Genomic DNA, 144,179 nt, shown 5'->3' on the forward strand with positions numbered 1-144,179 from the left:
TTTATTTAGAATGAATGCACGTATCAAGATGCCTGTCCAAGACCCGAGCAGCCCTAACAGCATTGATAATGCAGTGAACTCCCACAAGCAGTAAAGTGATCATTTTGACATGAACCCAACCCGCAAGAACCCACCAGAGCCTCATTTTCACCTCTGCATCACGCAGGAACCATTCCCTCAGCCCTTTCCCAGAGTTCAGTCAAACAAACACACGTTTGCAGCACACCTGGAAGGTTGCCAAATTCAGGCTATCTCGAACCCAGGGGAGAAGCAAGCTCCAGACTCCTGGAGGCTGCACAGGGAACACCCTGCCAGCTGCCCTCTCTTTTCTAATGAGGGGGATCCAGCTCTCATGCCCCTGCTGCACACAGCTGTGGCAGTGTGGCACAGGGAGAGAGGCGATCCCGCAGGTAGGCTGGTCCCAGGCCAGTTAGGGCTTTATAGACCATTGGGCAGACAGTGCAGATTGCGGAGCACTTAGGCTATGTGCTCCCAGCGAGAGGCTCCATTCAGTACGTGAGCTGCCATGTTCTATCATAGATCATTAGGGTTGGAAGGGACCTCAAAAGATCATCTAGCCCAACCCCTTGCTCAAAGCAGGGCCAATCCCCAAATGGCACCCTCAAGGATTGAACTCACAACTCTGGGTTTAGTAAGCCAATGCTCAAACCACTGAGCTATCTGTTCCCCCTGTGCACCAGCTTTGTCTCTGAATGGTCATAATAATAATCAATCATAATAATGTCTGATGATGGTGTTATGAATTATTTCTATGTATATGCTGTCATTGGAATCCCCGCCTCTACTGCTTTTTCCGTGGCCTCTCTGTTTTTGTGTAACTGTTTGCCTGTTCTCTGCTGCATTTTTTCACTGTATTTTAACAAATTTATTTCAGTCTCTGCCCTCCCCCCTTGCACTCTCTTTATCATTTCTGTGGAACACAGATGCAATAACAGCTGCGTTTCAGGCGAACTTTCAAATCCTTGGCTGGAGGAAACCCGCACTGTTCATCTGGAATCAACAGAGGCGCGCCACCTCACCCCTGCTGAGGATCCGGCCCCTAGTGCCCCAGAAAGGTTGAAATGAGGTAAAATAGCTGTGCCCTGTCCCTGTACGACATCGAGCAGTCTGGCACAATTCAGTACTAGTGACCGATTCCAGGCAGGAAAAGCCTGGGATGGAAGGGTTGCAGGTTAGGCTAAAGCTCTATTGGCAGTGCTTTGTGGGAAAGTATGCACTAACCTTGTCCATGCTGTGCTTGGCTCTAATCAACACAATTATTTGCTCATTCCTTGAGCACTGCAAATCATTGCAACTGTTTTTTAAACTGTGCCAGGAGTCAGAGTACTGGTTGCTAACTGCGTTGCTGAAGTGTCATTGATTGTTACCCAGGGGACACTCTGTATGGACACAGATGAGTCTCTCTCTTTTTATTGCACACTATTCAAATTCAAGGCTTGTTTAATCAGGACTTATTAGTAACTTGACAGGAATCTGGCTAGAAGGAAGAGAAGGGGGTGGATAGAGAAAAGGGCTTGGGGAATGTATCTCTATTGACAGAACAAGGGTGTCACTCCTCTGTTAGCATTGCAGACCAGATGTGCAATGAAGAGGAGCCGGGATTTGCTGGGTGACAACATGAGAGGACTTCCTGTTTCTAAAACTAAACTGGATTTTTATTAAGAGAACTATCTACAGATGTGCTGCAACTGCTGCTGGCATTCTAGCCATGTGCACACAGACTGGGTTTCTAGCGCCCTCTGCAAACTCTTCTCTCCTTCAGCCTGTGCTCCTCGCACCAAGTTCCACACAGGTTACTACAGCAGTGGCATCTTTATGAGAGGTCTTCTGAAAGGCTTTAGTGAAATGGTACCTATTTTTACTGAAGGCAGCCTGTAACTTCAGTCCCACTGGAAACAATGAAAAAGACTGAAAAAAAAATCATATATACTAGAGGCAGCCTCACTAATAAATGGAAAGGCTACAGTGAAGTGGTGGCCATCTTTACTGAAGGAATTATAATTTTAATTCTATTGGTTAGCTTCAGTCCCATTGTAAATTGTGGGAAATGGTGGACATTATAAGTTAGGACAAATAATCGCAAATTGTGACTATAAAGGGAAAGATAGACAATAACAGTCATTAATAACTCACAAGTTAATTTTGTCACAAGTATATCCTGCACTAGTTTTCTATGAGTTTTAACTCTTTAGAAAGTATGAATCATAATAAACCAGCCATTTGCTAGCAAAAGGGATCCAAAAAAAGTATAAGACACAGATGGAAAGAAATTCTTCTTAAAAGGTTCCATTTTAAATTAATGTTATCCCATAAACAAAGTAACAGATTAATTTAAAACTCCTCAGAAAATGCAGTCTTTCTCCACAGATCATGTCCTGTACTTTTGGGAAAGTAAAAAAAATCAGAACTCAGCCTTAATGAGTTCACCTCCGCAACCCTGGAAAAGGGCATATTGCCCTGAAGACACTGACCTGTGTTGAGGTTGCTGCAGAGAGGAACCACCTCAATAAAAGCTCCAAGGTGACTGCATGTCAGGAGATGCTGTGCTTGCCAGAGCTCCCTGGTAGGCAGTGTGGTGGGTATGCTCAACCAGGCTATTACTTGGGCTTCTCCTGCAGCAGGTGTCCATCTCGCCACCAGGTAGGGGTACCAGATAGAGCAGACACTGCATTCCCTTAAATGCAGCAACTGTGGTTGTGCATGGCTCTTGCATGGGGCCACAAGTTTGGGGGAAACTTCCAGGTACCCTCTTGCTGCTATGCATGGCCGAGGCGCAAGCTGGTCTTTTATATATGGCTATTCCTAGCTAATATTCCATGCAACATCATCTTTTCAGACCATCCTAAAACCCGATGCCAGCTTTTCTTCACAAACCAAATGTCCTTAGTTCTTTCACGCACACTCTCTCTTTCTTTCTCTCTCAGCCAAACTTTTTCCAACAACATTTTCTCATTCTCTGTCTCATATAATTATGGCAGCCCTAAAATGGAGATATTTTCATGGCCTTTTAATACAGCATTTGTAGATAGGCCATATTCTTATTTATTTAACTACAAAAGTGGATGAAAGCCCTAAAGTACTAAAGGTAATTGCCAAATATTGATACTGGTAGAAAACTGATAATACTTTACTGAATTATGGCCCTAATGACACACGCCCTGATTTCCTACTCATATGGATGATTAAGTTCCACACTATGGGTTAGATCCTCAGCTGCTGTAAACAGGCATAGTGTCACTGAAGTCAAAAGAGCTATGCTGATCTACACCAGCTGAGGAGCTAGCCAAACTACTTTTTAAATGGGAATTCCTCACAGTCTTAGCTACCAAGCATAAAGCTGCAGTCTTGTCTTGCTTTCCCTTGTCAGTACTAATTACTTTGCACTCTCATTACTTAACATAACACATCAAATATTACTCTTTAAAAATTCTCTCCTTCATCTTGTTTTTTATACCTATCTAAACAGCGACGCACACTGCAAGGGTAATGTTCACCTTCCCCCTCCCCTGCCAGGAGAGTGCACAGGGGCTTTCCTGAACGCTTCAGGCCATGACTATCCTGCCACTGATATCTTCATAAGGAACAGGCTTCTCTTGGGATTTCCCGGAATGAAACTACTGGCAATGACACTCTTTTCCTTTGTGATGTTTTAATGAGTTGGAAAATGTCTCTGCAGATTTGCCAGGAAAGAAAAAGATGTTTATTTTGCCTTAGTTGGGATCCTGCCCTCTAGATGTGATGAAAGACCTTCAGGAACGGCCCGGCACACCCCTACCTCACTTACTATCCCCGGCACACACAGAAATGGGTTTTAGGGTGCTTGAATGATTTTTACTTACTTCTTTTTCTTGAATAACAAACACTGGTCCTTCCCTTTTCACTTGCACACAAACAAGCTAGCTCTTTGAAATAGCTCCATTCCTTCACCTTCAGTGTCACACACACATCAAACAACATCTGTACCAAGGTTTTGTCATTGGACTTCCTTTAGCTCTTGGATCTTCTACCTTTTCCCATGTACATTTTTCTTACTAATGCTACATCATCTATTTTTCATCCTCTTCCTTGCCTGATGTTTCTCTCTGTATCTTCTCCAGCTACTTAGGCTATTTCTTCTCACTCTGTTTCATCCACTGTGGACATTCTCATGTTCCTTGGGTAGAACCAAGTAAACCTAGACCATCCCTGACAGGTTTTTCACCAACCTTTTTTAAAAAACCTCTCTTGGAAGCCTGTTCCAGGACCTGATTGGCCTTATAGTTAGAACATTTTTCCTAATATCTAACCTAAATCTCCCTTGCTGCAGATTAATCACATTACTTCCTGTCCTACCTTGAGTAGAGGGAGAACATTCAATCACTGCCCTCTTTATAGAGGCCCTGAACATATTTGAAGACTGTTATCAAATGCCCCCTCAGACTTCTTATTTCAAGACTAAACATGCCCAGTTTTTTTAACCATTCTTCATAGATCAGGTTTTCTAAACCTTTTATAATTTGTGTTGCTCTTCGCAGGACTCTCTCCAATTTGTTCACATCTTTCTTAAAGGGTGGCCCTCAAAACTGGGCACAACACTCTAGCCGAGGCCTCCCCAGGACTGAGTAGAGCCAAGCAATTACCTCCCACATGTTACATACACCCTAGAATGATATTAGTCTTTTTTGCAACTGCTTCACATTGTTGGCTCACATTCAATTTATTGTCCACTAAAACGCCCAGATCCTTTTCAGCAGTATTACTGCCTAGCCACTTATACCCCATTTTGTAGTTGTGCATTTGATTTTTCCTTCCTAAGTGTAGAACTTTGCACTTGTCTTTATCTACTTTAATTTTGTTCATTTCAGATCAATTCCCCAATTTGTCAAGATTGTTTTGAATTCTAATCCTGTCCTCCAAAGTGCTTGCAATCCCTTCCAACTTGATGTCATCTGGAAATTTTATAAGCATACTCTTCACTCCTGTATCCAAGACATTAATGAAGCTACTGAATACTTGAGTCAGGACTAACCCCTGCAGAACCCCACTAGATACACCCTCTAAGTTGACAGTGAACCATTGATAACTACTCTTTGAGTGTGGTCTTTCAAACTGTTGTGCACCCACTTTTTAGTAATTTAGTAATTTAATCTAGACCACATTTCTCTCATAGTTTGCCTATGCATATTTCATGTTGTTAAGTGTCAAAAGCCTTACTAAAATTAATATATATCATGTCTACAACTTCCCCCCATCCATTAAGCCAGTATTTCTGTCAAATAAAGAAAGTAGGTTGGTTTAGTATGTTCTTGACAAATCCATATTGGCTATTCCTTATAACCCTATTATCCTCTAGGTGCTTACAAACTGATTGTTTAATAATTTGTTCCATTATCTTTCCAGGTATTGAAATTAAGCTGACTGGTCCATAATTCCCAGCACCTGTTTGTTTCCTTTTAAAAGACAGATTCTATGTTTGCCCTTCTTGAGTTGTCTGGGTCCTCATGCGTCCTCCATGAGTTCTCAAAGATAATGGCTAATAGTTCCAAGATTGCTTTAGCTTGGTCCCTAAGTATCCTAGTAAGAATTTCATCAGGATCTACTGATTTGAATAAAGCTAACTTATCTAAACATTCTTTAACCTATTCTTTCTCTATTTTGGCTTGTGTTGTCTCTTCCTTCTTCTTAATATTAATTGTGTTGAGTGAAGCAAAGTATGAATTAAACAGCCCAGCTGTTTGATGTCATCCATTCTTAATTCTCTTTCCCTGATTAGTAGTGGACCTACATTTTCCCTTCATCTTTCTCTTGTTCCTACTGTATTTATAGAACCTCTTCTTACTGCCTTTTATGTCCCTTCCTAGGTGTAACTCATTTTGTACTGTAGCCTTTCTGATTTTGTCCCTACATCCTCGTGTTATTCTTTTATATTCATCCTTAGAAAATGGTTCATGGATTCCTTTTTGTAGGATTCCATTTTAATTTTCTGGTCATTTAAACGCTCCTAATAGAGCCATATTGGCCACTTACTATTCTTCCTGTCTTTCCTTTGCATCGGGATAGTTTGCACTTGTGCCTGTAATATTGTCTCCTTGAGAAACTGCCAGCTCTCCTGAACTACTTTATCACTTAGAGTTTCATTCTATGGTATCTTATTTACCAGTTCTCTGAATGGTGGAGATGTATGGTGGAGATAGTGCAGCCCTCAGTCGTGAAAGAACAGGTTAAGGACTATTTAGAAAAGCTGGACATGCACGAGTCCATGGGTCCAGATCTAATGCATCCAAAGGTGCTGAGGGAGTTGGCTGATGTGATTGCAGAGCCACTGGCCATTGACCGCTGGAAAGAGTGGTTGTGCGAGACTGAAACAAGGCAAATAAAGGCCCATGATTTAAAAAAGGGAAGGAAAGAGAGACCCTGGCAACACCGTTGATGGTGGTCGGTCCCCGGCTCAGCCCCAGCAAACTCATGGGAGAAGGGCCCAAGAAATCCATTTTGAAGCACTTGAGGAGAGGAACGTTATCAGGAAAACAATCAACATGGATTCACCAAGGGCAGTTATGGCCTGATCCAACCTGAATGCCTTCTATTGAAAATAAGTGGCTCTGTGGATACGGGGAAGGGCGGATGTGATGATAATCTGCACTTTAGCAGAAGCCTTTTGAGTAGGTCTTCCACAGGTATCTTGCCAACAAGCTACAAGAATATGATCGTATGAATGGAGCCATAAAAGGTGATAGAAAGCTGGCTAGATGTGTCCGGGCTCAATGGGTAGTGATCATATCAGCTGAATGTCTAGTTAGCAGCTGTATCGAACAGAGTAACTCCAGGGTCGGCCTGGGGCCATTTTAGTGCAACACTGTATAATGATTCTTGGATGAATTGGCATCTTCAGCATAGTTCGCAAGATGAGACTAATCGGGGGAGAGTAGGTATGCTGAGCGTAAGAGATATGGCCAGAGTGATCTAGAACAAAGTGAAGATTGGCCAAAAGAAATCTGATGAGGTTCAACAAGACAAGTGCAGAGTCCTGCACTAGGAAGGAAGAAGCGCGATGCAGCTGACTACATGGCGGGGAAGCGACTGGGCGAAGCAGGGCCAAGTTCTTGCCAAAAGGACCTGGGGTTAGGGACGAAAACAACTGATATGATCAAGCAGGTCCCTTTGTGCCAGAAGGCCAACGACATATGGACTGTATTAGTAGGACATTGCAACATATCAAGGAAAGTGATTTATTTCCTCTGATTTTGCACTGTGAGTCACAACCTGGATATTGCGTCCAAGTTTTGGTCCCCCCACTACAGGAAGGATGGTGACATAATTTGTTAGAGAGCCAAGGATTGGGCAACGAACAATGATAGTGTGTGGCGCACAATGAACTTATGAGGAGAAGTGCTGGAGAAATTTGGGTTTATTTAGTCTGCAGAAGAGAAGAGTGAGGGGGGATTTGATAGCAGCCTTCAACTATCTGAAGGGGGATTCCAAAGAGGATGGAGATAGGCTCAGTGGTGGCAGATGACAGAACAAGGAGCAATGATCTCAAGTTGCAGTGGGGGAGGTTTAGGTTGGATATTAGGAAACACTATTTCACTAGGAGAGTGGTGAAGTACTGGAATGGGTTACCTCAGGAGGTGGTGGAATCTCCATTCTTAGAGGTTTTTAAGGCCCAGCTTTACAAAGCTCTGGCTGGGATGATTTGGTGTTGGTCCTGCTTTGAGCAGGAGGTTGGACTAGATGACCTCCTGAGGTCTCTTCCAACCTTAATTTTCTATGATTCTATCATTCTATGTAGTCCTAGATCCCAACTTTTGGCTAAGCTGTGTTGAGTGCAGGACCCATACTGTGTGTAGGGAAAGGTCACTCTATTACTCCATTGCACTCTGCTGTTCCTGTGTCTGACTGGGGACCAAACTGGCCTCTGGCTTAACACAGAGCAGCCTAAGGGCTGTTTTAAATTACAGTGACTAAAACAGTCTCCTGCGGCTTACTCCTCTGTCCAGGCATTGTGGGTTACAGTACATTCGGGCCACTCCTGCTCCCCCACCCTTCCACCACAGCTCATCCAGGAATGCATCTTATACTTGAGGCACAGAACTAGCTATAGCAGCTTTACCTAGCCTGGAAACCACTTGAGCATGGGCCCCAGTTACTCTGGTGGAGGAGCTCTCTGTCCCCTCTGTGCCTCTGGAGCAGTGCTCAAGGTACAGTGCTGTGGGCAAGAGTCTGGCTCTTAAAGTGATGTTCTGACCTAAAAATGCCTGTGATGGGGTTCCTTGGCCTTCGTTGCTCCCCGCAGCCCTACTGCATGGTGTCCCAAGAAGCAGCCAGCTGAGAGGAAAAGAGCTGCAAAGCTGAATCCTCCAAGCTTGTCTAGAGAGGACATTCTGGAATGGCCATTTTGGAAACCGCAGACTCTTAGTCCTCCAATGGCTAGAGGGTATAGCAAGAGCCAATCAGGGCCCTGCTGGCCTGGATAAAAGGAATTGTCTGGCCTTATCAGGTCAATCTGTGGCTGACCCCAGAGGAGAGAAGAATGGGGCTTTGCCCTGGCCAAAGGAGCCCAACCGTTAGAGAGAGCTCATGGCTGACTGAACTTACACAGCTGGGGTTACAGAGACAAGGGCCTAAAGATGCTGGCCCTGAGATAAGACTGAAGATAAAGGGCCTAGTAGGAAGAGGTCCAGGGAAGAAGCTGCATCGAATTCAACAAAGCAGTACCTGGCTGCTGTGAATAGGGTCTCTGGACTGGAAACTAGAGTAATAGGTGGGTCCTGGTTCTTCTACTGGCCACAGTGGCATAAACCCCAAGAAGGGGACAGGTCTTATTTGGGAGCCCAAACAAAGGGCTGAATTTAAAGGGTCCTAAGCTAGGGCTGAAGACACCAACAAGGGCAAATAGACTTTGTTTATTGGGCCCTGTAATACACCAGAAGAAGTTCATTTGGTCTTTGTGAATTGGCTAGAGAGCCAAGCTACAGAAGAGCCATCAAGGTCATCCTGCAGAGGCGAGAAGAGGACTGTGGTACGAAGACCCAGCTACTTGGAGGTGCTCAAGAGATAAGTGCCTCTTTACAGTGGCTCTGTAAAAATAGCACTGCTATACCTAGGTCTGAAAACAGATTTCCCAGGAAGAACCATAGAATCATAGGGCTGGAAGGGACCTCAAGAGGTCATCTAGTCCAGTCCCCTGCAATCATGACAGGATTAAGTATGATCTAGATCATCTCTGACAGGTGTTTGTCTAACCTGCTCGTAAAAATCTCAAATGATGGAGATTCCACAACCTCCCTAGGCAATTTATTCAGTGCTTAACAACCCTGACAGTTAGGAAGTTTTTCCTAATGTCCAACCCAAATCCTCCCTTGCTGCAATTTAATCCCATTGCTTCTTGTCCTATCCTCAGAGGTTCAGAAGAACAATTTTTCTCCCTCCTCCTTGTAACAACCTTTTATGTATTTGAAAACTGTTATCATGTCCCCTTTCAGTCATCTCTTTTCCAGATTAAATAAACTCAATTTTTTCAATCTTCCCTCATAGGTCATGTTTTCTACACCTTTAATCATTTTTGTTGCCCTTGCTTCTCGGACTTTTTCTCCAATTTGTCCACATCTTTCCTGAAATGTGGCACCCAGAACTGGACACAATACTTCAGTTGAGGCCTAATCAGCGTGGAGTAGAGTGGAAGAAATTACTTCTCGTGTCTTGCTTACAACACTCCTGCTAATACATCCCAGAATGATGTTCACTTTTTTTGCAACAGCATTACACTGTTGACTCATATTTAGCTTGTGGATCACTATGACCCCAGATCCCTTTCGCAGTACTCCTTCCTAGGCAGTCATTTCCCATTTGTATAATGTGCAACTGATTGTTCCTTCCTAAATGGAGTACTTTGCATTTGTCCTTATTGAATTTCATCCTATTTACTTCAGACCATTTCTCCCCAGTTTGTCCAGATCATTCTGAATTATAATCCTATCCTCCAAAGCACTTGCAACCTCTCCCAGCTTGGTATCATCCACAAACTTTATAAGTGTATTCTCTATGCTATTATCTAAGTCATTGATGAAGATATTGAACAGAACCGGACCCAGAACTGATCCCTGCGGGACCCCACTTGTTTTGCCCTTCCAGTATGACTGTGAACCACTGATAACTACTCTCTGGAAATGGTTTTCTAACCAGTTTTGCACTCACCTTATAGTAGCTATATCTAGGTTGCATTTCCCTAGTTTGTGGATAAGAAATTCATGTGAGACAGTATCAAAAGCTTTACTAAAGTCTACCGCTTCCCCCCATCCATAAGGTTTGTTACCCTGTCAAAGAAAGCTATCAGGTTGGTTTGACATGATTTATTCTTGACAAATCCGTGGTTACTTACTTATCACCTTATTATCTTCTAGATGTTTGCAAATTGATTGCTTAATTATTTGTTCCATTACCTTTCTGGGTACAGAAGTTAAGCTGACTGGGCTGTAATTCCCCAGGTTGTCCTTATATCCCCTTTTATAGGTTGACACACACTGTATTTATCCTTTTCCAGTCTTCTGGAATCTCTCCCATCTTCCATGACTTTTCAAAGATAATCGCTAATGGCTCAGATATCTCCTCAGTCAGCTCCTTGAGTATTCTAGCATGCATTTTATCAGGCCCTGGTGACTTGAAGACATCTAACTTGTCCAAGTAATTTTTAACTTGTTCTTTCCCCAGCCCATTTTAGCCTCTGATCCTACCTCATTTTCACTGGTATTCACTATGTTAGATGTCCAATCACCACCAACCTTCTTAGTGAAAACCGAAACAAAGAAATCATTAAGCACCTCTGCCATTTCCACATTTTCTGTTATTGTCTTTCCCCCCTCATTGAGTAACAGGCCTACTCTGTCCTTGGTCATCCTCTTGCTTCTAATGTATTTGTAGAATGTTTTCTTGTTACTCTTTATGTTTCTAGCTAGTTTGATCTCATTTTGTGCCTTGGCCTCTCTAATTTTGTCCCTAGATACTTGTATTATTTGTTTATATTCATCCTTTGTAATTTGACCTAGTTTCCACTTTTTGTAGGACTCTTTTTTGAGTTTTAGATCATTGAAGATCTCCTGGTTAAGCCAGGCTGGTCGCTTGCCATATTTCCTATCTTTCCTACGCAGTGGGATAGTTTGCTCTTGTCTCCTTGATAATGTCTCTTTGAAAAACTGCCAACTGTCTTCAATTGTTTTCCCCCTTAAACTTGCTTTCCATGGGTTCTTACCTACCAGCTCCCTGAGTTTGCTAAAGTCTGCCTTCTTGAAATCCATTGTCTTTATTGTGCTGTTCTTCCTCCTACCATTCCTTAGAATCATGAACTCTACCATTTCACAATCAGTTTCACCCAAGCTGCCTTCCACTTTCAAATTCTCAACCAGCTCCTCCCTATTTGTCAAAATCAAATCTAGAACAGTCTCTCCCCTAGTAGCTTTCTCACCTTCTGAAATAAAAAATTGTCTCCAATGCATTCCAAGAATTTGTTGGATAATCTGTGCCATGCTGTGTTATTTTCCCAACAGATGTCTGAGTAGCTGAAGTCCCCCATCACCACCAAGTCCTGTTGTTTGGATGATTTTGTTAGTCGTTTTAAAAAAAACTAATCCACCTTTTCTTCCTGGTTATGTGGTCTGTAGTAGACCCCTACCATGACATCACCCTTGTTTTTTACTCATTTGATCCTTACCCAGAGACTTTCAACAAGTCTGTCTCCTATTTTTCTCTCCACGTCAATCCAAGTGTATACATTTTTAATATATAAGGCAACATCTCCTCCCTTTTTTCTCTCCCTGTCCTTCCTGAGCAAGCTGTACCCTTCTATACCAATATTCCAATCCCACCAAATCCCACCAAATCTGTGATGCCAACTATGTCATAGTTGTGTTTATTTACTAGCATTTTGAGTTCTTCCTGCTTATTCCCCATAATTCTCACATTGCTATACAGCCATCTAAGATACTGATTTGATTCCCCCCCCACATTTCTGTCTTGTCTCTCCTTTATCTCTGCTATAACAGCCCATGCTCTCCACAAATTCTGACCCTTCTCCCAGATCTCCATGTTTTTTACTTACCTGTGGGCTTTGGTCACCTGCCCACTTTGAACCTAGTTTAAATCTCTCCTCACTAGATTAGCCAGTCTGTAGCCAAATATGCTCTTCCCCTTCCTCATTAGGTGGACCCCATCTCTGTTTAGCAGACCTTCTACCTGGAACAGCATCCTGTGGTCAAGGAAGCCAAAGCCCTCCTTGCGACACCATCCTCGCAGCCAGGCATTCACCTCCAGGATGCATCTGTCTCTGCCGAGGCCCCTACCCTTGATGGGAAGGATTGAAGAGAATGCCACCTGCACTCCCAAGTCCCTCACCTTTACTTCCAAAGCCCTGTAGTCACTTCTGATCTGCCGAGGGTTATACCTTACCGTATCATTAGCGCCCACATGGATGAGTAGCATGGGGTAGTAGTCAGAGGGCGGATGATCCTTGACAATCTATCTGTAATGTCTCAGAAACAGGCCCCTGGCTGGCAGCATACGTTCCAGGATGCCATGTCAGGGTGACAGATGGGTGCCTCTGTCCCCCTCAGAAGAGCATTACCAACCACCAGTACTGTACGTTTCCTGCTGGGAGGGGTTGGTGTGATCCTCCCAGGCTTGGAGGTAAGTGGCTTCTTCTCCTCTGCCTTTTGGAGATGATTCCTCATCGCTCGTAGCCAGGACAGCATATCGGGTGGGTGGGTTGGGAGTAGGGGTGGAACACTGCCTGCTGCCAGAAGTAACCAACAACCAGTGTCCTTCCTCTGACAGAGCCATATTCTCCTTCCCTGATGGTGTGACAGCAGTCGGCTGTAGCTGGATAGCTTCCTCAACCATGGATGTCTCCATATGAATACTCTCAAGGATTTCCTCATGGGCACGGATGCTCCACAGTCTTGGCACCTCCTCTCAGGAAGCAGGTGAGAGAACTACAGGAGATTCCACCAGCAGGCACCTTTCATACTGGACGGTCCCCCCAGCCTGGCTTTCTGTGAGTGGGAAATACAGGCCACAGTCTCTGCAAATCCACACTAGGATCTGGGTAGAGGCATCCACGGTTAGCTTGTCTGTCTAGATACAGGCGCAGGTGGAGGAGACAGGAGCAGCACTGGCACTAGTGATGCGGCCCTTCCTAACCATAGCGATTATATTACATCTCCCTCTCAAACTCCCCTGTTTGTGGTCCCCTGTTCACTAGTTCTTCTTGGTCACTTATCCTCTGGCTTTTAAGGCCTTCTCTCCTAGGTCAGCCCTATCCCTGCGTTAATCATGGGGGAAGGTGATTGCAAGATTGATTGAGGCTGATCAAAGATGATCCAAGAAACAAAGGGCTCAAACAATCCTCTGACACAAACTCCCAATTGATCCTGTAACTCAAATAACCTGAAAGAGAAAGGAAAAACACAAACAGGCAAACAAACTCATTCACCCCAAGATTAGTATCCACACCTTGTTCGTTCCGCAGGGGGATTTTCTTCTCTCCCTCTCAAACGCCCCTATTTGTGGTCCCCGGTTCACTAGCTAGCTATGAATAGCTAGAGACTGCAAATATAGCCATAGGTATACGGCTGCTACCTCCTGAATTGAGCTGTTTGAATATTCAGTAAAAAATTCACAGGAATTTTCTGGATTTTTTTAAATAACTTTTTTTTCAATTATTGAAGGTTTCCCCCACTTTTATGTCTGGTCAAAACCCCTCAAAAATTCTACAAAAATATATCCCAGAAGAATCTGGAGTTTTCTTTTAATTAAAAATAAAAAATTTAACCAATATTCAAATTTTCTAGCAGCTCTGCTGCTGGGTAATCCCTGAAGACCATGTTCTTAGTTCTGCCCTATGAAACAATGACCTAGTTCTTTGAAACAGATGAGTGAGATTTCCAATGGACATTTTCAGAAGAACCAGGAATAGAAAAGGTTAAAGAGAGTTGCAGATGCTATTGGGCATCCACCATTAAAGACGTTGCCAGCTTTCCCTGGGCTTTACAGACATACAGTCCTACTTGAATGGTCTAGTATTTACACTTGATCTTACAAGAGCATCTAGTCCAGGCACCCTTCCAAGTGCAACATAGTGTCAGAAAGCCTCCAGTCCTCCAGGGCTGTGAGCAGGGGCAGTTGTGCCTCTCTTAAATGGCTCCAAAAAGAAATGGTGTCCCTAGACTCTGTTTGACAGAGGGTGGAGATGGATGGCAGGAGAGAGATCACTTGAGCAGTACCTGTTAGGTTCACTCCCTCTGGGGCACCTGGCATTGGCCACTGTCGGTAGACAGGACACTTGGCTAGATGGACCTTTGGTCTGACCCAGTACAGACGTTCTCATGTTCTTATGTTAAGATAAAGGTTTTGTTTTCTATTTCTTTTAGGTCACTTGCTTCTTCAACAGTGGGCAATCTTCCACTGTCTGTGTGTTTGGGATTCTGTCCAGCTGCCTTCAACTCAGGATCAGCATGGGGACCTATCCCACAGGAGCAGAAATTTTTGCACAGAGGAGATATGGTTTTCTCCACATGCTGCCTGCCTAACTTCAGTCCACGTGAGGCTTAAAGCTCTATTATAAAAAAGCACAGCTCTGTTCGTGCAGCATGAATTGTTGAATCTCCACGAGACTGGAAAGACTCGGAATCTATGGGATTAGAGGCTGTTGAAGCCCAATATGGTGGTGGGGAGCTAAGAGCTATGGGGAATCTGATAGACCTGGTCCAGCTTCTTTGCCACTAATGGGACAGACACTAAAATTAGCCCAAGCTCTTCTGCTGGCTACAAATATCCCCTGAAACAAAAAGCAACGTGTCTCTTCCAAGATAGAAGGCTCCTTGCTTAAGTTTACCTGTGGGATGAAGTTTCTATGTCTGAGGGAGAAAAAGACAAAGAAAAGCAGGGTTCAGGAATGTCCCTTCATGCCTGACATGGGCAATGTCTCCTCCTTCCTCTGCTGATGACCCCAGGGCATTCTAGGGGTTGCTGGCTGATGTCGCACAGATCATAAATCATCTAGGGAGGAAGGATGGCTAGTGATTGGGGCACTGATGTGGGATATAGGAGGCCCAGGTTCAATTCTGTGCTTTGCCATGGACATCCTGTGTGACCATGAACAAGTTTATAGCCCTCTCTGTGCCTCAATTCCCCCTCTGTACAATGGTGGTCTCAGAGAAGAGATGGACACTGCTGGGATTGGAATGACACCCCTGTGACTGGACTGGTCATGTTAGTTAAGAGACTAGAGCACGGTATGAATCCCAGGAGCACTGAGAAGGAGCAGTCTAAGAGATGCAGGAAGGTCTTTGCTCCAATGGGAAAGGACTGGTATTGAAAGAAGGTGGCTTGTCCCAACCGAAAAATGAAGAGAACATTAATGCACCATTTCCAGGAAAGCAATGGTGTCCTGCTGGACTGACTAAATTAAAACATACATAACACAGAATTCTTCCCTGTGCACTTTGGTTGCCAGGTAGACTAAACCATCTGGACTATAAAGTGGTGACAGTTGCTGAAAATAAATTAAATGTGATTGTGACAGCCTGAGGGCACCCCATCTAGTGTGGAGTGGGTGCACCCCATCCTCCTTGCGTGCAAGGGGGTATTTCCAGTCCACAAATAGGTTCACCATACTGTTCTAGGTCCCAGACTTATAAGACCTAGTGGCCAGAGTCAAGGACAACAGGGCACCATCTAGGGATGGGTGGCAGCTGGGGTAGGCAGACCCAGATCCTCCCTGCTCCACCAGGTCCCAGCACAGGGCCCTGTCAGTGGTGAGGGTCTCCGCCACTTACTCAGCAGGGATCCGACTGCAACATGCTGACTGTTCTCAGCCCTAAGGCTGGTGTCCCCCTGGGCTACTTCCTACCGTGTTCTTTGTAGTCATGGTCTAGACACCTCCAGGGTCTCCAGACTCATAGGCATTGCTGGCTCCCAGAGATCCTGGGTTCTCTGGAACGTCCAGTGGTTTCTGAGTCTCCGCCTGGGTCTCAGTATTCCTGGATCCTGCTGTTGGAGCCTCTGGTGCTTTCTGGGCTGGAACCTGCAGTGAGCATCTTTCATCTTCGACAGTCAGCCCAGACTGAGCTGAGGTGCTCCCTGTTATATCACTACTACATTTGGAGCATGTCCAGTTGGGTTTGGTGGGCATGGCTTCCTCAGCCCACAGTGCAGAGTTAACCGTTTCCAGTCTAATGTGAGGTGGGTGCACCCTATCACAGTAATATTGTGTGTGATTTTTGTCTTGTCCACATATGGAGACATTCTGGAATAATGTCATTCAGATAACAATAAAAACAGGTCAGGTGCAGTAATAATGTCATCCAAACTTTATTCTGCTGCATGATTTCAGTGCTATCTAATGTGAGAACCCCTCAGAAAAAATGGATAGCAGCATCAATACTCTGCGCCTCATCAATGGAAAAATCCCGGGTCACCAATAACGAAAGATTGTTTCTTGTATATAGGGGACCATGCCTTTTTTGAAGAGATGATGCATAAAACAAATGACATACTTTTTAAGTGAAGAGAAATTTGGAGTGATTTCAATGCCATATTAGACAGTAAAGACAATTAATATTGATTGTTTAGTGGAAACAGCTCACATACACAGTTGGTGTTGGAGGATTAAAGATATCAAATTGTTGCTTGCTTCATCAGGAGTTCAGTGGAGGACTGCAGTTCTACTTATTTATTCTGGTAGTCAGGACTTCTGGTCTGTCTTCACTTTTACTTCTTTGATGTATGTGTATTTGGCATGTATGCTTCTTGTGTAGAACCATACGGTTAGAAGTGACTGCAAAGGTCATCTAGTCTACCCCCTGCCAAGGTGCAGGATTTGTTGTGGCTAAACCATCAATGACAGATGGCTCCAGCCTCCTTTTGAAAACCTCCGGGGAAGGAGCTGCCACGACTTCCCTAAGCAGTTTGTTCCATTGTCCTACTGTTCTTATAGCTAGGAAATCTTTCCTGAGATTTAATCTAAAGTTGCTGAGCTGTAGTTTGACCCCATTGCCCATTGCCTCTTGTCCTGCCCTCTGTGGCAAGAGAGAACAACATTTCTCCATCTTTCTTACGGCAGCCTTTCAAGTATTTGAAGACTGTTCTCATGCCCCGCCCCCCCATCTCCTCTTTTCCAAACTAAACATACCCAGTTCCTTCAGCCTTTGCTCCTATGGCTTGCTTTCCATCCTTTTTATTATCTTTGTTGCTCAAACTCTGGATGCTTTCCAATTTCTTTAAATCCCTTCTATATATTGGTGACCAAAATTGGACACAGTACTCCAGCTGAGGCCTAACCAGTGCTGAGTAGAGCGGTAATATCTGTTCCCATGACTTGCATGCTTTGCCTCTGTTAATGCAACCTACCCCCCCACCCCCACAATTCTGTATTTGTTCATTTGTTTTTTCTCCCCTAAATATAGCACCTTTGTTGAATTTCATTTTGTCCTCTATAGTCCAGTTCTCCAATTTGTTAAGATCCCTCTAAATTTTAGCTCTATCCTCCAAAGTATTGGCAATCCCCCCTGGCTTTGTATCATCTGCAAATTTGATCAGTGTGCTTTGTATAGCTACATCCAGGTCATTAATAAAGACGTTAAACAACACTGGACCCAAAACAGATCCCTGTGGAACCTCACTTTCATTTTCTTTATCTGTAAAGGTAACAACTCAGCACAACTGAGAAAGCTAAGTCCACGTGACGAACCTACTCAGATTTGTTTGGTACATTCCACATCTCTTAGCATTTATATTTCACATACAGTTCTTGTGGAAGCAGGGGAATAGGCTCACTATTGTGGCGAACTTTTCTGGCTTATACACTAACCCGATGAAATGGGCTAATGAAAGGATCTGAGTCCTCGCTCCCACTTCCTTTATCCTGAGGTCTGTCTGACCTCAAGTGCTCTCCTTCCACTCTCTTGTGTGGCAGAGTCCTCATAACCCCAACAAGGCTGAGCCTAGGATTCTTGGGGGGCTCAACCCCCAACTTTGTCGTGGTCACTTAGGGCAGATGCTAGGGTGTCCCCACTCCGGGGTGCTCTCTCTGCACTGGACACTTCCCTGACCCACTGATCATTACATACAGTTCAAAGAAAATACAATTTATTAAGCAGAAATCAATTAATAAAATAGGGATAAAACAGGAAAAGTTAAAGGAAAACACATCACGCTGCTCTGTGGCATGGGGACATCACAACAAGCTTCTCTGGAATGTAAGGGAAGTTCAGTCTGTTCCTCACATGTCCCAGGCCTCCTTCTCAGGCCCTGGCTGTGCTGCAGGGATGCTGCGGGTTGGACACTTGCTCTGGCAGTGACCACATGCTCTCAGGCTCTAGGTGGCAGGACCCTTCTTCCCAGCGTCGCCCCAGCCCCATCAGGGTTACGATCCCCTTCCAAGTGTGGCCTGCCAGGTCTCTTGGCTGGGGGCATCTCCCTGCACTGGGCCCTCTGCCCAGGGTCCCCCCTTTCATTCCCCAGCTGTTCACCACAACCAGCTCTGGACTGCTCCAGCCCCAGCTCCAGCTCTGCCTTAGCACTGCTGCTGCTGCTCTGACTTCAGCCCCCTGGGCTGCTTTTTCTGGCCCCTCTGGAACTGGTTGCTGCAGCCCTGCTCCCAACACAGCTCTGTTCTCTGGGCTGTTTCTGTGGCTCTGCTTCCAGCACTGACCTGCTTCCTGGGCTGCTTCTCTGGTTCTCTCTGGCTGGCACAGCTCTGCTCCCCAGCTCAGCTTGGGCCCCTGCTCTCTCCTTAGCTCGGCCCCACGCTGTCTGACCCAGGCAATTCCAGCTTCCACAGAGGACGGGACCCCCCTGACCTCCTGACTCCCTAATTAGCCTACCTGCCCTGTCAATCAGGCTGACCTGGAGCATTGGCCTCTCGCCATTGTTCCTGGGCACTGTCAGTCTCGGTCCTGATTTCCCATCGACCCTTCCCCTTACTTTTGGTACTGGGAGATGGCCGGCCAACCACCACCACCCCCCATTGATTTTTAGTAAGGGGACAACAGTCCCCTTATATTGGCTTGTTTGTCTGGTAGATCATTAGGATGTCTTCTGAAAAGTCCTGAATTGTTTATTGATTTCAGAATGATCTTGTGTTTGTGGTTCATTCTGATGTCTGACTCTGTGTTATTTTCTAATGCAATTTATTTATTTTGGCACCCTGCCTTGCTTGGCGCAGCACCTATGTGGCTGATGTAACATAGCAGAAAGAGTGTCAGACTGAAGATCTAAAATTCCCTCCTTCAGTAGGGTAGCAAGAATGCTCCAGTGGATTGTTCACGGCCTGAAACTCAGGTGACCTGGGTTTAAATCCCCACTGCATCTGCAGACTCCCCGTGTAATACTTAAATCTACCCTCTCCCTCAATGTGGATTGGGATAATATTGTACTAACTTGCTGGAGTGTTATAAGGGCAAAATCTATTTAGGAGTGTAAATTGCTAATATTATAGTGATTAAGGCCTTAGAATTAACTACGTGGATAGATAGTTTCTCATAACTTTCCACAGGTAGTTCCACTGATTTCACCAGGCCTGTTGGAGGAATAAGGTACTACTCCATATAAGCATCATAAAGGTGGTAGAGTCAGGGCCTTAATAAACAAGATGAGCTCAGAGACTGTCTCTCTTCATGAATCTGATATTTTGGAGAAATAACAGGGAGGAATAGATGATGGGTAGCTAGAGTATATAAAATACTGGATTGGTAGCTCAGATATAGCTAGACAGATGGCTGAGATCTAGCTAGATTCTGTGAAGATCTAAAACATCCTATGGAGACTCTCAGATTCCTGAAACTGAGAACAGAACCTGAGGCAGGAGCCCAGGTTGGTTCTGGTGAATCACTCAGTGCTGGGAAATAAAGGATCTGAGGACTGCTCAGAACCAGAGGAGTGAAGAAACGCCCACTGCCAGCATAACTGCTGAGCCAGATTCTTGGTCTGAACCAAAGAAGAGCTCTCTGGATCAAACACTTGGCAGGATCACTTCGGCAGGATCTGTGATGTCAAGGACCTCAGGAAGGCAGAGGTGAAGGAGTTCAGGGAGCATTTCAGAGATAAAGAGGGGCTGTGTGCAGACAGTGGATTTGGGGAGCCGTAGTTTTAGGGCACTGGTCCTCCATCCTTCTCCATGGGAAGACAATCCCCACCAGGCACCCTGATGGAAGAACGAAGGGGGAACAGATGGAAAATACCCCATGTGGGGACCATGAGGCTCTGAAATACTTTAAAGCTCCTCTAGTTTTTCTGATGGGAATGCATGATGGAAGGTGTCAAGGAGACCAGGCTTGGTGAGGCCCTGCTGCCAGCAGACTCAGGGTATGCCTACAAAGCCCGTGGCAGCGAGTCTCAGAGCCGGGGTTGAGAGCCTCAGGCTGGCAGAGTTTGTGCTACGGTGCTGAAAAGGGTTGTCTAGTCACTGCGGCCTGGGTGTGGGCTTGGGCTCTGAAGCCCACCCCTCTCCCTAAGCTTCAGTGCCTGAGTTCCAGCCTGAGCCCGAACATCTATGCAGCTCTTTTTGTGCCAAAGTGTGCACCCTGCAAACCCAAGTCTGTCACCTTGGGCTCTGAGGAACCCTGTCTCCCCTCCCTGTTGAATCTGTGTCCAGTGCCCATGGGCAGCCTTGGCCATTCACTGCTTCAGTGTGGCCCTAGCATGCTCAAGACACAAAGAGGCTGATCCTCCTCTCGCCTATGCAGATGGAGTTATTCCTGATTTACACCTCCATAAGTGAGAAGAGGGTCAGGCCCAGAGCTGACAGAGGGGGTGCTGCACAGGCCTGAGCCATGCTGGCTGTGCTCTCCATGGGTAATACAGATACCACACCAGCTGCAATACCTAGACACAATGGAGTAAGTTAAGTACCCAATTGCAGCCTCAGCTCTGAATTGCATTTTTTGTGTGTGGGTTTAAATCAGACCCTTAATATTATGTGAGCATAGATTTTTTTTTTTTTGGGTGGTTTAGTTTCTCTCTTAACAGGAAAAAATGATCAAAAATAAGAAAACAATCACTGTTTGAAAGTGAATGAAGGGCGCCTCCCCCCTCCCCCACCCCTTTTTCCTACTTTGACATCTCAGTGGTTTTTTTTCTTTTTTAGCCCTGGTTTCTGGGATAGGTGATAACTGCCAGTAATAGGATTAGCATTGATTTCTTTAGCAAGAACAGAGATGTGGCAGTTCCAGCCATTTACTGAACTGCCAGCTTTGAAATATCAAAAAAAAGGAAGAAAAAGAAATCTGTGGAAAAAAAAGCTTCTTGCAGCATTTTAAAGAAAGGAAAGCCTGTGTGAATTAAAATACACACACACACAGAGTATAAATATATATATCATATGTATATTATATATATGTATCTCGTTTGGTGCTTTTTTTTTTTTGTTATTGTGAGATAAAGGATCAAAAGGACCATCTCTGTTCTAAGCTTCAAGAAAGCCTTTTTTAAATTCATTTGGCTTTCTTTAGCTTTCACTTGCTAACATATTTTAGGAGCTAATCTTACATATTTACTATTGTATCCTGACTTTTTTTTAACCTTGAAATGCAAGCAAAGACTGAGTGAGAAAGGAGGGGGGAAATAAAGAGATTCGGGCGAGAAAAGGAAAGGAAATGTGCCCATGAAGGCTGCCTGAATCTCTGGCACCCCAACTTTGATATTGCTTCATCTCTGCTTATTGTCAACTGTGTTCTCCCACAAAGCACGATGCCAATGGCACACACAACTCTCAGGGTCCAAGCCAAAGCCTTCCCATTTAGTTCAACAGGCACTGGATTGGGTCCTTCCAGCACTGCTATCTATGAGCCCTGCTCAATGATAGGGATGGGCCATACCAGTTTTGTTTTGGCTTCTGGGCTTTAGAGCTATGAAGTATTTTTTACTATCCAGGTTTTAGTTGTTCCCTTTTAACTCATATGAAATAATATCTATATCTATAGCTGTGTCTATGCCTTTAAATGACTCTTTGCCATCCCCTAGGACTATCAGGGGGCTTCAATTAAAAATATGGAAAAAAAGTCCAATGATGATAATGCAAAAAAGTGATGTACAGTGCCAGTTGCTGCTTCACAATAACACTGAGAAAAAAGAGTGGTGGGCAAACTTCCACTGCTTTCAAGCTTGGGTCCATTTTGGAAATGTATCCAGGCTATCTGAACTGGGAGATGCATCAGACCCTGAAGACATTCTGTCCCCACATCGCCACCTCACCCTTTCAGCCTCCCACAATCCCTTCCTTCCAAATGGCTTCCCCTAGCTGTGCTTGTTATCTTTGGGGCTGATTCAATGGCAGAAGAGGCCTGCAAGCTTGTATCCCCGTCAAACATAACTGGAGCAGGCCAGACAGGCTTTCTCCTCTGGCCTCTGGGCTTTGGACAGCAACCTAGAGCACCCTTTGGAATTTTCGGAGAGCAGCTGGGAAAGTCATAGCCTCTACTAATCTCTTGGTGGGTATATTGTAAAATTTGCAGACAAGCTGGTAGGCATTGTAAGAACTTTGGAGGACAGGATTGGAATTAAAAAATAAACTTCATAAATTGGAGTATTGGTCAGGAGTGGCCTAGGTATACTTGGTCCAGCCTGAGCATGGGGGTGCGGGGGATGGATTATATGGCATCTTGAGATCACTTCCAGCCCTACATTTCTATGGTCTTTCCTCTCCCTGCCCTGGAGGTGGGCGTAGGGTACTACATTTCTCTCCCTCTCCTTCCACCTAGGGAGCAATGAGAATTTCTTTCTCCACTCTTTCAGTTCCTGAGAGACTTCTTACCATCTCTGAGAGAAACTATGCTGAGAGACATTTCTCAGGGATAGCAGGCGCTTCTGTCATTCTTCCTCTTTGTGGAAGGGATGAGGTGCACCTCACATCATCTGTCTCCCCTCCCAGGGGAAGCAAGTGGTCTCTTTCATTTCCTCCCTCCTAGGGATAATTTGTATTTGTCCACCACCTACTAGGGTAAGAATTTCCTGGCAGATCTTTTGTTGGGCCCATAGATATTTGCAGCTACAATGCTGCTGGGTCCCGATGGTCAATGCTTCGCTGTGTGAGCAGCAGTACAGGCTAGATTCCTCAAGCTGTGCCTGCTTCAGGGGAACTCAGTTCTTTGCATTGGCATCTTGTTTACTTCTGGGGGAAAACTGAGGTGTTAGTTCTTCATGATCTGGGATTTGTGTATCTGTGAGACTGTCTCTCACTCTTTGCCAAATCACAGCAGACAAAGTTTGCCGGGCTGCTACTGGTACCAATTTGTGGCTCTGAACTTTCCAGGGCAGAGGGGAGTTTCTCCAAGGAGGGCCCAGATCTTTAGAATTTGCTCAGCTTGGTGGTCCACCACAGCCTGAGTTTGGTAGCCTTCAAGACAAAATACAAGGCACTTTCATTATTGTAACCCTTGTCCTTCCACACCAGGGCCTGATCCAGCACAGCATTTATGCATGTTCTGAACTCTATGCATGTGAGTTGTACCATTGACTTTAGTAGGCCCAGTCAAACAGCTGCAGAAAGCTCTGAACCAAATGGAATTTTTTTTCTAGTTTTTTAAATGAAATTGAAGTATCAATGGGGCAGCTCTGATTTACTGTTGCTGAGCATTAGGCCTGCTGTATACAATAAATCTGAACATAAACATGTACCGGATTGTTCTGGTTAGCTTGCTTTATTAAATTACAACATAATCACTCCTGGATAGGTCAGTCCTGGTTCTCCTCTAGCTTCCATAAGTGCAAATCAAGAATAATTCTGTTAACGTCAATGCAGTTACATCAATGGTAGAGGAGAATCGGGCCCACTAGTCCTAGAAGCAACCATGTTTCATTAAATTACATACAATTTGCAGGCCATGGTATGGATATCTACTTTGTGCATCAGACATGGTGGCCAAGCCTATGATGTCTCTGAGGCTGCTAACTCTATATATTTACATTAAACATTCTGCTATTTATTTTAGAACATCCAGTCTTCCCCAGAAGATTAGGCAAAAGATCTAGAGTTACCTGTGATGGGATCATTTCTCTTAGGTCCAATAACAGTGATGCTCTGGAGAACTGAAAGAGACCAGAACCACATCAAGATCCCTTGGATTCTTCTGGTCTTCTTATAAGATAAATGGCCCATCTGATTTAGTACCAATGGCAGTTCTAATTGCTGGTGTGGGTACCAGTCTTGGTATCTTGACTAACAAAAGGACTATTCTAGTTAGTCCCAAAGCACTCATTGGTATAAAGGCCATTGGGTTATTCACATGCCTTTCACGGTATGTCTACACTGCAATATAAACCCAGGGTTAGTAGAACATGAGTTAGCAGACCCTGGGTTTGTTAGCCTAGGCTTGACTGAGCATCTACACTTATTTGTAATTCTAGGTTAGAAGTTTTTGAACCCTGGGTCCCAGCCTGGGGCTCCAGAATCTACACTGCATTATGTGGGCCCAAGTCCAAACACTCATATCCCAGACTTCCTAGCGCCCTCCCCAAATGTGGTTGCTCTAACCCTTTATTTGTAGTACTTGACTGGCCACCAAACTTGACTGTCCAGAGGACAAAGAAAGTCGGCCTGTGGGATTGTTGGATTCTTTTGGTTGACTCCCAGAGCATGAGTCCTGTGTAGCTGCATTTACACTGAAAAGCAATAGAGCTTGAACACAGGATCCCAGCTTGACTCAGGCTCAGACTATCCACCCCCATGGAGTCTTGGGACCCTAGTTCCGAGCCCTGGATTAGTGTGATTTGTGTGTAGACCGAAGATGGAGTAGGCTTGAGTTTGAACCCTGGGCTTGTATTGCAATGTAGACATACCTTTAGTGGCATGTTTAAATTTGGTTGAGACATAAGTATGCTTTACACATGCACTCCAGCATCAACAGGTTTGTTTTATTTTATTCTTAGCAACAATCTCTCAAATGATGCACATTTGACAGTCTCACCTTCACTGTGCCAATGACCCATGTCCCCTGGGACTACTTCTGACTTTGAATCTTCAGAGCAGCTTTCAAGTCATTATTTTTTAACATCAAACTGCCAGATAAATGATTGTTTGTTTCTTCTGCAGATGTGGAATGTCCCTCCCAAAATTATACTAAAGGCCCAGGATGGACACTATTCAGTCCTGAATATGTGATAAGCTGAAGGTCTGATAGCGCATGATCAGAAATGGAGCATTTATATCCTTGGAAAGGGAAGACGATCCACTTTTCCAGACACATGACACCAGAAGGAGCCAAGATATCTGCAGTCAAACTCATGACATCTTGATGTATGGAAGAGCTATTTGACATGTTTTTAATAGTATTATTTAGAATTTTCCTCTCCCACTGTGTCCTGTATAGTTGGACTCATGACAATTAAGGAATTCTGGCCTTGTGGATGGAAGAAAAGTGCCAATACCTATATTTTAAAATCCTTTAAAGCCTATAATAATATGTGAGAGTCAGGCATAATCTTTTTTATCAGCCTATGTTTGTGATGATCTACACAGAAAACTTGTGAGTAAAGCACCATTCCAGACTCCTGCAGATCAAAACTTTATATCAGATCATTGTATCTGTATTTAATACAAAACCAAAAAAATCCAGACTGTGTTACGGTTGTACAGTCAGGCACTCAGAAGTCAGTTACTGCCCAAGATAGTGTTATAAGAACGTAAGAATGGCCATACTAAGTCAGACCTATGGTCCATCTAGCCCTACAGCGAACAATGCCAGGTGCTTCAGAGGGAATTAACAGAACAGGTAATCATTGAGTGATCCATTCCCTGTTGTCTACTCCCAGCTTCTGGCAGTCAGAGGCAAGGGACACCGAGAACATGGAGTTGCATCCCTGACCATCTTGGCTAATAGCCATTGATGGACGTATCCTCTATGAACTTAGATAATTCTTTTTTGAACCCTGTTATAATTTTGGCCTTCACAACATCCCCTGACAATGTGTTCCACAGGTTAACTGCATTGTGTGAGTAAGTACTGTACTTCCTTTTGTTTGTTTTAAACCTGCTGCCTATTAATTTCAGTGGGTGATCCCTGGTTCTTGTATTATGTGAAGGCGTAAATAACATTTCCTCATTCACGTTCTCCGCACCATTCATGATTATATAGCTCTTTATCATAGCCCCCTTAGTCATCTCTTTTCCAAGCTGAAAAGTTTCAATCTTTTTAATGTAATATTTGTTGCCTTTCTCTGTGGCTTTTCCAATTTTAATATAACTTTCTTGATATGACCAGACCTGCATGCAGTATTGAAGGTGTGGATGCTTAACTCTGCCCTCTTCTCTGTGTGCAATAGAGCCATTAATACATGATCACAAAAAATAAAATGCATCACATAGTTTTTTTCTACAACTACAGATATTATGGGTAACATGCTGTAATGTATTTTTTATTCCATATACTAATTTCAGTGGCATGAGGATCTTGAATGTCATTACTGACTTAAGGCTAAATCCTCAGGATGGCTCTTTGTTGCCTTCAGATAAGACTAATGCAAGGCAGACTAAAGAAGCACCCTGTTCATTGAATGGAGCATATTGCCACATGCATGTCGTATGAGTGCTTCATAATCTCCACTGGCTGCCTCTTGGTTTCCAGGTGGAGATGCAGGTGTTGGTTTTGATTAGAGCTGCCTGGAAGAGAACAATTCTGTTTTGTGGCAAAGTTTGCGGTTTTATAACTTGTTTTCCTTCCACATTGAAACAAAAGCAAAACCTCTAGAATCTGTTTCTGAACAGAAAATTCTCAACAATGTGTGTGGAGCCTGGTGGTTAGGGCTTACACAGCCTAGAGAGAATGGGAGCTAGAACCTAGGTCTCTTGGTGCCCAGAACAGGGCCCAAATCACCAGGCTGTAGACACACTTACATGCAACCCTTTTAGATGAAAACTTCATTGCCATTAAAACAGCTCCATAAAATTTCATCCAAAATGTTCCTACCAGCTCTAGCTTAGTCCTATAAGGTCCTAAGTGGCCTAGGAGCTGCCTCTCTCCCAGGAACTATGGCTGCAGCTGAAATCCGTGAAGGTGCCAGAGTTGGAGCTCTGTTAACTTAATAAAGAAGAAGCATATGGCAGAGCCCTTAAATGCTGAAATTTATGCTTCCTTCCGATCTTTGGCACTAAGCAGACTGAGCATGTGCTTTGTAAGGTCATACTGCAAAGCTCATGTTTGTACTTAGGCTTTTGGGGGAGGTGTTGTTGTTTGAAGGAGGCTATTTGGGGAGTGAGGTGTTGTTTATACTAGTTACCTTTTGGCTGTAAGGGGTAGCTAGGTGTCAGTATATAGTGGAATTTGCTGAGGTGCTTGGCCTCTTGTTAATATTTTCTTATTTTAAATGAATGTCAAGGACCTTGAGTCAAGTATATAGATGTCTCTATCTGCCTTTGTTTTATCTATCTATCTATCTATCTATCTATCATCTATCTATCTATCCTACAATTTTCAAAAAATTGGCAAATAAATTTGGCCAAAAATATTCAGCAATTTTCAACTAGCTTTAATAGATAGAGGTCAGTATTATGATTATTTGTTTTATAGCAGTGCCACAGAGGGTTCCATGCAGATACACATATACATATTACTCCCGTTCTTGATTTTAGTTGAGCAAATGTCTGGTTTATATGATTTGTATTTTTGTTAAGGTGAATTTTACATGTATATCTATAGCTATATATCATCAACAGTAACGAAAATAATAATAATTCTCTGGTATTATTTGTCTTGCCATGTCTTCTTCGGTGCTGATGCTATAGTACTGGTTTGATAGCCACTGGCTCAATGTTACTGCTGTGCTCTGGGCAGAGATGGTTCCTGGGGAAAAAAAAAAAACAGGAACCAAAGGACATGAAGATATAACAGCAGCAGCCCCTCCGAATGCCTGCAGAGAGAGAGCAGAATAATAATCAATAAAGTCCAGGTTAAAATAAATCCACACACTCCAGCAGCCATCTAATGTTAACTACATCCAGTCACTGTAAGGCTCCCTGTACACATGGTTTATAAAAATTAGTGTATAGTTAACAGCTGTTATACGCATGTTACAGACACGAGCAGGATGTGGCATTGAGGGTTACCTGCTCATCAGTAGATGGAGTTATGGGTGGTTAGAAACCATGGCTCTAGGCAACCTATTGACTTTTTGGGATCCATAACAATTGATTAACCATTTATTAAAATATCTATTCATCATTTATTAGTCCTTTATAAACTATTTATTAATGGAAATGTAATACAAAGTGTGACCCTGAGGACCACAATTCCTCCTCTGCCCCTGCATTGCTCAAGGGGGAGCAAATTAGGTCATCTCTTTCCATGGTGTAGCGTGATCCACCCTGTGCTCTCAGCAAGCTTCTCTGGCTGGTGACTCGGAGGTAGAGCAAGGGTTCCTGCCACTCCCTACCTACTTGCTTGGACTCTGGAGCACTGGGTGAATGGCTAGCCCCTGTTCTCTCCAACATGGCTGGAGCTGCAATCTGAACAGCAGAGAGAAAGGTGCAGTGTCCTAACTCCCCCATGGGGCTGTATAGGGGCTTTTGCAATCTAGACCTCTCCTGGTCTGGTGCCGGCTATAGGTTTAATAACACACTCCCCTATAGATCTTATCTAGAATGCAAGGGTGAAAAAGAAATTCCCTAAACAGCATGGTTCTCTGTTGCTGATTTTGAGCGCATCACTTAAGGGCTTTTCTTCTCTCCCCTCCTTTTTCTATTGTCCCATTTCCTTCTTCCCCCCTTCTCTCATCTGTCCTTTCTATCTTCCTTTATTTCTGTCCTCTTCCCTGAGAAGTGCCGGGTCATTCTCCTGTCTAGGGAGGTCTCTGCAATATGGTGCTTATAACATTTTAGTAGTTACTGCTGGCCCTGGTCTCTTACTGATGAGTGGCAGGAAAGTGTTCCATAGTTCAGGACACTCCTTAGCACTCTACATAGGCCTCCAGTTCCCAAACCTTCCAAGGGACCTCTAGAAGCCCCGCTCCCCAGCAGCTGTACAGCAAACCATTGGAAGAGTAGCCTTCAAGAAGCCATCTACAGTATATGACAATTTGTACTGGTCTGACAAACCTGCAAACTGTGCTACGTATTCTTGAGCACCATCTACTGTCACCCTATATATTGGCTCTTTGCAAATATAGAAGGTGGGTGAGGTAATTTCTTTTACTGGACCAACTTCTGTTGGTGCAAGAGAGACAAGCTTTCGAGCTTACACCAAGCTCTTCTTCAGGTCCCGTGGAAGCTCGAAAGCTTGTGTCTCTCACCAAGAGAAGCTGCTTCAGTAAAAAATATTACCTCACCCACCTTGTCTCTCTAACCTCCTGGAACCAACACAGCTATCTCTTTCTCTTCTACAGAGCATTCCTTTGTGTAACAGTGAATTTACTCCCAAAATCATTATATTCCAAAGCAGAAATGCACTAGAACTTCACTTTTAAATACATACATATTTCAGCACATACCTGGATAGCTCCATGACAAGCTATTGGGCAATGCAAGAATCAGCGGTTGAATTCTCTTACCTGTGTTATGCAGGAGATGAGACTAGGTGATCATAATAGTCCTGTCTGACTTCTATTAATCTTCCCTATTTCACTTTGGGGCATGGGCCAAAGCTGATCCTGAAGTCCATGAGTTATAATTAACCTTTTCTTGACATACGACAGTAACTTTTAAAATTTCAGTTCCACTTTTAAGCCACACTCTGGTGCTCTAATTGTGGCTGCGGCACTGCGGGATGTTCATCAGTCCTTCCCAGGGCTCTCACAGCTCAGGCAATCCTTTTATATCTCTTTCTTTTTAATTTCCTGTAATTAGCTATGCTATAGCTTGTGTGCACACCAGGGGACACTTGGAGAACAGAACATAGCAAACTCCTCTGAGAATATCCTACACCCACCCACCTATCCCTCCTCTGCTGTTTAGAGCCATGCTGGATTGTGATTGCCTAGAATGTCTTTCTTGGCAGCATCCAGATTCAATTGATTGTTCACATCTTATAGAGTCAGCTCAGATTCAATTGATTGTTCACATCTTATAGAGTTAGCTCATGGTTATATCTGAATTTTACTGCTTGGGTCTTTTCCATTCTTGGTAATTTTTCATAGAAATCCATATTCCAACAATTCCAGCATTTAATTTGACCTGTACTAGAGCTGGCTGGAAACAACAATTCTGTTTTGCAAAGAACTTTGAGGTTTCAAAATTTGTTTTTATTCTGCATCAGAATGAAAATGAGCCCGATTGAAACTTTCCATGAAAAACCAGGAGATAGATCCCCCCAGAACAGCCAATAACCTGGTGATCAGGGCATCCACTCAGGCTTAAGTCCTTACTTCAAGGTCAAGCAAAGTGGAAACTTGAACCTCTGTCTCCAACATCCTTAGGGAATGCCCTAAGCACAGAGCTACTGGCTGTTTTGGTGGCTTCCTGTCCTGCTTGTGTTTTTGGCTAAAAATTTCAAAAGGTTTCATTTTTTATTACACATCAGACTGAAAATACACTGCAAAACCTCCACATTTTTCACATAAAGGAATTGTTTTCCAGCAAGCCTTAGTTATGAGCACTATGTCATCTTTATGGACACTGCCATGTTGAGGCGCTGGGGAGGAAACTTATGTCGCTGCTTCAGGAAAGCAATTTTATTAAGTGAGCTACTCTAACAGATGAGAAAAGTGGTGACAGAGCCCAGAGGTTCCAATGGGTGTTAAGACCTACTTCAATCTCCAGGTTAATGGCAGTGATTCACCAGAAGATGGAGCAGATTCCCTGCCTCATGGCTCCCACATAGGCTCCTGTTGTCGTGTGGCCTTGTATCTGTATTTATGATTATTTTCTGGCGTTCCTCCAGTGGAGACTCTTCTGAACCTGGTAGAATGTAGTAGCTGCCACAGGAATGCTACAGACAACCTTCAGGGCTTGGATCTCATAGCTGAGGTCTTGAGTGATCTCTGAAGGAATGGAAAACAGGAACAACTGAAGCTGACTTATATGAAAGCGAGTCTATGTCATTAACTGGATGCAGGATAGCATTACCCCAAGGAGTTTCCATAGAGTCCTAAGGGTGACTTTCTCTTGGAAGTAAGCCTCGATTAGTAGGCCATCAAGAAAAGGGTAAATGTGGGTCCCTTATTGTCAAACAGCTGCATTTGGAACCTCTAGTGCCTTCCTTGGGAGAAGGGGAAAGTCCAAAAATCAGGACTCTGTACTGTACATGGGTGCAGTTGTCAGAGAACCTCAGGAATTCCCTGTGGCATGGCCAGATTAAGATATAGAGTTCAATAGTTCACAACTGAAGTGAAGGTCACACCATACAAAACTCCACCAAAAGGCATTAGTAGTTTGGTCTGAGATCTAAGACTGTCCTGTCTCCTTCGTATCTCTTGGGCATCACAAGGAAACAAAGAAAATTGAATAAATTCCAGTAAACACTCTCCTGTCACAGTGCTTCCTTCATTGCAGTTCCCAGGGTCTGTACAATTTGTGCTATGGGGGACTGTTCCTTTAAAGGCTTTGCTTCCCAGACATAGGAAGAGAGCTTACAGCACTGGCTCCTGTTCCTGGGCAATTCTGAGATTTGGGAAATTATACATCTGTTGCTGGAGGATTGGTGTGAGTCCATGTTGAATAATCTCCAAGGCCCGCTTGTTCTTTGTCATGTATTTACATCACTGGATAAAATCTCCCCACAGCCTCTTCCCAATGGACCTAGCTGAGGTGTGCAGGTCAGCTATGTCATGTGTAAGCCTTGTGGCAAGGGAAGATGAGCTGCTGATGTACTCGCCCTCGAATCATCTCCTCCTCACCAAGCTATTCCAGTCTCCTCACTTTGAGGTGGCCTTTCATGCCTGGAATTTATTGCAGTTTGCCATTAAATGCCTGACCATCTTGGCTAATGATTTCTTAGCTTTAGCGAGACATCTCAAAAAGTAGGTGCTTGTCCTAGCACTGTCTGCAGGGAGCTAGGCAAACTGTGGTATATCTTTGAAGGACTGCTGTGCCAGGGCCTTCTGCTGCTCTGCTCTCCATTGCATTGTGTGGGGTTCCAATACCAGATGGCATTTCTGTAGCTGTGTCTAATTGCCATTGCTCTGGGCCAGTGGTAATTGGAGAGCAATGTGGTGGGAGGGAGAGACCCAGACAGCTTTCCTGTAGCAGTGTGGTGTTTATCCTTGCTTTCCTGACAGAAAAGTGAGCAGGAATCTGTGACAAAGGGCTGCATGCCCTCCTGAGGAGATAAGGGTGGGAGACCTCCTGCAGGTCCTCCACATCCCACCTCTCTGCTGCCCTGATTCAGCAGCTTGGCTCACAAAAACTAGCTATAAAAGAACAATCCAAAGTTTCCTTGAGCTGGTTAATGTCAAGTGATGGTAAATTCTGATGGAACCGTGAATCAAAGCGGTCTTGTCTTCACCAAATGCATGTCTTTGGAGTCACAGGATTCTGGATATTTTAGAAGATCCCAGCATATGTGTAGCAGTTTTTGAGCCTGTTATTGCCTCTGAGCTAATACAGCTAATCCGTTAGTTCAAGAGTTGTCTCATACAAAGCTCCAGCATTCAAGTCTTCAAGCACTCTTCTCCCCAAAAACAAATTGCCCACATATTATGCCTTAAACTTCCATCTGCTCAGAAATTGGGACAGCTTCAGAGGTAAGAGATTATACTGAAATGTCAGTAGGAGGAAGAGATTTTTGGCTCTTGCTTGAGCAGAAATTGATGTTAACTTTCATACTGGTCACATTTACAGGTGACCATGAGGCTATGAAAGAGAAGCTTTCACCCAACTCAAATAATATGGCTAGTACTTCTAATGCAGAGTACAAGGTAAAGGTGAAAAAGGATATAATAGTGAAAAGTAAGATGAATGTGCCTGTGTCACTGCAGAAAGGGTTGTAATGCCTCATAATTACCCTGCTTTTGCTGGGGAAACAAAAGCTGTAGCTAGCAGGCCAAATCTTTCATATCCTAGCCAGCATGGACTTTCAAGTGACCTCCGTAACCTTAACCATTGTCAAGAAATCTTGGACATTGAGCCATCTCTGAAAATCCTTCAGCTACATGTTGAAGGTCTCTCAGCAGTGAAATGCTCTATGCTCCAGTCCCTACCCTTCAGAGATAACACAGATGTAATCTGCCTTCAGGAGACACATGTTGGCTCCTTTTCTGCTAGTCACCTTAACATCAAAGGTGAGTTACTCGCTGCAGAGCTGAGCTAAACCCATGTTGGAGTAGATCTTGCTGGCATGAAACTGCTCGCATCTAATTCAGATCTCAGAGATATTGGGAAAATCAGTCATTTCAGAGTGGCAGATGTGGACGAGGCCCCTATCTGGCCCTGGCCTATTTCAAATATTCTCCCTAAGATCCCATACCCTGCCATCTATGTTGGAGATTTTAATAGTGACCACACTACCTAGGGATACAGAAGGTCAGATCAAAATGACCTTTTGGACTGGGCTTTGCTGCATAATTTTTCCCTCAGCCATGACCCAAAACAATGGGGTACTTTTCCAGATGGAAGCAAGCAAGTGTAACCCACACACCTTCTGGGTGTGGTGTTCTGTTCCATCTAGTGGCACTGAGACCACTTAGAGAGAGTTAAATGAGTCTGCTCTAAAGCCTTACCTAAGAGGCAGTTGGCTTTTAGCTCATGCGGTAGAGGGTCATGCACTAAGCTCCAGAGGTTCCTGGTTCGATCCTGACGACTGGGGTCTGTTGGTATTACACAAGACTACAGTCTTGGACCACTAGCACAGGCAATCAGCCACTTCAAGTTTTAAGCAGTGTATTGTAAAACTTCCCACATAGTCAACATTGGCAAATCCTTACTGAAGTTGGAGTAACCAAACCTGTTGTGAGCCTTGCTGAAACTGGCAGAAAACAAATTGGCCCAGCTTTATACAATTCACTGATTGCTACATCACTTGTATCCCACACAACAGATCTACTGAAGAAGCTTACATGCAGTCCACAAAAGCAATTTGCAAAACTGCTACAAAGTCAATTCCAAGAGATAGTTAAAAGATCTACAAGAGTGTGCAGAACTCAAGCAACACGAAGAGCATAGCGATGTAAATGTCGCCACACATCTTTTTGACCGCTTGAATTCTTCTAGAAGAGCAAGGTGGCAGCAGGCTACTGTGGAACTAACCATGTGAAAATCCAGCCATTGAAAGCCTGGCCACTAATGAGAAGACTTGGTCCTGCTCAGAAGCCTCCAGCACAGCACCACTACTCAGTCTCTCTGAACAGCATTGCTACCCACCTGATAGATGTCATAACGGCAGATGAGGACAAAAAGTTTGAAGAGGAGGTGAAGAAGAAATGATGGCAATATAAACAGTGCATATGTGAAACCAAAGATGACTTCCAGCCTTTCGCTGCAGAGAGAAAGGGTGATACACTGAAAACAGGTAAAGCCTGTAGTCTTGATAACATCTCATCCAACTTCCTGAAAAACTTGGTTAAAATTAGCAGAGAATGGCTAGCCATTGTCCTGTCTAGAGTCATCCAGGAGAATAAAATACCTAAGATCTGCTGCACAGCAAAAGTAATAACCTTTCCAAAACATGAGAAAAACCACAGCCTCGCAGCAAGTTACCACCCCATCTCTTTGCTAACCTGTGTGTAGAAATTACTCAAAAGGCTTATATGTCTAAAAATTGCCTCCAGCGCTGGACTGGGAATGGTTGAGCCATTACAAACATTGAATCTATCTCCCTTTGTAAGTATTCTCACACTTCTTATCAAACTATCTGTACTGGCTATCTTGATTATCACTTCAAAAGTTTTTTTCTTACTTAACTGGCCTCTCAGAGTTTGTAAGACAACTCCCACCTTTTCATGGTCTCTGTATGCATATATATATCTCCTCAATATATGTTCCATTCTATGCATCCGAAGAAGTGGTCTGTAGCCCATGAAAGCTTATGCTCAAATAAATTTGTTAGTCTCCAAGGTGACACAAGTACTCCTGTTCTTTTTGCAGATACAGACTAACACGGCTGCTACTCTGAAACCTGATATTCTGAGTGTAGATCAAGCAAGTTTCAGACCAAGCCATGGTATCTGTGATCAAGTGCTGGGACTCACCAGCTACATTAAGAATGGCTTGCAACCCAAAGAGAAGACAGGTGAAGGATTCCTAGATCTTACTGCTATATATGACACAATCTGGCATACAGGCCGACTGTACAACTGTCAGTGGTGCTATGGCAGTGGGTTGTCATGGCTGTAGAACTGTTGCTGCAAGGCCACTGGTTCTAAGTTTCACTTAGACAAAAACCTGGCTTCTAGAGGTCTCAAAACAATGGTCTGCCCCAATTCTAACACCATTACAAATGACCTTCCCAATTTTATCTGTGCAGGTGACATCTATCTGGCAGCATAGGACCAGGATTTCAGTCACCTAGAAAAAGTCTTGAATGCTGGCATGAAAGAGATGGCCTGCTATTGCAAAAGATGGCAACAGTTTCCAGTGGCTTTCATCTGTGCTACACAAAGGCAAAAAAACAGCTCAATATGTTTCTGAATGGCCTTAGGCTCAACCACAACCAAGGCCTGTGTATTTCGGTGTTACACTGGACCATACTTGTCATTCAAGGAACATCTTACCAAGAGTTCGCTGGAAATAAAGACAAGGAACAACTAGCTCAGCAAACTAGTTGGTTCTACCAATACACAGCCAATGTGTAGACACTGGCAACTTCTGGACTAGTCTTGTGCTGTTCTGTAGTAGAGTAGTGCTCTGTGTGGCTCAACTCTTCTCACATAGGAGTAGTAGACACTCAGCTCAGTGAAACCACTCAGTTAATAACAGGTACCGGGGCCTGGCTGCCAGCTCTGTCAAAAATTGACCCTCCTGACATCAGATGACAAATCACCCTGCAGAATTTGCTCTTTAGGATGCAAGACATTCCATGTCTAACTCTGTTTAAAGGTATGTTTAATCCACTGAGTCATCGTCTCAGCTCAAAGGCACCCAGTTTGGACAATTCCCTTAAGGAACCTCAATATCATCTCCAGATGGTGTACTAGGTGACACAAGCAAAGTTCAAACATATCCAATGCCTATCTCATGGCAGATCCAACAGTTTGGCCCCCAGTTTTGACCTTCCACACCATCTTTGGGTAAAGCTCAATCACTTCACATGTGGAGTGAGCAGATGTGCTGCTACTGACTACAAGTGGGGCCTTTGTGACTCCTTACTTTGCTGCTCTGGGCAGTTAGAAGGTGTAGGTCACATACTTGAAGCTTGGGAAGGGCTGTCTAGCTCCCTTATGGACTTTCACACTGCTCTTCCTTCAGCTATTGAATGGTGAGACTAATGCACTTGACTTTACCGTCTATGTAAATGCAATTGTAATAGATATATTTGTGGAAAGGCAGGACATTTGGGAAACACTCCAGAACTGTCGTCTCATTGAATTCACATGCTTAAGTGCTTTGCTGACTCAGGACCTACAACATAAAATGTTGTGATGTTATGAAACCTAGGGCTTGGTCTGTTAGAACTCATTCATGAGAAACTCTCATTGACTTCAGTGGAATTTCTCACAAGCTTAATGTTAACTAGGCGCTCACATGCTTTGCTGGATCGGGGCCTTAGCAAGTGTAAGCAAGGTGTAATGGGAGAAGCATTAAACTCCATAAGTGTAGATGAGAGCTGGAATATCCAAAGTTGCTCGCTAAAAATTGTACCACATTACTGTTCGACTGAGGAATAAACTAAAAGAACAAGTAGCATCCAAAGTGGCATAACAAAACCCTGCTGAAAGATACGAGTGTAAGGAAAGAACCTGTAGTGCAAATGGAGAAAGAGAAGATCACTAAACAAGAATATACAGACAGTTAAGGCTTGTAGGGAAAAGATAAGGATAGCTGAGAGAGCAGAGAGACTTAGTGGGAATAAAAAGAGCTTTCACAATTATATCAGGGAAAAGGGAATACTAGAGAGAAAGTAGTTCCATTAAAGAATGAAGAGGGAGACAAAATCAATGGCATTTCTAAAATGGCAGAGTTACTGAACTCCCTTTCACTATCAGTGTTTTACAAGATAAGTAAATGACAGAGGCATGGAAAGTTATGAAACAAAGAGCCTTTGGCAATATGGCACTTCGGATAAAAAATTCAAGTCTAAACTTCCTAGTGTCCAGTTTATATCCACTTGTTCTTGTGTCCACATTGGTACTAAGCTTAAATAATTCCTCTCCCTCACTGATATTTACTCCTCTGATATATTTATAAAGAGCAATCATATCCCCCCTCAACCTTCTTTTGGTTAGGTTAAACAAGCCAAGCTATTTCAGTCTCCTTTCATAAGACAGGTTTTCCATTCCTCGGGTCATCCTAGTAGCCCTTCTCTGTACCTGTTCCAGATTGAATTCATCCTTCTTAAACATGGGAGACCAGAACTGCACACAGTATTCCAGATGAAGTCTCACCAGTGCTTTGTATAACGGTACTAACACCTTCTTATGTTTACTGGAAATACCTCCCCCAGTGCATCCTGAAATTGCATTAGCTTTTTTAACGGCCAAATCACATTGGCAACTCATAGTCATCCTGTGATCAACCAATACTCCAAGGTCCTTCTCCTCCTCTGTTACTTCCAACTGATATGCCCCCAATTTATAAGCAAAATTCTTGTTATTAATCCCTAAATGCATGACCTTGCACTTTTCACTATTAAATTTCATCCTATTACTATTACTCCAGTGTACAAGGTCATCTAGATATTCCTGTATGATATCCCAGTCCTTCTCTGTGTCAGCAATACCTACCATCTTTGTGTCATCCTCAAACTTTATTAGCACATTCCCACTTTTTGTGCCAAGGTCAGTAATAAAACGATTAAAAAAGATTGGTCCCAAAACCAATCCCTGAGGAACTCCACTAATAACCTCCCTCCAGCCTGACAGTTCACTTTTCAGTACGACCCATTGTAGTCTCCCCTTTAACCAGTTCCTTATCCTGATCCCGAGCGAACTCTAGCAGGTTTTGAGTTTGGGGCTTCCAGTCAAGCTTTTGAAAATTCTCAGTCTTCGCACCACGTTGTCATCTCTTTATAGCTGTTCTGCCTTAAGTCCGGAGGCAAATCAGAAAGATCATTTTATTAAGCAGATATTGGGAATTTTCAGGACTGCTTGAGTTAGCTAAAGAGCTATCAGATGAAGGGCTTAGCTAGGAGCACTTCTAGTGCCCAGATTTGGTTAAGCTTAGCCACTCAGGGGCCAGGCTCAGGGGTATATAACAGCTCTGATATATTTATAAAGAGCAGTTCAGTCCCCCCTCAAGCTTCTTTTGGTTAGAAGGTTAACAGTCTCCAGGGAGGAAGACGAGCACTGCTTCTAGTAGACAGTGCTGGCAGGCTCAAGGAGGCTAGACAGTTAGTAGCCCTTCTTTTAGCCTGCCACGGCGACTGTTCAGCCTTCTTAAGAAATGGTGCCTCAGCGGGTGCATCCAGGTTTTCCGTAGGGAAGCGGCCCCACGGAAACCATGCAGAGGAGGAAAAGGAGTTAGGTACTACGCAAGGCTTATTTTGACTGCATTAGGGTCCTCCTCCCAGTTGCTCCGGGACAGCATTGCAGTATGACGGGTAACGGCCTGGGTCCGCCCATCGCCAACCATAGCCTCTTTGTGCAGTACAATCCAATACACAATGTTCCGTAGAGACCTCTGTTCTTTCCATCTGATCCTGCCCCCAATTTATAGCATAGATTCTTGTTTATTAGTCCCTGGTGCATGACTTATAAAGGCTTTTCATATGTGATTTACTGCTTTACGATCGAATCCCGTGTTACAGGGTTCATGCTAGACAGACCTGTTAGGATATTCACAGTGCTGGAGGGCAGTGGCCTCGAAGAGGAAACGCTCGTTGTTCGATTCAGGGCAACGCGGGCCATTAGCACAGACCTCATTTTGATGCCAAGGTTCAGGATAGACGGACAGGACACCAACCAGGAGTGGGTGCTCCAAAACTGAATCCCTGAGCTAATTCAGGAGTGATCCGCAGAAGCGCCAGGTCCTGAGTCCCGACTTTTCTCGGGTTTACCCTATTGTAGTCTCAACCCTTCCGTTCCCAATTTTATTCACTTTCAAATATGGAATTTTTCCTCATCTTTCTAATTTAAATAATAATGACCCACTGTGGAACTCTGTATCAATGACCCTTACTGAAATCGAAGGTAAATTAGATCCACTGCATTTCCTTTGTCTACAAAACATCTGCACCCATTCTCACACAGAAGGAGATCAGGATTACGTTTGTCACGATGCTACCTTTTGTAAACAACATTGTTGTATTTTTGTTCCCAAATTACCATTGATCGTCAATGTCCTGTAACACTACCTCTCGCTTCAAAAGTTTTTCCAAGATCTTGGCATTACTACAGATGTTCAAACTAAACAGGCCTATAGTTACTTATGGATCACTTTTTTTTCCCTTTATTAAAAAGAAGGAACTTCTGTTAGCAATTCCCTCCAGTCAATACGGAGTCGTACGGTACAACCCCTCAATTTACTGATTCATTAAAAATTCTTGCTAATGATCTTGCAATGTCATGTGCCAGTTCCTTTAATATTCTTGGATGAAGATTATCTGGGCCCTCTGATTTCGTCCCATTAAGCTGTTCGAGTTTGGCTTCTACCTTGGATGCGGTAATATCCTCATTCCCATTTGTCATCCTACCATTATCCCTAAGATCCTTGTTAGCCTCATTAAAGACTGAGGCAAAGTATTTGTTTAGATATTGGGGCATGCCTAGATTATCCTTAACCTCCACTCCATCCTCGGTGTTTAGCGGTCCCACTTCTTCTTTCTTTGTTTTCTTCTTATTTATATGGCTATAGAACCTTTTACTATTGGTTTTAATTCCCTTTGCAAGCTCCAAATCTACATGGCTTTTGGCCTCTCTAACTTTATCCCTACATGTTCTGACCTCAATAAGGTAGCTTTCCTTACTAATCCCGCCCATCTTCCACTCCTTACAGGCTTTCTGCTTTTTCTTAATCACTTCTCTGAGATGCTTGTTCATCCAGCTTGGTCTACAACTCCTGCCTATGAATTTTTCTCCTTTCTTGGGATGCAGGCTTCTGATGTTTCTGAAACTTTGACTTAAAGTAATTCCAGCCCTCCTCCGCCTTTAGATCCACAACTTCTTCAGTCCAATCCACTTCCCTAATTTCCTTAATTCTTTAAAGTTAGCCCTTTTTAAATAAAAAGCCCTAGTCCCAGATCTATTTTTATTTATCCTTCAATCTAGTTTGAACTAAATTAGCTCATGATCACTCGAACCTAGGTTGTCCTCTACAACCATTTCTTCTATGAGGTCCTCACTACTCACCAAAACCAAATCTAAAATGGCATCTCCTCTTGTTGGTTCTTCAACTATTTGGTGAAGGAATCCATCAGCTATCGCATCCAGAAAAATCTGAGCCCTAGTATTATTACTTGAGTGCTGCACCCAAATCATTCTTGAATACAGTCCTGATATCTGTCCAAGCGAAGTTCATCCAACTGTTCTCATGGCTGTGTGGAATCAGAGACCACCAACAAAGCTATGGATAAGGTCTTCATAGAAACAAAAGGATCAGACAATGTTTTTTCACCTCACATCACTTCCTTTTTCAGATTAGAAGGATTATTTTCTTCATATTTCACACACACAGTATTTTCCAGCTGGGACTTGCAATCAACAGATTTGGTTTTCCAGAGAGCACTTGCTTGGAACTCTGCCACATGCATATCCCGGATGCTGATTTTTAGCCAGTAGCAACACCGATTTGTGACGTAGTGATCTTCATATCTGAGACTGTCTGATGCATGACAATGTATTTTCTTTTTGTCAGAAAACAGCAAGTCATTCAAGTGTTATAAGTTTGTTAGTTCTCGGATGGTAAACCTGTCCCTTCCACACTAAGCACAATGTGGCTTCTAACCCTCCAACACAATAAATACAGCCCCAATGAACAAGAAACATTTTAGCCATTTGACATCATTCCATTCCAAAGCACTGAGACTTGATGAGAGTGTTTTAAAATCTTAATTATTATGAGCTTTTGCAATGATGAAATTCCCAAATTGTCACCAGCTTCATCACCTCCTCAAGTATTGGTGAGCTTACTTTAACATAAAATACCTCTTTATGAATGATGCAATGAAATCCCACTATTACTGTAAGCAGGGCTGCTTGAAAAAGTTCAGATGAAACGTTTCCCCATCAGAAGTTGTGGTTTTGTCAAAATCAAAATTTCCAGAGGGAAAAGATTGATATTGGTAGATTTTCCCCCCAGGAAAACAAAATTCTTCATTTAGGGACAACATTTACCTCTGCATCTTCTTGAGATGCAACAGCACCTCATCCATGAGTCACCACAGCAGCTTAGACACATTTATAGGCCACAGTACATTGTGGGGAATGTAGTCTGGCCAGGGAGCAGAATCTGTAGGGGTCATGAGGAACTTGGAATTTCAACTCTCAAGAAGTGCAGCAACTTAGGAAGATGCAGAAATAAATGCAGACTCCAAAATGAAACATTTTGTTTTGGGAATGTTGAAACATTTCAATATTTCTGAATGAAATGTTTTCTAAACTTTTTGTTCCATGAAAAAATTCAATATTTTGCCTGATCTGGGATGAAACCAAACTTGAAATACTAGAATTTTTAAGTCATCTCCATCCATAACCATCTTCCTTAGCAAGATACTGAATGAAACTTGCACTGGAATTGACTGTAGTAGGAGCTCCATCTGTTTCCAATGATTCAGTGCTTGCTGATGTTAATGTCTGCTTCTGAAAAGGCCTGAACCACTGTGCTGAAAATATCTTTACCCATAATTCTTCCCAGCAATGCCAACAATTTAATTAGTTCTGCTCCCATTTTGTTGTACACCTCATGAGTCATGATATCTTGCCAACCATGTCTGAGAATTTAGATCAGTGGCCTAAAAAAGTTGGGAATATACATTCACATGTTGGACTCTCTCTTCAGCTGTATTTCAGCAGCACAGAAATTCTCTAATGCATTGTGATTTTCTTTTTGTTCAGAAAATTTCAGCACAAGAAATCATTACCTCCTTAATCAGCTGCTTTCAGTCAGTGGTTCCTATGCAGTGCAATATGAGACACATGAGAAGTAATAGCAACCAGATAATTTGAATTATGAACAAACTTTGCAACTTTTATAGCTTTCTTATCAGATATTCCTTTTGTTTTTCTCTTATAGCCAACAAAGATTCTTATAGCTTGTTTGCAAATGATGTCCAACATTGAATGTTTTGGTAACCATACACTGAACGAAGAAAACAGAACCTGGATAAAATAGATGTGGATCATGTTTAGAAAGTTCTTCTAATGCTTTTTTGCCAAATCTTATCTCAGAAATGCTTTTGTAAATGTCAAATGAAGTTGGCAAGATTCCAGCAGGCTTCCCTGTGGTCTCTGCACCCTAACCCTCATGTTCTGTATCTTGATTTTTGCTTCCAGTCACAGATTTGCCTCCCTGTGATCTTTTTAGTTCTTCAGAAGCTCACATGGACCTTAGTGGAATCTGCATCAGGATCCTGGTCAGGGCAGGCTCCGGGGGTTTTGCTGCCCCAAAGCAGACGAAAAAAAAAAAAGGCGGGATCGCGATCTGCGGCAATTCAGCAGGAGGTCCTTCGCTCTGAGCGGGAGCGAGGGAACCTCTGCTGAATTGCTGCCAAATACCTGGAGGTAACAGCCCTCTCCTGAGTGGTCGCTCCACGCACCTGCTTGCTACGCCAGTGCCTGGAGCCGGCCCTGCTCCTGGTTACAGTTGATGGACTACAAACCCCAGAAGGTCTTGTGAACTTTAAAAGTCATTATAATAGGCTACTAGATCCTATGTGGCTGACAATATGTTTGTTTCTTGTAGTAGATGCTGGGTAGTAACATGAGAGGACTCCATGTTTCTATCACTAAACTGTTTTTTTTTATGAAGACAACTATTTCCATCGATGCTGCAACTGCAGCTGACATTCTATCATATGCACACAGACTTCCCAATGCCTCCTCCAAACTCTTCCTTACTGCAGTCTGTGCTCCTCGTCCAACTTCCGTGCAGGTTGCTACAATGCTAGCCAACTAGGATTTGTATATTCCTAGCCAAGGACCTAATCCAACCTCCACTGAAATCTTTTCCATTGACTTCAGTGGTATTTGATTCAGACATGGGCCGAGGGATATGCTGGCTGCTGCTGCCTGCCGCCCCCATTGGGCTGGAGTGGCAAACCACGGCCAATGGGAACAGCGATCGGCCAAACCTGAGGATGCGGCAGGTAAACAAACCAGTCCAGCCCTCCAGGGGATTTCTCTGAACAAGCGGTGGACCGGCATTGAGAACCACTGCCTTATACAACCACTGGAGAAATGCCAACTTTCCTTACATGGAGCAGTGACCTCCAGAGACTGTTTGTTCCTATTCTCCATCTTAAAACTGAACCAAAACTTGATTCAGCAAATGATTACAAGGAGAAATTAACCTTATCACTCCAACAGGTGTAGGATCTCTGCAGGTACAACTTAAATATCTGCCTTCAAACTCCAAATATTATAAAAATTCTCACAAAAGGGAAAATACATTAGACCTCATTAATTCATTTAGAATAAAAACACACCCACAGTCTAGTTCTCCTGCTGGACTTTTCTGCAATGCTTGCCTCACGTTATTCCAGATCATTACAAGTAGCCAAAAAGGTTTCTAATCTTAAACCAAGTTAAACTACCATCTGGCTTGGAGGATATCATATTGCTGGCAATACTTGGGAACCACCTATCCTTGATTCTAACCTAAATTTTGGGATGGGAATATGTGATACCCTTCTCTTCCCCCTTCTTATTTCTGAATCATACCTGCCATTCCTCCAGCTGATCAGAATTGGCTGTGACCCTTATCAGAGGCTAATGTCTGACTGTGACGCTTTGGGGGTTAGCCTCAGATCAGTAAGGGGTTGTATCACCGACTACACAGCAACCTAGGGTGCAATAAATGCTACGCTGCTGTGGCTGATGGCCCTGACATCAACAGCCAGCATACAAGCATGCAGGTCTCACCCTGGCTTCCACTGCCTAGAAGCACTGCAGTGGCACAGCTGCATCACTGTGGCACATCTGGTGAAGACGGTCTCTATGACAGGAGAGAGCAGTCCCATTGGCATAAGAAAACCACCTCGATGAGTGGCTGTAGCTAGTAGTCAGGAGCTTTTCTCCCATGGGCATGGTGCTGCCCACACCAGCGCTTAGGTTGGTATAACATATCACTCAGCAGGGGGTGCTGGAACAATTTGTACGGTGGTGATGCTGAGAGCCATTGAACCAAACTGTAAACCCTGGATATGATGGAAACCACTTCATCTTTGCCTAAGAAGGTTTTTCCCCTACACTCAGTTCCCAGAGACCCAGGCCCCTGGGTTGAAGGACCCAATGTTCTGTGATTGCAGGAGCTCTGGCCCCTTTAGTTCCTCAAGTGATGGCTGCCCATATGTTTTTTTCTCTTTCTTTATATCTTCTCGCAGTTCACAGACCCTGCTTCAAGAGGCAGGAAGGCTCCCTGGAGGTGCAGGCTCCATCCCCAGTTGACATTGTTAAGCAGTCATCTTTTCTCATTTGCTCTCCTGATGGCTTTGATTACCTGGCACATCAATGTGTTTTTCTTTGTCTTTGGTCACACCTTCCTTAATTTACCTTGGAGACACATTCAAACTGGCAGAACCATATTCCTTTGTCTGGAGCAAGCATGGCATAGGCACTGCGTGTCAAACACCTTTCAAGAACGTATTTGCAGCAAATAGCCATAAAGTCCTTTGTGGGCTTACTATATGTACATCAAACAAGAATATTAACAATTGGTGAGTTATTATTTTGCCAACGATGTATTTACATGCCATCTTTCGGGTCTATATGATGACAATAGTGTGCTCTCTGGCATAGGGGTGTCTGAGGGTCCCACTGACGTACACCCTTATTACAAGAAAAGTACTCCCTCCTTCCCTCTCACATGTAGGATCCCAGCCTACACCAGTGAGGACAATAGCACTTTTTCCAGTGAGGTTAATGGGAGCTGGACCACGCCCTTTTGGCAGTGCTTGGTTGTCCCTACAGCACTGCTAGTCCTTGCTGGCCCAGGGAATGGGAGAATTTTACCTGGGGGAATTTTCCGCTTTCTCCAGTGAATGAGAGGCAATTTTCCTCCCAGAGCCGTACCGACATCAGACACTGAGTGAAAATGATTTAATGGCAAATTGGCCAAATTCACAGATTTTTACAAAGATTCTGGTTTGTCAGACTAAATTCTGTCTCATTGTAGATGTGCCATGAAACAAGTGCAAGCAGAGGATGAAGCTGTCACCTGTCCTTACACAGGTGAGTGTCAGGGAGCTGTGCATGGGCAAATCACAATAGAGCAAAGATTGATCAGTCCTTGCTCCCTCCAGGGAGCAAACTATCCAGACCAGACAAGGAGGAAGAGGAGCCATAAGCATGCTCCTCTGGTATAAGAGCCCACAGATTAGGTCTGGCACACGGAGGGGAAGGAATCCGAATGCATGTCAGGTCTCTGTGCAAACTGAGTCTGGATATTCTGCTGAAAAAGAGCATTCATTTGCACCCATGCTACAGATGGTAGAAGTTCTACACAGTGTGCCCAGCACAGATTAGCACCAAGAGCATAAATCAATGAAGAGGTGTGTGCATAGGGTCCATTGCTAGCTCAGGGTGCACACATGCAGGAAGATGAGCAAAAATCCAGATGCCTAGGTCCTGACACAGCATTTGTGGCCCCTGTCAGAGAGGACCAATTAAAGGCTCTCTTTTGGGGCTTTGGTGGAGAGATGGTCTTGGTACAGAAAGCAGTTCATGCTTCCCATCTCGTGTGTTTGTTTCATGGGGCGTGCTTATGAACAGCAGCTATGACAGAACTGGCCCCAAGTAAGTCAGTCCCCAGTCAGGCTCATTGGAAAATTAAAAGCTATGTGTAAATGAAAAGAGCCTTTTAGCTCCCTTTGACCCCTCCTGGCCTGGGACTCTCTGCTTTGGGCTTGTTTCTGTGACCCAAGGAAGTTAGGCCAAGACCCATCTTTTTATTTTTCAAAACTACCCTGAAATCAGAATAGGGTTTTGATGATGGGCAGTTTGTGTGGGAGCCTTCACCTGTGGGTGGACCATGAAAATAAAGCAAGTGGAATATCAAAAACATTGATTAACCTACAGACAAAGGGACCATTGCCATGTACTTTATACAGCGAGTACATGAGGCTGCACTGATACCCTGAAACCAAGCCACAAGGGGAATGGGGATGCAGAGAAAGAAGCCATCTGAGGGATCTCCTCCTACCGGCATGCTGCTGAGAGGCTTCCAGTGATGCTTTTACACCATATATCACAATGAGTTTCAATATCCTCAGGCCTGCTAAAACAAGGCAGGTGCTAACAGCAAACAGCGTCCCACCGTGTGTGGTAAATAATAATGCACAGCTATACCATTAAAAATGATTAGTGAAATATATTTGCTTCCACACAGTCGTGTCAATGCAGAAACTATATTTCCTGTTTATTTGTTCCATTTGTTTATTTTACCGGACCACCCCATGAACCTGGAAGAAACATGCTAGAGAAAAAAATTATAGCAACACCAACTATTCTGGGAGATACATGAGCCCCTCCATGTTTATCAGGTTGAGGGCACTGTATTTTGATGTCAATAAGCAATTTTTCCAGCCTGGTCTCCTGCCCGACCCTTTTAATCCATCAATATATTATTAGAGATAAAGTTGGTGGATGCCTGCTGCAGTTAGAAGATAAATGACATCTCTGAAGTCAGGCATTAAAGACTAGATTAAGGCCTTGTGACACCGTTTTCAGTGCTCATCTGTGCACTTCTGTTCAACCTATCACACTGAGTGACAAGAAAGAAAAATAATGAACTGGGCCAAGGAAAGAAGAAGGGAAAAAAAGGCAGAAAGAGAGAGATATTTTTCCCCCTAACGCACAAACTACATCAGTTCACACTTGGGATTAGACTGTATTTAAAGAAAGAAATAAGAAAGAGGAAGGGGGTATGTGGGGACTGGGGAGGGTGGGAAATGGATGGTGCTGTAAAGATTAAAATAGGAGAAAGGGAAAGTAAAATGAGGAATTTCAGTTTTGTTTTGTACTGCATTTATTTTATTTTTCTCCTGCAGGAGTGACCTAGTTGAGTTTGCTGGATCTGAAGGGCTTTGTCTGGCGCCAAATCAAATCCCATTCAGGAGCTGGGAAATGCATCCTTCTGAGAGACACAATTAAAATCTTCATGAAGCGTGTATTTCCCGCCCCTTGAGCCCCATGACTGGCTTTTGTCTCCACCTGTGGTTGCTATGCTGTGTTAGTGCAGTCTGTTTTTAACATTGATTTTTAACAAGGCTGTTGAGTGTATGACTAAAAAAGCTTAAATCTGCCCCTACACAAAATGGTGCTAAGCATGGGGATGTGGTGGGTTCCTTTTGCACCAGCCCTTAAGATTTCTAAGTTCATTTGAACTTCCATTTACCCTTTGAGCCCTCAAGACAAGTTCTGGATTTTCATCTTCAGGGTGCAGCACTAGGATGCTGCCGATCAACCTGTTCCCGGGGGGGGAAGGATAGCTCAGTGGTTTGAGCATTGGCCTACTAAACCCAGGGTTCTGAATTCAGTCCTTTAGGGGGCCATTTAGGGATCTGGGGCAAAAATCTGTCTGGGGATTGGTCCTGCTTTGAGCAGGGGATTGGACTAGATGACCTCCTGAGGTGCCTTCCAATCCTGATATTCTATGATTCTATGAAATGATCCTCTCCCTGCAAAGCACACCCCTTCCCAGCCATCTCAGCTTCTGTATACACCTGAGCCTCCACTACCAGCACTGAGATTTCCTTGGCTTTCTGCTCTCAGTACTAGCCCCACACAAGCAGCTGGCTCCTGCTCCCATCCCAGCTTCTCTTAGCCTTTGGCAAGCATCCTGCTATCCCCCTCTAATGACTGACTCGCAACAAGTCATAGGGCTGGCTTCCTTCCCATCTGCAGGCCCCTCTTGATTAGCACTCCCTCGATATGCAGCAGGCCCACGCTATTAACCTTCCTCTTTCAGAAGCACTCATCATGGATTTCCTCCCCACCCTCACCCCCAGCTTCCTTTGCCACAAGCACAAGGTCACAAATTCCCAACCATTTGATGTAACAATCCCCCCAGCTGCTACACCCTAACGCTTTCTTTCTCCCACTCCTGATATAACCTCCATCTCCTGCAGTAGGCTGCAGACTTACCCTGATTCACTGGCTTTTTTTTGCCGACGAGAAAAATGAATTCAGAATGAATTCTACAAAAACGCTAATAAGATCTAGCCAGTACACATTGCCTTGGGTGGGCTCCATACTGCAGCAGCAGCCCTGCCTGTATTGTGGTATCGGGCCATTGTGGTATTGGGGATTGTGACTTTAAGGGCTGAGAGCTCCAGGAAGAGAGTCTGGGTGCGGCTTTGTACAGCTAGGAAGAAGTGAACACAGAATTAAAGAGAATTCTTGCAAGCATCTTAAACACTGAGTGATCACTGAACCCCACAGGAATGTATGTGTCCTAGAGCATACAGTTATTTTTACATCCCTGAGGTAGTTTCACTGGAAGATACTACAGCTAAACAGGTGATTGTGAACAGGGGTGGCTCTAGGCATTTTGCGGCCCCAAGCACGGCAGGAAACAATGGTCACAAACAGTGGTGGGTCCCAAAAGGTTCCCCACCCCCCATCATAGCAGGTTGCCAGCCATGTATGCTAAGGGAGCTACGATTAGGCGTGTAAGCCATGTGGGCCCACCATCCCCAGCAGACACATAGGCTTGGTTAGTGCAGTGAGCAGGAATCAAGTGATGAGACCACAGCCTTGCACACACAAAGGCCTCTAGTCTCAATGGCTGAGGAAGGCCATTCAAATATGATTTATTTATATGGGTAAACTCTCACCCACACCTCTCCCCTGTCCTTAGGATTCAAACCCACACCCCAAGAGTCACACCAGGTGCACACTGATGTCTTGTCCCTGACATGGCAGGGCAGAAAACACCCTTTGCCGTAAATGTAGCTGGGGAGTATGTTGGCTGCAGTGCAGCTCTGCCCAGCAACATTGCTGCTCACGTGTCCAGCTCCCCTGAGCACAGGGATAGGATAGCAGCTGGGTTACAATAGCATCAGGGAGGGCTACTTACCCATGGAATATCCAGCCCACCACTCTCGATACGTATGGAACATGGGTAAAATAGGGGAGCTCATACATTTTGACCTGCGATGGGGATGTGAGTGACTGTATTGTCTTGAAATGATGGGATAAAGCAAGAGACATCAATATACCTCAGACTAACCATCACCCTGGTGTCAGAATCATTAGAGCAAGGAAGCCATGTTCCCAACAACCCTGTCACCAGCCGAACAGGAATTCGGGAGGTGTATGTGTGGCAGGACACCCCCATGCTCATTGATGCACTCATTTGCACAGAAGGGGATGTTGTACAAATGGGTGGGAGGTATTGACCTGTGGGCTCCTTCTGGGAACAGTTTGAAATAGCCCATGCGAAGGCCTGCCTTTGAGAAGGCATGGCCATTTCAAAGGAGAGATTTATGCAAGATTTGTCTCATATCATTCATCTGTCTTTCTGCCTGGAGGGGATGGGGATGTAGCAGGATGACATGTCTTTCTTTACAAGTGGTGGCTAGGGGACTTCCAGATGGGTCAGCTCTTCTGCAGCTGTTCCACCTGCATCTCATCCAGGCACCAGCATCTCATGCATCCACCTCTTCAGATGCCCCATCTTAGTGAGTCCAGGAGAGGGAATTTCCCCAAGCACCATAGAAACAGATGAGGTGCACAGACTCCAGATCAAGCTAATCCCCTCCAGAAGTCTGCTCTGGAGCTGGATCTCCTTGACCAGGAATTCTTTTTGCTTGGCTCTCACGTACTTCATCCTTGGCTTTGTGATTGGCACCCTCCTGCTGAATATGGCAGAAAGAACTGATGAGAAGGGCAGCTGTCTTGTTAGAGGGTCACCACCGTAGCGCCCAGCCCAACTGTACAGAGCAAGCGTTTCTGTGCAAGGCCCACCCTGTCCTTTGTAATAGAACAATGTGAAACCTAGCTCAGGATCTGACATTCCTAGCTTGGGTCTCCATTCTGTTAGCATGTATGTCTCTGCCATCCTCTCTTTTTGAAGATTTTATTTTTTTATCTCTTAAAAAAAGATTACTTTGTCACAATAATTCAGCAAAGGGTTTCTGCGCCTGTAGAATATATTAATAGACTATTATGAGGTCCTACAACTAATTTTTCCACACATATCATCTGTCTTTGCATGGTTATTAAACTCCAACAATATTTCATGCAATGCTTTCCTGCTAAATTAATTTGGTTTCTTCTTCTCCTGCTCCTTTTTTTCTCCTTCCACAACCTTTAAAATTAAATTGAATCTTCATAATTATGGCTTTTTTGTTGTTCCTCATATCTTTTTCTTTTCAATTTCCCTATCAAAGTGGCTGTAGAGTTTAATAAAGATGTAAAGAAACAGAAATGAAAGTATAAGAGACAGGAGTGGGTTGGGATCAGAGTTGGGGTGTCATACACCTCTAGTTCACAGCAGAGATTACTCAGACTCTCCACGGATTTGGCTTCTTGGTGTTCATCTGGTGGAGTTTTTGACAAATCCCCGACCTTATTCACCACTGCCCTTTTGTGTCAATTAGGCTGCTACAGAGGAAGGAATGGGTAGGTAGAAGGTTCCATGGGGCATACCTCTGGCACAGAGGACCACCCCTGCACACTGGGCACAGAGCCTGAGTTCCCAGCTCCAGGCCCCATGCTTAGAAGTCCCAGGCGTAGGGGGCATTCTGGAGCAGGCTAGGGCAGAGCAGCGGCTAGGTGAGTGGACTGGAGGAGGCAGGGGCTGGGAGGCAGTGCTGTCATGGGAGCCCTGCGCCATGTTAGTGTAGTCCCGAGGATGACTTTATCCCATGCCTGGGGTAGAACCTTTTCCCAGTAGCTCCCAGTAGGGCAACTGCAAACTGTCCACTTCTATCTCTGTGTTGGTCTAGACAGATCACATCCTGGAACCAAATCCAGCACATCTACAAAGGTGATAAAGTAGGTTTTGGCCAAGTCAGAAACCTCCTATTAATAAAGGAGAAATCCCTTTGTTTGGGTTGAGTTATTTGCAGACCATCCAGGAAAAGTCTTATTTCCCGTCTTCTCCAAGTGAGAGCCTTTGGGATCCCTGGTGGTGAAGGGAGACAGGCAAGGCAGGTCGGTGGGATATGGAACAACCCATTCTCAGCTGACCATGCAGTGGCTATCCCATCAGGAGTGACAGCTGCATCAGGCACTATTAATGCCTTCAGTCTTCTTCACAGCTGCTGCAGTGCAAACTAGGCATCTCAACTAAAGGCACTATGACTCCTACTGGGGCGGCGTAGGCATGAGAGTGGCGCAGCCAGGAGGGTAGTGCGGAGGTACCGGCCTTTCATATGACTCCCTCCTTCCTCCTTTGATATGGGAGATCCCTCCTCCATGGATCCCCAGAATTGGAAGTGTTGAGAAGCCATATTGCCAGCCCTCTACCCTGCCCTGACTTTTCTTTAGGGCAGTGGCTCCCAAACTTGTTCCGCCGCTTGTGCAGGAAAAGCCCCTGGTGGGCCGGGCTGGTCTGTTTACCTGCTGCGTCTGCAGGTTCGGCTGATCGTGGCTCCCAGTGGCCGCGGTTTGCTGCTCCAAGCCAATGGGGGCTGTGGGAAGTGGCGCGGGCCGAGGGATGCACTGGCCACTGCTTCCAGCAGCTCCCAATGGCCTGAAGCAACAAACCATGGCCACTGGGAGCCACGATCAGCCGAACCTGTGGACATGGCAGGTAAACAAACCGGCCCGGCCTGCCTGAGGCTTTCCCTGCATAAACAGCGGAACAAGTTTGGGAACCACTGCTCTAGGAGATAGGATGCATAGCCTTGAAAAACTTGCCACAAAATACTTTAATCTCACCCACTTTGAACCACAAATAAACTAAGATCTGGCTGGAAAAGCCCCAGGCCAAAGGGGGAGCACAGGGTCACTCAAAAAGCTGCTTCTTATGGCCTGGGGCTATGGTGCTCCAGGGAGCCAGCTCGGGTGTCACTGAGGCCATGTCAAGGGGGAGCCTGGGCAAGCTGTTTTGCCTCCTGACATAGAAATGGACTATATTACACCACTCCCACCTGAAGGGACGATTTTCTGGAAGTCAGGCCCTGAATCCTACAAGCTGATATGCACAGACAGATAGACCCCCCTGAGTCTACACAGAGTCACTTGTGGGGCTGGGAGCTAAGTGCGGAATCATGGGATCCCAATCTCTGCTTGAGATCCTCCAGTCCCAGATAATTTTCCTGTTCCTTTGTACTCCCAACGACTTTGATTTACCACCTAACCTTGTGGGCCAACTGCTAGAAAAACTCCAGGCCAAAAGCAGGGGACAAGATGGGAGTTCTCCTTCTCAATTCAGCCTCTCCCCATGTCCCTGGGAAACCCCCACCATAGCCCTAGAGCTAAGAAAGTCCTGGGCTCCTGACTGAGGAGTCCCTGCAGGATGGCACCAGGCAGGAGAGTGAGAGGAGGTGCATGAGAGTGCAGGCAGACAGGATCCTGGCCCACCTTCACACTGCTGTGTGTCATCATCCCAGGTGAACATTTTGTTGGCCAATTTGTTCTGTTCCAGAGCCAACGTGAGGACAGGTGGGCTTTGTGCCAGCAAATTCAGGCTTGAGCAAGGAATTGCCTTCCATACCTTGTTGTCTTGTACCAACAGAACTGAAACCTTGCACACACCCCACTGGAGTCACCCTCTACAAGAGTGGGTTCCCCTTGAACATCACCACTCCCCTGGCCTCCACCCCCAGAGGCAGAAGGTACTTGGGATTTGCCATGGGTCTTCTGGTCTCAGCTGCTATATTTAGCTGCTAGGTTTATGGATACACTTGGTTGTATTTAGAATATATAGCAAAGGTGCCTAAAGCCTTGGATTGTTGCCTTTTTTAACTGATTGCATAACCTGAAATAAAGAACTGAAATAGTCAGTTCAGGGATAATTCAGCAGGTGGCCATGTAGTGCCAAGAAGAGGATGGTGTTGGTATGTGAGTGAAATGCTGGGCACAAGATGCTTTAACGCAGCTTTCCCTATTAACACTTGCTCTGGTGGGTGTCTTGCTCTATATCCATACGAGGCTTTCTGCTGTTCCATTGGAGCATGGTGCTGGTGTATGTTTAAATGATCCAGAGCCATGTCAGACACCACTAGACGCTTGCACAGTAGATTGTGGCCCATTATCGGAGCACTCTTTCTCACGTAATCCTTGTGATACAAATGAGTCCCATAGTCTATGACTGTTGAGCACTACTGGGAAGCAAATTGCTCATCTTTTCCAGCAAAACCAGGATAACTGTGATGCACTGCTAAAGTTGTGCACAGGCTGAATTACCTTGGTCCGTGGTGTGGCACAGGCATGTTCAGTCCTGGACCAGGAATGGGCACAACATTTTTCAATGTACATGTAATTCTTCTCTCTCCTGCTTACAGTGCCCAGGCAAAGGCAACTGGTCTCTCTTTGCCATCTTCCAAGACATATAGTATATGTGGGTAGCAGAGTCTACACTGAGCCATGTGTGGATGGCAGAAACATGAGAGCTCACAGCTCTTGTTTGCGTTTACCTCAGTCCTTTGGCCATTTCCAGCACTTGTCCTTCAGTGACAATTTCTGCAAGACCTTCCTGTGCTCAGGAATGCCCAGAGGATTCAGGGGGCCTGGGGCAAAGCTGGGGAGCTGTGGTGCTTGTACTCACCCAGCGGTGGTCCTGGTCTTTGGCAGCATTTCAGCAGCGGGGGGCCCTTCAGTCACTCTGCATCTTTGGCAGCACTGAAGGGCCCCCAGCTGCCAAAATGCAACCAAAGACCCGGACTGCCACTGGGCCAGGGCTCGCGGGGCCTGGGGAAAATTGCCCCACTTCCCTCCCCTCTGGGTGGCCCTGCCTGTGCTTGAAAGATTTTCTGAAATGCAACCCTGGTAATTTAACACACCTGCACATCATATTTAGAAACAACTGGATGTCAGGATTGTGACTGCATTTTGGTGCAATCCTTCGGCCTCCCTGAAGTGCCCCATACATGAATCTGAAATCCAGTTTTTAGCCTGCTTTCTCAGCCTTCATTCTACTCACTGCCAGCAAGTACTTCTCCAGAATTGGTAGGCATTTTGCTACAGGGAACCCTCTGATTAAAAATGTCATCAAGAAAACAAACCACATCATCGAGTCCAGTAAAATCTGGGCCACGACAGACTGCAAAATAGAGGAACACTTGAAATATAATACAGCCGAGTGGGAATTGATGTGCGTGTGTGTGTGTGAGGGTGAGAGGGGGTGATATTTGCAATCAGACACTCATCAGACTCTGGCTTTAGCTCCATTTTCTACTAAGCATTTAACAAATCAAGCTTACAGAAATAATTGCCCCTTGCTAGGGTCACAGATAAATCTTCTGCCCGGGATAAAGGGTAGGTCTTATTGTCACGGCACTGATTTATTGTGACCTTATAGTCAGACCTGTCTAATTTTTGTACTCTGACTACAGTTGCTGCTCAGTTATTTTTTTCCCCTTTGGAGATGACTGCTCACTAATCTCGATTGGGCTTGGCTCGCTGCCCCCTCCTTGGGGGGTGAACTTTGTGAATTGTTAGCCCAGTCTAAGGCCAGCTGCTCATTTGGTGCAAGCTGGTGCAGCTGGTATGTCTTCGATAGAGCTATGCCAATTTACAACACACCAGGATCTGAGCCCTAATCTTGAAATAGGGTACAACCTGACTTTTGCTTTAATGCTTTCTCTGGGGCTGAAGCTTTAATAAGAACTCTGGTTTGTTATATAATTTGGTTATGTCCACATGAAAAACACAGATCATTTTAGGAGGACTCTGGGAATGCAGACTCATTCCTTTTAGCTAAGACTAAAGACTATTCTATGAGTCTACCTGACTCTGACTGCTATTTTATAGGAACATTGGCTTGACCTGCCTAGGGATTTTTTTTTCCTAAACAGGCCTTCAGCTGCAGAGTGGGGCTTTGTACAGCGAATATGAAAGATCTTCATATTTATTGTTTCCAGGGGCTAAACTGGGGGGAAAAAAGTAATGATATTTTCCTAAACTTCAGTCGTAAACCAAGCTCTGTCCACTCGAGATCCCCAAATGAGAAGCTGCTTACAGTAGTGTGTGCAGATCTTCGTATTAGAATTATCCCTCCCCTTTTCCTGAGTGCTTTGGTCACCAGTGAAACAGCTCACAGTGATGACATTGACACTGTCCTCATTAGGTTTCAGGATTAATGCCCCCGTGCAATGATTAGGGTCAATTCATTTCTCTCAGTGCTATCAGGCTGTCCACAGGTTCGGACAGCCATCACGGCATTCATTTACATCTGGTTCACATTTTGAAGGTTATCCTCAAACCCGTAAGTGTTAGAGACTCTATATTTTCTGAGGAAAGCTTAGATTCCGAAGTGTAAGACAGCATCTCTGTAAAAAAGCCTACCAGCCTGCCAAGCCACCATGAGCTGACCCAATTTCCAGTTTGCCATCTTAATACCCAGAACAATCTATGAAGGGGGGAAGAGGGAAGAAGAGATTGAATTTCAGTGGGAATTAGGCCCCTCATTGCCATTTGTACTGTTAAAATCTCTCCCAGGGAGTGTGATTCACAATTTCAAGGCCAGACTGGGCCATTAAATCATCTAATCAGATCTCCTGTATGACAAATACCATTAAATTTCACCCAGTTACCCCTGCGTTGAGCCTAATAACATATGTTTGGCTAAAGCATCTTCCAGAAAGGCCTCCAGTCTGGATGTGAAGACACCAAGAGATGGAGAATTCATCTCTTCCCTTGTGTTAAAAACATGGGCCTTATTTCTAATGTGAATTTGTCTGGCTTCAGCTTCTAGCTCTTGTTCTGTTTTTCTCCACTACTTTAAAGGGTACTTGAGTAGGCAGTATTTTCTCCCTGTGAAGGTGCTTATACACTGTAATCAAGTCATCTCTCATTCTTCTTTTCAATAAGATAAACAGATTGAGCTCTGTATGTCTCGCTCTGTCTCCAACCCTTGAATCACTTTTGTGGCTTTCTTCTGCACTCTCTCCATTTTTTCAACAGCCTTTTGAAAACGTGGGCCCCAGAACTGTCCAAGTATTCCAGCTGGGGTCTCACCACTCCTGCATACACAAGTAAAATCACCTCCCTATGCCTACTCACTGCTCCCCTGTTAAGACATCCAAGAATCATACTAGTCCTTTTCACAACAGCAGGGCACGGGAGCCCCCTACATCCTTTTGAGTGTCACACTTTGCAAGATACAGGCCCGCATTCTGTAGGTATGGTCGACACTTGTTCTAGATGACCTTGCATTTGGCTGAATATATTGTTTGACTGGTCCGAGCTTGCCAAATTTTCTAGATAACGTTGTGTGAGTCACCTGTTCTCATTGTTATTTGTGACACTGTCAATCTTTGTGTCATCCACAAACTCTATCAGCAGTGATTTTTACATTTACTTCCAGACCACTGATGAAAATGGTGAATAGTGCCAACCCAGTGGAACCTCTCTGAGGACTAATCTAAGGCCTGGGCTACACTAGAGTGGGAGTTCGAACTAAGATACACAACTTCAGCTATGCTATTCGTGTAGCTGAAGTCGAAGTATCTTAGTTCGATTTACCTGGCCGTTCTCACTGCGGCGAGTCGACTGCCGCGGCTCCCCCATTGACTCTGCTTACTCCTCCTGCCGAGGTGGCGTATGGGCGTTGATTAGCGGATCAATTTATCACGTCTAGACGAGATGTGATAAATCGATCCTCAATACATCGAACACTACCTGCCGATCCGGTGGATAGTATAGACATACCCTAAGAGAAGTGCTGGTGATCAGACTCCAGACCTTTAGGGGAAGCCACCATCGTCCCTAAGTCTATCACGACTCATGCTTATCTTGGCCAATAAGGGCCTGCTAGGATCAGTAGGGCCTGCTAGCCTCACCTGAGTAGTACTGGAGGAATTAATGTAAGAAGGGATTTATGAATATTTTCAGAAATGAACATGGTGAGTTCACGCTGCCAAAATTAGTGAAGGAAGCGAGAGATGGGGGCACTCAACAGCTCAGTATGTCAGGGAACTTTGGTCCTAGTTCAGCAAAGCACTTATCCATTTGTGTAGCTGTTAGCATGTGAGTACGCCCATTAAAGGGGTTGCTTATGTGCTCACAGTTACTCATGTGCTGAAGTGTTCTGCTAAACTGGGGCTTTAATTACATACCTGCCTATGGATTTAGATGCTCAGTTATAAGCTGCCATGTTTCTCTGTCTCTAAGACCCACTCCACAAAGTATTTAGAGTCCCATCTTCCACTGAAATCAGACTAAATGCTTTTGTGGATGTTGGCCCAAGTGACCACAACTCTGAAACGAGCATTTGTGTTACATATCTGGACAAATATATGAAAAGGCTAATCAGTGACATACTAGTTACTACCACCACCTCCAAAAACCCAGCTTTGCTGAACATGACACAGTTTCCATGGAAAGTGCACTACAAGTTCCTGAAATGTGTTTGCATAGTGCCCAGCACAATGGGACCTTGATCTCAGCTGAAGCTTCTATGTGGAGTAACCAAGATGAATTATTAATATTATTGTTGCTGTTGTTGTTGATTTAAACACAATTCTCTCTCTTTTTTAAAAAATTCCTTGAAATTAATAATTTATATTTTACATGAAATATTTTATTCACAAATCCTAAAAAATACCACAAAGATTAGGGGAGTGGTAAATAATGAAGAGGAAAAGTCATTCGTTCAGAGTGATCTGGATCGGGGCGGCTCCAGGCCCCAGCATGCCAAGCACGTGCTTGAGGCGGCAAGCTGCGGGGGGCACTCTGCCATCGCCGTGAGGGTGGCAGGCAGACTGCCCTCGGCGGCTTGCCTGCAGAGGGTCCGCTGGCCCCGCGGCTTCGGTGGACCTCCTGCAGGTGTGCCTGAGGAGGGTCCGCTGGTCCCGCGGCTTTGGCGGACGTGCCTGCGGGAGGTCCGGTGAAGCTGCGGGACCAGCAGACCCTCCGCAAGCAAACCGCAGGAGGCAGCCTGCCTGCCATGCTTGGGGTGGCAAAATTCCTAGAGCCGCCCCTGATCTGGATTGCTTGGTAAACTGGGTGCAAGCAAATAATATGCATTTTAATATGGCTAAATAGGCTAAATGTGTACATCTAGAAACAAAGACTCCATCCTGGGAAGCAGTGACTCTGAATAATCACCTGAACATATGCTCCCAGTGTGATGCCGTGGCCAAAACACCTAATGTGATCCTGGACCGCATGAATAGGGGAATCTCAAATAAAAGTCGAGATGTTATTTCACCTCTATACTTAGCACTGGTGTGACTGCTGTTGGAATCCTGTGTCCAGTTCTGGTGCCTACAATTCAAGAAGATGGTTGGAAAAATTGCAGGGGGTTCAGAGAAGAGCCACAAGAATGATTAAAGGATTCATGCCTTATAGTGATAGACTCCAAAAGCTCAAGCTATTTATGTTAAGAAACAGAAAGTTAAGGGGTGGCTTGATTCCAGTCTGTAAGTATCTACGTGTGGAACAAATAGTTAACAACGGGCTCTTCAGTCTAGCAGAGAAAGTTCTAACATGATCCAATGTCTGGAAGTTGAAACTCAACAAATTCAGACTGGAAATAAGGCATAAAAGTTTATCAGTGAGAGTAATTAAACACTGGAACAATTTACCAAATCTCATGGTGGATTCACCATCACTGACAATTTTTCCAGTGAAGATTGAATGTTTTTCTAACAGCTCTGGTTTAGGATCTATTTTGGGGAAGTTCTCTGGCCTGCACTATGCAGGGAATCAGACTTGATGATCCCAGTGGTCCCTTCTGGCCTTGGAACCTATCAATCTATGAACAATTTAACTCAAAAATCTCACAAAACTTACCACTTTATGCAGAAATCTTTGTGTGTAATATCTCCTTATCTCTGCATATACATTCAAAGGAATAATAAAACGGCTATCAGGCAAAAGTGTAACATTTTTTTCCCTGAGAGGAAAGAGAGTACCCTTGATGGTGCATAGTGCCTTAAACCTTTAGCTGCGGGCTATATATATATATATAAACTTGGGAACTGTTTTATCCCTAGTGCAATATTTTACTAATATTGCCCTCACAGCCAGTCAATATTTGTATAATATATATACATAAATAACTTTAGATAGATGGATAAAAAAAACAAGTAAAATTCACCTCAGAAAGCCTTTTATTCCAACTGGAAAATTGCCCTGCAAATGTACTCAACACAATACCCAGTACTTCACTCGAAAGTGACAGTTGCAGCTGTTAAGGTAGCTACATTATCTCATCTTTGGAGACAAATTTCAGGCTATATTTCACTGCTGCCTGGTAATGTATATATGCCCTAAAGACTGCTCGAGCTATATCCATCTTGCTGTATAGATTTCAGATATGGCTGCATACTTAGTAGGGCTTTTGGGTTTTTTTTTAGTTAGGAAGTGCAGGAAGTTCATACAAGCCTATTTTGTTTCCAAAATCATGACATTTTGCAGAGAAAAGGCAGGTGCAGGAAGTGCAAAGGAGGTAAATCAACATCTTACTTCTTCTGTGTAACTCTCAGAGATGAATGGGTGTTCTCTTGACATTGGCAATGGTCTTGGGGACCCTTTCCTAGCATTCAGCTATGCTCAGTGTAACAATTTGTGTCAAAATCACTGGTTACCAGCAGCAAAGAGGAAGGGGGAAAATAGTGGATTTCTAGTAGCCCCCGACTTGCTCTCCCCTTGTGGCTATTCTCTCTCCCGACAACAGCTTCCCACTCCCATCTCTGATGACTGAAGCTCCCTCACCTCTATCTCTGGTTCACTCTGAGTCCTGAGTTGAGATTTTCGAAGCAGTCTGGGAGATTTCAACAACTATCTTCTGATCATTTTCATGGGTGAAAATGCCCTAGACTGCTTTGAAAATTTCGACCCAGGGTTATAACTAGGAGTCAGGGGGTTAAATTAGGAAAAGTAATATTTAAGCAGGAAAAACAGATTGATTAGAGTTTAATCACAGATAGTGGTGAAAGCTCCATCACTTGAGACATTTCAAAGTAACTAGACAAAGCGTGGAAGAAAGTACAAGGGCCATTGGTGGATGGATCAGATTCTGTAATATATCTTTACCATTTCTAACTTCTGACAGCTTCCTACTTTTTTATTATTCATATTACACTAGTGTCCCAAGCCAGACTGGGGCTCCGTGGTGATGAGTGTTGTCTGCTGATGCATAGCTCTGGCTGGATTAGACAGTAAATTCTTCCAGACAGGAACTGCATCACACTTGCTGTGTTTGTACAGCTCCTGGCATGATAGGGCCTCAGTCCTGCTGGAGGCCTTTGGGTATTACTGTAATATAAAGAGTAAGGATAAAGGCAGGCAGTGCTATATGCCTGGTGAGTTGGAAGGTACAATATCCTTACCCAGGTTGCATTAAAGTGGAGATGGCCTTACTGCTCTAGGTTCCTCAAGTGAGATGGATGCTCTGATGGTGGAAGTGATTACATCTGTGAGGGGTCCTACCTCTTTGACAACCAGTGCATTCACCTGTTTTAAAGAGAGGTGGGATGGGCCTGTGGTTAGGGCATGGTGCAAAGACAGAAAATGATCTAGGTTTGGTTCTTAGCTCAGATGCTGATTCCCTGGGTGAGTTACTCAATCCTCTTGTGCTTCCACTTCCCACCTGGAAAAAGGAAGTAATAATGCTTTCTTTCTGTCTTGTCTATTTGGATTGTAAATATCTGGGGGTAGGGACTGCCTCCTACTTTCTGGATATGTTGGTAATGTAAACAGGCAAAGGGTTAGAGAAAAAAGTGCAAAGGGCAGTGACCCTTCCCAAGGTCACACAGCAGGGAGGGGGGCATTTCTGTTCTAATGGGCTGAGCACTGCTTTAGGAGTAAGAAGACATGGGTGGATTCTGATGCTTGATCTGCCACTAGCTGAATAAAGATGGCTTGTACAGGAGTTTGGATGATGGGCCAGGAAGTAGAAATGCCACCCATCTATTTGAAATAGAACTAAGCATCCTCAGTAATTTGGAGTTTTGAACAGGATGCTTGAAATGATCACTTGGGAAAAAGTGGTCCACAAAAGTGGACCCAAACTGAAAATAAAGGACCAATTGACTTCAGTGGATCTTTGCACCAGCAAAGAATTTGGCTCCCAGAACAGCCCATGTGCCATGAGATTTTGTAAATCAGTGTAGTGTTCTCCAGTGAGACAATGGCCCGTGGATTTAGCAAGTTGAAAGCCAGCATCTAGGATGCACGACGCCTACAACAGATTCCCACAGCAAGAATAAGTATCAGTGGGCCCCACTGTAGTAAAAATGAGAAAAACAACAGTTCATAAAGCTAGTATGAGGACCAATAGTAGCTCCCAAGTATATTCAGAAGACACATGGGAGTCAGTAGCGTGCAATACACATCCACAGGAAAATCATGGCACCCAGGGTCGATCAATGTTTTTGCATGCCCATCCCAAAACACACTGATTCCAGCTGGGCAAACAAGAGAAAAGTTTACACAGCCCTCTGAATAAAGTTGAAGAAATCAAGCATACATTTTTATCTGGCTAATTTTCTTTCTTGGAATTAATTGTTTGAGAGAAACAGAATAGAGAAACCTGCTGGAACAAGAAGGGAGAAAAGCCTCGGACAGAACAGCGGCGCCTCCCAGGCCCTGAAATTTAAGATCTTTATAAATGATCTGTTAAAACTATAGTGACGATAAGCTTATGAATCATGATCTATATTAATCAGGGCTGCTGATATGGAAAGATTAATTGAAACGTGCAGTTCTACACAAATGATAAAGTGGCAACAATTTAATATCAGACAAGAAGAGTGAAGAAATTACACTCCAAGCTTCATGCATCATTACTATGGATATTAATATTTTACACAGTGCAACAGCATCGGGAATCATAATGAAAATCCATAACTAGTGCACAGACATGATTAAATACAACAGTCTTTAGGTGCTGTTTGGTGATGGGGGTTTAGCCATATTTCACTCCTGCTGCTGGTGATTCGAGTGATAGAGTCTAGACGAGGGTGATTAAAAAGTGTTCCTCCTAAAGGCTGTTAACCTTTTACTACTGAAATGAATTTCTTTGATTTTTAAATTATGCCGCTCACTCTGTTTTTTTTCCCCAAATCAAAACCTTGTATGGAATATCAATAAGCGGGTTCCCCAGGCTGTTGACAAAGCACAAGTGAAGCACTCTGATCCTGTGCATCATGCAACAGATCTTTTGGGGTGGAAAGGGGAGGGGGGGAGAAATAAGGTGCAATGACCGTGTTTTGAGCACTCATCATTATTGAGGAATATATATTAGATGCTGTGGTGTGCTATAAAGGTTTTAGCAGCAGGAGTTTGGAATGGGTGCATTATTCACAGTGGCAAAGGCGGGTATGAGTTATGCAGGTCGTTCCAAATGAGCACCGATAAAAAACTTTATACTATGCCACTTCATCACGTCTTCTCTTTACGTCCATTCCTTTGATTTTAATGGGAGTTGGCTCAGGGCCGTTGTGCCACACATGGTACAAAAAAACCAGGCCCGGATTCAGCAAAGCAAAAACAGCACTTTAGCACATGCTTAGATCGCAAACTTCAAGCACACTTTTCAGTTCTTGCTGAACTGGGGACCGAAATATCATCCATCCTTTGTACAGGGATCAGATGGAGAAAATGACCTAAACCAACTTTTCTATTGCTAAAAATGGCACACGTTTAAAATCCACTGTCTCTAAACCCAGCAAGGCAAAAAGTGACTAGGAGGCCCTCTGTTCAATGGGATAAAGCTCCCTTGTCTAGTCTATCACGCTGTAAGTTGTCTTGGGGTCAGCACTGATGTTTCCCCAGGCCATGTACAAAGAGGATGTAATTTTGAAGAGAAATTCCACATTTGGGAAGAGGAATTGGAGATGTTTTCTGAGAAAGGCTGGGTTTTTTAAAATGGTGTCCATTTGGAAGAGTTATGGAGGTTGGGATTTTAGAATAAATCCTTCATGAGATGGGATGAATGCTAGTCAGACAGTGAAATGTATAGGATAAATACACAATTCCACAATTTATTATATGGTTATTGCCTCCATAGATAGATAGATAGTATCTCTCATAAGGCTGATAATCATTACACCTTGGTCTATATTACAGCTGGTTGAAAACCGGAAGGAAATTCTGATATTTTTACATTTGTTTTTGTCTCAATTCAGGAGGAAACGCTGAAACATCAAACTTTTTCGCAGAACAGAATGTTCCGAAAAGTGTTGATTAGGAAATGTAAAAATGGGTCCTTTTCATTTGTTGCACTAAATCGAAACATTTGCTTTCCTCTTGGGTCAACCTTAACCTCTGTCTCCCTCAGCTGCCACAGTGCCTTATGGGAACTAGTTTGGGCACTGTGTGTCCCTATTTTTCTCTTTAGGCCAAGCTCCACAAATGGACCACATCTCACATTTACCTGCACAAAATTTCAATTTTGCAAAAACTACATTTTTGTAAAAAAAAAAAAAAATCAATTTAGAAGGAAAACCCCAGACCAATTCTAATATATATGTAGCAAAGTTACTTTGTGTTCACACAGCATCTTTCCTATCATCTCCACCTGCTTTTTACATGCACATTGACATGCTCCTGTACCAGATATACACTGACTACAGAGCTTACTTCTGAGAAATATACACACCAGATGTGTTCATCATAAGATCCTTTAATGCTCTGCTAGGTATGGTTGAGATTAGCTTAAATAAGATATGTTACACTCACAGAACCACCTAGTAGCTGAATTATACAATACTGTGTAGCATTTCATTACATCTCCCCCTTTAAGTTTCATATTCCTATTACTTACAAAATGTACAGTATCACTCTGCCTTTGATGTTGAGTAAAGATCAATTTGTTAAATATCTCTGAATCGTACTAGTTTTCTAATGACATGACCCAGACGCATAACAACTTGGTCATCTGTCTGTATCTTAGTTGCAACAACAGGCTGTGGTCAGTCTGGAATCCTTGAGTCTTCTTCTTGTTTTGCATTTGCCATCTGTAGAGTTTACTCTGTTGCTTGTTTTTTCTGAGGAATAAACTGTAGTTGTTGCTAGTGTCTGTTCAACTCTGCACTGTTGGCCTTAAACACATATGATCTAAGTGCTGAGTTCTTTTTGTTTACAACAGCTGAAGTTGTCCATCCTTTTCCTCCATCCAATTTGACACGAACATAGACACCAGGTTCTAGACCCAGCAATTCTCCGAATGATGTTTGTTGTAAAAGGTTTATGAGCTCTTTGATTTAGCCTTTTCATCTGATTTGGCTGCTCTCTGAATGTCTGGCCACTTTGGAGATAGTTTCATTTCCAAAGTTGGAACTGTAGTTCTGAGTTCTTTTCCCATCAGGAGTTGTTGTCTATCTGTGTTGATCTGCAGGTCAGAAGAGCAAGGAATGGCTCTTCCTGCTATAGGATTTTCTTGGCTGTCTGTACAGCTCTCTCAGACTCTCTATTCACTTGTGAGTAACATGGGCTGCTAGTAATATGATCAAAATCATATTTCATTCACAATGATTTAAATTGCAGTGACTTGTGGCCCACTATCCATCACTATTTATTCTGGAATGCCGAAGTGAGAAAAAAGTGCACTTCAATTTCTCAATAACACTGCAGCACGTTATATCTTTGAAATACATTACTGCTATGTACCTGGAAAAATAGTCCACAATGACAATGTAATGATATTCTCTGAATTTGTATAAATCTGCAGCTAGTAACTTCCAAGTTCTCTCTGGAAAGGGTGTCTGTACACCGTATGGTTCAACATTGTCACTTAAGTTGATTTTTACTGAATCTCCTTTCAAATGTCTCATAACATCCAATATGCCATCGAGTTCTTCCACCTTTCTCAATAGGTCCATCATGGCTGCCTCGCTGAGGCTGAGAAGGTTGTTTGTCTGTGATTCACATGCACTCTGAATGCAAAGCTTTTATCTTTGTAAATTGTTTCTGTGGTGAACTGGCCCATGCAGTTCATAATATCACCAGGGATAGTCAGATCTGTGTCAGGTGACTGAAGCTCTGGGAGGGGTTGAAGGGGATTATAAATTCCTTCTGAGATGACTTTCAGCTCTCAAGTCAATTGTCTTTTCATGAATATTCAGTTTCACTCTCCAGGCAGGCTCTGTGTCATCACATGTGATAGATCGCAAAAACAATGACTTTTGATGATCTGTAATATGAGTCAATTTCCTAACTGCTTTGGTGCAGCAAACAGTTGCAGATGTCCATATTTTGTGCATTTATTATACCATGTGCCTCTGGCTAGATATACATCATCCCTTGAGATATGACTTTTCCCGTATCTAGTGCATGTAGCCTGGGATTTGTCCCTCTTAGTCTCAGGGGTCTTATGATAATGACTTTTAACAGTCACATTGATTCTCTTTATTATCTCTAAGTTAGTTTCTTGTTTTTCAAGTTTGGTATATTACCCATACAGAGCTACCTAGTGGCCAAACAGTAGAATACAGTTTTGCATGCCATAATACAGTTTATTCCATAACAAAAATTCCAGTACAATACAGTTTAGCATACCACACACACCTAGCACTCCTGCTAATAGTGTTTTTAGGAGTGTTATTCTGAGAGGCTATTGCACAGGTCCTCAGCAGTAGCTGCCTGTGCCAAAGTTGACAGGTGTTTTCCAGAGACCCATCCCTCTTTCAGTGATGCCAATTCTTGTGATTTTATCACAAGTCTCTCAATATTTGGTCTGTTCATTAAAACCCTAGCTGATGGAATCAAGAGATTGCATGATTCTTTCTTTCTTTTTTAAAAAAGGTAAGATTCTAGCCCTCATGGTGCGGAAAATACTTTGACAAGGTGAAATAAGTGAACTCTTATGGCTCAAAACCCCAGAAGACAAATAGAAAGTCTTAAAATGCATAAATGCATCATGTTTTAAACAGCTTGTGATTTTTAAGCCAATCTCACAATTTTGGGGCCTGACTCATAGTTTTTGAATGCCTAGGGTTGCCAATCCTGACCTCATCACACTGAATTAGGGGAGCCCTTACACAGAACTCATAACAAATGCCATGGGGTCACTCTGCTGTCTGGTATCATGAAGACCTTCCTGTCATTGCATATTCCAGCTTCTGGATTTTGATATTTGATGGCATGGAAGGAGGTTCAGGTGAAAATGGTAGCAACCCCCAGAGCATTCTGAGATGGTGCCTGAAAAGGAGACAGAGGAGCAGCTGGCGCAGGCAGCGTGACCAGGAAAAAGCAGAAAAGGCTAAGATAACCCCCATCCTGGCAATCTCAGGCTTCCATAATGGCCAGCTGGGGATGCTGGTAGCTAGTGTAGGATAGAACAGCTACAGCAAGCAGTGCTGTCTTTGTACCATACCCCCCATCTGTGCCCAGAGTGACAGGGACAAGGAGACCAGAGGCAGCTAGGTGCTTGGACAGTGTCTTCTCTGGTTACCTTCTCCAGACCTGAAGAAGAACTCTGTGACACTCGAAAGCTCGTCCCTCCCACCAACAGAAGTTGATCCAATAGTAGATATTACCTCACCCACCTTGTCTTTCTCATATCCTGGGACCATCATGGCTACAACAACACTGTAAACACAATCTTCTTTACAGTCTTAAATACGAATGGAAGAGTAGATATGGGATGAGAGCCAGCCAGAATGTCAACATCCAGTGTTTGTTTCTTGAGAAAAAGCCACAGAGTAACTTCCTTGAGAGAAGTCAGCACCTGCCTTCTGCAAGATAGACATGGGCCATCTCCTTCAGCAGTGCTGGTTCCACTACCCTGCTGGCCTTTCCCCTGGGACAGGAGTAAAAGGGACCGATTGTGGGACGAAAGGCTCTCGGCAGCTGTAGCATCTCAGTGAGCCCTACTGGACTACACTCAGCCAAAGAACACGTGGGCTGAGATCTCATCACAGTTCAAACATTTTTATGCCAGGTAGAAGGGCTGGAGTGCAGAAAAGGGGCTCTAAAAGCCCTGGTTCTGCCTGGGGCAAGATTCCATTAGCACAGACACTATGGCGACTGCCATCAGATTGTGCTCCATGGACCTCTCCCAAACCTTGGTGTAGAGGGCAGGGTTCAAGACAGGGGCGGCTCCAGACCCCAGCATACCAAGCGCATGCTTGGGGTGGCATGCCGCGGGGGGCGCTTTGACGGTCGCCGGGAGGGTGGCAAGTGGCTCAGGTGGACCTCCCACAGCCATGCCTGCAGAGGGTCCATTGGCCCATCTCGGCTTCGGTGGAGCCACAGGACCAGTGAACCCTCTGCAGGTACACCTGTGGGAGGTCCACCGGAGCCACGGGACCGGTGACTGGCAGAGTGCCTCCCATGGCATGCCACCCTGCTTGGGGCGGCGAAATGTCTAGAGCCACCCCTGGTTCAGATGTATATTGCGGCGGGGCCACAACATGCAGGGCTATGGAAATTCCAGACAGTGCTGCAGCCCATAGGGAGGCAGCCATAACTTAGCCGGGGCTGCTGAAGTTACTCGAGGGGTATTCCAGCCCCCAGAGCAGCCCATGATGGAGAGGGAGTGAAGGTGGTTTGAAGCCACCATAGGCCTCCCTCACCCAGGGCTGAGAGTTCTGCGCTGCACTCCTTACAGTTTAAATTCAGTGGCTCTTTACAGAGCTGTGTCTACCTTACATTTTCACAGGAGCCCACACAAATTTTTTCAGAAGAGTGAAAAACACATGGAAAGAAAAGGGGAAATAATTGACGTGAACTTGTGTTTTTGACAATTTGATCCAGGCCATACAGCACAAAAGCCATGTTCCACAGACATTGTGGCACACCCAAGATCTCAGGCCTCACCTTCAAGGTCCTGAAATGAACTGGGCCTAGGATTCAAGAAAGATCATCTCATGTTCTGGGGTCAAGGTCTCAGGTGTCAGATCTACTACTCTGGAACAATGGAACTACCTACAAGAGCCAAGCCGGACTGTGCAAGAGACAGAGCTTTCTCAAGGATCAATGCAAGACTGTGGGACTCACACCTGCAGGAATTAAGAACCACCTCAGGCCCAGCCACTTTCCATTTTAGAGACGGGACACGGTCCTTTGACCTTGTTTTGCTAAGGAGAAACACAGATCACTAGCACTTCATAGCAACCACAAAATATCTATACACAATTGTCCTCCCTGAGCAGAGAAATGGAGAAAGCACAGGAGTGAGTCATATTTTCTAATACTCCCTGGAAGTCGTTTAGATAACAAGGTGATGGGTGTCCTATATGGACCACAATAGAATTGCTGATAGATACAGAAAAGGAAAAAAGGACACTGTAGCGGGGTGGTCACCCCGCTCTGGTGTGGAAGGGCTTAAAAACAGCCCTTTGAAAGGGCTGCCCCGGGGAGCCAATCAGGAGCAGGATTGAGGCAGCCAATCAGGGCCAGGCTGGGAGTATAAGAAGGCCTAAGGGAGGCGCTGGGTCAGAGGCTCTCTATAGCTGTGGATAGAGATGGATCTAGCTGCCTGAAGGAGCAAAGGGTACCTTGGACAGAGCAGTGCTGGGGAAGGGCAAGAGGAGCTGGGATGCTCCAGTCTCCCCAGGCTGAGGCCTTGGAAAAGGCTGATGCAGGTACTGGGACTGGGAGGTGCAGCCTGGGAATAGGCAAAGGCAACTGGTCTGCCCCCTTTGCCAATGATGAGTGGCCATTACAGACTGCAGTTTGCCCCAGTGAGAGGGGGCTAGGTGATGACTGGCAGTAGCCACTGAGGCAAGGTGGGTAGAGAGGGTTGGAGGTTCCCCTGGGAGGGGAGACCCAGAGACTGCGGGGGTACTGCTGGGGCAGAGCCCCAAGGTAAAGGGGCACCGGCGTCCAGAAAGGACATGGGAGCCTGAGGCAGGTGACCCATCAGCGAGCAGGAGGTGCTCCGATGCTGGAAAAGAGCTAATTCCCAAGATGACCAGCAGGAGGTGCTGCATTGGTCAGTCTTGACCTTGCTACAGACATAAAGAAAAGGAACGTAAAGCTCCCATCCTGGCCACCATTCCCAAACTTGCCATCCCAGATGAGCATCCTTTTGGGTACATATGTCTCTTCCTCATGCAAAGGTTTGAAAACACAGAGCTGGGACAGATCAGTTAATAATCAATGATGTGAATTAATACATGAATCACAGAGAGATTGGAGTGTCACCCCAAGAATGAGCAAATACCAGCCAAGAGAAACTGGCAAAGCTGTAGTAATTTCTACTCAGTTACCCTTGATATTTGGCTCCAGATTCAAAGGATAGGCAGGCAGAAAGGGAGGTTGAGAGAAGGGGGGCAGGCGGGGGAGTTGGCTCATATTCTACTGTGACCCAATTCCATACAAAGCATCCTGTAACAAAACGTAGCTCTATCTACAAAGTACAAGAAATCTTTGTTTTCAGTACAATACTTATCTGAATTTAGACTGACGACGGCTGTGGTTAGCTTATTTTCATGGCTCCAGTTATCCTTTTCATCCCTCTGTCTCTCTAGCTTTCACTCTGTGTCTTTGTAGCTCTTTCTCCCCATCCTCCTTTCTTTATGTGGCACATTTACCAGTAGAACAGCAGATGCAGGGTTCCGTGAGGGATGAACTGATGGCAAAATGCTGAATGTGAGCTTCTACAGAAACACTCACAGACAGCCTGAATCACATAGTGCCCAGAAACGAGTCACCCAGGGGCACGGAGCCTAAACACAACCCTGTGTGAGCCCTTGTAAGTAACTATCCAAGAGACCAACAAAGATCAGCAGATGATCTAGTAGATGGGGACTCAAGAGAGAGGGGCCTGTGCCTGCCCCTGCAACTCATCTGGTGTTTGACCTTGGGCAAGACTCTCTTTCCCTTCACATATCTGACTGCTTTGTCTATCTATACTGGAAACTGTTTGGGACAGAGACTGTATCTTCCCATGTTTCTGTACAGCACCTAGCACAATGGAACCCCAGACTTGGTAGGGACTTGTAGGCAATCACAAACAACCCCAACCCCATAATATCTAGTAGTTGAATGAAATTGTGGAGTTATTTAGAGTAATTGCTTAAGGCAGAGGTGTTGCTTTTTGAAGGTTGTTCTTTATGTCAGATTTACTGTAGTTTAAAACTCTGAAATGTCTGGGGGAACATAAAAAAGCTAAAGGGGCATTGCTAGAAATTCACACAGCTACGATAGCATGTGCATGTGTGCACCCCTGAAGTGCTCGCTACCTTCCTTTTTGAGTCTGCACACGCATTCCCCTTGCTCTGTCACTGTCCCTTATATTGCACTATTAACCTACCCCTTTTCAGGTCCTTGCAGGGCTGCCCAGAGGATTCAGGCGGCCTGGGGCAAAGCAATTTTGGGGGGCCCCTTCCATAAAGAAAGTTGCAATACTATAGAATACTATATCGTCGTGGGGGCCCCTGCAGGGCCTGGGGAAAATTACCCCATTTCACCCCCCATGCAGCCCTGGGTCCTTCCATGCTCAAGTTTTCCTTCTGAAGCTGCTGGTAAAAGGAATGACCTGACTATAAACAGGAGCACCCTAGAGAAATGTATTACACGGGCAAAACCTGCATCCCTCTCCTCACCTTCATACCAGCCCACGGTGCAGCTGAATCTTGCTAATACACTCCTCCACCCCATCTTTGAATACAGAACATTGTAGTCTCCGGCCTCATCTCCTGAAGCCCCTGGAACTTGCCACTCTCCTCAACCCTGCTCTGCTTGGAAGTTTCCTAAGCAGCTAACATTCCTTTCGGCCACCTAGAAGACATGCAGGCTGAGACTTTAAAAAATAGGAGCCTCCAGTTAGACTTCATAATCCTATTTAGACACTTAAATAGCTGGCCTGATTTCCAAACATGCTGAGTGCTCCAGAGCTCCCAGTGATATCAATCAGATCAGCTGGGTGTTCTTCTAAGAAATCTGAACTCCCAGGCTAGGCAGCGATCTTCCTCCCTTTATGGGGTTCTGAACTCATCTAAAGCATATGGTGCTACAGCTTAGTACCCGATAGCAGCTAAGTCATTCAACTCGAACAACTGGGACACAGGAAAGCCTAGCAGACCTTCAGCAGATGATCAGCTTCATCCTCCTCTAGTCTATAGAATGAGTTTTCCTGTGGTTCCCCAGATCACAGATTTGGGTTCTGGATTTTTATCTCTCGGTTTCTAAGTTGTCCCTGGCAGCCTCTAGGCCTACACATGGCAATAGGCACAAAGTTGGAACCACAGTCTGCTCCTTGGGCCCGCTGAATTAGGAATGTTACCAAAGGTTTGCTGTCACTAGGGCCACTGTAGGGAGAACAGTGCAACTGTGACTCTGCTCCAGACAGTATAAATCCATACTGCTTAGCAGCAGTGATATCAGCTGGTTATAACAGGCTGTGGTGTGGTGATACCAATACTGCAACCCAAAGGGGTGCTGAGCAGCAGCAATACAAACGAGTGTAACTTTTCACATGAGCAGCTTTTCACGACATTAAATTGGGCAGGTCCAATGCTTGGTCCTGCTAATTTTCTTTAAGCTCCAAAGGGTTGAAGTAGGTTACCAAAGAGAGTCATGAGACCTGTATGAGCTAAATATAATCTCTCTGGGGAAGATTCTGCCTTGTCCTTACCCAGATGTGTCCTGGAGACAAGCAAAATCGCAGTTCCTCCATACCCAACCAGGTGTGCATGGTGCCTCAAAAAGGGGAAGGGAGGAGGCAAGGTCATTTCCCTGTCACCCCTCCAGACGAGGATGCAGAATCAGCCTGGCACAGTGACAGAGAAGAGCCACAAGAAGGATTTGTTGATTTGTAATCTGGAGAACATGTCTTACAACGAGAGACTTAAACACCACCATCTACTTGGCTTTGCAAAGAGATCCTGTAAGCGCCTATGCAGGAAGAAGACATCAGATGGTAACCTAGCAGACAAAAACAAACCAAGATCTAATGGCTTAGAAAAATTCACAATGGAAATAAGATGAAACTTCTTAACAATAAGGGTAATCAACCAGTGGAACATCTTACGGAGGTAAGTGGTAAACTCATCATATCTAGCCTCTGTTATACAGAACATCAGACTAGAGCCGGGGTAGGCAACCGAAGGCGGCACGTAAGCTGATTTTCAGTGGCACTCACACTGCCCAGGTCCTGGCCACTGGTCTGGGTGGCTCTGCATTTTAATTTAATTTTAAATGAAGTTTCTTAAACCTTATTTACTTTACATACAATAGTTTAGTTATATATTATAGACTTATAGAAAGAGACCTTCTAAAAACATTAAAATGTATTACTGGCACGCAAAACCTTAAATTATAGCGAATAAATGAAGATTCGGCACACCGCTTCTGAAAGGTTGCCGACTCCTGGACTAGACTGTCACAGTGGTCTCTTCTGGCATTGAAATCCGTGTGTGTGTGTGTGAGAGAGAGATCCTTCATGAATCAGACGGCTCTTGGTATAAACCTTCAGTAATGTTTATTCAACCACTCATTCCGCTTTGCAGGCAGCATATGTGTTATTCTGAAAAATAAAATCTAGAAATTTTCAGATCCTCTTGTAGTGAAAATCTCATTGCTCTGTCATCACCAGACTGCATATATACAGTACTGTATGGCGGTTGTGAGAATCTACGTGGTGATTGCCACTGGGTGACTTTGGCAGCATCGCCAGTCCCAAAGGTTGAAAAATCATGAGACGGACCCCAAACTCTTGTTTTTTCTCCTTCTTCAAAGATGCCGTGCTTTTGGCCTATTTATGGATGGTTGAACCCCCCTGCCCACCCACAGAGTGCGGGTCACAATCAGCGCCGCCCACTCTCCCACATGCATTGGGTGAGGTGATTTTGGCCCCTGCTGTAGGAGCTTTTGCCCCCACATCTACTTTCCTCCCAGCCCCATGTCAGTTCTGCCCTCTCCCAGCCTCCCCTCTGCTTCTCCCAGAGTTCTTGACCCGCCCTCCCCCAGGCCTAGGGAGCTGCAGCAGGGTCACCTCTGCCACTTCCAAGCTGGGAGGTGGCTCCAGGGGTTCCTCACACCCCCATGCCCCTTTCCCAGATGGGTTCAGTGGTGGGAGGGGCACAGCCTCTGTCCCATCCCCATTGCTCACAGGGGGAAGGACAGAAAGGGGGGCTGCCCTGAGTTACTGGGCTCTTTATCTCCTGCCTCCCCAGTGAGAGCAGTGATCACTCTGGAGGGGAGGAGGAGAGGTCTGCCTCATTCCTGCATGTCCTGATTTGCTGCTGTACCCCAGGAGGTGAGGCAGTGGGGCAGGCAGACAATCAGAGGGGGTTTTCCCTAAGCAGGGCTGAAATTCCTCAGAGGACTGGAGCATCTCATGTCATCATCAGAGAAGCTCCAGCCCTGGCCAATCCTGTCACTCAAGAATAAATCACAAGAGATGGCCACACTGCTTTGGTCTTTTCTTCCTTTGCATGGCTGTCAGTAAAGGTGCACTTATAGCTGAATTACGTGGCTGGCACATTTCAAGTACAAATAGATGCTTACCATGTACACTAATTCAAAGTGCCACATGAGTGGGGGTTTCAGAAGTAAAACTCCTGTTCACTCCAATTAAGCAATGCCGGGCTGAAAATTCCAACTCATCTGTGCAATGGACGGGAGTTACTGTAGCCGTGAGAGCCATCATTTTGAACGTCCTGACTTTTTAATGCATTTAAATACTCCAAGTTGCATTATCATGATGATAATTATAAAAACACAAAAATACTATCTCCTATACAGTGCTTTTCGTCAGTAGATCTCAAAGCGCATTACAAGGGAGGGCAATATCATTATCTCCATGGGGAAACTGAGGCACAGAGCAGTAAAGTAACTTGCCCAAAGTCATCTAGCAGGCCAGTGACAGAATCGGGCCTAGACTCCATATCCATTGGTTTGATTGATATTATCTATATGGTATCCAGCATGATGCAAGTTCTTTTACAAACATTCAAGGACTCATGCCACTTCCTGAAAGAGCTTACACTCTAACTGGGCAGTTTACAGACTAAGAAGAAACACTACAATGAGAGAGTTTTTCCTTGAATGTCTTAAACTCCACACCAGATTGCCTCTTCTTGTTGTTCTTTATCTTTTCTCTAATTACCTGGTTTTTTGATGCTTTTCTATTTTCTCTTTTTAAATTTGTTTTTAATCTGTATCTTTTCTGTCTCTTTTAAACCTTTGCCTATTTGCGGGGTGTTTGCTTGTTTTTAACCCTTCCCCACTACTAATTTCCTTTACCCTTTTCTGTAATTTAACTTCCGCTGATTTCTGTTTTTTGTTTTTTTTTAACCCCAGCCTAATATAGATGGCTGTTGCTTTGTTTGATAATAATCCTTGGCTAATATCTATATTTTAAATTATAGAAATAATATGATATGTAATACACTGAACTCCACAGTAATCATGCGTGTCACTCACTGACATATTTACTCACCTGGAAATAAATATACACATCCTCCTTCTGTCAATCAAGCTAGCTTTATTAGGTGATCAGTATGAGGTCATCCTGAGAGCTGATGCTCAGTCTGCCTAGATTTTCCAGGCACTCACCTATTTTGCTTGGTTGTGTTTCACCTCTGCCATGCCCTGGATTCCTGCCTGGTAGCTGTCATTTATCGGTTCCATCGACATGCTGGGCACAGTCAACAAGGGCAGAGAACTCCAAGGTTGGTGCTTTTCTCTGAGCAGCTAGCCCATTGGTCTGTGTAGCTCACTCTTTCTCTTTTCTGTCTCCTAGGTGGCCCTGCAGTGCTTCTAGCTACCAGCACCCCCTGCTGGCATGAGAACACCGCAAGAAGCACTGTGCATGGGCAATTTGAAGTGTGGGATGGAGTGAACTGCTATTCTGATGGCAGTGGGCAGAGACAGCAGGAGCAGATCTGGCAGGGAGACTCCAGGTAATATTTTAATCCCTGAACCTAAAACTACTTTCACAGGCCACTAGCCCCTTCCTTGACTGTCTGGCTGGATAGATAGATCAATTATAGTGGAGCATCAGCTCTGTTATGGCTAAGACTGAGCATCAGGGTGTTTAAAGCTCAATCATTGTAAATGCTCTAAAATCCACATTTACTTGGATTACCTTGCAATTTGCTGTGTATCATGGTGGTGCGCAGTAGGTTAGTGATCCAAATTTGCAGTAATTTGACAAAGGGGTCCCCGAGATACCATCCTCCCAAAATCAGCTGTTAACAAAATTGCCTGGTTCGCCTTTTTTTCTGAAAACCTGCAGCTCAGACTATGGCTTTGAGCCTCTCCAAACTGATCTCAGCCACTCAGGATTTTCTCTCAGCGAGTGCATGGCACCCATGGTCCCTTTTGGGCAGCTGTATTGACAGTTAGTCAGAGTTAAGTTTAGAACTCCAGGTCTGTGCATCATTAGCTCAATCCAAAGAAAATGAAATGTGTATGTGCAACAAGACGAGGGCTCTGTTAACAGCCAAAAAGTTTCCAGGTAGGCTGCTATTACCAGCACTGTGTGGCTCAAGAAGACATGCTGCAGACATTGAAACTTAGCAACACCTTCACATAGGGTTACCAGATAGCAGCTGTGAAAAAAAGGGATGGGGGTGAGTAGGGGGGTAATAGGCACCTATATGAGAAAAAGTCCCAAAAAACAGGACTGTCCCTTTAAAAACGGGACATCTGGTCACCCTACCTTCATGCTCTGTCCCACTGGTGCTTTTCACAGAATGTGTGCTGTGCAGGTTCCTTGCATTTTGTTGGGGTTCCTTTCAGAAGTTTTGCCCTGATACCAGTATTTCTGGTTTATGAGCAATGTTTTAAAGCATTCTAAAATCCACATGTAGAATCAGATTTTACTGTAGAAATATTGTCAAAGAAATTAGCATTAATTAAGTAGAGGGAAGATGGAAGACTCTGCTATACACTTAACATAATGTTATCATGACTACAGCTGGTTGGGAATTTTTCAACAAGATGGTTTTCATTGGAAAATACCCATTTGTTGAAACCAAAACTTGTCATGGGAAAAGCTTATTTTTGACACCTTTTCTGACTCAAAAAATTATTTAAAAAATATTTTGAAATTGTCAAAACATTTCGTTTTGACATTTTCTAAATGAAAAATTCTGGGCTGGCTGTTTGAAATGACTTTTCATTGTGAAATTTAAGCTAATAGTAGTAAATGAAATTTAAAAAAAATTAAAAATGGTTGAAGTTGAAATGTTTTGATATAATCTTCATGTTTCATTTTGATAGACTTGGACCCATGTTTTTCTTCAGCTATTGGTTCATGAAATTTTTTGAAATTTTGACTTCATCCTAATTCAGGGCAGGAGACATTTTTGATATGTAAATTTTTTTCCTGGGATGGGAAAACCATTCCCCATCTACCTGTAAATGTGACTCGTACTCTTCACAAGTTTTCTGAACAGTGGCACTGAGCATGATCAAAGTAAAGTAAGTCACTGGGTCATTTGGGCAAGGGGTTCTTCATACTCAATTCCTTCCTATAAGCTATTCATAACATTTTCAGAGTCTTGTAACTTTTTGGTACAGAGCTAGGGAGTATGGAGGCTCAAATACTGAGCCTCTTCTTCACAAACCCACCCCAGACTTACAAACTGTTACCTCCCCTTTACCCTGAAGATTACTTCAGAGACATTGCCTTCACTTACCCCTCACTAAGCTGTGAAGACCACTGTCATGTCTGCCACCAGACTGCTGACAATCCTCATAGTGAAGACCCCTGGGCACTACTACTGACACACCCTACAGCTTCCAACACTGAAATGAGGCAGACTTCATCCCTCAAGGTACACATGTACTTAACTGTATCACAGTTATAGCTCTGTCAAGGTGCTCCAACCAACCCCACCACCATTCAGTACAGCTACAGCTAATACAGTGAAGGCAACTGGAGTGCATGGAGAGAAATGATGGAATTCAAATCTGTGGAACACAACACAAACAATGGCACATGCTCTTCTTTCTTCCTCATATCCACTTATTGTAGATTCATGGAATTTAAGGTCAGAAGGGAATAGGTCATCTAGTCTGACCTCCTGTATATCACAGGCCAGAGAATTTCATCCAGTTACTTTGGTATTGGACCCAAAAACTTGTGTTTGACCACAGCACTTTACAGAAAAGCAGTCAGTCTTGATTTGAAGATATCAAGAGTTGAAGAATCCACCACTTCCCTTGGCATTTGCTAACCTTTGCACCGCCCTTCCTGAAACATTCTTGGTAGCCATTGCCAGCTGCAGGGGGCAGAGTTAAGGTTGTGTTGTGAGGCTGGCATGTACTTTAACTTTGTATTTCCTGGTTTTCAGAGGTGAAAGTTTAGCCTCTGTCCACATTCTAGAAGGGCATGAGGCACCAATGGGCAATCTTAACTCTGCAATAATGAAGTTTTGGGGCACTTAATAGACAGTAGATCTGGAAAATGTTTTCCCTTTTTTCCCCATGAAATGTTTTTCATTTTATTAAATTTATGATGGATTCCACAAACCAAAAATATTCCAACACACAAAGAGACCCCTGTCTGAGACACAAGTGGAGTGAACGTATCAAATATTTATGTGCACACTCATCCAATTGAGGAGACAGGTAAACATCAGATGACAACATGTCAATATCTGTACCCAATCAAATGCCACTGTTAGAATCACCAGGATGCTGGTTGAAGCAGAAGCAGATGCAGGCTGGAGCAGAGGCTGACTAGCATGGAAACAGGCACAGACTGGAGCAGGAGCAGAAGCAAGGGCAGTTGGCTGAAACTACTGGCAGTGGGAGTGTTCCTGGACAGACAGTGATGTTAAGCAGACTGAAGAGTCTATATACAGTCTATATACCTACCTTAGGATCATGTGGGTAGGTCCTTGCCTGTGATTGGCTGGAGCCTGGTTGATTGGCATAGGGCCTATCACAAGACACGCAGGTAATTGCCTCTGATGACTCATCACACTTTCTGGCTCAGGGGTGATGCATCAGGTGTAGGCAGCCCAAGCTCAGAGATAAGTCAGCTTTAGGCAGGCTCAGAGGTAGCTCACCACAATTATGCGGTGGCCAACTGGAAATGGAAATAATTTCAAAAGCTAAAGGACAAAAAGTGAACATTTTTTGTTCATGAAAAATAAAGCAGAAAAAATACTTGTGAAAACTGTTGATGAAAGTTTTCATACAACTGACAGCTTGTTAGAACTGCAAAGTTTGCCCCAAATTTTCCAATTTAAAAATATAATGCTATTTTTGGACCAAAAAGAGAAATAAGTTCAAAAAATTGCAGCCAGCTCCATTTGATTGGTCTGTAAGCTTCATGGACTGCTGTCTGAATTGGTATTGCTATTAGACACAGGATATAAACAGAAGCCAGGAGATGCAAAAGAAGCCCCTCCCAAACATGAGCATATTAGGATAAGAACAGATATGCTCAAGATGCATATTCAACTATAGCTGGGCAAGGAAAGGATTCTAGCTGTCAGCATTCACCTGTACCTCTGCCCACACCAAGCACATTGCATATAATGCCCATCTGCACATCCATGTCCTTCTTCTTGGTGCTACCATTGTACCCACCTAATCTCACCCCTCATTAGTCTAGGAATTCTTGTTCTCTCACTCTGTTACTGAACCACGACAAGGATTCTGATAGCTTGAACTTCACTATTCAGGTTCGCATTCAGAACTCACTATAACTCAATGCTTGATGAGAAGACTTGCAGTTCTCTAGGTATCTGGTGTGCCACAGATTTGCCACCATTGCCAGTCCTGCTGATTCCCCACTGGCAGCTCCTACCCCCACCCCTCCATGATAGACAATCAGCAAACAGCCTCCTCAGACAGAGCCAAGACACAGACACCAGGCCCTGAGCCTCACGCCATCATAACCGAGATGTGTGTCTAATAATCCCCACACCATCCACCAGGTTATTGCTAACCAATCTCCCTCCAGCTCTGCCCCTCAGCTCTCTGGCTGGCTGGCACTGCAGGCCCCAGGCTAGCTGGTCCTGCCCCCATCCACACCCAGGGCACTCTATTCACCACCCACCCGCACTCAGGGGAAGAGGGGGATAACCCTTCTATTCCTTTCTGCACTCAATGGCAGGAAAAGCTCATTTAAATCAACATCCTTAATTGCATCCGTTTAATCTGGGAGCCCAGAGATGAGTGTGACCTGAATGACACCTCAGTTAGTCTATAAATGTTCAGTCATCACAATGGCAGAGAGAGAAAGGCAGAAAGCAAGAGGGACTTCCTCACATGGTGAGGAAGTTCACCAGACTCATGGTCTTGGTAGCCTTCACAATCAAAGCAATAGCCCCAAGAACTCCTACCCATGAGCTCTCCATCTTACATTTCTCTCAGGTAATCTCTGAAGCCACACACACTGCCAGCCACCAGCCAAACACAGGACCAGAAGTGCAATGCCCCACTTCAAAAAACTCAGCCCATTCACAGCAGTAGTAGTCCTGGGAGCCCTGGCCATCCCCTTCACTGCCATATCTGGCCACCTCACGTATATTAGTAAATGTATCCTCATAGCCGAGGTGACATGTGGGGGGCAGCATGAAGGGTCATGTGCCGCCCCCCTCCGATTTGCTGGTTGGCTTGGATTGAGCATGCTCACACAGACTGAGCATACTCAGTAACACTGCTACAGCTGGCTGTCCTCACTCTGTCCCCCTTCTATCAGCAGGCATGGGTTGTCTCTGCTCATAACACCCCTGGGAGGTAGGGCAGGGCTCTTAAAACTGAGGCACTAAGAGACTCATTGATTTGGCGAAGCTCACATGGAAATCTGTGCAGAGCTGGGAATTAATTTCCAACTTTCTGAATCCTTGACAGCACCTGAGAGCATCCTTACTGACCTTAACCGGGCCCAGACTGCCTCTCTGGCACTGATTGCAAAGCTTGGAATCTGGCCACTGCCCCTCTTAGACTGTAACAGAGAGAGGACACCAGTAGGGTTGCTACCCCTCCAGGATTGTCCAGAAGTCTCCAGGAATTATAGATTAATCTTTAATTAAAGATTATGTCAAGTGAGAAAATCTCCAGGAATTTGTCTAGCCAAAGTTGGCAACCCTATATGTTTCTACTAACAGAGACTGTCAACACATACTATCACAAGTGGAATCTACCATCTAACTTGAAGCTTGCTATAGTACAACCTGTATCAAAGAAACCACTGCTTGATGCTAAAGGTCTTGCAAACTTTCCTGTGCAAGCTAAATGAGAAGCTAGAAAACAGCAGCCAGTTGCCAGATCCCCTTCAGACTGGGACATGGTAAAGAGATATCACTTTTCACCCAGTGGAAGGACTATTTCTGTCCCTGAATAAAGGAAATAAATCCATATTCACCCACTGGGCCCTGCTGATATTTGATAGAACTCATCACTGCACATGGCTCTACGTTTGAATGGAACATGCCGGAATTGCTCAGTTCCTTCCTTTCTGGACGAATCTAAAGGATTCTTATGGGTAGCTATCCCTCCACCTCCAGAATCCTTGCCTGCAGATTCCCACGGGCACCCGTGCTCCTCTGCATCTCCATGAAGATAAGCAAAGGCTGGTGCAACTACAAGGGATGAAGTGCCAGTACTCTACAGAGAGTACTCGGCTCTTGATCACTTTTATGTAAAATGTAAAGAACAGCCATCAGTACTTGGCCAAAGTCAACACTCAGGTGAAGAACGGCTGTCTAAAACTGAACCCCAGCAACATGGACATAAAGCTGGTTGGAATGTGGTGTAAAAACCTGAACAGAATAGAACAGAACAGGAAAACATTTAAGAATGTTCCTCTAATATAATATCTCCATTGCCCAGAGCACCTCTTCTCAGGCAGTGAAGTCAGTCTGTGGCCTGGAGATCCTTTTGAACTTCTTTATGCTACTGGGTGCTCAAATAGCCATAGCAGCTAAAACACTCCCTTTCCATCTGTGACTGGCTCAAGACTGCACCCCCATCCTACCAACTCCAAACTGGCCATAGCGATCCATCCAGTTGCAGTCTCCAGGCTTGAGAACATCAACTTATGCCTAGGAATGAAGTCACATGCCCTGAGAAGGTTCCAGGTACAAAACAAAGCAGCTCAACTGCTTGGTGACACAGGTTGCTGAAAGCACTTCACCTCGGTGTCTGCTTTCTGCATTAGAGCCCAACTAAACAGAGAGTTCATTGCCCTGATTTTCCAAGGCCTCTATAGGACTGTATCTAGCTATGTAAGAAAATGACTCTCCCTCCATAGCCTTTACCTCCAATGCCAGAAATGTTCCACTGGAACCATGAAATGATGGACAAATGAGAGGAGGCTTACAAGCCCAGGAGAGAACTTTCCCAGGAGCTGAACCTAGCTTGTGGAACTCTATCCTGTAAGAGACAGGAATGACCATAGACCTCGCTGCCCTCAGAACTGAAGGCAAAGCACCCCTCTTTGCTTCACCTTTTCTCTCTGAACAAATAAATAAATCTCACAAGAACCCTATCAACTAATCATTCTAGTTCTATAAAATGAGAAGGAACAAAAAGAGAGAGAGGTTGATATCATTATTTCTAAATAAACATGAAGTGCTCAGCTATCATGGTGATGGGAGCCATAGAGGTACCTGGACAGATAGACAGACAGACACAGATAGATGCCTAAAAATCACATATTATTATACTGTTGTGTTCTTAATGCTGGTGTGTGCGTGTGGAGTATATTTTAAGTTCTATGTTGCTCTGTGCCATCAACTCAGGGTTAACCTATTAGGATTATCAACAAAGCTTGGGAATTCTGGGAATAAACAGATCCACCACTTTTCCAAGGGGACATAGAAAGAGAGAGAGGTGGGGGGAAGGAGGGGTTGGTAAAAGAAAGAAAAAGAGAGAGAGTGTGCAGGGAGGAGGGGAAATGAAAGGATATTATTTTTTTTGTATCTGTCATTTCCCCGCTATCTCCCATATGACTTCTTAATCCATCAGAATGCTGGGAAGATAATGTTTTGGGCGAAATAACATGAGAGAGAGGATAGACTCCCAAGGACCAATATCTTTATTGCTCGGAGGATAAACGGATTATGTCAGCCATTTTCTGTTGCTGACAGCTTTTCTTATTAACCGATTTTATTTTTTAATCTTCCAGGGAAGAAATATGGTTTTATGTCACAATAAAACGCCGGTCACATCTAATTCTGCCCTCAAACAAACAGATTTCTGAAAGCCTTGCAGAGAAATTTGAAATAACTTTAAAGAGGGGGTTTTTGGATAAAGTCTTTATCCAGAGGCTTGTTCAACCGCAGTGTAAAAGGTTTAGAGAGAGAGTGAGAGAGAGAGAGAGAGAGAAAAGTCCCTCGCAGTTGTTTTTTCCTGGTTGATCCCTATTAAAAGAAACTCTTCATTGTGGCATACTCAAGGAAATACAGCTCAGACGAAAGAGTCCCATGAATGTTAACAAATATGACTATTTGTGTGGCTTATGCTCTGCGCTGGGCTTAGAGATGTTGTGTGTGACACTCAGAGAATGAAGGAAGCAATCATTAGAATCCCAGCAACCTGCTTAACTGCCTTCTTTCAAACTCCCCCTTTTGATCTGACACTTTTTTCTTCAGTTTTGCTGGGATTACTGTGGAAGATGCTAATAAAGTATCATATACATTGTAGGCAGAGTGATAAGAAAGTCTGTTCTGATGAAACTTTGCAGTTTAGAGCAAGTCGGGCTTTTACTTGTTGCTCAGTTTCCAGTGTAGACCTGAAATTTACTGGTGTTTTTGTTTATTTGTTTTTTTCCCTTACAGAAGACTATGACAGGTCCTACATATTTCAGACATGTGTCTTCCCGGAATTTATACAAGTCTCTACTAGGCTGATCATATCCTGGACTCCTATGGATATTCCTCTTCGCTGGCTCTTATTTACAAGAGTTAATGCTAATCTTACACCCAAATTTATTTCTCTTCCTCAAGGATAGGATACTACGTAATTGTATGTATTAGAAATGCTGTCTCATGAGCTAGAGGTTACAGAAATCTGTATGCTTGCCAAAGGAATGAACTTCACTTACTTTAAACTTCTATTTCAAATGCAGTGCACTCCTAAATAACCACTCTGACTAATTGAAACTCATGGTTACCTAAAAATCAGTACCTGTTGAAGTTACTTTGAAGCTTTAATTATTATAGTCAGCATTACGATAGCACATAGAGATTTCAATTGAGATCAGGTTTTCATCCCGTTAGGTGCTGGGATCAAACACAGAAACAGACTGTCTTCATCCCAACAAGCTGACAATCTAAATAGGCAAAGGAAGCATTAGAATTTCTATTGAGTAAATGAGGCAGTGAAAGATTAAGTGACTTGTCTAGCATCCCATAGGAGGACTGTGGCAGAGCCAGGATCCAGATCTCCACAATCTTCCTCCAGTATCTCAGCCACAAGGCCTTCCTTCCTCTCTCTTCAGTGCATCCTGGGTTTCCCAAGCTGATGCAGCAGTGAAGAGGAGCTGGCTAAGACTGGCCAGCACTGGCGAAGTTGCATTCCCCAGGCATGAAGTGCAGGGAAGATAAGGCAAGCTACAATGCAGACTAGCTGGCTTTAAAGGGATGATGCCAGTATAAACACTTCCAAAGCTGGCCAGCCTGGCTGGCACCTTCTAAACTCAAGTGAGGCAGACAACGTTGTTTGAGATCTATGCTCTAGTGCTGAGGACCCAGACTACAGAGAGAAAAGATATAACAACAGCTATATTTATAGCTCCCATTAGTTAGTGACTTCCTCGTGCCCTGGATCAGAATAGCTTATAACTTTTTAAAAAATCATTGCTGCTGTTCTTGTTCTCTTTATAAATGCCCAGTCCTCTTCTAAATCCTGTTAATCTCTTTACCTCGGTAGTTTCTTGTTACTGTGAGTTCCACAGGCTAATTACACACTATGCGAAAAACATTTTGTTTCAATTAGTTGACTTTCAGTTGCATTGAACGTCTCTTCTTCTTGTGTTATGGCAAAGGTTGACTGGAAGTGCCCAATTTATCATCTCATGACCATTCACTGTTTTATATGTCGTTAGCATGTGTCCTCTTATTCCTCACCTCGGTAAGGTAAGCAATCCCAATCTTTTCAATCTCACTTCAGACGAGATTTTCTTCATGCCCTAATCAATCATGTCATCTGACTTCTATCCCCTCTAATTCTGCGATATCCTTTTAGAGTTGACGTGCTCATTGCTGCATACACTATTCCACATGAAGCCGCTCCATTGATGTATATAAGGCCCTATATTTTTCAGTCCATTCCTTATGCGTCCTAACACTGTGTTTGCTTTTTGACCACTGCCATACACTGAGCAGAGGTCTACACTGAATGTCTGCAATGATGCCCCACTCCCTTTCCTGGCCTGAGCTAATTTAGAGTCCAGCAACAGACCCCTTTCAGTCTCTGCTATAGGTATTTATCATAATTGCTGCTGATGCCCTGGACAGGCAGTTGGCTTAATGTTGACACAGAAAGGAGATAGGTCTGCTTCCTACAGCCCTAGAATACAGACTGTTATAGATATCTGGCTGCACCCTTCACAGCTAACACACATAAATGCAGCTACTGACTTTTTTGTGTGAAATCTCCATCCATCATCCTTATCTGGCCTCCATTACTGTAGTGTGCAAGCCACTTACACTCTTTGATGTATTTGTCCTCACAATGCCCCAATAGGTAGGGAAATGCTATTACTCCCCATAATACAGATCGGAAACTGAGGCACAGAGAGGCTCAGTAACTAAGGTTGCATACAAGTTGGATATTTACACAGCAGTTTTCCTACCTTAGCCAGAGACTCGTGCTAAGGTAATGAATCAAACAAGATTCAGAAAGCTATCTGATGGCAGAAGCACTTGTGACTGCTATGCTGTCTGTGTGACTGACAGAGGGTCAAACTGGGCCAGACTCTGCGTAGGAGAAGGCATAAACTGCCCTCACCTATCTCCCCAACCCTTACCCCCCTTGCTTTGCCTTGGTCACAACTGCAGTCCTCACTCTCACCTTTGTGCAAAGACTGATCCCACTAATGTCCCCAAAAGGGGCGGGGCAGGAAGGAAGCTGGGCCATTGGCTTTGCAGCTACTGACATGCTGTTCTATTTGCCTGGGGTCTCTGGGCACCACCCCCTAATGCAGGGCAGTGAGTAACCCCCACAAGCCAGGCCAGCTGTTCTCCAATCCTCTCTGGCCAGACACTGGGCAAACAGTCAAAAAAGATGATCACATGCTTTGCAAACTGTGCTGCACTTGCCCATGTGACTATTACCTTTTGTGACTCGCTGATGACAATGCAGTATAAATGGAGATCAATGAAGTCAATCAATGCCCTTGGCAGATACCTGAGATACTGTTGTGTGTGGAATGTAGGATACTCCAGCCAGACCATTGGTACTAAGACATAGGCAATGAGAGGCAGCGACAACATTCACATGTCAGACTGAGTGCATATATGCAAACTCATTTACTTCATTTATTGTGACAAGAGGATGCTGAACATGAAGCCTGGTAGACAAATGTATCTCACATATAAGGCTGCTCAAAAATATGCCCTGTGACATTTTTTCTTGGAAAGAAAAATGGGGGTTTTGGTGAAACAAAAAGTGTTATGGAAAGCGTCTGCCTTCCGTGAAAAAAATTGATTTTTTTGGTCAGAAAAATGAAAAGCCCAAACCCCGGTTTTTAAAATTTTTGGCCAATTTTTTTGGTTTTCAGCAATTGAAACAATTTTTTCCAAGTTTTCATTTTTTCAAAGAATTAAATTAATGTTTTTTTCTACTTTTCTTAAAATTTTGCATGGGAATTTTTTCCCCATCCAATTCTACTTACATTGCGTTTTCACTCTCTGTTAGGAAGCAACCGAGGTATTCTTCTATCTGGTGTCCATGTTCATAGCCAAATATCATGGTCTTCCTTATGAAGGAAAAGGTTTTAAAAGTCCTAAAATTCCTTTTGTCAGTTGATCTTCTGCTGTTTTTTTCTCCCTGAATTGCTTCCCACCCTATCCATAAAGGATCCGATGCTCCATGCTTTGGTCAGGTTCTGCTCCTGGGTATAAAGGTCAGGGATGACATACTAGCCTCATTGAAGTCAATGGCAAAACTCCTATAGACTTCACTGGGGCCAGGATTTCACCCCAGGTTATTAAGTCAGGGAACAAAAACAATACCATGTTATTCAGGTGAATGGTCCCACAGTTTGATTGGTAAATCATGACTGTTGAATACACTCTCTCTCTTGCTCTAGCTCTCCCTGGTTCTTAAAGGCATCTATTACTGTGGCATCAAAGTACCAAATCCTCAGTGCAGCAAAGTACTTAAGAATATACCTAATTTTAATCATGCAAGTTACCCAATTGACTTCAGTGGGGTTCCACCTGTGACCAGGTTAGGCTTATGCTTTGCAGAATCCAGGCCTGAATGAACACTCATCACAAAGTAGTCACAAGCAATCAATCTTCACTTTGTTTGCATAAATATTACTGAGCAATTATGGATCATATAATTCCAAATCTATTCATAACTAAATCCCCTCCCCCCCCCCGAAAAAGGATAATTTGCTTAGCACATTACTCATTACTAGCGTGGGAATTGAAATTTTTGATCGAAGAGTTTTCCATTTGAAAATGCAGTTCTGTCAAAATCAACGTATTTAACATGAACATGGCGATTTTGATGAAATTTTCCATGGAAAAAGTCAAAACATTTCATTTTCAAAATGTCAACATGTTTTAATTCATTTTCTGTTGATTAATTATAATTATATTATATTATATTATATTAGTAAAATAAAAGGAATCAAAATAAGGTGAAACAAAACATTAACACTATAGTATCAAAATGCAAAGATTCAATGGTCTGAATGGATTTTGTTTTGCAATTTTTTGTTTTGGGGAATTTTTGTAATTTCAGTTTTTTACTCCTATTTGGAATGAATTTTTGTTTCAAAATATCAGAAGCCCCACGTCCCAACAACTCTACTCATTACAATTTGTACACCTGGGCTGTGCTCCACAGCTCAGTAGCTTGCATAGCTGCAGACTACGTTTGGGCAACCAATTCATAACAGTAAATGTATCTGGCAAATTTAATGTTTTATACAAGCCCCTCCCCTTGCTCTAAAGATATTAAGCTATTCAAGCTTATTATTTTCTTCTGCTTCTACAGCTGGGCTTGTAAATGTCTTAAGCCAAATAGCTTTGTAATAAACTACCTTTGTATGCATGCACACCACATCCATTCTTAACTGTATAGCTTTTATTTGCCGGTAAAGTACCATGCACATTCTATGCTGCTGTGTAAATAGCAAGACCATCTTAATGAAATGTTCTGCAGCTCATATTCATTTTTGCATTTTCGAATGTTTCTAACTTTGTTACTTAGAAATCATGCTTCCCCCCAGACTCCCAAAGGACATGATGCTCATTAAGGTTCATGTAAACACTGGGTGTGGCACTATGCCCTATATTTTTCATAGAATTATTGTTATGATATGAATATGGCATAAATAAGTTATGCTTTATGTAAGATGGGTCATGTGAAATATCATTACAGTGGTTATGATTATCCTATTTGTATGCATATCTCATTTCTGTGTCTGAAGTTAGGAACATGGACTATGTACCAATTACAAAAGTGTTTGCACCTGGGGAACACCCACCAGCCAGTAGACATTTAGCCTGGATGGGCCATTAGAAAGGACAATAGGACTTTGAAGACACTAATCTCCTGCTTTCCTGAGAAGGTTCCTGGGATGCTGCTTTGGCATTGCAGGGTCAGGTGATCAAGTCACCTGGTACTGGACCCCATCTTGACTTGTTAGTATTTTTCCACAAAAGGGATGGAGACCAAACTGGGAAATGAAGGATTCCTGACATATGTAAATTCTATCTGAGGCAGGGAAGTGAGTTAATCAAGCCTTCTTCTTCACTGAATCCCCACCCAGGATGACTGCTGAGAAGATCTAAGGGCTTGGTTACACTTGCACTTTATAGCACAATAAGGCCTCCCAGAGCGCTCTACCTTACTCCCCATCCACACTGACAAGGCATAGAGAGCGCTCTGACTCCCTGGCTAGAGCAGTCTTGGTACTTCACCTCCCCGAGGATTAACATCTGTTATGTATTGGGTGAATTGCTGCAGCTCCAGTGTAAACGAGGAGTAACGTTATTACGCACTGATTGACCTCTGGAAGCGTCCCATAATCCTCTTAACTGAAGTGGTCACTCTTGTCTTTGTTGTGAACTCGGGAGGCGGAAGTGCCCTTTCAAAGCTCCGATTCCGAGATGGGCTGCTTATCTGGTCTGAGAAAAAAACAAACAGCTACTGTTTGCTTTGAGTGAGTGAGAGAGAGGTGGGGGAGGGAGGAGGATCTGAACTTATAAGACAGCTTGCTGGCACACTCTCAGCACTCCAAAAACCCACTTTCTCTCCCCACACACTTCCTGTCACACTCCACCCCACCCACCCCATTTGAAAAGCACGTTGCAGCCACTTGAATGCTGGGGTAGCTGCCCATAATGCGCCGCTCCCAATGCAGCTTCAAATGCTGCAAATGTGGCCATGCCAGTGCCTGTCAGCATGGACAGACTGCAGCGCTTTCCCTACTCAGCTGTACGAAGGCTGGTTTAACTTAAAGTGCTCTACAGTTGCAAGTGAGCCATGCTCTAAGAAACAAGGACTGAGTGGGGAGAAGAGCTGAGCCGAGGCTGAAAAAGGTGTCTGGCCTATGAAAGAAAAGCCTAAAACAACATTTAGAGTGAGAAACTACCACTTGTGACCCGTTTCTTTAGTGTGTTGATTCTAGCTTGAGTGTTTGTTTTATTTGCTCAGTAGTCTGCTTTGATATGTTTGCTAACCCTTATAATCACTTAAAATCTATCCTTTGTAGTTAATAAACTTGTTTTGTTTTCTCAAATCAAGTTTGTGCAATTCATAATGGGGGTGGGAGAGGAAAGCTGTGCATATCTTCCTCCACACTGAGGGAGTGAGCGAAGTTCATGTACACAGTTTTCTGTGCAGTGCAAGACAATACAATTTTGGGTTTACTCTCCAGAGGGGGTGTGCACTTGAGTACTGAGCAATCCTCAAGCTGAGCCTTCCCACATAGAGCTGATCTCAGTGTCTGTGTCCCTTTGCAGCAGGGTGTGGCCTTGCCTGTGTGTGTGCTAGAGGAGGTTTCAGGGCCTGGCCCAGAAAGACAGGGTGAGGGAGCCCAGGCTGGTGGAACCCCAGTACATCAGATGGCACCCTAGAAGATGGGGGGTGGGAGCAACCCATCACACTGGTTTTGAAGTTTCAAATCTTGGCTGGTTATGAACCATCCCTGAAAAAATAAGCAAATAGTGAGAAGTGTTGTTTTACAATGAAAAGGATTTATTTAGCTACCCTTTCATAATTTTAATTTGACTCAAGGTATTTCACTCAAAAATACCTTCAGGCACAGACCAAGCTTGGAAAACTTCAGGCCAAATTAAGAATGTTATGAACATGTGAAAACAGAGAGATTAGAATGGAAACTGTTCTGCAACCCAAGCTATGGGAGTTGTGGTCAGCAGGGCCACTACACTAAGGGACTCTGATGGTTTGGATGCTTGAACAGGTGATCACATGTGAACTCCTAGACTATTAGGAGTGGAAGGGTAGGCTAGGTGGCATTGGAAAGGTAACTGGCCTTGGATTTTATCTATGCCCTCAGTGCCATGATAATCTTTTCCTATGATCAGTTATAGACACATTTCCTTAGGATAGACAGCCCTTTATTTTTAGACCTATCTTAACTAAGCTGAAAAGGGTACTCAAGGTCCTCACCTTTGGACCACTCTGAAAACCTGTCCTCTGGATCCTCTATCTGGATGCTTCCTACTGGGGTGATAGCATATCATCTTCCCTCCAGGAAAGATCTTGACTCAGAGTCCCTCAGTTGTTCTGTGGGCAGCGTGTGGTTTCTCTCGCTAGTACTTGAAGTGAGCCTCCCTCCAGAGAGGAATGGCTGGATTGTTGGCCTCTGGATGTAGCAATGCTGCAGCTCAGGCCAGGAAAACACAGGGTGTGTGGGCTTTGGGGCTTATGGTGGTCGCCTGATGCTACCCACCTGGCTGGCCTGTAGAAGTAAAGCCCACAGGAAGCAGTTCCTCACCAACCTTCATTTCTCCAGCTTTGTGGAAGAGGGAAGAAGGGCCAAGGCAAGATAAGGAACCATGTTATGGACTCTTCCGGACTTTTGGACACCTCCAGTCCCTGCCTTTCTCCTTCAACACCCCACCTCCCCTGCTTCTCCAGACCAGGGCGACTCCCTTCCCCTCAGGCATGCCCAGGACAGGAGAGAAGGTTCTTCATCACTTTTTCCCCTGCTGGTCACTTCTTTTACTGACATTCTATGGGCCCCTCAGGGAGGCTCCATCTCCTGTCGCTCATTCCCAGCTTCTGGCAAACAGAGGCTAGGGACACCATTCCTGCCCATCCTGGCTAATAGGCATTGATGACCTATCCTCCATGAACTTATCTAGTTCTTTTTTGAACCCTCTTATGGTCTTGGCTTTCACAACATCCTCTGGTAAGGAGTTCCACAGGTTGACTGTGTGTTGTGTGAAGAAATACTTCCTTTTATCTGTTTTAAACCTGCTGCCTATTAGCTCCTGCTCCCTCTTCTGAGAGCAGGACTGCTATGGTTATGCAGACTCAGCTGCTTAAGTGAGACAAAGCTGATTATCACAAGAGGGACAGTGCTGCTCAAGGGACTGGTAATAGGCAGGGCCAGCTCTAGCAATTTTGCGGCCCCAAGCACGGCGGCACGCTGCGGGGGGCACTCTGCCGCTCACCGATCCCGCGGCGCCAGTGGACCGTTCTGCGGACAGTCCGCTGGTCCCGCAGCTCTGGTGGAGCTGCCGCAGGCGTGTCTGTGGGAGGTCCACCGGAGCCGCAGAACCAGCGGACCGTCCGCAGCCATACCTGCGGCAGGTCCACCGGAGCCGCCTGCTGCCCTCCTAGCAACTGGCAGAGCGCCCACCCCGGTGTGCGACCCCAAGCACACGCTTGGCACACTGTGGCCTGGAGCCGGCCCTGGTAATAGGTAAAGCCAGGGATTAGGTGGGGGAGAAAAAATAAGAGTTTTCATGGACCAATTTGAGGATTTTTTCCTAAAGTTTGTGATGAAGTAGCAGGTGGAAAAAAATCCACAACATTCCTGGGAAAAATCCTTCCCCATGCCCTAGGTAGCACTGGACTTACCTGAAGCAGGATCAAACTTGAGAGTTTCCTTAGCTGCCACTCTGGGGCTCAGCTGACTCTCTCGTGCATTGAAGTCTTGGACATTTTTCACACAGGAGACAATAGAAAGTATTGTTCATGGTTTCTGCAATATCTCTGCCAGCTACCAAAATGAAAAAGCCTGCCTGTAGGAAAAGCCTTTCTCCCCTAGGAGGATGGTCTAGATCCAGTGCAGGGGAAGACTTACTGAAAGTCATTACCATCTGAGGTCTCAGTGGCCTGAGAGAAAGGAGTCTGGTGGTCTCGATGAAGCTCCTAGTGGATGCATGTTCACATCACATCCATCTTCATCACAACTAGATCTTGCTGGCAGCCTCAGCAGGCAGGCCGAGGATCACATGGGCAAGGAAACAGAATATTTCTTATATAAAGGTGTTCCTGAGGGAACCCTGCATTGCCATTGCCAGTGTTGTATCTGTTCTGGAGATAATCTGAGGCCTTCCATTTTCAGAGCTGGCCATCAGGGCACATAAAAGAAGAACCATTCACACGCACAAAAGAAAGAGGGTTTAATGAAACAGCTGTTTTAGGCTAGTTACTGGCAGTTTCATCCCAATAATGCTGCTAATGGGTATGGCTATTTTGGAAACATATCATATTTGCAAATGTGACAAATTGCCCCAAAATAGTCAGTTTGCTCAAAGAGTTTGATGCATTGGCTTTTCTGACCCAAGGGACTGCAAAGATTTCTGAAGAGCAGTTACCCAGTGTCACACACCAATCTTTTTGGCTTCATGAGCTCAGGAGTACAACTGCATTGACAGCCCTGCAAAGAGGAGGGCAGGTGCCCAGGACGTCCTGATCATACGGGCAAGTAAGTTCCTCTGTGAACTCAAGGCCTTTTTTGCAAAGGTGCATGCCTCTCTTTTGCAGCAGAGGCAGCTCTGTCAGCCAGAAGCATCTTTTGGCCTCTGATTCATGTCTGTATGAAAGGCTTGCCATTCCCCCTAGCAGAGAGCCTATTGCTTTTCAGGAACAGCACTACTCTAGCAAAGCCGAAATTAACTGTCAAACCTGCAATCAAGTACTTAAATGTAGCTATCCGACCAGAGTGTTGGAGCTCCACAGCGTGGTGCTGACAGCATGGCATGGCTTTAACTCTATACTCCTCTTCTACATGTCACCTGCCGAGCGAAATCTTCTCGCTGATGCATTTCTGTGTATGGACAATCTAGTTATGGCATCTCATTTCAGGTACTGAAAAATATCAGGGAAGCACTCTGCTTACCTTCCATTACCCCTCTGATACAAACTAAGTAAAGATGGGCCTCAAATTGATTGGCACTGGGGAATCCCAAGAGGGCATAAAGCCAGCGGAGCTGGCTCCTACACCACCATTCTACCTGTCCCCAATCTAGGGGACATGGAGGGGTACACAATGTGACTGAAGCATGATGTGTTCCAGCAGTCTCCATCTGGCGCATGGCCCTTTGGCGACCACAGCCAGTTAGCATATATCAGAGCAGCCCCTAGGCTGCTCTAATCTGGGGCTGGAGTCAGGAGGAGAATCAGCGAGCCATAACTAACTCCTCTCTGCCACCACACTGAACCCAGCAGAAGCTGAGCACAGCAGAAAAGCTTGGCCATCATCACCTCACACTGGTATTGCTGATCCTAATAGTAGCCCTTATACAGGAGCTTTTTTGCCCCACTATTTTGTTACGTGAGCTACAAGAAAACCTACACATTATGAACTGACAGCCTGTAAAAATCCTGGTACAAGGAAGACTGGCCCATATTTTTCAGCTTTGTGTATCTAAAATCCTTAATCCATAAGTAGTCCCCTTAACACCGCACCTGATTTTCAGGTGTGCTGTGCACCTGCAGTTCCCTCCAGTGCCTCTAAAGAAGCAGCTGGCAAACAAGCATCCTGCCCAGAGCTGTGCTGACACCCTCAACAACGCTGATGCCCAACCAAAGCGGAGAACAAATAAAGCTGCATTAAGACCAGTTCCATTAGAAACACAATAAATAAATAAATGCTGTTTTCTAATGTGGAAAAGAAAAAAAAATCAATAAGGAAAGAAATATTATTTTTAATCTTCTAAGCGTTTTTTACAAACAACAGGGAGGGGAAAAAATTGAAAAGCATGAAAAAAGGCTTGCCAATGTCCTTTTAACCTTTATTTATTATCACTCAGTCCACATCAACCCCTGACTGCATGATAATTTGAAATTTCATTTTAATTTCAATGTATCATGTAATTCACCACAGCTTTTCATATTGTATGTGTGTGTGTGCGCGTGAGCATGCTGGAAACTTTAAAAAAAATCTATCTATAGGAAATGCATCAGAGAAAAGCCCCATAACCCTTCTGCAGCAGTTACTTAATTTATAACATGAAAAGGGTTTGTGCTAAAATATGATAAAAAATAAAATCAACAAACTTCAAAGAAAAGGAATATTCCTTAATAACATGCTTAAGCTTGAAGGATGGCTGCTGCTTGCTTTTCTATGCTGTGTCTGTTCTTTGCATTACAATGCAAGTTATTTTGAGACTGGCTTTATGGGAAGTCTTGTACAGCAGGTTGGTTAGATCTGTTTAGTGCCAGATATTAATGGCAAGTTTAAAAAGAAATCTGAATGCAGCTGGGCAACTAGGATGTATGTCCCTGTTTAGAGGTGGGCAGGAATACACGGGCTCCTGCCATGCAACTCTGCAAATAATCTTCGTGTGGCATGGGTGGCACCTGTTGTCATCTGGGGTGCTCAGACCAATTGCCTCCCTGCTCTGGGGCTGGCCATTCTCAGTGTTGAGCCTTGGCTGTGTAACTTACTTCAGTTCACCACACCTAGCGTTATCGACTTCCAAGGCGTGCTACATGGCTGATTTATTTTTCCCCAAGGTGTTAGGGCACATGCAGGGATTGGGGAGAATTGTATTCTGTAAACATGGATGTATTTAAACTCAGTTTTTATAAACCGTAAAGCACTCTGTAAATTATCAAATGTAACCAGCTCCTACAAATCCTAATCTCGCGAGAGGAGGCTTCTAATTGTAAGGTGGGCAAATAGCCATGAAGAAATGCACTAAGAACACCACATTTTAGTCCCATTGACACTCTGGGCAGGATTTGAAGTCAGATTGCTGGCCAGGTGGCTAGAGTACCAATGACCCAATATAGTACGCATTGTAGTCAATTTCCATCTAGTTCAATAGGCTTTGGATCAAGCCCTTACCCATTACAGTGCCTAGCCTCATTCAGAACTGCAGACACTTCCCTTGTCAATTCACCAGAGATGATGTTGCAAAAACACTTTGCAAAAAGCTTCTCTCTCAGCTGCTTCAGGTTCACTGGCACATTCCAAACCAAAACCTTTTGAATGTTGTCCTGGAATCCGTCATACAGAGGGCTAGTTCATCAAGTGATCCGTCCCATGTCGTCCATTCCCAACTTCTGGCAAACAGAGGCTAGGGACACCATCCCTGTCCATCCTGGCTAATAGCCGCTGATAGACCCATCATCCAAGAGCTTATCTAGTTCTTTTTTGAACCCTGCTATAGTCTTGGCCTTCACAACATCCTCTGGCAAGGAGTTCCACAGGTTGACTATGTGTTGTATGAAGTACTTCTTTTGTTTGTTTTTAACTGGCTGCCTGTTAATTTCATTGGGTGACCCCCCAATAGTTAGTTAACAACCGAAGCTGCTACTATGAATAATCCATTAAATGTACCTGGAGTTTTCTGCATTTGTGGATTTCTATGTGATGATGTCAGCTGGTCCAGTTGGGCCAGCGCTTTGCGAGATGGTATCTTATAGAATTCAGACAGCTCTGCTGTACAGAGAAAAGCAGCAATCACAAAATCCAATTGGAGAATATGCACAGGTGCAAAGGAAGCGCTGCCTCACTGACATTTCATGTTGACTTTGTGCTGAAACCAAGGCACAGTTATCCTGTTTGTCTTGAAATATTTTAGAAGCAGAGACATGCAAGTACCCATCAGTCCCATCATCATTCCAAAATCCACACACAGCCTTCCAGATGCTTGATGTGATACTGACATTAGAGACATCTGAACTGATTGAGACCAGCAACCCATTATGCTAGGAGCTGTACAGATCCCTAATCAGAGACAGTCCCAGCCTCCGTCTATTTATAATCTAAAAGGCGACAATATAGGCTAAGAAAGTAATATTCTCTCCATTTCACAGTTGGGTAACTGAAGCACAGGAAGATAAATTGACTGGATCCTGTGTCAAAGCCAGGAAATGAACCCGGATCTGCAGCCTAGTCTCAAGCCCCTTCTCACTCTTGAAAGTAGGTAACTGTGCTAAGTGCCAAGGAGGAAGGGCTACTCAAAGCTGCAATTGTTTATACCACCAAGGCTCAGGAACTGTAAGACCAGGTCTGCTTTTATGCAAGCTGAGGAGGATAATGTGCTGTCCTGAACACAACTGGTTGCAGGCGTGTTTCCCCTCTCTGGGGGTGTCTACCCTGCACTATTAGCATGGATAGTAATACTAGTGAAGATGTGGCAACACAGGATAGCAGTCTAACCAGAGAACAAGCCTGCCTGGGGTCTGGGTACATACTCTGGGTGCTAGCCCATGCCACCAAGTCTACACTGCTACTTGTTAGCTGCGCTAGCTAAATTAAAGCTATTGGGGGTATGCCTACTTGATTTGCTGATGCTGCCCCCAAGGTCCTGCCTTCCACCCTGCAGAAATAAGAGCAATACCTACATCTTACCTAGCACTTTCCAGCCACTCCCAAATGGGAGTTGAAGCACAGCAAGATGAGGTGACTTGCCCATGGTCACCAACAGGCTGGCAGCAGAACTGAGAGTAGAACCCAGCCCAAGTTCCAGTGTAGTGCTCTGCCCACAGTGCCTTCTAGTCCAAGGTGCCCTGTGTGGGTATTGCATTCATTGCCTTGCTCCCAGCCAGGTATGTCTCAGTCTGTGCCCAGGCATCTCACCCCGAGGTTTGAGCAGGGGAGGAAGAGAAGAAACCTCCTGATGCAAATTGCCCCGGGGTAATGAATGGCAGGGGACAGCACTTGTTTATCACCCCGGCACTCGGTTGATTGCCACAATTTTTCTCGCTAATCATGACTGATTGGAAAATAAGTTCCTTGTTTGTTTTTGTATAATTTTATTCACAAAAATTCCAGCACATTAATTTGCTTAATAGACCCCTGCCGCAGATGGTGCATTTTACCCAGTGTGTTGGCACTGGCTCTGGGCAGAAGGAATCTCATATATTTGTGTCAGCATCCATCGGCAGCCACGTTTATCAGCAAGCTCCTTCAGTGACAGGCACAAAAGGGTGGTTTGTGTACTTAAAACTCCCAGCTGATACGCCGCGTTGCCACTAGTGAGTTGTGTATTGAGCCTGAAATGAAGGTGGCACAGCCCTGTAAGAAGCTGATAGACAAATAAATTCTGTGTTTTCTGCCCATTCTCTTGAAAAGACAGCTGTGCCCCTGTTCTTCAAAGCAGCTCCTGAAATCACACCTAGGGAACGTATGTCTCATTGTGGAGATCCTGGAAATTTGAGCTGATTGGAGAGATTATAATTAAAAGTGTCATTTCAAAGCCTCCTGATCCATGGGTACTTGAGTTCCAAGGCCAGAAGGGACGATCGTGATCATCTAGTCTGAGCTTCTGTATTGCACAGGCCAGCAAGTTTCACCCAGTGATTCTGGCAGTGCTGACAAAAGCCAGTAGCGGATTAGTCTCTGGGTGAATGGCATCCATGACCAGGAACCCCAGCCAATTCGGGAGGCCTGGAAAAATGGGTGCCCCCCAAATGTTTCCGAGGTTCAGCTCTGTTCATCTTGTTTTCTCATTTCCATATACCCCTGCTTTGAATTTACTGGGAGCAGAGGGTTCTCGGTATCAGTTAGTGCTAGACCCAACATCTGACCATCTGAGGCTTAATGTCACCACTAGCGGGAATGGACTACAGGACTTGCATTGCTGCAGGAACATGCCAGTCTGTCTTGCCTCAGCTAACAGGCTAACCTTGCTAGCTGGAAGCAGTCACTGACTCAGAAGACTCATAGACTCATAGACTCATAGGTCAGAAGGGACCAATATGATCATCTAGTCTGACCTCCTGCACAAAGCAGGCCACAGAACCCTACCCATCCACTTTAATAACAACCCTAACCCATGACTGAGTTATTGAAGTCCTCAAAATTGTGGTTTGAAGACCTCAAGCTGCAGAGAATCCACCAGCAAGTGACCCATGCCCCACGCTGCAGAGGAAGGCGAAAAACCTCCAGGGCCCCTGTCAATCCGCCCTGAAGGAAAATTCCTTCCCGACCCCAAATATGGCGATCAGCTAAACCCTGAGCTTGTGGGCAAGACTCACCAGCCAGCACCCAGGAAAGAATTCCCTGCAGTAACTCAGTTCCCATCCCATCCAACATCCCCTCACAGACCATCGAGCAGACTTATCTGCTGATAATCCAAGATCAATTGCCCAAATTAAACTATCCCATCATATCATCCCCTCCATATACTTATCAAGCTTAGTCTTAAAGCCAGATAAGTCTTTTGCCCCCTCTACTTCCCACTACTAAGACCCTTATTTGACCAGCCATGAGAGGGGGGCAAAGACTCCCATTCTGCAGAGTTGCTCCAGTGTTTCTGAGAAAAGAATTTGACGCTTGTAGTTTGAGGTGCTTGAGCCGGGAATGCAGGCAGTCCCTGCCACACTGTTAGGTACGGGCCCAAAGTCAAATGGCCCTTTCAAGTGCATGAGGTTGAAATGCCCCATTTTTGGTAAGTGAGGAGCCCCCAGATGGTCTGGCCCCTTTCTGGAGTGGCCTTTTGAGTGACCGCCCCAGCACAGGTTCCTACAAAGGTGCTGTGAGGTGTTTGCAGTGGCATGAGGACAGAGTTTGCCCCCAACAGCAGGAGACAACATGTGTGTGAGGCACAGCCTGGCTGCAGAATCGAACAGAGCCACTTTTCCAGCGGGGGAGTGCCTGAGAGAATGTCGCTTTTATTTTTGGTCTCCTGGCCTGGTCAGCGGGCTTAGAGGAAATGGGCCTGTCAGGTGAAATCACTCCTAGTGCAGGGGGCCAGCCCACAGCCCAAGCACCACCCAAGCCCAAGCGGAAGAGCAAGGGGGTAATGTTCCTTCACTAGGCTTAGCCTATCTGGATCTTGGGTTGGAATTTGATGTGGAGCACCGCCCCTCCTCTGCAGATGCTCCACATGCTCCAGGCCAGGCACTAAGGGGAGTTGGAAGTGCACCCTTTGAAGAGCCAGAGTAGCTTGCTTCCCGTCAGAGCGAGAAGGGAGCTGGGGAGCTAACAGCATGCCAGTATTTGAGACTGCGTAGGATCTGTCAACACTGCATCTGGGACCAAGCTTCCCAACCTGGACAGACAGACACATGCTAGGGGCTCCAGCTAGTCAGGGCTGGCTTTAGGAAGTGCGGGGCCCAATTCGAACATTTTTGGTGGGGCCCTGGCAGAGATGACTAAAAAAAAAAAAAAAAAGGTGTAAAAAAAAGCCTTTCATTTCTTCCATGTGTTATTTACTTTCCATAACTATATAAATAATAAAATTATATATTATGTACATTACATCATATATGCTGTTGATTGGTTATTAATGACTGCTGTTTCACACATGTGGGTCCCCGCCACTCCCTGGGGGTGTGCACATGTGTGGATCCCAGCTGCTCCCTGGCCCCCTCATTGAAGCAGGTGTGCAGGTTACTGACTTGGGAACTGCAGGGCAGTAGTGGACATGGGACTGGTTGGAGGTAGGGCAGGGGATGACTGGAGGTGGCATCTGGCTTCAGGCAGGGCAAGGGGTGTGGGGCTGGCTGGAGACAGAAGAGTGAGGGACTGGCTGGCTTCAGGGAGGGGGGTGCAGCAGGGGTTGGCTGGAGACAGGGCAGGGGGTGCGGGGCTGGGTGCGGGCAGGGCGGGCAGTGCAGGGCTGGTGCGTGCAGAGGTGTGGGGGGGGCTGCCTGGCTTTGGGCAGCTCTGCAGAGGGGTGTGGCAGGGGTTGGCTGGAGACAGGGCAGGGGATTTGGTAGGGGCTGGCTGTGGGCAGGGGTTGCAGAGCTGGCTGCAGGCAGTAGGGGCGGGGCTGGTGCGGACAGGGAAAGGGGTGCGGCAGAGGCAGCTGGAGCACTGGCCCTTTAAATAGCCCCCAAGTCCCCCACTATTCCAGGGCTCTGGGGGCTATTTAAAGAGCCCGGGGCTCCCCTGCTTCTACCCCTCCCCGGACCTTTTAAATAGCTATGGGAGCCCTGGGGAGTGCATGGGGTCGGCGGGGCTCAGGTGGCTATTTAAAGGACCGGGGTGGCAGAGGCAGCTTGAGTCTCTGCCCTTTAAATAGCCCCCGGAGCCCTCCACTACCCTAGGGCTCTGGGGGCTATTTAAAGGGTTCGGAGCTCCAGCTGGGAGAGAGGGGCTGTGGGGCCGCTGCGCTCCTGCCAGCGCTTTGGTCAGAGGAGTGTGGCAACGGCAGACCCCAGAGCAGACCGCAGCCGGGGTAAGTAAAAAAAATTAAAAAGGCACATAAGGTGCGGGGCCCTCTTAGGTGCTGGGCCCGATTCCCGGGAATCAGGCGAATCAGCCTAAAGCCGGCCCTGCAGCTAGTGTGCTAGAAATTGCCCTGTGGAGTCTGCAGTTTGGGTTCTCCAGGCTTGGAGGGGTCTAGTGGACTTGAGAGACCAAGCTGCCATCTGAGAAACAACGTTCCCAGAGCTGTTGTTAGCATGCTAGCTCAAGCATAGCTAAATACGATTCTGTATACTCTGGCTCCCGGCTCTCTCCCTGATGCAGTGCAGACATGCAAAGCAGTCACACCTCACCCCTTACTCAGAGCTGATTCTAAAGGCTCAGACTAGCCTCTAGGGCTTAAGTGATGCATGGCTGGCTCTCTGCACCCGGGTGAATTTCACACACACACATACAGCCCCTCAGTCCCCCCCCCCCCCCCCCCCCCCCCGAGATAAAATAGACTAGGAAAAATAACCTGAGTCTGCATCCAAGCAATGCTTTCCCACTACTGGGCTAAATACGTTTCCAAAAATAGAATTTTGCTCAGTGGGCCTCCTATGGGAAGAAAGGTCCATGGCAGGATTGGAGTAGAGTTTTGCCTCTTTCTCTAGTGTACATTTGCCTGTTTTCAAAACATTCTTGACACACAAGTGCACACCTGCATGCAAGCACACACACACGAAGAACATGCAGACATACAGGAAGGACATTCAGTCAAATCCATGCAAGAGGAGTTACACACACATAAACATAAAGGCAGTGGCAGATTAATGATTTTGCCGCCCCTAAACCCTGAAATAATTGTCGCCCCGCCTGCCTCTGGCCCTGCCCCGACTCCACCCTTCCCCGGCCCCCATTCCAACCCCTTCCCCAAAGTCCTGCCCCAACTCCACCCCCTCCCTGCCCCATTGCATCCCTTCCCCAAATCCCACCCCATCCCCACCTCTTCTCCCAGCACGCCACGTTTCGCGGCACAAGCGAAACACCTGTTTCACGGCACAAGCCCTGGGAGGGAGGGGAGAGAAACAGGACGCAGCAGCACGCTCAGAGAGGAGGCAAGCTAGAGCAGGGGAGCTTCTCCGTGGGTGCTCAAATTTGCCACCTCTTCAAATTTGCCACCCTAGGCTTAGACCTTGTCAGCCTAGGCAATAATATGCTGCTGCATACAGGAGGTGGTGCCAATGCACATAATGGGCCACACTGCACTGGTCTACCGAGTGGCAGAGTTCAAAGCAAGAATCTATTCCCTCACCCAGTGTGGAATAGCTGGGGGGAACACAGGGACTGCTCACTCCTGTTGCCCCACAGGAATGCAAAAAGAATCTGGGAGGAGCTTGCTTCTGTGAAGGACCATAAGAAATGAGCTTATTATACTGACAAGAGAGAAACAGTCTAAATGAGTCCCATCTCTGAATTTCGCAGTGCGGTCTCTCGCCTGTGGGTCTCGGTTACATCGTCAGCTCTTTGGGGCAGAGAATGGCTGAATTTCTGTGCATAATGTAGTAGCACCAAATGCATTGTTGGGGCTAAACAAACTGTAACAATACTTAGAGCTGGTCAAAATTTTCTCCTGAAAACACCATTTCAGCAGAAGATGGCTTTTTGATTAAACAAAATGTCACCAAAATAAGTAAGTAAATAAATAAACAAACATTAATTTTCACAGAAAATTTGTGGAAAAACTGTACGTGTTTGGTTTTAAACAAAACAAGTATAGCTGTCAGACTTTCATTGCAAACCACAAAATTGTCACAGAAAAATATCTATCAAAACCACAGAGAATCCTGTGGTACCTTATAGACTAACAGAGGTTTTGGAGCGTGAGCTTTCGTGGGTGAATACCCACTTCGTCAGACGCACATTTCCCCCCCTTTTCATCAAAATTTTGGCCAGGAAAAATATCCTATTCAGCACTAACAACCACCCAAGCTTCGGAAGCTTAAGCTATGGAATCCCCTTCAGTAGCCACTGCCAGATTTGAACCAGGAACGTAGCAGAGAAACATTTTTGTATAGCTATTGAATGCTATATTTAATCCAGTTGCTAAGCCACTATTCAAACTGAATGGAAAAGCAAACTACACCATTTGTTTGTTAGCAATATGTCCACTGCCAACATGAGTCCAAAACTTTCATTTTAATTGAAAGCGTTATATCCTAAAACAAGCTATTTTAAACCTAGCGTGAAATAATCCTTCCTGTTTGAACTTTCAGAATTCTTCTGGTGAGGATAATGAGTGTAAATTTTGTTTCATTAAAATAAACTCTAGATGAAATAGCAATGTCAGCTCCATTTCTTTCCCCTCCTTTCCCCTCCCCTCCCTTCCCCTCGCACATACACAAATATTTTTTCTCCATTATGTTCTTAATTTCTGTTGTAAACAATGATTTACAGAGGAACATAATATCATTGATTATCATTATCAATATTATCAATGATTATCATTATCTTTAAATAAATGTTATCTTTGGCTGGTGTAAACTGGCATAGCTCCATTGACTCCAGTGGAGCTACAGCTGAAGATCTCTCCTGATATATCCAACTGCGTGATCTAGAAAGATTGAAAACTGCCTCCAAGGCCAGAGGTGCTGGGCCGATGACACATCTTCTGAAGATGCGTGTGCTGCGTATTTCATAGTGATTGCAAGCTCCATTGTGTCTGATTGCATATGTGTGTCACAGAGAGGGGGAGGGGACCTATATGTTGTGTAGACTTGATAGAACAGCTTTGTGTCAAATGAATAGGTAGTTTTATTACATACATTGCCTTGCTCCAAGCTTCAGAGGAGGGAAATCCTATAATCCCGCCCTGATTTAAGACTGGATTAATGTGGATTTGTTAATAAAATGCTAGTGAAATCGAGAATAATTTGTAATTAGCTCAAACTTCTACTCCCCACATCATTTGGAATATTTTGAATAGGAATGAGGAATGGGTTTAGGTGCTACACACACACTATGAGAGCCTTCGCAAAAAAGGCTAAACCATAGCAATATATTTAGATGAGTTCACTGCGAAAGAAACTCCACTGAGATAACAATGGAGCCCTGACTGCAACTTAACTTCCGGGATTTTGAGAACTGCATTTCTCTATTAGCAGAATATCATTAAAAATTAATATCACTATTTTTGCATACAACCAAGCAAGACTTATAACAGGCAAATATAATATGAATAATATGAAAACTACTTATCAATCACCATCGGTTTACAATTAGAGCATTAATGTTGAGCAGTTCTACCTGCATTAAAAGATCATGTACTGTATGCATGGATTTTAGACAAGATACTTTTCTGATCTAAAGTCTTTATAGGCATAGAGAAATACAGGATTTACCCTACCAGATCAGAATAGTGGGTCATCCATCTCAATAGCCTGTCTCTGGCAGGACTGGGGGCGGGATCTCCATAATGCACAAAGAGAATTGTGCAGCCCTGGGCAATTCTTCTTTACAAGACATGAGGGTGAGGAAAGGTAACTAAACAAGCACCAAGTGTGTAATGGGCCCATCGAGATGCACGCTGCATGTGTAACCATGTGGTCATATTATTGTCACTTCTGTTAAGGATCCTCATGGACAGCCTGATCCAAAGCCCACAGAAGACAATAGAAAGATTCCCATTGACTTCAGTGGGCTTTGGCTCAGGGCTATGGTGACATGTTTTGACTGGATGCTCTTCAGGACAGAGCAGCTCCCATGTCCCCAGGGAGTGCTTAACCACTAGGCTATTGGCTAGTCTTCTTGGAGCTGTTCCACTTTGTATACCTAATTGAATATTCAGTAAGCAAGAGAGACTGACTGTATAGGCCAGTGGTAAGGTCACTCATCTGGGATGTGGGAGACAGATTCAAACACTTGCTTTGACTGAGGCCTTGTCTACACTACAGGGGAAATTCAATCTAAGCTTTGCAATTTGAGTTACAGGAATTGACGGAAGAGCAATCTGTGGTCAATTAGTGGGTCTTCATTAGATGCATCGATCGCCACTTGTCAATCCCCTGGTAAGTGTAGACAAACCCTCAGACAGAGCAGGGTCTTGAACATGGATCTCTGACACATGATGTGGGATCCCTAGCCAACTGGTTTCTGGGCTGGGTCTTTCCTGCTCTCTGAGACCTGAAAAATGTCAATCAGAACTGATACACTGATAAAAAATCATTTAGTTGAAAGATTCCTGATCAACCATAGTCAAAACGTAATGACAGCAACCACAACAGCAACTAACAAATCCTTCCTGAACACTTTGGTTGTCAGATTACTTCCAGAATCAGGTATCTTGGCATTCAGAATTACATATGCTACGTTTTGCCACAAAATTGGCAAGGGTTTTTTTTCTTTCAAAATCCAGCAACTGCGTTTGGCTCCAACACTGCTTTTGCCACTGAATTCTGAAGGCTATTACTTATTATTATCAGAGGGGTAGCCGTGTTAGTCTGGATCTGCAAAAGCAGCAAAGAATCCTGTGGCACCTTATAGACTAACAGACGTTCTGGAGCATGAGCTTTCGTAGGTGAATACCCACTTTGTCAGATGCAATGTTAATATTACATTATTAATTAATAATAATAATTAATAATGTAATATTTTTTGTTATTGCAGTAGCAACGACATGCCCCATTCAGAGACCACGACCCCATTATGCTACTTCACTTATTTGTTCTGAACGTAAGGACAATTAGTTTCACTGGGTGACTTCTTTTTCACTGTGCTTTTATAGGAAAAGAGTACATTTTGAGCATGCATCTTATAGTTTAAGAATACTTTTAAGGATTTTTTTTTAAACCTTCGACATTTCCTGTATGTGACTTTCATGTCCAGTTTGCTGGATTGTGTTAGCTGACAGCAGCTTTTCAGTAATGGGGTTTTCTGTCTCTACTCACTTAGCTGCGTTTCCAACAATGAGAATGGCTGTAGAATAGAAAAGTGTGAAGGGTGTTATCCGAGAAGGCATCAAGCCAGAATTTCAAATTGGAAGCCACTAAAATGTTTGTGAGGTGTTAAGAGTTGAGGCTCTGGAATCAAACTTGTCCCTGCAGTTTTCGTTGTGGGTCAGATGCAAACCCTCAGAAGGAGAGGGAGACCCATCCTGCGTACAGTCAGACCCTAACACCTGATTCCTGAGTAACACCTCACTTTCTGGGGAAAGGGTACATGTAGCTCCCTCTTCTTTCTGCAGAGCAGTTAGACTCTGTGCAGGGGGTGACGAAGGGGAGGAGTTTCCTCTCCTTCCACCCTCCATTATTCCCTGCTCCCAAATTTCTAGGGCTGGTTCCAGACCATTCTCTCAGCATGGTCCCTCACCTTGCAAACAGTCATCTCTTTCAGTGCGTAGGAGAGAGAGGAAGTATGGCAAAAGATCTCCCTGGCTTATCCAGGAGATCTTCAGTGTAGGTGCTGGAACTAGGGGTGCTGGGGGTGTGGCAGTACACCCGGCTCAAAATGGATCCCATTATGTACAGGATTTACAGTTTGGTTCAATGGCTTTCAGCATCCCCACTATAAAAATTGTTCCAGCACCCCTGATCGTCAATTACCTGAAACTCAAAAAAGTAGAAACTCAGTCAAATTACAAAGGCTGAATTAAAAAAACTCACCAGACCCCCTCCCCCACAACACAAGCATGTAGGGACAAAATAAGAAGGCCAAGGCACAAAATGAGATTAAATCAGCTAGGGTCATGAATAGCAACAAGAAAGCTTTTTACAAATACATTAGAAGCAACCCTAACCCTAACCCTAACCCTAGGACAGGGTGGCCCATTACTCAATGAGGAGGAAAAAACAACAGAAAACGCAGCAATGGCCTAAGTGTTAAATGCCTTTTTTGTTTCAGTTTTCATCAAAAAAGTTAGCAGTGATCGGACAACTAACACACTGAAAATTAGTGTAAATGTGGTAGGAGCTGAGGCTAAAATAGGGAAAGAACAAGTTATGAATTAGTGTGACAAGTTAGGGCAGGGCCTGACGGAAAACATCCTAGAATACTTCAGGAGCTGGCTGAAGAAATCTCTGAGCCATTAGCGATTATCTTTCAGAACTCATGGAGGATGAGAGAGAGCCCAGAGGCCTGGAAAAAGGCAAATATAGCACTTATTTATAAAAAGGGGGAAAAGGACAAACAGGGAATTATAGACCAGTCAGTTTAACTTTGGTATTCGGAAAGATAATGGAGCAAATAATCAAGCAATCAATTTGTAAGCACCTAGAAGATAATAAGATGATAAGTAATAGTCAACATGGATTTGTCAAGAACAAATCATGTCAAACCAACCTAATATCCTTCTTTGACAGGGTGACAAGCCTCGTGGATAGGGGGCAGCAGTAGATTTGATATATTTTGACCTTAGTAAGTCTTTTGATACTATCTCACATGACCTTCTCATAAAGAAACTAGACAAACCTACCATAAGGAGGGTGCACAACTGGTTCGAAAAGTGCACTCAGCATAGTATCAACGGTTCACAATCAAGCTGAAAGGGCATATTGAGTGGGGCCCCACAGGGATCAGGCCTAGGTCCGGTTCTATTCAATATCATCATATGTGATTTGGATAATAGCATAGAGAGTAAACTTATAAAGTTTGCAGATGATACCAAGCTGGGAGGGGTTGCAAGTGCTTTGGAGGAGTGGATTAGAATTCAAATTGATCTTGACAAACTGGAGAAATGAACTGAAATAAATAGGATGAAATTCAATATGGACAAATGCAAAGTACTCCACTTCAGAAGGAATAATCAGTTGCACAAATACAAAATGGGAAATGACTGCTAAGAAGAGGTACTGCAGAAAAGGATCTAGAGGTTACAGTGGACCACAAACTAAATGTGGACAACAATGTTACATAGCTGCAAAAAAAAAAAGAAAAAAAAAGCAAACATCAGTCTGGGATGTTTTAGCAGAAGTATTGTAAACAAGACAAGAGAAGTAATTCTTCTGCTCTACTCAGCACTGATAAAGCCTAAGCTAGAGTACTGTGTCCAGTTCTGGGCCCCATACTTTGGGGAAAAAATGGACAAACTGGAGAAAGTTCAGAGGAGAGCAACAAAAATGATTAAAGGTCTAGAAAACATGACTGATGAGGGAAGATTGAAAAAAATGGATTTGTTTAATCTGGAGAAGAGAAGACTGAAGAGGGAGATGATAATTTTCAAGTACATAAAATGTTGTTACAAGAAGGAGTTAGAAAAATTGTTCTTGTGAACCGTTGAGGACAGGACAAGAAGCAATGGGCTTAAATTGCAGCAAGAGAGGTTTAGGTTGGGCATTTGGAAAAAATTTCCTAACTGCAAGGGTAGTTAAGTATTGAAAGAAATGACCTAGGGAAGTTATGGAATATCCATCATCGGAGGTTTTTAAGAGCAGATTAGCCACACACCTGTCAGGGATGATCTAGATAATACTTAGTCCTTTCTCAAAGCAGGGGACTGGACTAGATGACCTGTCGAGGTCTCTTCCAGTTCTATATTTCTATGATTCTGTGATTCTATATTGGCTGCCATTAGTTCTAAAAAAGCCAAGAGAACCATCACCGATTCACTACCATCTTCCATCAAGTGGTATGGAGGAGGCACAACAGGGCAGACCATAAATTGCTTTCTTCTAAAATTGCAACAAGTCTGAATTGCCCCCAAAGGAAACCAAAGACAAGAAATATTCTCCAGGAGGTCAAGACTGCAAAGTCCTGAGCACCTCCTGTTAGGTGTCGAGTACCCCTAACTACTACTTTCATTGGGTAGTAAAAATTCTCTCATCACCGGCACATAATATCCGTCCCAAGAAAGCAACTGATCGGGGGGAAAACCATAAAAACCTTACTTGACACCTCCAGCTGACACTGACTAGTCAAATCCACACAGGGAAAAGGTGCCATTTAGTTTTATATAGCAAAACAGATTTCTGTGAATAAATCTCAATTTGACAGGAAGCCAGGCAAATCCAGCCATCCTGAGTGATGTGTCTTTACAACATTCCAAACAGAGAAAAATCCCCAGGCTGTAGCAAGCCTGACGAATGCAACTGGTGTCACAGGCCTCAATCTTTAGCATAACTATTACTATCGCTCGTTTCCCTCTGTCTTTGTCCACTTCACTTGAAGGTGTTGTCATTCCCTGCCCTTGACCGCTGAGCTGTACCCTTTATGAAGCCCACAGGACATTCCCATGCTGGACTCTAGTGTAACGGGGGCTTCTGTCTATTACAAAAATCAAGGCAGGACTGCATGTCCCTGCATGTAGCCTCTCTCAGGGGCAGAAGAGCACTGCAGAGGACAAAAACTAATAAAGACTTTTAATACCCACTTTAGTTCTAGGCCTTTTTTGTTTTTTAAAAATAGAATTCAATCCACAATTAGGACCAAATATTCAGAAGAACCCAACTGCCAACTAGGCACCAAAATTAGTGAGTAGATTTTCTAAAGATCTCAGCAATTTTTTTTTTAATAGGGCTCCCAGTGTGGTCACTGAGGATTTGAAAACCTGGCCTTGAATTCTTTCAAAAATCTGGCCCTATATGAATTTCATGCCTGAAGCACATGAGATATATACATGAAAAACAACATTGCCTTCCACATCTCTTCCAAGCAATTGGCATCCTATCTCTTACCTGTCAAAGTATTATTGATCTGAGAGTAGCGATAATTGGATCCATCATGTATAATTGCACTCAGTGTGTGTGCACACCACTATTCTGCATTCCTTCGGGGGGCCACACAGGAACATCCCTTTCTGTTCTTGATCTTGAAGGCTTTTCTGGTTGCCATGACATACTGTAATTAGGAGAAAACAGTAGCACTATATGGATCATAATCTCTTTATTCCAGCAAGCCTTTACCAGCAACAGCCCTTTAGCACGCAACATGCAAGTGTGCTCTAGCATCACCTAGCCTATTCCCAAAGGAACAGACATCACCACAGATTTCCCCTCTGTGAAATACACCCCTACCTGTGGGGTCCCTTCCTGACACTGTTACTGGCTTGATCTGACAATATTCCCTATGGTTTGAAAGTGTTTGTAAACAAATAAGTGCTCCTTTATTATAGGAGTTGTGGCAGGTCAAGCTTCAAAATTAAAAAAAAAAAAAAAGATTTTAGCATATTAGATTTAGTAGCAATAACAGGCCCTCAGCCTGCAAACACACGTTTAATTTTTCACCTGTGGGTAGCGCCAGAGAGTGCTTACTATTGTAATAACGTACCTGAAGAAACTTGAAGAACAATATTTTTGGGTCTTGGGGACACCTTATTCACAACCAGTGTACATACTTAAAAAACCCCTATTTTTTGGTCATAGTTAATGTTGTTTTATTATATGCAACGACTCTCCCATAACTAGACATCCAGTAGATGCAATACTTTTAATTTGCTGTTTAATTTCTATAAAATCCTATTGGCTTCATTTCTATCAAACTGTATAGGACTTTTCCACACAGAGATTGTTCCAGTTTTCTTTGTCAAGGACCCTAAAGCAAGGTCTCAGGGCTTGTCTGAATGAACATTATTCCTTGCAATCTCTGGATGCCAGAATCATTTTCTAGGACCATAGGCAGTTGATTTTAACTTAGAACCACCCTGAGGTAGCTTTAAATTATGCTTGGAGAGCTCCAGGATTAGCAAGCCACAAAGCTAATAGAAAGCCACACCCCTCACCCTTTTGGTTCTATTTCAATCACAGCTCAGCCAGACCAGAGAATCTAGGACCCTGTCTCCAGAGAAGCAAGTGTGACACATTAGGGTGTGGCACAGATGTTAATGGTGATCAGTGAACACTAGGGGTGGTTATCAGAAAATATGGCCCCATTCAAAGAGCTACACAATTAAGACCCTCTGCACTGAGTCCATCCTCTCCCTGAGGGAGTCAGAGCTCATAGCTAAGGGTTAATGTTTCTTTTACCTATAAAGGGTTAACAAAGGGAACCAAACACCTGACCAGAGGACCAATCAGGAAACTGGATTTTTCAAAGTCAGGGAGGGAATTTTTGGGGTCTGAGTCTTTTTGTCTGTCTCTCAGCTATGAGAAGGTTATTTCTATCTTCTAATCTTCTGTTTCCAAATTGTAAGTACAGGTAGAAAAACAATATAGGCTTGTTATGTTGTGTGGTCTGTATTTACATTGGTGTAGCTTGCTGGAATCGTTTTCAATTGGGATATTTTTGATATCAGACTGTTTATTCTATTTTTTTATAAGCAATAGCCCTTGTATTGTCACTTTGATGCAGAGATTACATTTCTTATGTCTTTTTTTTTCTTTCTTTTTTATATAAAGTTTTCTTTTTAGACTTGTTGAGTTTTTCTCTTGGGTAGGCTAAGAACGAAAGGGGGGAAATTCTCTTTGTGTAGATCTACCGGAGAGTGAAAACTCTGCAGTCACCAGCGGATTGGATTTTGGGTGGGAGTAGGTTCCTGAAGGTCTCCCTGTTTGGTTTCATGTGTTAGATCCCTAGGCGCGTTCTATAGGTGCATAATGAAAACCTCTTGCAGCGATGTCCGCGGGACTTTAATGTGTTCAGCCGCACAGGGATTGGTAGGGGAATTTCTTTGTTAGATTAGGGGCTGAGGAGGGAGTGAGGAAGAGATAGGATCATCTCTGTTTCCTGTATTTGGGTTTGTCTCTTTGTGGAAATAGAGGAGACATGCTTCTTGGGTATTGTATGTAAGAGATCTGCATCAAGTACTCTCAGGTTAGCCAGAAGAGGAAAGGTCTGGGTGGGAGAGAGAGGGGGAAGGGAAGTGGGTGATTTCCCTTTGTTGTGAGACTTCAGAGTCTCTGGCCTTGTGGGTCTCCAGGGAAAGTTTGGGGGACCAGAGTGAGGCAGGCGCTGTAATTCCTGTCTAGTGGCAGCGAGATAAGATCCAAGCTGGTAATTAAGCTTGGAGGTTCATACTAGGCACCCACATTTTGGATGCTAAGGTCCAGATTTGGGAAAGAGGCTTATGATACATGCCTCCTGTTTATAAAGGGTCAGTGACTGAGCCAAGGGCCAGAAATAAAACTGTTACTTAGGTGACCAATATGAAATTGCAAACAACGCATACCATCCCTGAGACCATTTGTGAATAATCCACAGTGTTTGTTTTTACTGTTTGCCAAACAGCTCTGAATACTGTTATATATTTCAAAAATCAGACTTGCTTCATGAAGGCTTTACAAACTGGCAAAAGCCAAATTATTTTATACACCTCTATCACGGTTCCTCTTATTCAGATCTCCTCTAAATTAAATAGCCTTATAGCTGCGATCTTTTTAATCTCTCTTCACATGGAAGCTTTTCTGTGCCTGTAATAATTTCCTTTGCCCTCTGTAGACCTTTTCAGTCTCTGCATTCTGAGATGGGTTGACCAGAACTGAACACATTATTCCAGGTGAAGCAGTATCATGCAGTTATACAATATTTGCAGTATTATTATTCTGTCTCTTTCTGAATGCAACCTGACATCTTGGCTCCTTGGATTGTTGCTGCACATTGAGCAGAGGTTTCCATCGAGCTCTCCACAACGATGGTGAAGATTTTAAAAAAATGACTAGAAATTTTTGTTGTCTCAATTTTTAAGTGCCCAGACTGAGACACCCAAATGGAGCCTGATTTTCATGACGTGCTAATTATCAACTATATGAAAACCAGGTCTCTTTCAGATGACTTAAGTTGGACGTGCAAAAATAGAGGTATTCCAAATCACTAACTGCTTTTGAAAAGCTTGGCTCTTGGGGCCTTTTTCCTCAGTTGCTGCCAGTAATTTTGAACCCATCAATATCTTTGAGTATTCAAATTGCTCCTTCCAATGAGGGTTCCATTTGACTTCATTGAATTTCACCTGTCATTGTTCTGCCCACTTGCCCAAGTTTGTCAGATCCTTCTGAAGTTGCTTGCCAGACTTCATTGCCCCAAATAATTCTGTGCCAGCTGCAGATCTCCTCACTGCCTCTTACAGATCATTCATAAATACATAATACCCCCAAGCATAGGTCAGACGGTCCAAGAAGTCCACTTTGCTGCTGGCGACCTATTCTACTTTGAAGGCACTTGGATATGATGGTCATAGACAGACTAAAAAGACCAGTAGATCTCAAAGTGAGTTAGAAGAGTTTCTGAAGTGGAAGCAGAAGCAAAAGAAGAGCTCAGCACTTGTCAGGTTTTTTCCCACGGGCGGTGAAATTCTGGTTCCATTGAAGTGAATGGGAGTTTTGCCATTGATTTTAATAGGGCTAGGATTTCAACCCTGGAATTTATGACCTTCCTGTCAAGGGGTTTACTCACTGTTGAGGTGCCTCCTTGTGGCTGCATCTGGGGATTTGCTCCTTTCAAATCTGACCCCCCTATCGCCTTCCAAAGGTTGCACCCGCTGCAACCCCTCCTTGCTCTGTAGGACTCGCGGTGCTCCCTCTCCATGACCAGCCCTCCTGCTAGGGCACTGTACAGTCCTCTTCTTCCAGGTATCAAAGTCCCACTGGATCTGCTGCCTTCATGCCATTCCAGACAGTCTCCCAATCCAAGGCCAGGTCCTGTGCCACTTCCCCAGCAGTTGGTAGGGGAACCTGGCCTTGCCCACTACTCCATGTTCCAGCCTAGAGACTCAATGTCCAGCAGCTCCAGTCTGCTTGCTCCCAGACCCTGTCACTATTTCCCTGGACTCCTTCCAACTCCCCTTCTCTGTCTTCTGCCCCCTCCCACCCTGAGTTCACTGGCCCAAACTCCGTCCTCCTAGGGAGTAACTGTAGCCTACTTCCTCTCTTTGACTTCTTACCAGGCTCTGTTGCCATAAACAAACCTGACTCCCCCCCACCCCGACAAGGGACTGACTGCAGACTACTTCCCCTGCCACCCCCTTCTGTTCTCAGTTTCATCCTTTTATACAGGCCCAACCTGCTCCTTCCCAGCCGAACTTCACTTCCATTTGGGTTTATTACTCCCTAGTTGTCCTCCAGGTGCAGTCTAATAGACTAAGTCTAATTGACTAAGTGAACCTACTGTGCCAGATGTGGGATGGACACCCCATCACACCCTTTTAAAGTACGGTTGAATTTAACATGAATACTAGGGACAGGTGCCATATTAAAAGCAATGGAAGCTTAAGTGCAGAACATGTCCAGTTAGGGAGAGACATTGCAGCATCTCTTGTATCACACCACTGATGGGCCTACACCCTAAGTCAGAGGGGGCACCACCAAAAGTGAAAGCTACTGTATACCCTGGAATGCTGTGTTTTCTTTCTATAACCAACCCATGGGCAGCAGTACTACACCTAAGAAGTAATTTGGTTAAATAGAGACTAAGGCAGAGAGATGCCTGCACAAATGGAGGTTACTCCCTGTAACTGGAATTCTTTGAGATGGACTCTACCCATTCCAACTCTTGGGATGCCCTCATGGTGCACTCTGGTCCAGTGGAACCTTCTAGTAGCTGTGCTTGTTGGAGCACACTTGCGACCTCTCCCCTTCTCTTACTGGCATATCAAGACCCCAGAGCTCCCTGGTGCAGGAACGGTCGGGGCCCCCAGCATACCCAGTCACCTCCCAGTATCCTCCATCCCCCTGCACGACTCATCCCACTGCCTCTCAGCATCCCCCAGTTGTCCCCAAGCCCTCATCCCATCGTTCTCAGCATCCCACATTCCTCCACAGCCCCGACAACTCATTGATGTCAATGGGGGTTAGGCACCAAACCTGCTTAGGTGCTTTATAAAATCCCACTAAATGCCTCTGCATCTTTAGGCATCTAAATACTTTTAAAATCTGGCCTTAAGACAGTAGGTGAGGTACAATAAACAGGGCAAATGGATGTACCTTGTATTGGTAATAATCTCCCTCAATAAGCCATAGGTTTTTCATGGCAGCCTGATTGAGATTTGAAAATACATGTCCTGTAAATGGAGATCTGAAATCAGTCATTGCTAGATAAGGAAGGGATGACTGAAGCTAAGGTAACCATGCAGAATCTGAACTTTCATGTGACAAGAGATGAGCTTCCAAAGGTCTAAAATGGATTGGAGACCTCCATCTTTCTTTGGGATAAGAAAGTACCTGGTATAAAATCCTTTGGCCTGAAACTCTTTGGGAATTTACTCTTCTAGCACTTAACTCTAGTAGTGAGAAAATGTCTGATCTTAACAAGGTCTCATAGACTTTAAGCCAGAAGGGACCTTCATGATCATCTAATCTGATTGCCTGCACATTGCAGACTACAGAACCTCACCCACCCACTCCTGTGACAGGCCCCTAGCCCCTGGCTGAGTTACTGAAGTCCTCACATCATGGCTTAAAGACTTCAAAGTTATAGAAAATCCACTATTTATAGTAGCTGAAACCTGCAAGGTCTCTGTGCCCTGTGCTGCCGAGGCAAAACAAACAAACAAACTAACTAACTAAACGAACAAACTAACAAACAAAAAACCACCTCAGGGTCTCTACCAATCAGACTGGGTGTAAAATTCCTTCCTGACCCCAAATATGGTGATAAGTTAGACCCTGAGCATGTGGGCAAGACGCTCCAGCCAGACACCTGGGAAAGAATTCTCTGAGGTAACTCATGAGAAGAATCGTTAATGAGGGATGGGGAAAGGATGTTGGGTGGAGAAATACGGTTGAATTGAATGGAGCAACCTTGCTGAACGGTCTCCAAGAACAGCTGATCTTTGATTATAGTAATACAGGTATCTAAGAAGTGAGAGAGATGGTTTTCAAATGAAGGAGAGGCAGCAAATACATTCAGAACTGGTCGAGGGTTCTCAGGTGTCCCATCAAACCTGAGGCTAAGGGGCCAGTGCAGAGGAAGATGATGCAGCAGGTTTCCCTTTTAGCTTAAGGTCTGTGTCTCTGCTGATGGTGAACAGGGACCTGTTGCTAGTATTTCTTCTTTCGAAATTAATAGGAAGCATGGGCCATAAACAGTTGTCTCTGGTAACAAAATATTGGTAGCCCAAATCTCTCCCTAGAGCAATGAGAAGAGATATTGCCACAGACCTTTTAATGTTTCTACAATCTCATCTGTCTAGAGCTAAATGACTGCTCATCATCGAATGGGTGACTGTCTACCAGGGTTCTTGTTTCCTCAGGCAGACCACAGGAAGGTAATCATGAGTGGTGCCTTAAATACAGATGCTGCAGCTCTAGATGCTTCATCGGAAATGTTGAAGGATGCTCTCACAGTGTGCTTAGCAACTAACTGACCTTTGATAATCAGTGCTTTGGCCTGCTCTCTCTAGTCTTCTGGGCAAACAGTGCTGTTTTCTCCCATAGATAGTAATAATATATCTGGACATTGCGGCCTGATTGTTCACCACTCTAATGCCCAGTGTGTCTCTATTTGACAGGATAGCGTGGAGCTGATCCCATTTTGATCTTTGAACAGCAGCTGCTACCACCAATGAATTCAGAGCTAGGTGGCTCTGGTAGACCAAGAAGCCCTCAGGAGGCCCATCCAAGACATTGTTTTTTTCATGTATTTTTTTGCTGGCTGTAATAATCAGACTAGAACTGGCAGGATGATCTTACTACTAGAGGGTGAACCCAGAGTATCAAAAACTGGGCGTGTACGTTCCTCTAAGGTTACCAAAGTGGTATTTAAAGTAATCACCATCCTTCCTATGATTTCATGAAATTAGAACAGGAGAAGGTTAATGCACCTGCATTGTCTTCTAAAGCCACTTGAACCTCTGTATGATAGGCCCATCTAGTGCTTCAGACAGTGTATCTGGGACAAGTAAAGGTGATTGTTCCCTCAGTACCAGCAAGAGCCATAGATCTGGCCAGGATATTTCCCTTGAACCCCTTTGGGAGAAGGATCCCTTTTCAGGTCTCCCTCTTCAGCCTTTTAAATTCAGAGTGATGTGTAGGGGAATGTCCAGCATGGCCAATTGCCCATAGTGGTACCACCTAGTCCTAGTCCAGGAGTTGGCAAGGAATTACCTATTGCAATATTTGGGAGAGGAAGGAGGAGTTCAGTGTCTGAGAGGCTGGAAGTCTTTATAGGACTCTCTGGGTTCCCTGATCCAGTCCCGGGGAGCAGAAGGACAAGGAAAGATATCAGGCTGGTCATGGCCTAATACTGGATCCAGGTGTGGATCCGAGGCCCTTTCCTAGGTTTCCAAGGGTGACAACAATGGCTTGAACAACCCCAAAGACAAAAGGGGTGAGATACATTTCTCTGAAGACCCAGTAGGGGTCCTAGAGGGAGGTTCATGTATCTCTGGGGAGCTTTCCATTGTGTTTTCCCCCCTTTCCCATACAAGGAGAAGAAGGAACCAGCCTCACTATCTTATGCTTCTTTCCCTTCTCTTTAAGCACCAAAGATACTATAGCTAGTATTCCACAAGGGGCCCCCTGATTTGAAGGCAGATCTGAAGGAGGATGTACCAGGATTGAATGGAATATGCAGTATACCTAACCCACCATGGTGACCCTGGATTCAGTAGGAACCAGTAGCTCTGAGAAAGTGTCAGATGCCTTAGCAGGCTTAGAGTGAGGTTGCAAGCCTGGACCTCAGATCTGGGACTGAGTGTGGATCTCTAATACAGTGTTGGCCCTCAACATCACCCTTTGCTGTGGCTGTGACTTATGTGGCAAGAGCCTTGGGGGTTTGCTTTTGCACTTCAGCCATGGAGTTGAAGTCCTGGATCTTTGGGGTATGCTCTTGAGGACTGTAAAAGTAGCAAAGAATCCTGTGGCACCTTATAGACTAACAGACGTTTTGGAGCATGAGCTTTCGTGGGTGAATACCCACTTCGTCAGGCATTTAGTCTAAATTTCCGGGGCAGGTATATATATGCCACAAAGCAAGCTAGAGATAACGAGGTTAGTTCAATCAGGAAGGATGAGCCCTGTTCTAGCAGCTGAGGTGTGAAAACCAAGAGAGGAGAAACTGGTTCTGTAGTTTTGCAAGCCATTCACAGTCTTTGTTTAATCCTGAGCTGAATGGTGTCAAATTTGCAGATGAACTGAAGCTCAGCAGTTTCTCTTTTGAAGTCTGGTCCGAGTTTCTTTGCTGCAGGATGGCCACTTAAAGTCTGCTATAGGTGCCAGGGAGGTTAAGTGCTTTCCTACAGGTTTTTGTATATGCCATTCCTAATGTCTGATGTGTCATTTACCTTTTCCGTAGAGACTGTCCAGTTGGCCGATGTACATAGCAGAGGGGCATTGACTGGCATATGAATGCGTATATTACATTTGTGGATGTGCAGGTGAATGAACCGGTGATGGTGTGGCTGATCTGATTAGGTCCTTGATGGTGTCACTGGTGTAGATATGTGGCAGAGTTGGCATCAAGTTGTTGCATGGATTGGTTCCTGAGCTGGAGTACTACGTGTGGTGTGCAGTTGCGGTGAGAATACGTTCAGGTGGCAGATTGTCTGTGGGCGAGGATTGGCCTGCCACCAAGGCCTGTGAAAGTGTGGATCATTGTCCAGATGATTGTAGATCCCTGATGATGCTTCAGTATTTGTTTTTGCAGTTTCACTGCCCTTTCTGCAGCCCCATTGCCCTGCAGTAACACTGCTCTACAGCCCAAATGCTTCTGAAATAAATGTAGTCAAACTTACTAATTCTGGGTCACTGAGAACGAAAATGATGCTTAAAATTGTTGATTGGCTCTAGTCTAGCTGTTGGGCTCCAGACTACAGAAGTGGAATCCCTGGCAGGTGATGTTAGGGTATCCATGTTCCGTGACATCAAAGGATCTTGTCCCATTCTTCTTCATGGAAGGTGATCTATAGCCTGCAACCACATCGATGGTGTGATGGCACCCTCAACATCGTTCACGATCCAGATGAGTGGAGACTGTTATTGATTCATCGAAGACGAGTCTTCAAGCTGTTTTGCTGCATAATGGCAAATGTTTTGCATCAATTCCAGTTGGTCAGCAGTCCGTATGAAGGAAACCTATGACAACATGAAACAACTTTTGAGGTGCATAAACTATGACCAACATCAGTGCAGCTTTGTGGCGATTTGAAGGTTGTTGCTCTCTTGCTTGGTCTGCAGACTGGATACACAAATACTGCTGTTTTCTCTGCGAATGGAATAGTCGTACAAGAGATTCCCACTACATCAAGAAAGATTGGCCACTCCGACAGTCATTGGAGCCTGGAGAAAAGTGTTCAGCATCCACCACTTGTTGAATCAAGGAAGATTTTGTTACCATCCTTACAACATCAAGCTGGTCTGATGAAGAACTTTCTCAAGGCCATTGACAAAACACAAGCAGCTTTCAAGTACCTCCGTGGAAAATTTCCAAGGTTAAGTGAAGCTAAGATAAAGAAGGTGTCTTTGTTGGTCCTCAGATTCATGAACTTCTTCGAGATGATGCATTTGACCATGCACTGCGTGGCAAGAAAAGACGGCATGGAAAGCCTTCCAGTTAGTGGCAATAAATTTTCTCAGAACAACAAGGCAGACAACTACAGGTTGTTGGTGGAAAACCTCCTCAAGGCATACAAAAGCCTGGTGTGCAACATGTCACTAAGATACATATTTTGCACTCTCATCTAGATTTTTTCCACCGAAGCGGAGCAGTGAGCGACGAGCATGGCCAGCGATTTCACCAGGACATTGCAACAATGGAAAACGCTATCAGGGCAAATGGAGCCCATCAATGCTTACAGACTATTGCTGGACAGTGACAAGAGATGCTCCATTTAATGAATACAAGAGACAAGCCAAGAAGCGCCGAGTAGACACTGAATAGGACTAAACTATGTACATAATATTTTGCCTTTTCTTTCATAATAAATTTATTAATTATAAACCCTTTGCTTGATTTTTCAAGTGTTACATAAACAGGACAGGTGAAATGTTATCATGTAAAGCAACCATAAACACATGAAAAGACCTAGGTTTACAATTTATGATTAAAACTCTAGTATCTACACAATATACATAGACATAAAATGTAAAAGCTTAAATATCTTAGAAACAGTAGCCAATCAGTTGTTTTAATTGCCGTATTTGAATTCAGCACATCAAAATACATAATAAATACCACATTTTATCTCTGAAGCAGACGACTTCTCAAAAATTGTAGACCAGTGTTATTTTCTCATAGGTCTTGTTTTCTAATCCTCTTATCGTTTTTGTTGCTTTCCTCTGGACTCTCTCCTATTTGTTCAAATTTTTTTAAAGTGTGGTGAGCAAAACTGGACACAATAGTTCAGCTGAGACCTCACCAGTGTCAAGTAGAGTGAAACAATTACCTCCTGCATCTTACATATAACGTTCCCATTAATACATCCCACAATGATATTTGCCTTTTCTGTAACAGCATCATATTCTTGACTCATTCAATTTGTGATCTATTATAACCCCTACATCCCTTTCTGCACTACCACTGCCTAGCCAGTTGTTCCCCATTTTTAGTTTGTGCAGTTGTTTTTTTTTCTTCCCTACTGTAGTACTTTGTACTTGTTTTTAATAAATTTCAATATATTGATTTCAGACCAGTTCTCCAATTTATCAAGATCATTTTGAATTCTAATTCTGTTCTCCACAGGGCTTGCTAGAAGTGTGTCACTGCTGACAATAAGCATTTCTCCAAGATCTAACAACTCATACATTCAGTTAAACATAATTTTTAAGACTATCCGTAAGAGCACTATCTGATGAGTGCCTATAATACTAAAGGAAGATTAGTTTGTGTATTGATTCATTCCTTAAATCTTTGATCAGACTGCTAACAACAGCACCAATTAATGCCAGCTGCATTGGTCTTTTCTGTAGTGAAACGTGTCCACTGGGAACTGGACTGAAATGCAAAAGGGTCCCCCAAAAGCCATTAAATATTAAAGTTTCTTGATCACTGTTGATTTGGGGAGGACCTGATGAACCAGATACTAAGAAGTTAAGGATTCCTTATCTTAAAACAAATTTTCACTTGTGTAAACTGATTTCAAATGAATTACTCTAGTTTTATTGCAGTGTAACCCAGAGCAAAAAAATCACCCAATCACCTGAGCAATCCATGTCCCTACACAGTGCTGTCATATAAAATGGTAATCCAAGGAAGTCCAAGCTTTGTAGTGGACTTTACGTTTTGAGAAGTTTAAAAAAATCTATTACTATTTTCCTTTGGGTACTGAAAATGAGAACTTAACATCAAAACCATAGTCACTAAAAAGTTATAACACAGGTAATGCCAGGATCCTAGGATCACACTTTCAAAGTGCAACACGTTTTCCCATCAACACACATCCACAAGCATGCACATGCAGCCACTGTCATACATGCACTCACACATGCACATCAATCTCAAAAAGCAATTTTTCCTTACCATCAAGAAAGTTCCTTTTCCCCACTTAAATGCTTTTCTGATTCATTTTACTTTATTTTATTTTCTTATTTATTTCTCTGCTGTATCCTTTTCAATCTGGAAAGTGACTTGGCCTCTTTTCTCCCATTTATTTTCCTCCTGCCACTATTCAGTTTAGGCATGAAACACAGAACTAGATTGAAAGCATTCAATGGCCATTCAATCGGAGAAGAAAAGAACCCCTCAGAGCTTTATTAGATATGAAGATCCACAATAAAAATCAATTTCTGCCTCTTTATGCAGTTTAAATGACAAAGCGCCCACCCATTCTGCAGCCATTGTGCCTGGGAAATGTAATTCAGTGCCGGAGCTGGGACCAGAGTACCATGGACTCTCCGACCTGCACTGGCAGATTCCAATATGATACAGACCTTCACAGATAATGAGAGCCACTTCATCTCACAGCAGGAAAAACGTTATCTGATATCTTTGGGGGTTAAAAGGCTATGTGGGCAGCATTTTTAATAGTCCTCTAAATCAGCATCTTAAAGATACCTCTGCTTCTCCCCCACTTCCTGTCCCTCACCCACTGCCAGACTCCACTCTTGTGATGGCCATCAACTCCTCCATCCAGACCTGGTGGACTACATGCACTTGGGGAAGAATCTTCCCCAGCTACTTAGCTGCAGAACTATCTGCAGGAGTTGGTTCAGAGAGTATCTGAGCCTCTCCTGATAAATGAGGAATAGATAATGTGGCCTGCTGTGGGGCAGATTTTCAATGAGATCTTAAAACCTGAGGGCCTGTTTGCTTTGCGTAGACATTATAGATCCCGTGGTCCTTATCACAGAACAATGGAATTGCCATGCTGGATCAGACCAATGGCCCATCTCATCCAGTATCCTGTATCCAACAATGAATAGTCAAGGCCAGCTGCTTCAGAGGAAGTTTCAGGACCCTTGCACAGGGCAACGATGGAATAACCTACCCCAGGGAACATTTCCTCCTAACTGTCAATAGTTTGAGGTTGATCTGTGTTTTAATGCATGAGGGCTTATATCCCTTTCAAAACTCCATTTAAAAAAAATAATCCTGACTATTGTAAACATTGGATCTTCTTGTTATTCATGTAAATATTCAATCCTTGTAAATATTCAATCCTTGTTTGAATCCTACTAAGCTGTTGGCCTCAATTACATCTAGTGGCAGTGAGTTTCACAGGGTAATTATGCCTGGTGTGAAGAAAAAAAAATCCTTTTTATCAGCTTTAAATTAACCATGTTTCAATTTGATTGGATGCCCTTTTGTTCCTGTTTTATGAAAAAGGATGAATGGAATTGTCCAATCAAGCTTCATTAAAACATTCATTCTTTTCTATATTGTACTATTTTATTCAGAGATGGGTGTAAAAACTTCAGCAGAACTGTTTTTCATCAGAAAATGCAGTTGAATTCAAATCAGAACACTTCACAAAATTATGTTGCTTTTGCAGGAATGTTAGTTCAGACAAAAACCTGGAAAAAAGTTACGACATTATTGAAATGTCCCATTTTTAACATTTTTGGAATAGAATTTGTTTTGTTCTGAAATTACTTGTTTTGAACTTTTAAAATTCTGGATTTTATTATATATATTATAGCAGTTTAGAAAGTCAAAACAAAAATGAAGCATTTCAATCTTGTCAAAACAGAATGTTTTGATTGATCCAAGACTCTTTTTTTCCAGAAACTTTTGAAATGTTCAGGTTTCATTCTGATTTGGAGTGAAGCCAAATTTTCAAATCTCAAAATCCTTTGTGAAATGGAATTTCTGTCCCCTGCACAGCTCAAATTTCATTATTAGATGAGAGACTTTCCCTGGCAGCCTTGGTCAAAATTCTCCCTTTCTGCTGCACCATAATGAGAGTCAGTTGTCCATCTTGCTATCCCTTCACCCTAGAGTAGTGATGCATTTTAGTGGAGTGATGGTATGTATATATTTTGCAAAGTTCAATTGGATCTTCTGGAATGCAAAAACTGGAGTGGGTGGGCTGATTACAGTCTCAAAGAGAAAGTCCCAATGAGAAGATTTTTTTCAGGTACTTCTACGTGGAACTCTAGCTGTACATACAACACAGCAGTGGAATGTAAGACTGATAAAGGTGCAGACATTGTTCAAATGTCCTGAAAACATTCCAGAGCCTAGCATAATAAATTCAGCTAGATCCTGGAACAACTAAGTCACACATCCCTGGAGACAAGTCACAATGTCTAGCAATATTAATGGCATAGATGAAACACATGGGGAAGTATGTGACTCTAGCACTTTGGTAGTGTCAGTAAAGGAACAATCTGCTAGGCAGAGGGCTGTGCTGTGAAACAGGTCTCATGCACCATGTGGAGAGAGCAAATCTAGATATTGCTGGGAGCATTAGATTGCTTACTGTGAGTTTAAGGATAATGCTGTTCTCTATAGTATTACTGCACTTATCTGGATACCTTGTCCACTGCTTCCAGAAATGGAGGAAGCAGTAATGAGAATGAAAAATATAGGCATCATAGAGGCAGTTACTGCACCAGCTAATTGGAATGCACCGATGGTTTCTGCTGCAAAAAAGAGTAATGGAGTAAAGACCTGACCTTTAACGAGGGCAACTCCACTGACTTCTATGGAGCTACGCCAATTTACACCAGCTGAGGCTCTAGACCGCAGAATCTGCATAAATCTTCAGAGGCTGAATGAAGCAGTTAAGTAGAAACTGTTTAGTCCTCTGACTTTATATAATGTTGCTGCTAAACTATCAGTAGCCTTGTTTTCCCTTGATGCTTCCATTGGGTGCGGGCAGATACCTCTGCACAGCCACAGAGCAATGTTTATGACCCCATTATGATTTGCACTAAGAACCCTTTAAACTGCTCTGGATGTGTTAAGCGGCCTTAAAGTTGGCTTACATGCAATTTATGTATACTTTAAAGGGCCCTTTACACTGGCAGGGTTGGCATAACTGAGACTAAGGCTGTCTGTTTTCAGTGAATCCCATTTGGAATCACCTCTGCTCTGGCATATTTTAGACAGCGAAATGACTGAGCTGCCAGTGGGATACAAAGGAATGGTAGCCATAATGGGCAATGTTATCACATATCGGAAGGAAGAAGAGGATCATTTGCATGACAAACTGAGCACTCACAGCATCCAGATTAAAGCTAAACCAAGTGCCAGGGCAAGACAAGTGAGACTGTTTTCTGTATATATTAGGAGTAAAGATGGATTAAAACTAACATAATCAACCTCAAAGCCATTAAGACATTCCCAGCCCCCCAACCCCTCCTAAAATTTTTTTAAAGGGCTGCACTAATGTTTGGCATGATTAAATTTTTCAGTAGATTTATCCCACATTTGCCATCCATCATTCACTCAAAGGCTGATCTATTAGGGCAGTGACTCTAAAACCTTTCTGGACTACTGTACCCCTTTCAGAAGTCTGATTTGTCTTGTGTACTTCCAAGTTTCACCTCATCTAAAAACTATTTGCTTACAAAATCAGACATAAAAATAAAAAAGTATCACAGCACACACTACTATTGAAAAATTGTTGACTTTCTCATTTTTATCATAAAATTATCAAATAAATAGAATGGAATATAAATATTGTACTTACATTTCAGTGCATAGTATATAGAGCAGTATAAACAAGTCATTGTCCGTATGAAATTTTAATTTGTACTGACTTTACTAGTGTTTTTTATGTGCTGTGGTGTAAAACTAGGCAAATATCTAGATGAATTTATGTACCCCCTAGAAGATCTCTGCATACCCGAGGGGGATAAGAGTACTATTGCAACGAGCACTATAGAAAACTGATAGACACGTGGGGACATGCTTAGGAATAAGCTTTCAACAGAGTCAAACACAAGGCACCATTCGCACTAGTTCTGGCATTCTGTGACATCAGAAGCACTGCAGTATGGACAGCAGATTCAAATTACTTAGGTTTAGGCAGTGAGCTGATGTAGCAGAATGTCGAGAGGTTTCTCTTCTAATGCCACTTGCTTCCAAATGCTACATGCCACAGAAAAGATACACCCAGATTGAAGAAGTATGGATACAGCAGTGTGGAACTGTGAGCAATTTGCCTGCAATCATTTATGGATTAGAATCTTTCTGTCTTTTAATGGGCCACAAACTACTAGTGTCACTGATCAAAAGCAAAGGTATAGACAGAGCATCACTCTGATGTCACCGACTTTTCATGAGATTCAGTGGCAAAGGAGAACATGCTCCAGGGAAAAAAGTCTAATTGTCAGTAGTTCCCTTTCAAGACGTTCTGTGTGAGAGATAAAAGGATCAGAACCAGAAGAAGAAATAAAGTTACACGTGGAAGAAACTGTCAAATCAATGTGAAGCGATGAATCAGGGATAATAAGAAAAGCAGCACATGATGACAACACTCTACACATGGTCCTCATATATAAGGTTGGCCATGATATATATAGCAGATTCCTAGAAACGTAAGGAGATATCATACCATACATGGGGAAGTATCTGAGCTATGGGACCTATTGTGTACTAGGACAGCTTAGTTATACTAAGCCACATCTACACTACGAAATAAGCTACTCTGGCAAAAGCACAGTTTTTCCAGTATAGCTGAATCTGCATCAGGGGCTTTTGACAGCTATGTCAATCACAGATCACACATCCCCACAACTCTGACTCACACAGCTGTGCTGACAACAGTGCAGACCTGGGCCTAGGTACACTGGTTTGAATGAATGAAGGTCACTGGGATCTAATAATATACTGGACATGAGCCAGCACGGTTGCACAGTGGCAAGCGCTCAGTAATGATGTCATGGGCACAGTATCTACATGTGAGTTTTCTCAGGGTTGCAGATCAGCGCAGAAAAAAGAGCCCTTTAAAATGATCTCATGATCAGAGGGACAAAAAATTTCTGCTCCTTTGGGTGAACCAGAATGGCAGAAATATCTGGTATTTGTCAATTATTCTTACAGGTTTTTTGCTTTTCCTTACCCATCAGAGCCGGAGCCAAGTTACAGGCAAGCTCAGATGTATGTGTCTGTTCACTGAGGTACGCATAACAACAAAACTGGGTTATGGGATTCAATACACAGTGATCAAGTCTCTGGATCTGAGAAATACATGTGAGTTCCAGCCTTCTATAACCAGCTCTAATTACACTGGTCTACAATTTTTGAGAAGTCGTCTGCTTCAGAGTTAAAATGTGGTATTTATTATGTATTTTGGTGTGCTGAATTCAAATACGGCAATTAAAACAACTGACTGGCTACTGTTTCTAAGATATTTAAGCTTTTACATTTTATGTCTATGTATATTGTGTAGATACTAGAGTTTTAATCATAAATTGTAAACCTAGGTCTTTGCATGTGTTTATGGTTGCTTTACATGATAACATTTCACCTGTCCTGTTTATGTAACACTTGAAAAATCAGCAAAAGGGTTATATAAATAAAATTTATTATGAAAGAAAAGGCAAAAAACTATTATGTACATAGTTTAGTCCTATTCAGTGTCTACTCGGCGCTTCTTGGCTTGTCTCTTGTATTCATTAAATGGAGCATCTCTTGTCACTGTCCAGCAATAGTCTGCAAGCATTGATGGGCTCCATTTGCCCTGATAGCGTTTCTCCATTGTTGCAATGTCCTGGTGAAATCGCTCGCAGTGCTCGTTGCTCACTGCTCCGCAGTTTGGTGGAAAAAAATCTAGATGAGAGTGCAAAAAATGTATCTTTAGTGACATGTTGCAACCAAGGCTTTTGTATGCCTTGAGGAGGTTTTCCACCAACAACCTGTAGTTGTCTGCCTTGTTGTTTCCGAGAAAATTTATTGCCACTAACTGGAAGGCTTTCCATGCCGTCTTTTCCTTGCCACGCAGTGCATGGTCAAATGCATCATCTTGAAGAAGTTCACCAGTCTGAGGACCAACAAAGACACCTTCCTTTATCTTAGCTTCACTTAACCTTGGAAATTTTCCACGGAGGTACTTGAAAGCTGCTTGTGTTTTGTCAATGGCCATGACAAAGTTCTTCATCAGACCCAGCTTGATGTGTAAGGGTGGTAACAAAATCTTCCTTGATTCAACAAGTGGTGGATGCTGAACACTTTTCCTCCCAGGCTCCAATGACTGTCGGAGTGGCCAATCTTTCTTGATGTAGTGGGAATCTCTTGCACGACTATCCCATTCGCAGAGAAAACAGCAGTACTTTGTGTATCCAGTCTGCAGACCAAGCAAGAGAGCAACAACCTTCAAATCGCCACAAAGCTGCCACTGATGTTGGTCATAGTTTATGCACCTCAAAAGTTGTTTCATGTTGTCATAGGTTTCCTTCATATGGACTGCATGACCAACTGGAATTGATGGCAAAACATTGCCATTATGCAGCAAAACAGCTTTAAGACTCGTCTTCGATGAATCAATGAACAGTCTCCACTCATCTGGATCGTGAACGATGTTGAGGGCTGCCATCACACCATCGATGTTGTTGCAGGCTACAAGATCACCTTCTATGAAGAAGAATGGGACAAGATCCTTTTGACGGTCACGGAACATGGAAACCCTAACATCACCTGCCGGGAGATTCCACTGCTGTAGTCTGGAGCCCAACAGCTAGACTAGAGCCAATCAACAATTTTAAGCATCATTTTCGTTCTCAGTGACCCAGAATTAGTAAAGTTTGACTACATTTATTTCAGAAGCATTTTGGCTGTAGAGCAGTGTTACCTGCAGGGCAATGGGGCTGCAGAAAGGGCAGTAAAACTGCAAAACAAATACTGAAGCTGAAAGATCCCCTTTCAGCTTTAATGAGGTATTTAGCCATGCCAATCGTTGCACCAAGGAACAGTTCCCTTCCCAGATACTGTGGTGATGAGGGCCACAGAAGGGAAGGGTGGCAAGGAAGAGAGAGAGAGAGAGAGAGCTTGTCTTCAATGCTGAAAAAGATGTATTTTTTACCTTGGCATAACTAAGGTGCATGAGCTATCCTGAGGTAAAACACAATGAAGGCCACACACTTTAGTTTTACCATAAGATAAACTCACCAAGGTCAACCCCTAGAAGGGAGTAGGGCTGCGTCCCTCAAAACTTGGCCTTCTCTGTGGGTATGCCTATACTATCTGCCAGATCGAGCCCTGAGCGCTCTCCCGTCGACTCCTCTACTCCATCGGTGCGAGAGGTGTAGGGGGAGTCAACGGGGGAGTGGCAGCAGTTGGCTCACCACAGTGAAGACACAGTGGTGAGTAGATCTAAGTACGTTATTCACGTAGCTGAAGGTGCGTAACTTATACTGATTCTCCCCACCCCCAGCCCCCCAGTGTGGACTAGGCCTGTGTTTTTACCTCAGGATAGCTCACCAGCACTCACTGCCCCAAGATAAAAAACACACCTCTTTTTAGCAGTGAAGACCAGGCCAGAGAGATGATGATAGGACATCAGACTAGAACCACAATCACAATATGTTTCAGGAAAAACTTTAAACTTAGCTTGCAAATCACAGGTTGGTACAGAAAGCCAATGAGGGAGCCTAAAAAGCTTCTTCCATAATGGATACTTCTGTAAGAGAAGACATTTTGCTAAAGATCTCTCTGAGCTGGAACCTGGCAAAGCTGACATGGAGCACCATCTGTTTAGGAGCAAGAAGGCAGTTCCAAGGTTCTCTTCAGTAGAGACAGCTGATGAAATATTCTGCAGGAACCAAAGATAGGTTGTTTGTCTCACCAGCAAAGAAGAGTAGGTAGGCCAGGAGGAAGAGCAAGCTGGGATGCCCCACTCTGTCATCTTGATATAACAGAGAGCATTAACCAACAAAAATACATCCATAGAAACTTTCCTCTTCAGCTAATGCTGTTACATTGCCAGGGCAGTCTGGTATGCCAGACCAGGGCATTTGAATGTCAGGTGGAAGCTTTGTGAGAATACCTCTATACTAGTGAAAATGTGGACAGCAAACTATTAAAAGGGTCCAACAAAGCTCCTTGGGTGCTGTGGACAGAAAGCAGTCTACCCTTCACCAGTTAGACAAAATAGTTAATGTTCAATATTGTAGTTTAAGTCAAAAGAGGGAACATGCTGAAAAAAAATAAGGTCGAAACACTGACATCCAAGCAATAGGTGGAGATTAATACTACAATTATACTTGTACTGAACGGAGAGATATCCAGGATTGCCAACCTAAAATATGCAAAAATCAGCCCCAGGAAATCAGGAGATTTGCATAAGAAACCCTGCATTCTAGTTTCTGAGTCTTTAGCGTGCACTTGGGTCACATTTTCTTTGTGAGTATTCGGGCTAGAAACCTTTTTTCCCCTCTCATGACAACTGAGATTCTCACATCACATATCTGAGTCTGGTCTGTTCTGAGTTAACCAATAATAAATCTTAAGGAAATTATTTACAACACTGAGAACTCAAACCATTTAAAACTCATGATTCACCCTCCTCCCACCCAAATAATGAGATTGACGTCAAAATAATAAATCTGGGTTCCTGTTATTTGCCTTCTGATTTCTGAGTTTTTAGGGAGCACTCAGGTCACATTTTCAAGCTTTTCTCTGAAAGTATGAGGCCTAGAAACTTACTTAGAAAGGAAAAGAAAGAAAAGAAAGACAAAAAGACAGAAAGAAAAGTGAGATTCTCATCTAATCACATACCTCCAGGAGTTGGAGCTTTAAGATACACACCAAATACTGCAAGACTTGTGATATTGTGAGTTGGCATACTATTTTTATCAGCGCCTTATGACATGGCACACATTGTTTAGTGAAGATTATAACAGCAAAATAGCATGTAGCTAAAACTGCCATTCCTATGCTCCATGAGCAGGGATTAAATCTGAGACAACCAATGCCAAAGTGCAGACTTTTGCCTCTTGAGCTAATGGAGTGAGTCCACTAACTGGGAGCAATACTAGGGGGCTACCTTCTGTGGATCAATCACAGAGTGGAATATGTGACATATTTCGGCAACATGTTGCACCAACATTTCTTAAGTCAGGCATTGTGCTTTACACTTTGTGGAAAACACAATTAGAAGAGCTGCCAATGCAGGAAATAATTTCACCTTTTGAGTTCAGGGAGCAGGCTGCACTGATTGTGTATGTTCCCAGAAATGGTGGGAGTGTATGATTTTGTGGGGCTAAAGTTGAATCCAATTCCAGACCGAAACCTTTAGACTTACTTGGTCAACTGGCAGAAAGGGTGAAGTTTACAAAATGTAACTTGACCCAACATATCAACTGGTGGTGTTAGAGCTAAACTAATCAGGTTATCATTAGAACCTGGGCAAAAAAAATTAGGCAAAATGTCTTTTTGACTAATAATAATAAATAATAATAAATGCAGATTTGGTAATACTGAATGTTTTAGTCAAAGAACAAAGCAAAAACAATTCTGAAATATTTCATTTCAACTTTTTAAAACAAAATGTTTCAATGTTTTGCTTTGAAGCAACTTTTTGTTTTGAAAATTCCTCAATTTTATTTTGGAAAAATTAAACAATGTTTGAAATTGAACACAACACTTATTCTGATGGAAAACAATTTTTTAACAACTTGTATGTTCACTGACAATGTTTTAGATCAACCCAAAATGTAAGGTTTATTCCAAATACATTGCTATTAACCACCCCTGTTTGCATCATCATTAGGAAGAACATGAAATGGGGTTGGACTGAGAAGCTAAGGAAGACTTTTGAGGGAGCAGAAAAAAAAAACTGAGCATTTCTATGTGATGCTTCAGTAGGGGAGGGAGATGTAATTTCACACATATGAAATGATGGGGAAAATAAACCTAAACCATTCACTTCCAACCACAAACAGAGAAAAGTGGGGACTGTTTTGGGGATATTAAATTCCATGAGTACTTGTTTGGGGAAAATATCATCTGGACCCATGATCACAAACTTCTGGTAAAGGTGCTGGCTCCAAAGGCATGCATTCTACATCTACCAGCAGCCAAAATGCATATGGGGACTTTGAGCTCAGCTGTATATCAATAAATCAGGTATTAGCAGCAGCTACTGCTGATATACAATCCCTAGGGCCTATGAAAGCAGAAACGTAACCTGATATATCAGTGTATAGATTCCTTTTCCTATTGGACTTTCCCATTCCACCCAAAGAAACAGCCATGGATACTAAGAATATATGATGAAATTGAAGTAATGGAATATACTCTTTCCAAATGCTCAAAACCACCCAGGAAATGAGAACTTTTTTCTTTATTTCCATAGAAAAATTGAGCCATCATTAGATTGTTTATAGGGAGCGTGCACAGGAAGTAATACCAAAAAGCTTAGATCCAAAGGGTGTTGCTGATTGGCATTATGCTCATGTAGGCATAATAAAAATGCTTTTGCTAGAAGTAAAATTTGGTGACAAGGGCTAGCCTAGTACATAGAAAGGGAAATTACAGTCACTGGTCCAGATTCTCTGCTGATATAAACCAGCACTGCTCTATTGACTTTAACAAAGCACTTTATATCAGCTGAGGATCTGGCTCACAGCGACTTACATGGAGGTAATGACCACCAAAACATACCGGAAACTGATTTCTGTTTCAGAAATGGCCACTAGCCCCGAAAGCTACCTCACAACCAAGATAGATTTTGTTAGAAAGAATAAACAAATGTAGTAAGCTGTGGTGGATGCTCATTCCAGTCAGCCAGAAATAATACAAGATGCCACTTGTTTGCTGCACACGTGTTACTCAAAGAGACCTTTTCTGGTAATTGCCCTGAGTTTGTTTCTTAGAAATTTCAGCTCTTCCTCGGGAGGAATTTAAAATCTAATCTCCTCAGACGCCCCATATAACACAAGCCAGAGAATTTCACCCAGTGATTTCTGCATTGTGCTCGGTGCTTCATGGCTGAACTAATTATGGAGAAGTGTATTCACTAGTTGTTCCAAAATAAAGGTTGAAATGGAGGAAAGGCGCTGAAATCGGAGCATGTGACCATGTAGTTACCGGTAAGGAAACTCATTCTGCTCTTCTATTAAACTGTGGATGATGGCAATGATAATGCTACTGCAGAAGGTAATCTCAAAATGGAGATGAGACACCAGAGGCAGAACAGATGTAGTGTGCCCGTTGTGGCAGTTTCCTTTGGCCACCATGTAAATGCAGGCCTCCAAGAGGACAAAACTGAAAAAGACAGCAATGGAGTGTGGTGTATGCATAGTAGCTGTGTAACTGTTGGCTTTATTTTCCCACCACTGCACTTTTCAATTGCTAAGGAGTCTGCCATTTTGTGAAGAAGAGCTGTGTTCTCCGACAGAAACTTTCCGTCTTGTTTCATTGCCGTCCCATGAGCTACTGAGGGGTATCAAACTCATTTGGAGGAGAGGGCTGGAATCCATGCTCAATCTTGGACTGTGTCCAAGGTATAAATTCAGGACTACATCCCTCCCACAATGCACCGTGGAACTTGTTCTGGACTTAATGGGAGTTTTGCACAGAGATCAAGGGAAGAATATGGCTTTGATCTAGTAACTAAAGTTTTAGTTATTTATTCTGTGTCTTATTATTACAGTCATCATTTAGTTGGGAAATATGCTCCCTTCCAAGCCCACTGCTATTTCTACCCTTTCTCTTCTTTCTTCTTCCTCCTTTCTCCATAATGCCTTTGTGAGTCTCATCTGTTCTTTCCTCTACATTTCCTCCTCCACAGCAACTCCCAGTTCTCAGCATCATAGGCTACACTGCAACCTGTGTCATCCACTAAAATGAGCTAATGTTGACATTAAAGTGTCATGGCAGGGCTTTAGAGTTGACACTCTATTTAATGAATAGAGAACAGGAATTTGATAGTTCTGAATCAGTTTCAGGCTCTTTGCAAACTCAGGCAGATGTCATGATTGTTTTTTTAGAAAATTATCTCTGAAGCAATGAGGGCTACAAACTTCCTTTTTAAAAACATGGAAAGCTGGGATTCTGCACAATCTGAATATACCCCGTGGGCCACATAAATTCTTTATACAAGTAGGAGCCAGACCCCAGGTTGTATGTTTAACACTCCTTCTCTAACATAAAAATCATTCAGACTGAAATTATCTGCTTGCTTTTTGTGTAATGTAGAAAAAAATGCAATAAATATCCTTCTTAACTGTAGTTACACCAAAAGTTTGGGGTCTTTCACTGATTCCTCAAGGTTGTGAATCCAAAACTAAAATCTAAAGCAATGTGGTGGCTTTGGTTTTCAACTTGCCTACCATAGATAGGCCAAAGTGACTGTGCTTTGGTTTTGCAAAAATATGTTGGTTGTGTTTGGGTTTTGCAAAAGCAAAAACCAAACCAAGAGTGTTTCTAACCCAGGTTTCATTTGATCCGAGCTAAAATTGGGGAGGGTTAGTTCAGATAAAAGATTTGGGCATTGTATGAATATTCGACATGATCGAAACAATTCTGGTCATTTGAATTAAGAAGATTTGCTTAGTAGAATTTTGTGGGTCAATCAATTGCCTATCAGCAGGTACCCCCACAGCTCCCCTAGTTCAGCTGTAACAATAAAGAAAAAGGATTACTAAAGATTGAACCTCAACTATGTGAAGGGGGAACATAGATTAGCAAACCACGTCCACAACCAGGTATCTACACACACGTACACTGGGCTAGCGTGGGCCCAATCCTTAGCTGGGGCAGGTCAGCAAAGACTGGCTGAAGTCAATAGAATTCTGCCAATTTACACTAGTGGAGGATTTTATCCTGCGTTTGCAGTATGAAATGATTCATTAAAAGCTGAGCCACTTTCCCCGTGCTTAGAGATCTGTTGGAAAATGGGAGTCAAGAGCCTGGAACTTCATGCTGAAAACAATTTGCCCTTGGTTTGGTTATTTGTTTAAAGGTCTAACTTTTCATTTGGAGGTAGCTTAATCCTCTGCCCAAGCTTTGGAGAAACCCTCCTTAGAACTGGAGATTTTGTCCCTATAATGGTAGGAAATCCTTCCCTCCCAAAAGCTATCAACTCATGAATTCAAGGCAGCATAAAACACAGCAGACCTTTCAATCACACTCCGCAACATGCAGATCCATCCTTTGCTCTTCCTTCGGAAATGAGTTTTCTAATATCCTTCATTCCCCTCCCCCAGGGAAGGGAAAGCCTTTATTTAACTGCCTGATCAGAATGACCAGCCTGCGAGGGGGGATTTAAATAGCACCTTATCTGGGGTCTCTCTCTAATGCTTGACATCAGAAGCTTTGCTGCATTAATTTTTTTAATTACAATGGAAAAGAATGAGATTGAACAGTAAAGTTAAAATAAAATAAAAAAAAACTTTCAAAGTACAATGTGAATGAAAAATGATGGTTTTACTCTTTGCCTTAAAGTGAAATAGCTTTTATTTCCCCCATCCCCCTCCACTCGCCTCCTCTACCTAGATAATGCATTTGGTTAGATTTATTTGCTCAGCCCAGAAAACTTGACACTAAGGGGATTATTTAGTTTTAGATGCGCTGTAGTCCATAGTAATAGCCAACAGGGAAAGGAATGAAGCAGAGATATTAGCAGGAAGATGGGAGGGGAGGGTGGTTGGGGGAGGGGGTAGTATAGGCTGCAGCTAAGCAAAACTGCTTGCATAAACACCATTAAGAAGATTTAGACATTGCTTTCCTTATCATCAGCACTCCTGGAAGAAAAAAAAAGAGAGAGAGCGAAAGAAAAAAGGAAAAGGGACAGGCCCTGACTTGCTGTGTGCGCATTTCCATCAAAGTTCAATGGAAAATAAAACCAGCCCAGGGTACAACTGCAGCAGTTCTGCCGATCTCTCCAAGTTGCCTCATCATGGTCCCAAAGAGACATTTGTTCCACATATTAGAGAAGGAAGGCGCAAGCCCATCGAGAAGAACACACACGGTTCCACAGCATATTTGAAATTAGGGCAATTGTAAATATGTCCAGAGACCCCATTTGCTTCTGTTTCTCTATAAAACATTTGAAATTCCTTTACACTCTGCCAAGAACATTAATTCTCTCTGGAAACAAGGCGAAACTAGTATGAGAGGGATGGAAAACTTCAGTTAGCAGAATAATCGGGAGTCCAACTTTGAGAAACTCAAAGCTTGATCCAAAGCCCAGGGAAGTTAAGGGCAGGACACACTGTCTCCAGTGAGCTTGGGGAAAGGGAGGACCCAGAAAACTCTGTTGTTCAAATGAAAGAAATGGTTAGGAAATCACAAATATTAAAAGTGCTTTCACAATGGACTTGGTCCTTTGTAATGGCTAGTTGCCTTTTCACAGTACAGAGTAATTCACTGTCCTGTTTGTTAATGCTTTGTCCAAATGTTTTGGATGATGAAACTTAATTCTCAGCATTCCTCTGAGCAGATTTTAAATGTGTTATTTGAGTGCAGCTTCCTTCTCTGCTTGTGAGATATCTGCAAGGATATCATGGTTTTCTCAGACGTATGTGTCATTTGAATATATTCACCTTTCCATATGTTTTACTCTGTGGCTTGATTGTGGACTTTTGGCATTCAAGATGTGCTGCTTAGTGATGATTGCTCCAGCAGATCACACAGACTGCTCTGCATGACTATGCAAGCACTTCCACAGCAATACTGGCCCATGCAACTTGGAAGTTTGGTCACTGTACACACTGTCTCCACATATTTGTATCAGTCAGTCTTAGGGTTGCCAACTCTGAAGCTATTCTGGGAGATTTTTTCCCCCATCATGATGTAATGTCATTTTCTTAAAACAGCCTATTAAAATCTCCCAGATTGCTTTAAATAGTCACCGGAGATCCATGATGATTCCAGGAGGATCTAGCCCAATCCTGGAGGGTTGGCAACCCTAGTCAATTTAAGACACTCAAATGTCCAAGGAAAGGAAACAGAAATGTTATTACAATAGTTGCAATATTAAGAATTTGAAATGAAATAACCAAGAGCTTGAAAGGGGCACAAATCCTCGTGTTCCATGTCATGAATCAACTTCTAACTAGCAGGAAATAGTAGGAAAATTTCCTTTAGGGCAGCTTATTGTAGAACTGCCTACTGCAAGATTTCTTGCACCTTCCTATGAAGCAGCTGGTCCTGGCTAGGGCTGGTGAAAAAATTCTGTTTTATGAAAGACATCAAGGTTTTGGAATTTGTTGTCATTCCGCCATGGAAAAAAACAGAGTCCTTTCAAATATTTTTTGGGAAAAAAACAGAGACACCCACATGGGATATGGAAAACCCAAATTTCAGTCCCTGCTTTGCTCAGTGTGGACCAGGGACTTGAAATTATGTCTCTCACATCCCAGGTGAGTGCCCTAAATCATTGAGTTATTGACCATTTTGAAATGCCCCGCCCCACCCATTGTGAAGAGAAATTCCATCCTTGACTTACAAAAAAAATATTCAGTCTAAACATTCTCAAGCAGCCCTAGTACTAGCCTGTGTCCTGGACTAGCTGGACCCCATCTGGTCTGGAAATTCCTGTACATTTATTTATGTAAACTTGTACTAAATGACAATGAAAAAGCACCTGTCCAGTATTCTGGAGACCCTTGATAATCCTTTATAAACACACTAATAAATGAACAGACCTGTCAGTTACTCAAATAACCCACAAACATGGCAAAATTTAATTCACCTTCCCATATGCTCCATGCCACAGACTCACACCACTGTGACACAGCCCCAACACTGTATCCTCACCAAAGCAGGAGAAAAGATGGGCTTTGCTGTGCATTCTGAAAGGCTCTTAGCACCCTTGACAGAAAAAGTTCTAAAGGTCCAAGGCCCTAGTGGAGAAAACTCTGCTACCTGCCACCTCTCTCTGACATCAAAGGGGCTTTAGCTCAGGCATTTTCACAGGCTGCAAACAACACAGGAGGTCTCCTAGTTAGATTGGTAGCTCCTAGGTGATTTAGGCCTTTGTAAATCAAAATCAACATACGAATCCAATCCACCAAACAGCAGGCAGGCAATAAAGATCATAGAGCACAAATTTAATATACTCATGGAAAGAAACACCACTTAACACTGCTGAATTCTGCACTATGTTCCTATACGGAAGGGAAGCAAGCGTGCATGAGGCATGTTCATTTATATCTGACAATGAATATTCACAGGATGATTTTGGCATTCATTGCCTGGGTTTACATTTTCCAGTCAGGTAGTTTATTTGCTATTCAGGCTCAGATTTTCTCAATCTTAATTTTATCCCATGACTCCTAGGGATAATGCGACCATCATGAGAGTCTACCATTTGAGACAAAGGACTACAAAATAATAGCAGACCCCTTAACCTCTTACACGGACCCATCACTAGAGGGAGACATAGAACCACACTCCTCGAGTACCCCTGCATCATTCCCATCCTGGTCTGCATATCTAGACCTCACCAGCTAGCATTTTTGGTGACATGTCATATTGCAAAGTAAACTCTAACTCACTGCCTATTATCACATCTACTTTCTGTCTGGCTTTGCATTGTGCTGTCCCATCTTTCTTCTTCCTGTTGACAGATAATCTCTCTGTGTTTGCCAGTGCAGCTATCTTCTATTGATTCACCCTGCACAGAAACCATATCTCTTAGGAAAAATCAGAATGTAGGAACTGCCAGGCTGGGTCTGAGCAGGGGTCTGTCTGGTCCAATACCTATCTCCATCAGTGACCAGTACTTGCTGCTTTACAGGAGTTTGATGGGGTGACTATTGGTCTGGACTGGGATACATTAAGGATATAACACCTCACATTGCTACTGATCCAAGTGGGAAGAAGTTTAAGAAACTGAGATCTTTCTTGAGCCAGACAATTCACCCTTGAGGTAGTTATGAAAGAGTGTTATGCCAGGAAACTAGGACTGAAGAAATACTACAGAAATATGACAGTTACCCCTACTGCAGAGGGAGAAAATTATATACTCCAAACAAAAAGTGGATGGCAATCCCCCAAGGTAAGAGCTCCACCATCTGCTCCAAGGGCATATGTTAAAATCACACCTGAGGGACAGTCCTAAAGAAGGAACAGAAGACATCTCAACAAAACCAAGGAGGAGACTTTCTCTGTTTCTCGAGGACACCCACAAAGCTATTGAGAGTGCTCCTAGGCTGATAAAAGTAACACATGCTCACCCAGTGCCTGGTGATGAAAAACCACAGGAGCAGCAAACTTGTGTTCCAGGTGGCAGATTAACCTCAGTGCCAAACAGGCCACTGCAGCAGGAGCTGGGAGCAAAGAGCATGATAAGAAAGTAACTGAGGTTCAGAGACAATTACTGTTGATAGATATCCAATAAGAGCCAAAGACATAATACAAATGCTGGAGATGAGGAGAGGACCGTAAAACAGAGGGCAGAGTTCTCCTGGCTAAAATGTAGAATAACAATAGAAATTTCAAAAGGAAAGCATCAACATTTGAATGAGGGCTATTTTTAACGATCTATCACTGGAAAAACTGCTTGATTAATCATCTCCTTCAGAAGCATTGTCCTTTGCCTTCGGAGTAAACATGGCAATAATCAGGTCAAATCTAAAGTCGGCTATGACTTTAACCATGGAAAGGCCTCTGTCACTTTGCAAGAGGATCAGCTACAAAATTCTAACCCAGAATCCAGGATGCTGACCCTACCTCCAAAGTCCCAGGGTATTCAGGTCCACTGTTTTGGTTCAGGCCCATCCATAGTTGTACCACTGTTTATATCATCATATAACTTAACCCTGTGATTTCCATTGGTGTTGTTCCTGTTCACAACAGGTTTGAATGTACTGTACCAAGTGTCTCTATGATGGGGATTTGTAAGCCCGCCGGTTCGGGCCTCGTCCCCCTCAGGTGCGGCGGGGAGCCAGGGTGCCTCCTTCTAGGCAGCGGAAAGGGTTCCACGCCGGTCCTGTACTTGAGGGTAAAGCAAATAAGGTCTATGGGGCCTGGCCTTTAGGCAGGGCGGGCAACAAACAGTTCAGGCTCAGCTCCTGGTCACAGGGCTGAGCAAACAGAGTCCAAAGGCCCTGGCCCTTAGGTAGGGCGAGGCACCAAACAGTTCAGGCTCTGGCCCTTTGGGGCAGGGCGGAGCGGTAGCAAAGTCTAGGGGCCCGGGCCCTCAGGCAGGGTGAGGCACCAAGCAGTTCAGGCTCTGGCCCTTTGGGGCAGGGCAGAGCCGTAACAAAGTCTAGGGGCCCTGGCCCTCAGGCAGGGCGGGGCACCAAACAAATTGTAACACAGCTCAGGGGTTCTTGGGTGAAGGGGGAATTCTGCCACCCGGTTACGGGTGGCAGGGGGAACGCAGGCCCACCCACTCCTCTGCGTTCCAGCCCGGGGCCCTGGTAGCGGCGGTTGCCGCTAAGGCGGTCAGTGGGGATCCGGACCGAAACACACTGACAGGGTGATCAGTGGGGATCCTGGAAGATACACACGGCCATAGGCTCGGGGCCTTCTGCGGCCTGACTGTCGTCAGCCGCCCCCGGGCTACTTCCAACTTCCCCCTCTCCTGGTACCTGTCCTCCGTCGGCGTAGTCCGGTGGGTCCCAGACCATAGGTTCCTCGGAGAACTGGAGGAGAGCAGGCCCTGGCGGCTCCTCCGGCCAGCGGGCGCAGGGGAGTTCAGGCTGAGGGTCCTCAGGATACCCGGCACGGGGCAGGTCCGGCCAGCGCTCCTCTGGATACTTGGCCCGAGGTAGGTCCGGCCAGCGCTCCTCGGGATAGTGAGCACAAGGCAAGCCGGGCCGAGCGGGAGCTCGGGCCTCCACGTCTGTACTCTTCAGCGTCCTGTGCTCAACTGAGCTCTGGGCCCTGGCTTTTATACTTCCTGTCCCGCCCCTTGACTTCCAGGGGGGCGGGAACAGGTGGTACTGGCTCTGCCTACGGAGGTGCCTGCTCTGGCTCTTCCCCCTCAGGTGCAGCGGGGAGCCAGGGCACCTCCTTCTTACAGGATTGCAGCTGTATGTTACTGAGACTGCCTCTGATGTAAAAGAGTGCTGGGTTTGTTAGTCCCACGAGATCTTATCTCATAGGATACGACTCATCACAAGGCCCAGTTTTGATCTCACTATGGTTTTATACTGGTATGACTCCATGGTGTGGCACCTTGTGGCAGAATAACTCCTTACAATTGAAATTGACAAGCTAATTGCAGTTTAACTGGAAGAAGGCAGTTCTGTCTCTCAGGATAGTTATTGGGGAACTCTGATATTTCAGAGAACCGAAGCCCGTATAGGCAGGGTTTGGAATTACTCAGTTTTTATTATTATTTGTATTACATATTGGCTAGCAGTCCCAGCAGAGTGCGTAAGCCCCATTTTGCCAGATGCTGTACAAACACATCATCAGAGACAGTCCCTGCTCATGGGGGCAGAGGGTTGGCTGGCTGAGGGTCTCAGAGTGGGTAGGTGGTATGGCCAAGCTGGTTTAGGGACTCTGCACATAGTGGACCTCGGGGTCTCTTGAGGTTCAGTGAGAGATCAGGAGACTGGTGGCGGCTGCTTCTTGCTGTGAAAACTATTCTTTATTATCCCACTGCCAATTACTATTGTTATATTCAGATAGCTGTGGCCAATGTGTCCTTCTTGACAACTAGAGCATCCTTCTGAAGGTGGCCTCAACTAAAATGGAATGTGCTTGAAGACAGGGAAGAAAGCTCCTCTTCCTGCTCTGTTATTCCCTTGAGACCTTTCTTTTCCCAAAGGTACCTGTGGAAAGTGGCTTTTTCTTTCACATTTGGGTGCACTTCATTATTAGAGTGAGTTTGCTTCTGTGGCTTCTTTTTCCTAAAGGCTTTTATGTGATGATTTTTGGACAAGGCTCAGCATGTGCAAGCCAGCAGGGTATCAGGCAATAGGTCAACAAACAGGAGAGAAAATCAAATTTTCAGAATCACAAGGAAGAAATTCAAACCAATTGTATTCATCTGTACACAACAAATAATGAGAACTACAGTGAACACCTGGGCTCACATTCCAGTGCAAAACTGAATCAGTGGCAAGAAGAAAACCAAAAAGCAGAGGAAGAGATCAGAGGGAGGTGGAAGTTACACAATTTCCATAGGGATTAACAAATAGAAGATAGGCAGCATGTTTAAAACAAACAAGAGGAAATACTTCTTCACACAATGCACAGTCAACTTGTGGAACTCCTTGCCAGTGGATGTGATGAAGGCCAAGACTATAACAGGTTTCAAAAAAGAACTATGTAAGTTCATGGAGGATAGGTCCATCAATAGCTTTTAGCCAGGATGAGCAGGGATGAAAAACTATGCTCTGAAGTCTCCTAGCCTCTTTTGCCAGAAGCTGGGAATGGGCAACCTGGGATGGATCACTTGAGGATTATCTGTTCTGTTCATTGCCTCTGAGGCACCTGGCACTGGCCACAGTTGGAAGACAGGATACTGGGCTAGATGGACAACTAATTTGATCCAGTCTGGCCATTCTTATGTTATGTTCTAACATCATTTTGGCATGAAGTCCTTGCTTTTCAGCCATTCTCATTTCTTGACTCCCCCAAAGCCCTTCTGAGACTCATGAAGCCGTGTTATAATAGGTAGAATCTGATTAGCCAAAGACTGCTGTGAAAAAGGTTGGTGGAACGCCAGTTAGGAAAAAAATAAAAACCTATCAAAACTACACACCAAACTCTCAATTAAGCATGCTCTGCATTGGCTTCCAGTGTATAGCTAGTGTTCCTTCTTTTCTTAGACCTAGCCTTGGCTTTAACATGCCTTGAGGTTTCAGCAAGTCTAGCAATCTCGGCTGGATCAGCTGCTGTCTTCAAATTTTGCAAGTTCCAGAACGTTAGCAACCCCAAAGAAGGTGCAGCATGCAAAGGGTGCGCCCAGAGGGCTGATTCCAGTGGCAGACGTGTGTGCATGAGAGATGGCCCTCATACAGGGAATGTAGGAATGGCCAGACAGATGGCCAGCCAGGGATGCAAATATTTGTCACGTTGGTTTGTCATCTGTATACCATACTTCGGTTTAAAATGACTCAATGCCACCCTCCAGCTGCGTGCACGTCTGGTTCATGGAAAAGCCTGTTATTACAGGTGTCTCTCTACTCCTCCCACTCTGGTACATTCCAACTGATTGTTGCACTCGCTTCCTGTGTCCAGACTTAAATCAGACCCATATCTTGCAAACACATTTAAGCATGTGATTAGTTTCATGCACGTGAGTGTTCCCATTGACTTCGACAGGACTTCTTACAGTGCATACAGTTCTGCATATGCATAATGGGCTTGGCCTTAGTTTACAAGCTCTTTGGGTCAGGAGCTGCCTTTTACTCGGCATACAGCACCTAGCACACTGGGTCTCTGATTCTGATTGAGGTTACTAGGCACAATTAGAGGAATAATAACTATAGTTCATTTAAAAAAAATATTAAGATAACCCCTGTCTTTTACAGAGTACTTTGCCTAACTAGATGCCAAAGCACTTACAAAGGAGGTCAGTGCCAGAGGAGGCACACAGACATAACACAATTCACTCCAGATCATTCAGCAGGCCAGTGGTAGAGCTGGTACAAGCAGAGCTCCTGAGTTCTGGCCCCCGGCCCGCTCTGACAGGCCAGGACGAAGCTAGTGAAGAAGAGGAGAGTAAACTGGGCCAGCCCATTAGCACAGCCATGTTAGAGAGATGGGTTTCATTCCTGTCCCCAGGCTTCCGTTTCTGAAGCTGTCAAGGAGTGGCGTGAAGCTGAAGCAGATTATGCTACTCCTGGCTGGGGGAAGGAATGTTTTATATTATCTAGGAGAGACTGTTTCCACAGAGGAGCTGAAATGCCATGCAGGGGGTCCTAGCAAATCTGACATAGAAATGAAAAATAAAATCATAAAGCAAGAGGCTGGGAATACATTTAAAACAAACACATCTTCGTTATCTTTGCAACATGCATGTTAGCCTCTCAAGTAACCGAATGGTCATTTTTTCCTTCTCCTTCATCCTTCCCTTTATTTCCATCTCCTCCTATAAAATCATGAGTGGTATGGAGAAAGTGAATAAGGAAGTGTTATTTACCCCATCACATGACACAAGAACCGGGGGTCACCCAATGAAATAAATAGGCAGCAGGTGTAAAACAAACATAAAGAAGTACTTGTTCACACAGCACACAGACACCTGTGGAACTGGTTGCCAGGGGACGTTGTTAAGGCCAAAAGTATAACTGGGTTCAAAACAGAATTAGGTAAGTTCATGGAGGATATGTCCATCAATGGCTATCAGCTAAGATGGTCAGGGATGCAACTGTATGCTCTGGGTGTCCCTTAACCTTAACCTCTGACTGCCAGAAGCTAGGACTGGACGACAGTGGATGGATCTCTCAGTAAAATTGCCCTGTTCTGTTCATTCCCTCTGGGGCACCTGGCATTGGCCACTGTTGGAATAGAGGATACTGGGCTGGATGGACCATTGGTTTGACCTGCTATGGCCATGGTCAGCTGGTGACCCAGCCATTGGGAGAGGCTAGCCTCCTGCTCCTCTCCATCTGCCCCCTTTCCTCCTCCCCTGCAGGAGTCCAAAGGACCCCCACCACAGCCCTCAGCCCCAGTGCTGGGCGGCCAGGGGACGAGGCCCCAGTCCCAGTGCTCTGGGCGATGCAGCCAGCCCCAGTGCTTTGGGTGGCAGCACTCCTGGTCCTCAGGGTTCCACACGGCAGTGCTCTCAGCCCCAGTGTGCCAGGTGGCCAGGTGGGGTGGACACCCCCAGTTCTCCCAGTGGCAAGGCCCCAGCACCAGCTTCCCTGACTCCCTGCAGGAGGCAGGCCAGCCAGCCCCAGCAAGCTTGGGCCAGCCAAGGCAGAGCAGTGAGTGCTTTGGGAACCATAGGAGATGGCCTTGCCTGGGGGTGGAGTGTGTGTGGGGCCATACTAGTGTTTGGGAAGGCACAGTTTACCCTTGCCTACGATATCCACCATACATGCCTATGGCCATTCTTATGTTGTCATTGTAAGTTAGGGTTCTTTAAGGGGCACCTCTGCTTTGGAGTCACACTGCCTTGAAACACCCTTCTGAAGCCTCTCCAACATGAAAGCCACACTTTCCTCTACACCCCATGATTCTGCCTTCTATCTCTCTCCTCTCTACCCCCGGGGAGTATATCTCTGTACTTCCCAGGGCACGGGGATGGCAACCATGCCAGGGGAGCTGTGAATGTGTTTTCATAGCCTCTCTCTGCACACCCATGCAAGGGGCAGGCACAGTCTGCACTCTGGTTATAAATCATTGAGGCAGAGAATCTGTACTGTAAAGCACCATGCACTGGGCCTGGCGAGTGACAGAAAGGCACCAATGCTCACATCTCCCTTCTCAACCTTTAACCGGAACATCTGCATGTTTGTCCATCGCTATTTATATGTACAGCGCCTAGTACAACTGGGCCTCCTTCTTTCTCACCTGGGTGCTATCAGAATATAAATAACATTACCAAAAGACTGGCCATCCCATGGGCTTCTCTGCATTTTCCTGTGGAGGAAGCTTTCAGATTTGCCCTTCACTGTGCACCTGAGGTAGGGGTGTAACCGTTGCCTTGTCATGCACTATTGACAGACAGGGCTATTCTTAGCAATGGTGAAAAAGTATCATGAAACCTCTCCAATGTTTTGCAGATATCATATTAATAGTCTGATTCATTGTGACAGAGCCACAAATAAGGCTGAGTTTAAAAGCAAAGGGAAGCGGGGGTGAGGATAGGGAAATCAAAGCAGACCATTAGGAAGAATGGTTATCTTGGCAGTTTGCTTTAGGCAAACAGTTAATCCAGACCTGGGAGAGAGAGAGCATTGGTAGTTAAAGCCCTTTAATGGCCTAAGTCCTATGATAATTAGTCCTGCCCTGGAGGTAGCTAAGAGTGAGCCACTCCAGTTTGAAATGGAGCTTGATCCACTGCTGAGGCCCTAATCCTCTCTGCACAATGAAAGCTGAACTAATTCACTGAGTAAACACTTTCTCCAGTTACTTACAAGCTGTCTTCTTTCAGCCCTATACCAAATAGATTCACTTTCAAGGGCTGGAGAGAAAATCAACTTTTTTTTAAAGCAACTGAACTTGGCTGCAATGCATTTGGACTTCTTAAGTATCCAGAGCAAATCTGGACTGAGATGGTCCTGCTTTTTCCCTGTAGGCATGCATGTGGCAGCCC

The sequence above is a fragment of the Chelonoidis abingdonii genome, chromosome 8, assembly GCF_003597395.2.
Source record: "Chelonoidis abingdonii isolate Lonesome George chromosome 8, CheloAbing_2.0, whole genome shotgun sequence".
NCBI lineage: Eukaryota > Metazoa > Chordata > Testudines > Testudinidae > Chelonoidis > Chelonoidis abingdonii.